Source organism: Tasmannia lanceolata, unplaced genomic scaffold (assembly GCF_043159265.1).
Source record: "Tasmannia lanceolata isolate RefF3 unplaced genomic scaffold, GAP_Taslan_0.1 ptg000007l, whole genome shotgun sequence".
Classification (NCBI taxonomy): domain Eukaryota; kingdom Viridiplantae; phylum Streptophyta; class Magnoliopsida; order Canellales; family Winteraceae; genus Tasmannia; species Tasmannia lanceolata.
The window spans coordinates 16864698-17008876 of NW_027518684.1; the positions used below are offsets into that span (position 1 = coordinate 16864698).

Genomic DNA, 144179 nt, shown 5'->3' on the forward strand with positions numbered 1-144179 from the left:
TTGTTGAGCCTTAAGCCATTCTTTGTAAAGCCCTATCCTACCTATAAAGTCCCTCCGGTGTTCAGATTTAATGATCTAGGTCCCGAAACACAAAAAGAAAAAAAAGAACGGAGTTTGAAGATCTGCTAGACTGAAAACCTGAAAGGGCGGTCTAGGCAAAATTTAAGATCATTTCCCTGCTAAGTTGAAAACCCGAAAGGGCGGCTTAGGCAAAAGCTAAGGGGATAGCCTGCTGGATCGAAAACCTAGAAAGGTGGTTCAGGCAAAAGTTAAGGCTAGCGCGGTCCGCCAAGTTAAAAACCCTGAAGAGGTAACTTGGTCACGGTAAGAGAATCAGTATAAGAAGGCTACAGCCGGTATCAAGACTGAAGATCAACTGAAATTCAAGCAAATTCAAGTGATATCCTCAAAACTGGGGGCATTGAAGCTAAGCAATCTTAAGGGGCGTAATTAAATCCTTGAGGCATTACTGTTTCAAGGAAGAAGTCCCATGTGCACCAATTGAAAAAAAACATTCCTTGAAAGGATAGACTTACCAAATAAAATATTAACTAAGTCAGAAGTATTACTGTGTCTGTCAGTGTAGTCAGTCAATCTTTGTCATTCTATGTTCACTCCTTCAGAGCTGCTCAATCTTTTGAGTAGTGCATTTTATCTAAGTTTTCTCTTTAGAAAGAGTCAATCGTCGTCCTGCTGTCCAAATGATGCAACTGTCTCGGTGAAGAAGGCCCAGCCTCGTCAGCTCCCTGCGATCGTATGAAGGAGTTCGAGAATCTAGTCAAACAGCTACATTTCAAAGAAGATCAACTCAGAAGAGTTCAGAAGTAGAAACATCAGAAAGCCCAACTTTCGTAAAAAGATCATACCCCAGGAAGGCACCTTAAGCTTGGAAGAGCCCCAGATGCAATGGTGGTTGAGCCAATTTCTCAGAAAGATGAACCATTAAAATTCGGAATCTCCTTCCAGTTGTTAAATACTATCCTGGTCAAGAAATGTTTATCTAAACACCTGTCAAGAGGCAAATCCCACTTTTCCATGATTATATCCAAGAGAGCCATTGTTCTAAATTACCAATCTCAACTGTCTTGTTCAAGGTTTCAGTTATCAAAATCTCCAGAAGACAAGACCAACAGTCTCATTGAGAAAAATCTTGTTGAAGTTTCATAAAAGTGTTCCTAATCCATTCTTGTTACTAATGGTTCTTCGTTCATAAGGTTGGTCGTCTCATCATTCGTCAAAGTCTTGGTTTCCAATATCTTTACTGGGCACGATCTATAATGTCCCCGATTTCATTGAGTTCAAAAAAAAAAAAATCTAAAATTCATCAAATCCAATTCTACGTCAAATTCAAATTCATGAAAACCTCTAAATTCTTCGAGCCCATTTGTGAACGGTGCCTCTTTTCTCGAGGCCATTTGTGAATGGTCTCATCTTCTCCATGAGCCCGTTTGCGGACGGTGCCACATTTCCCAAAAATACAAAAAAAATAAATAAAAATTCATAAAATCAAATCCCAATTCAAAAAAAAAAAAAACAAATCCAATCTTACGTCAAATTCAAATCCTACGAAAAATCTCATGTCCTCTTTGAGCCCGTTTGTGAACGGCGCCTCTTTTCTCGAGGCCATTTGTGAATGGTCTCGTCTTCTCCGTGAGCCCGTTTGCGGACGGTACCTCATCTCCCAAAAATAAAAAATTTATCAAATCCAAATCCTTAACTAAAAAAAAAATCCAATCCTACGAAAAATCTCATGTCCTCTTTAAGTCCGTTTGTGAACGGTGCCTCATTTCTCGAATCCATTTGTGAATGGTCTTGTCTTCTCCTTGAGCCCGTTTGTGAACGGTGCCTCATTTCTCGAATCCATTTGTGAATGGTCTCGTCTTCTCCTTGAGCCCGTTTGTGAACGGTGCCTCATTTCTCGAGTCCATTTGTGAATGGTCTCGTCTTCTCCTTGAGCCTGTTTGTGAATGGTGCCTCATTTCTCGAGTCCATTTGTGAATGGTCTTGTCTTATCCTTGAGCCCGTTTGTGAATGGTGCCTCTTTTCTCGAATCCATTTGTGAATGGTATCGTCCTCCTTGAGCCCGTTTGTGAACGGTGCCTCATTTCTCGAGTCCATTTGTGAATGGTCTTGTCTTCTCCTTGAGCCCGTTTGTGAACGGTGCCTCTTTTCTCGAATCCATTTGTGAATGGTATCGTCCTCCTTGAGCCCGTTTGTGAACGTTGCCTCATTTCTCGAGTCCATTTGTGAATGGTCTTGTCTTCTCCTTGAGCCCGTTTGTGAACGGTGCCTCTTTTCTCGAGTCCATTTGTGAATGGTTTTCTATCCTCCTAGAGGCCGTTTGTGAACGGTGCCTCATTATCCAAGTCCATTTGGGAATGCTTCTTATCCTCGTTGAACCCGCTTGTGAGCGGCGTCTCATCTCCTTCTAAAAACTGTTTGAGAGCGATCTTTGTCCTTTTCCTTCAGAATCCATTCGAAAATGATATCTCATTCTCTAATTGCCCGTTTGTGAACGGCGCCGCATCGAGTTTTTTTTTTTATTATTCAAGTTCTAGGGTTTCATCTAAGGTTTTGCATTATGTTAAGGTGCGTTGTGTCTAGAGAGTCCTTTGTCGATTAAAGCTACGCAAAATGGTTCTGTCATTTTTAACTTTGGTATTCAATGACTACGTCATCTCTACCAAAGAGGGGCATCTGTAGACACCCCATTTTGTTTTGTTTTAATCGACAAATAAATTAGTGTGTTAAATCCATGTGAGAACCCCCTCTATCATTGATTTATATGTTTTAGGTCATTAATATCTTGATCTGACTTTACGGATCATCAATCGGGACAAAATAAGCTAGGGTCACTTCATAGCCCGGACCCTGATTCTATTCCGAGACCCGATTTCCGTAAATCGTTAGATCAGTGGCAGATCATGACCTGGGTCTAACCATCCAAAACCACCTAACCTCTCCTCTCATCCTAACCATCCAAACCTCACCTAACCTCACCTAACCTCTCCTCTCATCATAACCATCCAAACCTCACCAAACCTCACCTAACCTCACCTAACCTCACCTAACCTTACCTAACCTCACCTAACCTTACCTAACCTCACCTAACCTCACCTAACCTCCTATCCCATTCTCCTATAAATACCCTCTCATCCCACCATCAAAAAAAAAGAAGAGAAGAAAAGAGGAGAGAACCCCTCTCTTAGAAAATTCAAGCCCTCTCTCTAGACCAAATCCCTCTTCTCCATAAGTTTGCATGGAATATCGTCTACAAAAAGGTATGCCTTTTGGAATTTTATTTTCTTTTCTATATTTGTAGGATTGAGTGTTGTTTTGCGTATATTTTGGTTGATGTCATGTTTAATTTCGTACTAGTTTGGCCTTGGTCATGTTCTCACTTATGCTAAATATAATTAATGTGATAGGGTCATTAGAACCTATTTGTGATGGGATTTTGAAATCATTGGCTTGTTAGGGAATTTAGATTTCTTTTGGGAAAACAATTCATTAAAAATTTTGAACATTTACAAGAAAGAAAACTTGAATTTTACGTGAATTATCAAAACCCATTTAATTTGGCTTACAAAATCTCCATCTTTCAATTGATAACAACAGCCCCCACTCCAATTTGATAACAACAGCCCCCACTCAATCTCAAGAACCCAATATCCATACCCCACCTTGCCAAGTAGATAAAAACAACCCCTTTTTCAAACATCCCATTTGAATCTAATCTCAGGCCCATTCAAGCCATTTTTCATATTCACCGTCTTTTAATCACTAAAAAAAATAAGAACTATCAAAAGAAAACATGGGGGTGCCAATATCATTCCCGTCATAGTGCTAGCTGTTAGACTTTAAACAGATTTTTCGACCTCTAAACAACAGAATCGTGGGAAATGGTTAACTACAAAGTCGTAGATATTTTCGTGCCGTTTCCAACGAGTATTCGTGCTAGATCAGACGGCGAGTGGTTAAAAAGTTAAGTCCAAAATGGTTGCGGCACACCTTTAGGCATTTCCAGTTTAATGTTGCTGTCCTTTTGTTTGCAACACAAATTCGAACCTCTAAATCACAGATTTACAAACAATGGAGAACTAAAAAGTTGTAGCCCTATAAAAGATCTTTCCAACGCATGTTCGTACGTTGAATTTGGCCAAGCGGTTAAAGAGTTACGACAGTTTTAGTGGGCTGCATTTGTTAGATCTTTTAATGGTCAATGGTTTGTCGAATTTGTGCAATTGTCAAAACTTGGTTGTGTTAACGTCATTTTCCAAACCAAAATCGAAAGACATTAATCTAAAGTACATCCAACCTAAAATTAACAAAACTAAAATTCACCCATTTAAAATCCACTGATAAAAATCCGTTAAAAGCCATTAACCAAAAGACCACTAAAAATTTCAAGTGAAACTAAAACCTTCTAAATAAACAACTTTAAAAGCTACCAAACACACTAAATACCTTCAGATAATAAAAGCTTCAAGAAAACTCTAAAAGTTTCCACAAGCCCAAAAGAATTCGAGATTTCCAAGAGCCGGTGGATTCAAAATTCCTTTAGGAACCCTTAGAGCCCAATTTAGGAACACCGGTGTCGTGTCGTGTCCTAAGTTTTAGGGAGTCTTAGGTTTTAGGGAGTCCTAGAGTTAGGAGTCCAGCCTCATCACGGACGTTTGCTATGTATAGCAACCGTGCCATAGGTCTAGTTACACTAGTCACCCAATCTTTCCCTAGGACAAGCCTAGTAAACTAGGATGTAGGCAAACCTGCATTAGTCTAAGGGACCATTTGCATTTAGATGAGAATCATATAGCATCTTAGATGAAATCTTAAGATAATAAAATCCTCAACTTGAATTAAATAACTTCTCCTAAAACTGTTGAAACAGTCAATCCCGTCTAGGTCGGTGTCCTAGTTGAGTTAGGCATAAGTAGCTTAGCTTAGGTGCACCGAACTACGTCGACTCTGATCCCAGTGAGGCTTGGGTACGTAGGCAGCTTGGATGTCTGATGGCATACCACCCGCGAGTCGGCACCACAAACAAATTGTGGTGTTTTGTATATTAATTTTCTTGTAAATGCTTAATCAAATCACTTAGGACTTTCCATGAAATTAGAATTTTAGGAGAACTGTCACTTAGATTGAATCCAGACAAATTAATAAATCAAGATACACATTTAGGATTCACATTGAAATTAGATCATAGGATGCATGTCACTTAGTTCGCACATTAACATAGAGTTGAATGAGCCATTTAAAATAAATTTAAAAGAGTTAGCTTTTGGAATCGAAGACCGATTATCGGGCAAGAATGGTGCATGTGGTGGATAACTCCCCATACCTTCCATTCTCGTAACCAGGTAGCGAGTCTAGATTTCTGGTTAATTACGGGTCCTAGATCCCACATCTAGGTGGCGACTCTGTCAGTCTCTTTCGTGTGGAATTCGGATTGCCTTAGTGATCCCAAGTTCACAGGAAAGATTAATTCAAATCAATAATAAAATGCACACGCCAATCGCGTGGATACGAGAGACCAAGAGAGAGAGCGCGGCGGCTCGCGCCCCACACCCCTCTCGCGGGATCGGGTACCACACATACTTACAGAATTTTGTGATTATAATGGTATCATTGATAACAAGAGTCCTACATCTGTGATAATGTCATGCCATTTCTCAACTGCTGATACAGCTCTACCGCATAGTGATCGGGAGTTGTTTGGAAATGGTCATGGAGATAAAGGGAGTGGCAGCTTTCTTGACTACAATTGGGACAGCGTTGAAAACTTTGATGATTTTGACAGAATTTTTAGGTAGCGCTCAATTTCTCAATAGATTCATGTTTTCTCAGCCCATCTATTTTTCGACTTGCTAATTTGACCTTTCATGTGAGAAATATTATCATTAGAATTTTGTCCCATTTCATAATTCAGTGGCATTTTTCTGACATGTTACCCTCACAAGTGATGATTTTACAGAAATGATGATTCCATACTTGGACATGAAATGATTGGCAATGCAGATGAACTGTGGCCTTTTCCCATGGCTCCAAATTCTCCAACTTCACAGTTCAGATTGTTAGGTACTGCACCAGAGAAGGATCAAGTCAAAATGGAATTTCCCCCATATCAAGACCAGCCTCTTACCTCAGACTGCAAAAAAATAAATGATATGGACTCCTGTTCTACACAGAATGTACCACCCAGTGGAGATGGGGGTTCTGAAAAAGGATATTACTCTTTTGCTAATCAGGTAGATGAGTCTTTTGGAAGAAAAATTAAATTTGAATTGGAGGAGAAGGTATGAATTCTTCGACATATGTACTGTCTTAGCATGATCAGTACTTTGTATATCTTTCACTAAGATGACTTTATCAAAAAAAAAAAGCATTGCACTTGTTTTTTCCTTTTCACAGACTGAAGTTAGTAGTACTGAGACAACTGCTGAAACCATAACATCTCATTTTCAGTTTTCTAATGAAAAAATTCTGAGTCGCAAGCACTTCAAGGACAAGGTACTAATTTTAGTTTTATGGAGTTACTTATGAAATGATTCAAGGTTTCTTAATAGAAAATGTGACTTCATTATGATGCACGCTTTGTGCATACTTATTGACTAAACAGGTGACTGAATAAGATATTGGTCCTTCGAATGTAGTGGAACGAGATGCAAGCCAAGATTTTCTTTTTAAGATTAAATAACACTCATTGATTTTTTCTTTAATCATTCACTTGCTCCAAGTTCATCTGTGAAAGCTACTCATTGTTTCTTTATTTAATTTGTGCCTTGCTATTTGAATTTTTATTTGTTGGGAGCACTGCACAGATGTTAACAGAAAAAATTTGCTGACCAATCAAATACAAACACACACACACACACACACATGTCAAAGTGCCTATTTCTGAGAAAGGCAGTTTATCATTATTGTATTATTACAAATAGATCACAATTGATGCCTTGTATATTTTTGTTTAAGGCACTGCATTAGGTTATCCTTGCAAATTAAGAAGTAAAAAAGAGTGATTTTTCATTGTAATTGCAAACATCCAAAATCTAACAGTTCTTGGTTATCAGGTCAATAGGCGAAGTAAACTTTTGAAATGTCAAAAGAAACTAGAAGAAACAAGCAAAACAAATTCTTCACAAAACATGCATTGTGCCTCGTCCCCTGATACTAGCCAAATTCAACAATTAGTGGACATGAATATTTGTGCCTCTGCAACCTCTGCTCAACAAACCTTTCTATCTTCAGTCCTTAGTCCACAAAGGCAACTTGGAGGGCCCGATTCTTTAAGCAAGGTTTAAAATTTCGGTTTCGGTGTTGATTTCGGCAGGGGGCGAAATACTGAAATTTCGGTATTTTACAAAATTTCGGCCGAAATTTCGGTAATTTTGGTCGACATCTCGGTAATTTTGGCTGAAATTTCAGTAATTTCGGCCAAAATCTTAAAATCTATGTGGAAATCATGTAAATTTTTGTGTCTCCCACGAAATTTCGGCGAAATAATGTAACATTTTGATTTTAGGTACTTTCTGTTAATCCGAAATTTCGACCAGGACATGAATGTCCCTCTCATTACTTTTCTGTCATGCCACTGCAGCCACACATTCATTCTGACCACGGGCAATGTCAACTGGTTCTAGACAGTTATAAGTTCTCTCCAGATATGTTGAAGTATGGAACTCCTCTACAGAAGTTACCAGATGTTCACTCAAGTCCACTGACTATGACACCTCAGGAGAAGATAGAAAAGTTACGGCAACACCAGCAAATGCAAGCTATGATTGCCATTCAACACCAACAACAACAATTTGATCATCAGGTCAATGGTAGTGAGACTGAAGTTGAGGAAAATTCAGTAAAGGTTCTGATATTAGGGCTGAACTTACCAATAGAACCATATGACTCCAATAAGACATCCATGTTAGTTGGTGAACACTCACTAGATGAAACTACATTTGATGACCTTCAAAGTGCCATTGGAAAGGTAAGTATGTTGCTTCCTCAAATAATATTCTGTAGATAGAATGTCTGAATCTTTAGCAAATTTATCCTGATTAAATGCTTTTTTTTTTGCAGCTGGACAGTAGAATAAGGCTTTGTATTCGAGGTAGTCTGTTTCGATTGGCCAAAAGTGCGACACAAAGGCATAGCATTAGTGATACAAGTAGTACCAACGAAAGTATCAGAGATGAAAATGAAGAGACAAATGTTCATTGCAGGTTTGTTAATTGTTTGTAAATCCATTTCAACATTTCCCTTGAGTTTGAATCCTCACGGGGACCCAGTTCTAGGATATCCTGATTTTATTAAGTCACGGATATTTCTTTTGGCTTTGAGAACTCAGAAGATTCTCTTGAAATTATGTATCACTTGGAGATTTTTTTGTGGTAAGTAAGGTGGGGTTTCATGGCACCTCTACCAGATTCATTTAATAAAGAAAAATATTCAATTTGTGGCCTGAGCATAGTTAGCAAAACTCCGTTGTAAACTCCGTTGTAAACGGTGTTTTTTTTTATAAAAAACCTGTTTTATTGGTGTGCCGTTCAAAACTCCGTTTAAAACTTTTACAACGTAAAAAACTCTGTTTTTTGAGGCAAACGTTTTAAACATGTTTAAAATACGTTTTAAACACGTCTTTTTGGCCAACTTTCCAATTTTAACCCCACCATATTTTGTAAATGACAAAATTCTAAACTCACTTTCTTGTGTTTCCGTTTTTTTGAACCAATACCGTATTAAACTCGACTTTTGCCGTCCCGTTTTTTGCCAAATCATGTTTTGCTAACTATGAGCCTGAGTATATACTTTCCAAGTATAACCTTCAGATATAATTGACAAAGGATTTGTAGAAGCCATTGATATAGGATCAATTTCAGCTCTTAAATGAACAAAGTAAAGCATAATTTCTATTTTAGAAGTGTCCTAAAACAATAGAAAGTGTAGTGCAAGTTTCTGCTCAGGAAAACCCAAAAAACCAACTTGGGAAAATATAAAATTTTGTAAAATTAGACTCTACATTCTAAACTCAGTTAAGGGTTCCTTCCCATATTACAAATTGAGAACTTAGTCTTTTTCTGAAGATGGAAGCTTTCAGATTTGAAAGACTAAGTTTGACCTAGAAACTATAGTCATCTTTTCATAGGACCCAACAGAACCTACTTAAACTTTAAAAACTAAATAAATATCAGAAAATCGTCACAAATCATAATAAATCGGTTTGCCAGTTTCTGTGACAAACGGAATTATGTAGGACCTACTAGTGACACTGGCATGATGTTTCGATCTCCTTTAGACGTACTTTTTGTTGAGTTGGTGATACAAAATCACCTATTCTATTTCATTCTTGGAGTAGGTCCCACTTGGCCCTTATAACTGGGATGTGTTTTTTCTCTATATATATGGTTTGCATATGTAAGAGAGGGTTTGAAGAAGAAGGGAAAATGTAGAGAGGGGAGAAGGCTAGGGCAAGGCAAGAAGTGTTTTCTCTTGGGGGCCCTAGGAGGACTTTTGTGGTGAAGCAAAAGCAAGGTTCTTCTTGTTGAGGAGAAAGCTAGGGCAAGGCAAGGGGTTTTCTCTTGGGGCTCTAGGAGTGCTTTTGTGGTGAAGCAAAAGCAAGCTTCTTCTTGAAGAGAAGGTTTAGAGCAAAGGGAGGGGTTTTCTCATGGGCTGTTGGAAAGCTTTTTGTGGTGAAGCAAAAAGGGTATTTCCTCCACCCCTTGGTTATCAAGGTGTATTCTTCTGCTTCCATTGTTCTTATCCATTGGATTTTGTCTGTTGTAGCACAAGCATTGTGTTGGAGGTTTTTCCAACTACTTCTCAAAGGAGGGTTTTTCCACATACTCGGTGTAGAGACTTGGAGGTTATTTTGTGGCTACATAGAAGATTGGGGAGAAGGGTTTACCGGTGGAGGTAACATTGTACTATTTTGGTTCTAAATAGTGGATTAAGTATTACCTTGTCCGTGGAGTAGCCCATTGTAGTGAACCACGTATATTCTTATCTTCTTGTGGTTGCTTGTGATTTGCTCCCTTTGTGGTTGTGGTTTGTTGGCATATTTTTCTCCATCTTGTAGTGCAAGATCTTGGGTATTTCCGTGTGTTCGCCGGTGGTAGATGGGTGGATGTTATTGGCGGTGGGTTTTGGCCCCCTAACACTTTTAAATTTCGGTTGACCCTCTTCCTCTTTTCAATCTTCTTTTCCGAATTATATGTTTTTTTTCCTGTGAACTTCTCTTTCATCGTTATGGAAAGATTTTCATTAACTAAATGAAAGGGAATTCTAGAGCATACTACTTTTTCTTCTCTATGCATTAGATTTTCCTTTATTATGTATGTTATTCTTTTTCTCAACTCATCAGAGGTTTAAGAATACATTCTCGTCATCTGTACTAATTAAAGGAGATTTCTAAATGCAAATTAATTTATCATTAATAAACCAGACGGATAATGTTATGGACTATTATGGATATGCATTAAATTGTTACGTAGTGCCGAAGCAGATTTTTCATGGACAATTAATGGACTGTTGGATCATGGTTAATGATTGGACTGTTGGTGGGCTAGGGTACAGTCATGAACTATTTGTGGACTGATAATGAACTGCTAACAAACACATCGTGGACTGTTTGTTCTGCTGTGCACATGTATGGACTTGTGGACTGAAATGTAACAAATTATGGACTGTTTAGACTGTTAACACTCTTGTAAGAGTTGTACCCATCTCTCTGGACTGTTCTGATTTGTTTGGCATTAAAGTTAACTCATAGTGAGCCCAGTTAGGTCTTGTATGGACTGTTCCTAGTGTGCTAAAGTCTTGGACTGGTTACTTGTGATTCAGTCTGCAGGAATAGGGTGTTGTTTCATTTACCTTATCATGGACGAAACAAAACCCTCCATCATAGAAATGCCAACAATTCAACTAACTTCGATAAAACTGAATTGGTCCAATTACCTCTAATGGGCTCAACTTGTCAAAATAGCCTTGGGTGCGTGCCTGTGACAAATTGAGTATCATAAATACAATAGAATTGTGGGGTTAGAAGTGATAAAACTGAGTATTATACAAAGTTGTAAATTTTTTAAGTTGAGTATTATAAATACAATAGAATTGTGGGGCTAGAGCAACCTAACGAATTCTTTCTCCTCCTCTGTCTCTTACTGTCTTCCTTTTTCTCCTTGATCTCCGTTTACCTTTCTTTCTCTTTTTCGCTTGCATAGATGGAGGTTATTAAACGTGACAGTTTGCAAAGTGTTATATGGACAGAGGTTAACTTGACAGTTTGCAAAGGGCTATTTTTAACATGTTTTAAATTGCATCAAGAGAAAATTTCTTGCATCTGTTACTCAACAATCAGAGGCAAACCTTAGCTTTTTTTTAATCTGAAACAGTAACCTCCTTAAACCACTTTCTATCATGTACTAAATTTCACCCTATCAATAATTCTCATTTAGAATTGTGCCATCAGTGGTTCATGTTTGTCCTGCTATGGAACATATTAATCTTTTCACTTATTATCCTTCCAGTATGTTTGCTCAACCAACATGAAAGTTGTTATTTTACCTGCAATATTTGAAAACACGCATTCCCTTTCTATCCTCATATCTAAACTTCATCTAGAAAAACATTTGTTTCTTATAAGAAAAGCTGACGTCTGTTATTTCTTCCTTTCCAGATCTTCAAGATTGGCTAATGTGGAAACAGATACCAATCCTATTGACCGCATCATGGCTCATTTGCTCTTTCACAGGCCATCCGAATCATGTGGGAGACCTGTCAAGGATGAAATACCCGACTCACCTGGTTCTGGTAACCCCAAAAAGCTTTCAGTTCAACCTGAAACAGAAGGCCACATAGACTTGGATGTGGGGTGCTTTTCCCACAACCTAACTGACAAGCAGAGCATTTCTCGCTATGAATGTCAAAGTCCACAATCTAACATGTCGGTCGATCCCCAACAAGATCAGTTCCAAAGCAGTCCTTTTAACGCCTAATGGTAATGAAGCTACGAGCCTCACTAAAAGATATAACTGTTTAGTAGGTATCATTTTCTGTATACCCTCTGCTACCATTCATTCGGTGTACAAAGTATCGTGGAACAAATTTGCTGATACTGAGTTGGTTTTGCTTCTGTCAGCGAATTGGAACTTGGTGCAAGTATATGGAGGCTTGAGCGCGGATGGAAGAAAGTACCAATTATTTGTGCTAGAAGTGTTTATGAGCCATCCTACCATGGCTTTTTGGTATGTTTTTACACTTATTTCTATTTCATTGGCTGTATGAAATCTGCTTGAGGTTAGTAGCCTCTGATTCTGAATCTTTTTATGATTGTTGTTGTGGTATTTTACAAAATATTTTATCAATTTGAAAGTTTAGATTCATTTATTTGAATGTGTGGAACTCTTTTGGGGTCTAAAAAACGTTTTTGAAACCAAATCAGCCTTGGAACCAGAATGATCATCTGGACTAGCCGGAACAGGAGGTTTGTCCCCACCAGCACCATGTCTGAATTAGAGGTCAGATATTGTTGAAGAGACAGCAAGATTTTTCCTTTGACCATCTTCGAAAAACAAATGAATAGAGGAAGTAACGTGCATGGAATTCATTAAGAACAATAATGAGTAAAATTAGTAAATTACTAAGAATGCCGCAACCGAAACCCATTTCCCATCTCCGAGTTATTGTTGAAACTTGGAACCTGCTGTCAAGAACAAGCAACCAACTGTTAATTTCTAGGTAAAGTTTGCCCCTATGTTGTCCAATTGGCCATAGAATTCTTCTTAAAATAGAAGGAATTTTGAAAAAAGTATGCAAGTGTTCTAATTTTATCGAAAGAAAAAGGACCAAATTTTACTTTGTTTATCATCTGAAGACAAGTGCCTACTTAAAAATTGTTTGTATGTCTAAATTCTTTTTAGCAATAGATTTAGTAAAACCCACTTCAAATCAACCACCAGTCATTAAAGACAGCAAGCGTTGTTTTAGGATGATTTACCCCGTATGTGTGCGTATATTCGTGCATGTGTGTGCATACACAAGCAAACATGCATAAATATGAGAACATAATGCATGCAAAAACATGCTGTATGACTTATTTACGATGGGGTTTATTCATGATTTGCTTGACTACAAATTGTTCGATGAGGTAATAGCCATATATTCTCAAAATCTCTTTCATGGAACTACAAATTGCTCGATGAGGTAATAGCCATCCAAAACTGCCTCTGGTATTCCTGCCCTATTTCTCAGTGAAGAAGAAGTCAGAAAGGGGTCTGCTCCTTTCAAACTAGCTTTAGTTGCCAAATGTTCTTATGGGCGCCCTCCCCTATATGTGGTCAAGGAATCGATCAAACAAAAATTCCATATTTCTGTGGAACCAGTTGTTACAATCCTGGATCAAAGGCATTTATTGATCAGATTTGGCACGGAACGAGATTTCCTCTCGGTCTGGCTCTCAGATAACATGAAGATACAGGGCTACCTCCTCAGGTTCCTGAGGTGGTCACCGGACTTCAAGCCAGGTATTGAACCGCCTATTGCCCCTGTGTGGGTAACGCTTCCAGGCCTTCCCCTGTACTTATTCAATGAAGATTACCTAGCCTCAGTAGGAGGGCTGCTTGGGAGAATGTTGAAAATTGATGCTCCCACCATCCAGGGCACTCGAACAGAATTTGCAAAAATCTGCATAGAGATCAATATTAGGGAGAAGCTCCACGAAAAATTTTGGCTTGGCACCCCGGGCGGTGGAGGAAGATGGCAGAAGGTGACCTATGAAAAAATCCCAAAATACTGTGATCACTGTCTCAAATTTGGGCATTATGAACTAGAATGCAGATCAAAAAAAGAACACGAATCAATTAATCCTCTTAAGGATCTCTCAATGGAAGGAAGGGTCAGGGTAGCAGATGTCTCGGCCCCAGATCAAGGTGAAAAGCAGAACTCTGGCAGGGTGGGGAAGTCTACGAAGGCCTGGGTAACAAAATCATTCTCCGATCGAAGAGATCCAGAGGACACCAGAACCACGCAGGACAAAGAGAATACTGATCAAATGGTTACAGGATTGGAAGAGACAAGATTTAATGAAGAGGAGGATTTGATGAACCAAACAGAATTTTTTGCAGATGAAATATCAGCAAGGATAGCCTTCAAGGAAGATATGCAAAGACAAATTCAGTTCACCCGAATAGAGCCATCAGGCGCCCATGAGGAAGGAGAACAGTCTCTGGCACCTTCAGAATCAGACCAATCTCTAGGGACGGAGCTAGCTGAGGAAAGTCCTTTAAACCAAGAATCAAGGGAAGTTAGACCCGAAAATTCAGAGATGATCCTAGAAGCAGGAGAACCGGAGGAGGAAATTCCAAGCCGTGTTCATTATAGTGAGGGAGCAGAACCCGGGAGATTAACAAGAGAGTCGTTAACCCCATCCTCGGAGAAGGAAACTAGCACAAGCGTCGAAGACGGTTCAGAGATTCATCTCTTAATTCCACCTAGAAATCAGGCTGGTTCGAGTTCTGTTCCATTACAAAATCCAAGAAGGGACATAGAAGAAGGCACAGTCTCGGCTGGAGCTATTCCAAAGTCAACAGTTCCTAGAAGGGAGCTAATCAAATTAGGAGTTAATGTTGAAGCCAGAATTCAAGCAATTATGGACACAGTTAGGCAGGAGAACAAGGGAAGTGCTCTGTTATTGGAGAAAGATTGCCTGGAGATAATGCTTACAGAAGAATCAGCTAATTTGGGAGTTGCATCTCAGGAATCAGCCAAAGCTCAATCTGAATTTACCACCAGGTCAGGAAAGAAATGGGGGAAGCCTTCATAATGATTTCAGGAATTATATGGAACATAAGGGGAATTAGGAGCAGGAGCTCCCGTAGCAGGTTAAATATGATTAATAAGATGCACAAGCCATGCTTCATTGCAATTATGGAACCCTTTCTAAACGAAGCAGCGATTCAAGGTGTGGCCAATCTGTTAAATATGGATTATCACATGACAAACTCAGACTCAAACTCAAAAATATGGCTGATGTGGAATAATATGATTGATATAAATATAATATCTTCGTCTCAGCAAGCTCTATCAGTGAAAGCCCGCCATCGGGATTCGGCAAAGTCTATTTTCATGACATTAGTATACGCAAGTTGCTCAGTAGTCGAAAGAAGACTTCTTTGGAGCTACCTGTTTGACTGCAGTCAATACTTTACCGATGCGTGGATGGTGGGTGGGGATTTCAATGCCGTATTAAGTGCGGAAGAAAAACTGGGATTACATCCTCCTAACTGCCGATCTACATCTGACTTCCAAGATGCAGTAGAAGGAGCAGGATTGATTGATGTGGGATACTCGGGAAATAGGTTCACAAGATGTAATAATCAGATGAATGAAGGGTGCGTATGGGCTAGATTGGATAGGGTTCTTGTTAATGCATTGTGGATGACAGAATTCTTAGCATTAAAAGTTACTCACCTATCTCGAACCAATTCAGACCATTGTCCGCTACTTGTGAGCTTCTGGTCCAATGCCAATCCTCCTGTGGGGTCGTTCAAATTCCAAAGAATGTGGTGCAGGCATGAGAACTTTCAGGAGGTGGTCAGAGGAGCCTGGAGTGTGCCGGTAGATGGGAACGCCCTTGAGATCTTGTCCATAAAGCTAAAGAACACAAAAAGAAACCTAAGAGCTTGGAACTCGCAGCATTTTGGTAATGTTTATCAGAATGTTAAAGATGCGGAAGACTCTGTATTAAAAGCGGAAAGTATTCATCTGGAACTTCCAAACCAAGTAAACACTGCAAGCCTTGATGGGGCTAGGGCAAAGATGAACGAGGCCATTCTCCAGGAAGAAATCTTCCTAAGACAGAAATGCAAAGATAAGTGGCTTAAAGAGGGGGATCGAAACACAAAATTCTTCCATGCCTCAATTCAAATGCAAAGGAAATACTGTGGAATGAGGAGGATTATGGAAGATAACTCTTGGGAGGAGGACCCTCAGAAAATACGTGAGTTGGCTGCTAAATACTTCCTCAAAGTCTTTCAAGATGAGGGAGTTTCAGAAGATGAAGAAATGCTCGAAGCTATTCCTTGTCTTGTATTTGAAGAGGACAATGTCTCGCTGATTCAAGCTCCCTCAGAAGAAGAAGTCAAGGAAGCCGTGTTTGGCTGCCCAGAGGAGAGTGCTCCTGGCCCAGATGGTCTTAATGGGACTTTCTTCACAGCTTGCTGGGAGTTAATTAAAGATGAAGTGGTGGAAGCAGCAAAAGCCTTCTTTGCCGGAGGTAAGTTATCGAGACACTATACCTCCACTCTAATTTCGTTAATTCCGAAAGTGGAAGACCCAAAGGACTTTTCTGAATATAGACCAATCAGTTTGTGTAACTTCTGTTATAAAATCTTTGCCAAGATTATTGTAACAAGACTTGCCAAAGTTTTGCCTAACCTGATTTCTCCAGAACAGGGAGCATTTGTTAAAGGAAGATGCATTTCAGACAATATATCAATTGCCCAGGAAATGATGGTGGGAGTAGGTAGGAAAGTGCGAGGAGGTAATGTAATGCTCAAAATTGATATGGCCAAGGCGTATGATAGATTAAATTGGGATTTCATGCAAAAAGTGTTGGCGCGATTTGGATTCTCGGAGTCTTGGCGAAAGCTCATCGAAGAAGCAACCCAGAAGTGCTGGTTCTCAGTGGTTTTGAACGGGGAACCAAATGGATTTTTTAAATCATCGAGGGGTCTCAGACAAGGCGATCCTTTGTCTCCTTGTCTCTTTATTATTGCCGAAGAAGTCCTAAGCAGAGGAATATCTAAACTGTTCCGTGAGGGTAAGGCTAAGTATTTCTTGAGAAGTAAAGATAGCACCCAAATATCTCATTGTCTGTTTGCAGATGACACCGTGATTTTTTCAAATGGAGGGAAAGCAAGCTTGAACCAGATCATGAGATTCCTAAAGCGGTATGAAGCTATGTCAGGCCAGCTAGTTAACGCTAACAAAAGCAGCTTTACCACATCAGACAAGATGACGCTCAGTAGGCAAAGAGCTATTGGCAAAAGTACAGGGTACATGCAAAAGAAGTCCCCTATAATGTATCTAGGAGCTCCCCTATTCACGGGTCGTCTTAAAGCGTGTTTCTTTGATGGGCTAATAGATAAAGTTCAGAAAAAGATTGAAGGATGGAAAGGGAAAATGTTATCCTCTAGAGGAAAACTTATATTAATCAACCATGTTCTATCAAGCCTTCCCATCTTCATCCTGTCAACATTAACCCCTCCAAAAAAGGTTCTCTGGCGCATTGACAGTATAATGGCCAACTTTTGGTGGGGGATTTCAGACTTTGGGGCTAGAAAACATTGGGTTGCTTGGAAGAAAATTTGCAAGCCAACAGACGAAGGGGGATTAGGCATAAAAGCTATGGAGGACCTATGTATTGCATTTCGAATGAAGGCTCTTCATAGGCTTCACCAATCCCATGGGCTATGGGCCTCATTCTTGAAATCTACCTACAGCAGGGGTAAACACTTAAATTTAGTGGAGCCAAATGCAGTCTCATCAAAACAATGGAAAAATATTATTGCTACAAAACCCTTGTGGCAAGAAAATGCGAGGTGGACTGTTGGAAAAGGAGAGGTGTTTTTCTGGACAGATATTTGGATAGGGAATAAGCCATTGGTGGAATATACAACAGGATTCCAAGGAATCGATCTTAAGGGAAAAATCAAAGACATGATCAATGAGAATGGAGAGTGGAAGAAGAGTCAGATATTGCCTTTTCTTCCTGGTGGTTGGGATGCAATTATGGACAAGGTTAAGATCGTCATCAACCGATCGCCTGACAAGCTCACTTGGGCAAAAACATCGTCAGGTAATTTCAGCTCTAAATCGGCTTGGGAAGTATGTAGAAGGAGTGGCCCTAAAGTGAGTTGGGCGCAAGGTATTTGGGATTCCATCCCACCTAAGATGGGTTGTTTCTCTTGGAAACTTTTCCTCAATGCCATTCCAGTGGACAGCATAATCAAAGATCTCAAAATCCAGATGGCATCCAAATGTGAATGTTGTAAGCACAGTAAAGAAGAATCAGTTGATCATCTGTTAGGTAACAGTGGCCTAGCAAGGGGAATCTGGGAGTTCTTCGCAGACCTCTGGGCCATGAAACTTCTTCCATTGCAACCAGTAAGGAGCAGGATGCTTGCTTGGATATCATATGGCAGGAAAAGGAGCACCCAAGCTGGATTTCTCCTTGGCATGTCAGCCTTGATTATCCCTTGGGAAATCTGGAAGGAACGTTGTAATAGAAGAATGGAAGGTCAAGAGAGAAGTACAAATTGGGTGATTCAGCAAATATTGAATAAGTTAAAAACTGTGAGCTCTAGCCAAAAATTCACCAAAGAAAACAATATGGTGGAGTCTTTAGCTTTGGAGCAAATCCATATTGAACTGCAGAGGCAAAAGATCAGCAGGGATAATTGGATTTGGTGGGAACGTCCGATGATTGGTTCGCTCAAATTGAACATTGATGGAGCAGCCAAGGGAAACCCAGGAGAGTCGGGAGGCGGTGGAGTTATGCGAGATGCCAAAGCAAAAGTTATATTTGCTTTTGCGTTCTTCTACGGGACATCTACCAACATGGTGGTTGAAGCGAGAGCTCTATTGGACAGCCTTAGGCTATGCAAAGCCTTTGGGTTCAAGAATTTCGTAGTAGAGTCAGACAGCAAAGTTCTCATGGATTTCATCTCTAAGAAAGGAAGCCACCCCTGGTCCATCTCTTTCTTCTGGCCCGAAATCATAGACCTCATGGACTTCATGGGCCCTCATCATCAGCACCAGTTTAGAGAAGGTAACCAAGTGGCAGATGCTCTTGCAAATGAAGCTTGCAAATCTAGATCTCATCAAATTTTCCATGGATGGTCAGAAATGCCTCGCATAGCCCGGGGGGCTGCAAGATGCGACACTAATGGTTTTCCAAATATTCGCCCAAGCAAATGATCGAAGCAGGTGGTGTTGTGTAGGGTCTTTGGTACCCCTTTGTTTGTCGCGGTCTAGAGGGCTGGTTGTTTGCCCTCCTCTTGTATTGTGCCTTCAATAAATAATATGCAGAGGCCCGCCCCGGGGTCGCATTCCTTTCGGGGTTAAAAAAAAAAAAAAAAGTGTTCTCTTTCATTGATGAGAGATAAAGTTAGCTTTTGATTAGTATATTGTCGACTTCACGCCTAACTGTGAGGTTGCCTACATGGTCCTGGTTCCATGTCCAAGGTGTATCATTGATTTAGTTTCTCTTACCAGAATCCTAATAAAAGTTTTCTTACTAATCAATGGCAATGATGGTTGGAACCAATGAGTGGGCTGCACCTATGTTACCTGGTTCATCAGTTTACGCAACTTTTATACAAACCTGGTTTTTTAACTGTGGCCTTTTTCTGTTCACTTCTAGTTTCTAGTTTAGTATGTACTTAGATTACAGTTGGTTATATTTAGGATATCAATTATCATTCCAAAATAGTCCCCTTATTTTATTTGTTCCAAAAATGTTCAGGAATGAATGTGTAGGGGATAGAGATTCCACCTGACCAAGTAAAGAACTGTTACAGTTAATGAAGAAACTAATAGATCTAGTTAAGAAGCAACTTGCTCAAGTAAATAACTTTTACAATTAATGAGGAAACTAGTAGATTTAGACAAGAAGCAATGTAAAATAAATTAGATTTGATACCTGAATATTTGGTTTGATAACCCACTACTAGTTCCTCTCCTACCTTTTCCTTTGGTAAATCAAAAGGTAATCTCTCACATTCTGCTAAGGAAAAAAATAGAAAAATTGTAAGCCCTACGGCTACGGATGCTTTTGGATTGTCAAAATTAGGTGTTGGAATCAGCATCCTATTCCAATTCTGTCTCATTCCAGCGTTTGGTACAAATACATGAATGGGAATATGGGATAAAGATGTAGAATTGAATTGGATGAGGGAAATAATTGAATATTTTTCCCGTCCTAGATGTAGTATTCTAATTCTACCCAGTTGGAATTTAATTTTTTTTTATATTAGAACTTTTTATTGAATGTTTTCCATTCCAACTATAGGGGAATTCAAACAAGAATCGGAATAGGAATGCTGATTCCGGCAATACAAACCCATATTTTAAGTCTGCTTCAACTATAGCAATTGTAACTGACGGCTAGATAATCATAGTCTTAATAATATCATCTCATTATTACATGAGACCTCAAAATGTCATTCAAATCTTCACTAGACCTCTGAACTATTACCAATTGTTGAGGCGCCCAGTCAAGGGCTTTGGATATCTACCATGGCCCCATTAGCTGTGTGGGTCCCGCGTGCCTGTGCAAACTCACACAAAGAAAGTGTAAAATGGAGTTTTTGTGGACACCCTATCTATGTGAGAGCCTTAAAAATGAATGGTTTGGATCACCCAAATAATGTGGCCCCCACTGTATTTTAAGCTAGTGTGTAGATAACTTATCTACACATATGTGTAGGAACCGTTTTCTCATATATAACTTATCTACACATATGTGTAGGAACCGTTTTCTCATATATTATTTGGGTGATCCAAACCATTCATTTTTAAGGCCCTCACATAGATAGGGTGTCCACAAAAAATCAGATCCATAGGATCATCCTAACCATTCGAACTGTGGAGGCAAAAAATGGACTAATTTGTAAAGGTTTAAAGACATCCATTTTACCTCCACAAATCATAGGGTTGGGATGATCCTATGGATCTGATTTTTTGTAGACACCCTATCTATGTGAGGGCCTTTAAAATGGATGGCTTGGATCACCCAAACAATGTGGGCCCCCACTGTATTTTAAGCTAGTGTGTAGAGAACTCTCTACACATATGTGTAGGAACCGTTTTCTCATATATATATATATGAGAAAAGTGTTCCTGCGCATTAGTGGCTTATAAAGCCACCAATTGGTCACTTTTTTGGACCCCGCAAAGGTGGACCCGCCATACGAACCAATCGGTGGCTTTATAAGCCACTCATGCGTATGTAACTCCTTGCGCAGCTGCGCAGGAACACCTCTCTCTCTCTCTCTCTCTCTCTCTCTTTATATATATATATATATATATATATATATGTGAGAATAGTGTTCCTGTGCAGCTGCTCAAATAGCATATCTGAGCAGCTGCTTCAAAAACTCATGTGGCCCACATTTTTTGGGTGATCCAAAACAGTCATTTGAAAGGCCCTTCCATGGATAGGGTGTGTACCAAAAATCAGCCATGTAGGATCATCTCAACCCAATCAAAGGTGGAGGGAGAAATCGACAGACACTGGGATCAAGTATGCTACTAATGGATCTCTACCTATTATTATGGTATGTGCTTCTAGAGGAGCACGGATGCAAGAAGGAAGTTATTATCAGTAGCTTTTCTAGTCATCACATTTCGAAAAAACACAAATATTATTGTTAAAACCAATCGGTCCAGATCTCCTGCGAGAATGATTTGGAAGATCCAAAACCCAAAATAGTGGTATTTGCTAGCAACAACATAATGGAGGCGGTCAAATGTAACTTTATACAATACAATAATAATAATAGATAGTGTGGTAGAAAGAACTATATGAATCTTTCTATCATATTATCTATTATACTACTGATCCCAATCTGCTACCATTTTTTCCTTCCAACAAATGGCAGGGTTAGGATGATCCTAAAGGGCTCATTTTTTATATACACCCTATTCATGGAAGGGCATTCCAAATGAATGTTTTGGATCACCCAAAAAATGTGGGGCCACATGAGTTTTTGAAGCAACTGCTCAAATAAGCTATCTGAGCAGCTGCGCAGGAACACCTCTCTCTCTCTCTCTCTCTCTCTCTCTCTCTCTCTCTCTCTCTCTCTCTCTATATATATATATATATATATATATATATATATATATATATATATATATATATAGTGGGGCCTTCCATGTTTGAATATCCAAACCATTCATTTGATGGGTCCCAACTTATATAGGTTGTGCCCTGAAAATAATCCCAATAGGATGATTTTAACCATCCATTCTGTAGAGGTTTAAAATGGACGGTACAGTATTAGAAACCTTTGTAGAACAGAGGGTTAAGATCATCCTGTTGAGATAAAATGTGGCAGAGATTAAGTCGGGGCCCAACAAATTATTGATTCAAATTGCCAAATATTGTAGGCCTCATTATATTTTTTGCAAACTTGCATGTACGTGCAGACACCATACAACTCTTGATTAACAAAATATGGTCTTGACTTATTATAGATGTGCCATGGGGGTGCAACTTGGTTCAACCAGATTTTGGCTCGGGTTGGGTTGGGAAAAGCCAACCCGATTTAATTTCGGGTTGCCCGAACTTTGTCCTCTAATTTTAACTTGATTTTCTTTGGGTTATTGTATTTTTCTGTTTGGCCCAAGGTGAACCCGAACTAACCCAACTTAACCCAACCCAATTTCAAGTTAGAAGGGTTGGATTAGGGTTGAGAGATTTAGAGGGGAGTTGGGTTAGGGTTGACCATCCTCAACCCGAGGCTCCGGTTGGGTTGAGTTAGGGTCAAGGGAATGCTATCCCGGTTGGGTTAGAGTTGACCATCCTCAACCCAAGTCATCATGCCTTCTCAAGTCTCTTCATACTCCCACCTCTTTAGGGTGGAGGGAATGCTATCTCCGGTTGGGTTAGAGTTGAGAGCGATATACAGAGGTGGGAGAATGAAGAGATGTGAGAAGGCGTGACTGAGGAAATGGTGATAAAACACTAAAAAAACAAGTAAAAAATAAATCATATTAGGCCATGTCGGGCAGCCAGGAATTTATTTTTCATGATAAATTAGTGTCTTCGAGTGGTGATAGAGGTGTGAGTGGGAGGAGACTTGAGAGGTCACGAATGAGTTGAGGGGGAGAAGCAGCTACAGAGTTAGAAACAAAAGAGAATATTTTGAGCAGAGTTTTTTGTTTCCTGGTTTATCAGGCCTTTCTTGCCCTCTCCTCACTCAGGAAAAAAAAATCATGATAGCCAAATATGCCCTTATGATTAGATTTTTTTTCCCTTGTTTTCAGCATTTCCTCACCCTCTTCTCACTCACTCCTCTTTTGGTCACTCGCCAGTTGAGTAAACTAATATTCCATGGAAAAAAATTCATGATTACCAAACATGACATTAGTAATCTCAGTTTCCATTCCATATGGAGATCCCACTTGGAAGGTTGAGCCCTGCCAAGAATATAACCCATTGGGAGCTTATAGCTCAGTCTTATTTGCCTCAGGTCTCGAGCCAATCAACAAATATTTCTCAAACTTATCTCTGGTAAAATAAGTATATTTTATCTGTTTAACTACAAAAAATTTGCAATTTCATTTTGATTGAACACTGTGTCATATGTTACAGTGGATAAGCAATCTAATGACCTTCTGACCACAATCAAGAACTTTGTTGGGCAATAAACTCTGCAAGAGGTATAATACAACATTACAAGATCTTTACTAATGTCATGACAATAGCTAAAGCTCCGTTTCTTTCGACGTAAAAATGGTCGTAAAATTTGTTTTATCTTCCGACATAAAAATGGTCGTAAAATTTGTTTTATGTTTTTTACAACATAAAACAAAATTTACGTCCATTTTTACGTCGAAATAAATGGAGCCTCATAAAGACTGGGGCAACCACCCCCACTCATTAGACTTGGCAGATTGGTGCGTGGCATCAATACTAAGCACATACCTTACCTTAAGCTGTTGGAGATGGCGTTATTTAATCTTTTATACTTCACTCCTCCTCACCTGTGACCTCTCTTTTTTTAGGGTTGGCCTACACACGGCACATGTGACCCCTCTTTTGGGTTGGCCATTACATGCAGATTTTAATATCAAGAAGGTTTTGAACCAAGGGCAATTGCTTTGATATCATGTGAAACTACCAATTACTCCAAAAGCTTAAGCTGCGGAGATGGCGTTATTTAATCTTTTATACTTTAACAAAAATGCTTAAGCTTTTGGAACAATTGGTAGTTTCACATGGTATCAGAGCAATTGCCCTGCATCCAAAGAGGCTCTACATCTTTAGGTGTATCTAGAGGAATTATATGGTGCCGGACTCCAGTTTTTTCAAAGGGCAAGTAAAAGATCAAGTGGAGACCATTTTTCCACTGATTCTAAACCATTCATTTGTTAATCCTCACCATTGATAGGCCATGCCCTAGAAATCTTATCCATTGGATGACCCTCAGTTTTACCAAAACCCTAAGCAGTAATGCAACTCAGAAACTATATACAAACCCAACACCTCTCTAGCTTTGTGAACATCACATACCATTGCTTTATCCACGGACAGATGAGGCCTTAGGAAACCAGACCCGAACCTGTCCCCTAATTTCATCACAAATTTGAAGATCCAACTAGACAGCATGTACAAAGATTATGAGTAGGTAAAGCTGCAGTTCTTCCAGATTTCGTATCAAGATAGACAGAAAATAGATATTTGTACAAAACTATAGATCAGTCCCCAATTTGGCATGGAGTACCACATATGTAAACAAACAAAACCTGCTACCTCATCAGACAGTCAAATGTTCTTCCAAAGCATGAAATTCTCCATGTGACATTTTCCAAATTTTAAAAGCCATGACACATTTCTCTTGCAAAATAGGATCCTTGATGCTTGCAGTCCTCATAAGTTTATTAGGTAACACAACGGAAAGTTACATGGTCACCAGTAATTTCACCACCGTAAGTAACTTTCACCACCTGTCCCTTCTCAAGCCCGTAATAGCGTGCAATTGCGTCAGTCTCCAATATGCGAGGAAGCTAGAACAAATTAACCAGTTCATCAGTTTGGGAAATTAGAAGCACAACAATCCAACATATATCGCAGTAAATTCTTTAAACTCCATTTGAACATCTCATCGATTTACTAGTCCCTACTGGACGTCTGCCTTAGAAGCAACTGTAATAAGAAATAAATAATTTTTTTAAACACAAGGGAGACTGGTGGACATAAAAGGTGAATATGGAGCTCAGGAGTTCAGGTCGATGAAAAGATAAGTGGTAGCTCTCAATAAGGAGGCATGGGAGCATATTTCAGAGTGACAGAAAACGAGTATTCCAAGTTGGGAGTGTCTTAAGGAAGAGTTTCTAGCCACTAGAGGTGGGAGGCACACTCTTAAAACATGACTACTACTTGTTTTTCAAGCATGCTCAATCAAGGGTATGCTGATTTTAGTGTATGTTGATGATATAATCCTCACAAGTAGTGACAGTTCAGAGACTCAGGGTCTTAACTCTTTTTAACGCAAAATAACATCCTATAAGGGACCTTTGAAATGAAGGGCCTAAGACAACTACACTATTTCCTTGGAGTAAAGGTGGAGAGGTCCAAGGAAGGTATTCGCCTATCACAATAGCAGTATGCAACAGACTGACTCAACAGGTGTCACATGATGAATAGCAAACATTAAGTGACAACGTAGCATATAAGAAGGCCAGTGTAAAAGAAGGTGATAAGATGGAAGATCTATAGACTAGTATTTATGAAGTAACATTTATGAGGGTAGATAATTCATTTTATAGTAGATTTATGATGTAACATTTATAAGGGTAGATTAATCATTTGTCTTTTAGTGTAATTTCACTTAAGTATAGGGGCACTTTTGTAACATCATACTTAAGTCATACTTGAGTCTTAATATAAATAGGCGAGGACCGAAAGTAGTTGGGGAAAATTTCTTTTTTCCCAACCTGATATCCCATTTTCCCTTCTTCTTTCTAAGTTCACCTTAACCGCAGATGTGTTTATGAATGCATGGGAGCGCCAGAAATCATTTCGCAAATTATTGCAGGATGTCAGGAAGGTGTCAAGAAAATTGGTCAACTTTAAAAAGTAGCCCCATGTTTGTAGTCTATTAGCTTCTTTAATTCATTCGCTTATGTTTTAATTTATTTTAAGTCATGCTAGATGGGTCCCCTACTCACGTTAATGTCAATGCCATTACTCACATTACTATTTCAACACTACTCACGTTTTGAGGGCAGTAGCATTTCTGTCATTTTGAAAAGGATTGGTAATAGACTTTTCTATTATTATTATTTTATTTTATTTTTTTGAAAAGATAACACTCCCATTGGTAATAAACTTTTATATTATTGAAATGCAAACTTGTTTGGGGAGGCAATATCTGCAATCCTAGCTATTCTGTGTTCTAGGGTTTTGCAACCCCTCAGAAAAAATATTTTCTTGTTCTCACAGTATGTGTCAATCTCATTTTGTTATTGCTGAATATTCAGATTGAGTGCATGCCATTGATAGGTCTGGTTGATTATCTTCCAGAATCCACATCTCTCCAACTTGCGGAGTCACTTGTGGTCATTGTGTGGCCATGAAGAGAACTATAAAATGCCGCAAGTGTAACTCCCATAGCACTGAATTCTTCTCACATAATCCTAAGGATACAATATGCCTCTTGAAACAAATTGTACCAGCTTAAGATTGGACGCCACAGAAAGAGTTGATTCAGATATGAAAAGCAAAGGTGTACCCAAAGTATGTCAACAGTGAGAAAAGAAATAGAGTAACAGTGACGAGTTTGCAAATATATTGATGTAGTAGCCTTTACTGCAGATATGTTTATAAATCAATGGGAGGGCCAGAGGTCATTTCGCAAATGATTATGGGATGTCTGGTAAGCTTCATGAAAACTGGTAAACTTAAATAAATGGCCCCACGTTTGAAGTCTAGTTAGCTTTTTTATTTCATTCACTTTAATTTGTTTTAGATCATGTTAGGAGGGTCCACTATTCACAGTAGTGTCACTATTCACGTTAATGTTAATATCACTATTCACGTTTCCAGAGTAGTATTTATGTAGTTTTGAAAAGGATTAGGAATAAACTTTTTTATTATTGAAATTGCAACTTGTTTTGGAAGGCAATACTTGCAATCATTGCTATTTTGTTCTTGAGTTTTGCAAACCCAAGAAAAATTATTTTCTCATCCTTTTCTCAGATTGTGTTAATCACATTTTGTTGTGACTGCATATTCGGATTGAGTGCGTTGACAGGTCTGGTTGATTATCTTCCAGGATTTGCATCTCTCCAACTTGTCGGAGTCAATTGTAGTCCTTATTGGTCATGAAGAGAGCTATAAAATTCCATAACTGTAAACTCCTTTAGCAATAAATTCTTCACGCCTAATTCTGAAGATAAAATATGCAAATTGCAACAAATTGTAGCCAATAAGATTGGAAGCCACAGATAGAGTTGATTCAGATATGAAAAGGTAGAGTTTTACCCAAAGGATGTCAAGTGTGGGAAAAAAAAAAAAAGTAACCATAACTATATTATTTGCAGGGATACTCACGAATAGAATTGTCCAGGTATCAAATTCCAAATTCAACATAACCATAAAAATAATATTACGGGGATGAAGATCTAATTTTTTTGAGATGTAAACAATAAGAGAATGCTCTAATTCTGTCAGGAAAATACAAATCCTAAACAAATAAAGACTTAAAACACAGTTCAAACCATGAAAAAAGAAATTGCATTTAACATATGTCACATCACATATTAGTTGAACCAAAGTGGTACAGCACTTGCAAGTTGCAACAATGTAAAGACCAGCCAATAAGTAATAACTAGAATGTGCACCTTCACCATGATGGCCAAAAAGGAAAAAAAACAACAAAAATATAGCATCGCTCATTATTAATAGCAAGAATGTTCATCTCCATCGTCCACAACTGTCAGCTGTCAAAGATTTTAATTTTTTTTTAGTGGCACTGAAGAATCAAGGTCGGGAACAAAAGAAACAAAAATTTCATTTTCATCCCTGAGATTAACATGTAAACTTAGTCAGTGGAAGGCTATCATAGGTTAAAAAAAATTAACCTGTTTGTCTTCCACACTATATTGTTTTAAAAGCTTTTCTTTTTCCTCTGGAGTCAGCATGTAATGCTCTGGCATTAAAACATGCTTTGTAATATTAATCAACAAGTCTTGAATCTGTAAAGAAAACAATCAAAGATGAAAACATTCCAAGTACAAAATATAGAACTCCCAAAGGTAAAGAGTAAATAAAATATGAACAGATAAAATAAAATGTAAACCTGTGCATTATCTCAATCAACTTCTTCATGAGTTCCCAAGATAAAATAAAATTTAAACCTACACATTATGTCTAGCAACTTCTTCATGAGTTCCCCGTTTCATTAGCTTTATCCAAAAAGCAAAATTCTTCGTTTTACCAATTTACTTGGATTTTTATGGATGGCACATTCTTTCTATACTTCTTTATTTTCCCTAGGTGGAAAAATACTCTTTTCTTATGTCTTCACATTTCTCTCCCATCTTTATAATTTTGTTTAAGTAAAAGAAATGAAGAAATCATTCGGAGGAGAGAATAAATTAAGGTAGAAAAGAAGGTAGAAAATGTAAGGAGAATGAGAATAGAGGGAGGGGAGTTTGTTGGGCATGAAAGCTAATGCTCTCTCTCTCTCTCTCTCTCTCTCTCTCTCTCTCTCTCTCTCTCTCTCTCTCTCTCTCTCTCTCTCTCTCTCTCTCTCTCTCTCTCTCTCTCTCTCTGTGTGTGTGTGTGTGTGTGTGTGTGTGAGGAATCACCCTCTTTATGGAATGGCCGGAGAAGGGCCCTTGAATAGATCCATGTCATTTTAAAAGTCGGTTGAGAAACTGAATTCAGTTGCACTTAATGACATGGATCTATTCAAGGGCCCTTCTTTAGCCCTTGCATCTATCATTCCTCATATATATATAGAGAGAGAGAGGAAACTGTTGGTGAGGCCTTGGTACACCCCCTATCTATGATAAGGCCTTGCAAATGAATGGTTTGGATCACTCTCCAAAATGTGGGACCCATGTGATTGGGCAAGCTAGCTCACCATAAGTTTGGTGAGCTTAAGCTCGCCAACAGTTTCCTCATATATATATATATATATATACAGAAATTACAAGTGTCTTTGTGTTATCAATATGATGGGCCCCAACCTCACTAAACATGAAAAGCACATATAAAACCAATATAAAACTTCTTGAACCACCTTATTTCCTATCACTTTGCTCTCAAGCTGGACAATGGTTACCATCCACGCCCAACTTAGAACAAATAACACCAAAGTGAAGAGGGCCAAGTGCCTTCATAAATATATTTTCCGGTTGATCTAGACCTCACATTCATCGTAGATATCAATTAACTCCTGACCTTTTTCACAAACAAAATGACAATCTCCTTTAATGTGCTCAGCTCTCTCATGGAATATTGGATTACTGATATGATTCAGCCTTCGGATTAGTTCGTTTATTTAGAACATGTTTGTTTTATTTCACTTAGACACTGAATTTTAGTTATTTTGCTATATTTGATGAGACCAAGAGATGGGGGATGTCCACATCACTATCCCTGGCCTACTTACCATCCTTACCCCTCTACCCATGCCCACCATTTAAAAGGCCCAAAACCCAACCACAGTTCTCCTCTCAAACCTAACTTTTGCGTGAAAAGAAGGAACCCTATGAGAGCCACCAACCTTCCCTTCTTCCTCTTGGTTAAGATCCATCAAACCCTTTTCTCTCCCCTCTTGACTTATCCTCTTGTTGATATGACCAAGGCACGAGGGCCCAACGATGCCCCTCTCCTAGGTACGCCTTCACTTTCTCCTACTCACATTCTCCTTTTTTTCATTTCCCCTTTCTTCCTCGATCCTCGTTTCCTATCTGCCCTCTTGTTTCTTTCTCTAAGCATTCTTTTCTTTACACGCTCTTTCCCCAAACCATTCCCCTAACCCCCCTTGCTACCCATCCCCATCATATCATGATTCTGTCACGGATATTACCTTCCCCTTTTCCACCATCCACCATTTAGGTATTGATCTGAGCCATTTTTAGACTAATTATATATCTGATATTTTTGGCACATATTTTGTGATCTGATATATTTCATAGCTAGTTTGATTTAACATGGATCTAATGTATGGAAAATTGCTTGGATCTATTATTTTATTGATGAAAGAGCACACAGTTATAACTTTTCTATGAATACCCTAACTGTGAAAGATTACCATATTATGCTTGAGCTTAAATTGATTGGAAATGTATGTTTGCTTCCCTAAATGAATTAATAGCCCTTTTATTGCTCCAAAAGTTCTCAGATCTGATTGTGAACCCTAGGTTTGCATCAATTACCAACAATATAAGTAGGTGCCTGGTTATCAAGGTTTTAAATCTCGGTTTCGGTTTCGGTACGAAATTTCGGACGAAATCTTGTAAAAATTTCACCGTCGGAAATTTCCGAAACGTTTCACCGAAATTTCCGAAATTTCACTAAAATTTTACCGAAACGAAATGTTTCGGCCGAAATTTCCGAAACGTTTCGGCGAAATTTGGTACTTTTCCGACTCACTGTGAATTTCGTTTCGTTTTCCACCGAAACCGAAATATTTCGGCCGAAACGAAATATTTCGGCCGAAACGAAACGTTTCGGCCGAAATTTAAAACCATGCTGGTTATAACAAAAAAAAATGTTATTAGCTTTCTACCACAAAACCATTGGTTCCATAAGAGTTTTCAACCACATTAACTTATGCAACGTGAGAGACACCATGAAACTTGGCCTTTGCACTAGCATGGTTTTCAATTTCCACTAAAACCAACACGAAACAACCGAAATGTTTCCATTTACATCCCCTCCAAAATGAAATCTCAATGGATTTGTTCCACCTCATTATTTCCGTCGAAATTTTGACTGAAATGGTCGAAATGACAAAAACTGGAAAGATGTTCCGATTTAGAATGTATAAAGCTATTTTCTCAAAATAAAATTAAAAAACCCGCCTTAATCTGTTGTAAATTGGAAAAAAACCTGCAAATCAAAGAAATACATTTTTTCTGCTTTTCTACGGGATTTTTTCTAGAAAACCTAGTTTTGAAAACCCTAAAAAGTTTTGGACTTTTTCTAGAAAATCCTGTTTTGAAAACCCTAATGCTCTGTTTGGTTGCCGGGTTTTTTTTGTTCCTGGGAGTTATGTGGGAGAGTAAGTTAAATTTTGGTCCCATCCCATGTTTGGTTGCCTTTTAGCACTAGGTTTTTTTTAATCCCACTCTTGTAATGATTACTTGTGGGGTGAATTTTTTAATCCCACTTTTGTAATGATTGCCTTTTCATCCCATCACAAGATAACCCCAGGAACAAAAATAAACTCAGGAACCAAAAATAAGCTTGAGAAGAAATTTTTTCTACCCAACAGTTCAAGCAACCAAACAAAGGTTTTTTTTTTCCCACCATATCTCCCAGGGTATTTTTTTCTCCCACATAACCAAACATGGGAATTTTATTTTACCAGGATACTTCTAGGACTTTTTTTTCCCACTTATCTCCCAGGGTTTTTTTTTCTCCCACATAACTCCCAGGAACAAAAAAAACCCGGCAACCATACAGAGCATAAAAAGTTTGAATTTTTTTTTGGAAAACCCTGTTTTGGAAAACTCTAAAAAGTTTGGAATTTCCCCCTTAAAACGTGTTTGTTTGATATCTGTTTACTAAGGCCCTTTTTCCAATTTGGAACTTTTCCACTTTTACTAAGACCTTGTTTTTCAACCTTTGATTTGTTGCATATATAGATAAATTGCCATTCGGATGTAAATGGTGCAAACAGTGGTGCCAATGGTGCAAACATTGGTGCCATAATAAGAAAGAAAATGTGTGCGGAAATGAAAAGTAACCTAAAATGGAAAAAGGATTTTTGGTACTTTGTTGCATGCATGGGATCCTTTGACTTCCAATGTTGTGGGGTCGATCAATGGAAAGGTGGTGGAGATGGACAAATGAACCTCTAGAAGAGAGGATGGACGTGACCACGATTTGGGTTATAAAGATGGAATGGCAATGGGTTCACTCAGCTGAGTAACTTGTCGTGCACAAAGATGGTTTTTGGGAAGAGTTGGAAATGAAGAAGTGGGCGTGAAGCCTCTAGAGTCATCAAATCAATACTTGCAAAATTATTGTATAAATGCTCACAGGTCAAAGCCCCACTTGTTTATAGCAAGAGACTGGAAGATAAAAGTACATGAGGGGGGCAAACCATCTTACCTCAGGAAACAAAAAAAACAACAAATACCCAAAACACTTACCTGCTACGAATGATAGGGATACCCAAGAAATCATAACTCACATCGCCTTGAGCCAATGTAAGAAGATCCCATATGCCAATAACACACTATTTTTCTTACACTTTACAAGCATAGTTAGCAAGGTGATCTGCAACTTCGTTCATTTTAGGCTTAAAATCAAGGATAAGAGGCCGAAGCTCCTACCAAAATTATTTAATCGACCAAGGAGGATCCTTGTTAAAAACAATTATATCGATTAAGACATTATTGTCTATTCTACACAAACATTTAAGAATTCCAATGCTTTACAATATCTAAGGCCGTCTAACATGCCTCTAGTTTCTACCTGGATATTGCTTCTGACTCCATAATAATGAGAATGCAAAGATAATCTTGCCATCATGATTTCTAACGATCCCATCACCCCAGAAAAGTCAGGATTGTCCTTGGATGCCTCGTCAGTATTTAACTTTAGCAGCTTCAGTAGCTTGGGTCTTTCCCAGCACACACGATTAAGTCTAAGGCTTTTCGATGGTTTAAGAAACATTTCAATGTCGCCAAGAGTCGTCTCTTTTCAAGAGGGGCAATCTGAAGATGGAGAGTATGACTTGGCAAGTGTTTTTCCCAAGGTAATCAAAGCGTTTTTCCCCATGTAATCAAAGCTTTAAGTAACAAAGCGACTATCTTACTCAAAAACAAAGAGTAGTATGTTTTTAGTGTCATAACACCTTTGCAATTGTGAGTAAATGCCTTCGAAACATAGCAGAAAGCAATGTATGAAGCAAAGCTAGAGATCTATCAAGTATCAACCAAGCAACACGGGAATGTAACCTGTTGTTCCCGGTTGCCATTTTAACAGGTCATTCCTAAGATGGAAAATCCATAGAAGAAGCACAGCGTGCACAACATTTGTTGCAAGTCAAAAGGCATCAAAGAGTAGTATGTTTTTAGTTACATAACACATTTGCAATTATGGGTAAATGCCTTAGTCAGAAACATTGCAGAAGGCAATGAGATTAAACAAAAATTTTCTTCCTTTTGGTAGGTAGATAAAACTAAAAGGATATATTCAAACCAGAAGATCTTTCATGTGACTTACTTGAAATAGCTCAACTTTAAATGGAAAAATTTCTGCAATGGCCTGCTTGGCTTGAGGTGTCATTTTGCTCTGCACGATCAATATCATCCGATTCAAATTTACTTCTTTAACCTGAGTGTAAATGCCGCGTATGATTGGTAATTTGACTGCATCAGTTCCACAGAAGATTACCAAAATCTGCAATTAAAATAATGAATATAGTTACTAAATTGATTCAATAAGACTGCTTATCATAGATGTTGTGTATGAAATGCTTGAGAAAGAATACCACAGCACAGCATTATCATCTTTAAGACGACATGATAAGCAAATAATGTTGACCCTTTTACCTGTACGATAAGAAACATTTTTCAACACAATGTTTCTAACGTGCATTATAATGATGTCACAAATTGTTTGCACAATGGAATTTCTAGGACGTTTAATTCTTAAACAACGACCAAAAACACTCAACAAATAAGAATTCTGCAGTGTTGCCCATTATTGGGTGCTTTTAACCCCCAGTCACTTCTGTAAAAGACAACCACTGTCTTCATCTTAGTATGTTTCTTGCTGGGAAGTCCGCAACATTTAATTAACGGACTTCTCTTAGCAATGAAGAAAGCTTACGAGGCGCTTCATGATAAATATATAACTGACATGATAGAAATTGGAGACTGCAGAAAAAGATCAAAAGATTCTAACAATCCCACATGGATGTGCTTCGGCAAATGGTAGGACATGGTTCAATTGGTCCTGAAGCAATGGCGAACTATGTCACAAATATCTCCGATATTTTCAAAATATTGCGACATTTTAATAAAACAACAAAATCCTTAAATAATCCCGAGATTCTAAAAATATAGTGATATTTTCATTTTATCATAAAATATCGCGATAATATCACGATATTATCCCGATATTTTTATTTTATATTTTTCTTAAAATGTTATATATTTATATATTTTTAAAATAATTTTATTTTAATAGTTTTTCCCTTAATATAAACCCAAAAATAATAATAAAATTTAATATATCCCAAGATTTTCCCTTGCCAAGAAATTCCCGAGAACGATATTTGTGACAGAGATGGCAAAGCAAGCACTGTTACAGAGATGGGACGCACCAAAGAAGAATGAACTAAAACTTAGGAGGAGATGAAATCGCTGAGTTGTAGAGTAGTCTTCCAATCACAAGCTCCAACAAACTGCATTTATTTACAAAAAGAATACCTAAATGCGGTTTCTTGGTGATTGAGATTCTCAAACAAGAACAAAGGTATGCCACCAATAAGTTCCCATAACCAAAAAAGAAGTGGTAGGAAAATGGCAAAAGAATTATTAGAAAGATTTCTAAAAAGAAAAAACAATTAAAAACTAACACAATACAAGTCTTCCTTAATGTAGCTGCTTGGTACTTGATTCAACCTTCTGGCGTTGGTAGTCCTGCTCATAGTTAGCAAAACGCCGAATTAAACGGAGTTTTTTTCAAAAGTCACGGTTTATTCACTAGCCGTTTAATTCGCCGTATAAAACGGCACTGCTGTTTAAAACGGTATTTTGTAATACAAACGTTTAAAACACGATTAAAAAGGTTAAGAAGCGTTTTTTTTCATTTTTTTTCCAAATTTACCCTTGTCCCTTTTCTAATTTGCAAAAAAAACCATAAACAACTTAAAAAGACCTAAACTACTGTTTTCTTCTCTCCCACGTCTCCCACTCTCCCCTCCCATGCATTAAACCCTAACCTCTCCGCCCATCCGGCCGTCGCCCTCCACCTTAAGACATCGCCCTTGACGCTCCACATTTAATCTCATAAACGAGAAGAAGAAAAAGAAGAAAAAAATATGCTTTTTTTTTCCTGGTTTTCTATGATTGTCATTTTTGGCGCCTTCTCCTTTCTGATAGTGTATTTACTGAATAAGGGATGTGTGTGGAACTGTGGATGCCATTGATGGTGTATTCATTACTGGGTCTTTCTCATTTTTGCCTCCCAACTTCTATTGCCCTGTTCGTTTAAGATTATGACAACCGTTTGAGAGTGCCAAACCGATCAGTGGACTCTTTAAATTTGAGACCAACAATCAGTTTAGGACTCAGAGAATCGGTTGGTATAATCTTACACAAAGAGGGCCTATATGGGATTTGCTAGGAATGGCTTTGCACCAAGTTGCCAAAATTAAGTTTAAAATTAGGAATGGCTCAGAATCGGTTGGCATAATCGTACTCAAAATTAAGATTAAATTTTAGACCAACAATGGCTTCGCACCAAGTTGCCAAAATTAAGTTTAAAATTAGGAATGGCTCAGAATCGGTTGGCATAATCGTACTCAAAATTAAGATTAAATTTTAGACCAACAATGGCTTTGCACCAAGTTGGCAAGAAAATCATTTCTGATGGTGTGGATGTGAAGTATTGTAGATTAGTGAAATCTTGCCCTAATCGCATATGAGTTTTGTCAAGTTCGATTGTGATTGCAGAGTCTTGATTAGGCGTTTCACTGATTGAATTTTTTTTAATCTCAGAATCTTTCGATTTTCTGTAAAACTGAAGCTTTCTTTTGGGTTAATTGAAAGATTCTTTATTATTTTTTTTCAACGTCAGTGTGTTTCTCCTACAAATTGGCATTGGACCATTTGAATAATGTGACATTTAATGAGCATACTTTTTGGGATTGAATTTAATGAGCTTAGTTTGTTTATGTGACATTTAGATATAAAGAGATACGAAGTCATGGACAGGCCTGTTTTTTTAGTCCGTTTTTTAAAACAAAACGTATTAAAATCGTTATTTTTTCATTCGACGTATTTTTGGCGTTTCCGTTTATTTGACCGTAGAAATTAAGTGACCATTGAATTAGAAATATTAAGGCATGTAACAAGCTAAGTAGTTAAGAAATTATACAAGAATTGGAATGAAGATGGAAGTTGCCCTGAACCATGGTTTTAAATTTCGGTTTCAGTACCCATTTCGGTCGCGGCCGAAATCCGAAATTTCGGTTTGAAATCCGGTATACATAAAAAATATTATTTAATTACGTACTGAATTTCGGCAAAAATTTCAGGAAAATATTATTTAATTTATAAAAGCGAGATTTTTGGGTGAAATTTCCTTGATTTTTTGGGCGAAATTTCGGAATAACAAAATTTCGAAGTTTCGGCCGAAAAAATATACCATTTCCGGTATACCTGATTTCAGTTTCGGTCTTGACCAAAATCGGATTTCGGTGGAAATTTAAAACCATGCCCTAAACATCTTGCTTGAAGGTGGAAAGGGCAATTAATGAAAAAAAAAAGACCCTCCCTTTAAGCATTATATATTTTTTAAATGTTTTGAATTTCCTATATAAAATACAAAGTAACAGTGTCAACTTTCTAAGGTTGCTTCTTCACTGAAGCAACAAATAAGGATTATCGTAGAAAATTTATTTTCAGTAAAATTTAGGAAGTGTTTATACACATAAAAATAATAATTAAGTTTTAATCCCATAACAAGAGTGAGAACAGCAAAAATCAACATTAAATATGACCTAAAGCTTTAACTTATCTAAAAGTGGTCCCACGTCCACCACCACAGGCAGGATCTTCAAATTGTCCACTACCAAAACAAAAACACCCACCATTATGACCCAAGCCAGACGAGCATCATGCTAAGGGAACAACATTGTGGCAATTGTCGATTTAGTATAAGTACTTCAATCAAGGTACCTAATTGAGGAGCCGAGCATCTAGATCATCAAAGCAGGAAATAGGAGGCGTTGGAAGCAAGGAGGTGATGAGCACCTCGTGTTAAAGACCAATCCCATTGAGAAGAAAAGGCACTAAATCATCATCATCCTTGAGATGATTGACGACAGTGCGTCAAAGAACATCTTAAAATGGTTAAAATAACCCTCGAGTGATGAATTGCCACTTTCAAAACTCTCAAGCTGATCACACAGCTATAAACGAGTTGAGAGAAGGTGGGCCCAAGATGTGACCAAACAGCACGCAGTGTGACTAATCCTACAACCTGTAGGAGAATTTCTTTGCAAATAGCGGCAAGCGACAAGCTTCAATAAGCTGATAAATGTCATCCCATTTTGCACAATCCAGGTTTGGGTGCAACAGTCATCGTGGTAGATTTGTGTTTGAGGAGATACAGTCAAGAGGACTCGAAAGAGTATCATCAGTGTACCTCTGTAGAGTTTGACTATGCAAGAGAAGAAATTACATCTTCCATAAAAAGTAATTATGTTTGTTAAGATTGAGGAAACCGAAATTATCAATGGCGAGAAGAGTGGGAATTAGAGAAGGCGTAGAAGGACAGGAAATGATTACAGGGGCACAACCTCCGATGCAAATGAAGATTAGAGATCCCAACACATCTCCTTTGTTTGCCACTTCTTCCTACAATGGATGCACTTCAATTTGACCATTTCAACTCACGAAAAAAATCCACAGTTATTACCATGCTACCTACCCCCACCATCCAAACCTATTACCATTTCCCTCTGGCTCTTGAATCGGTAGCCACAGCTGAGCATTCAAGAAGAGGAGCCTTTGAATTGGCTCTCTAGATGGCCTTGCTAAGAATATAGCTTAAATTGATTCAAGAGGAGGAAGAGGGCCCTTTCCCAAAACTTGAACCCTCTAACTCGAGCTCTGAAGTCAAACCTATTAAGAACTGAAATATTTTTCTTTATTCATCCCAATAAGTGGCATATTTGCCCAATATGACTTTTATTGATTTTATTTCCATGTTATTTTATTTATTTCCATGTTATTTAGTTTTAGGGATTTTATTTTCCATGTTATTTTATTGCCTATAAATGTGAGGGCCTCATGTATTAGACAGATAGCTTTGGAATAAAACTGATTCCAGATTCTCCCCTGCTATTTCTCTTCTCTTTCCCTTTCTTCCCCCCTTCGTTTTCTTCTCTTCTTCTCCTTCTCGTTTTCTTCTTCTATTCTTCTCTTCTCCTTCTTCTCTTTCTCTTCTTTTCCCCTTTCTTGTCTTTCTCTTCCCCTGGCCTACATTAGAAAGCCTCATGGGATGTGAAGATTCCAAGCTCAAGCACTGTTCTCAACCTTGGTAGGAAGATTCCAAGCTCAAGCACTCTCCTCAACCCGATAGCAAGTAGCTGTGGCTAGTATTTTGTATACAATCCCCGCCGAACTATCATGTAATATTTCACGTCTCATGCCCCATCTTTCTTTGGAACTGATTTAATTGGCATTCATATCTCTATCAATGTGCACAGTGCCATGGAATTCTATAAAGATGTCAAGGATATCCCCCTTTATGAAACCCCCAACATGCATGGAAAAAAAGGAACGCGAAACCCATTTGGCGTAGGTGTCTTGTCACGTTACATAGCAAAAAAAAAAGCTTTTTCGACCTCCTACTCCAAAAAATCTTCCTAAATCAAGGTACGGACATCATCATCAATGCATCAAAACTCTAATCCATCTAGCTTTGGTCTAAAGCCCCTATCCTATATATATATATATATATATATATAGTACATGGTTTAGAACCTCTTGTTGATGTCCGAATTGATGAAGTAACCGACTAGGAAGGTAAAATGAAGTCTTCTTCAACCCAAGGAGGCCTCTTCGCCCTCCGCCTAAGATGCGAAGGGAAGGCCAAAGCCAATCCCAAGGAACAATAAAGCTTCATAGGGTCTTTCTGTCCAGGTGTAGGTAGTCCGCATCTTCACAGACATGTCTATTGCATAGAGCTTCTCTCCGAGAGAGTGCCCAAATCGTTACACCTTTCATGTGGGTTGGAACTTACCTGACAAGGAATTTCGCTACCTTAGGAACATTATAGTTATGGCATATATAAACCTTGAATCATGATACAATTTATGTGGGTAATTACCATTGGGTCTTCGCATTTTACCCCAACCATTAAACTGGATATATTGTTCCTTAAAAAAAAAGAAAAATTGGATATGTTGTTATACCTTCTACTAGCACTTATATCCACAGTCATATGGATGGATGTTGTGTCCTTGTCTCCCCCTTTTAGCCACTTGACTCCTAATCATTGCTCCCATCTATTCTTCTTGGATAACCATCCTTCTTAGCTCAACCTTTAACACCCGCCTACTCTGTAAATCATCCTCATTCAAAGATGATTCCTCTTCTTCTATGTCCAGTGTAGCTAACTATTCTAACAGTTGTTTCTTGTTTTCTTCCACTTCTCCCAAATTGGTCTTCATCCATTCCTTGATCCTTTCTTTTGCTATCTTCAATTTTCTCATCATTTTTGCCTTGCCCATCCGTCATGCTCACTGGACTTCCACCTTTCCTTACCTCTGCCTACCATTCATGGTTCCTCCAAAGTCCAAATCTAAAGGGCACCGGTTCCCATGATCCTAAGTTCTGACTCCAACAAAATTGGGCAATGATCTGATGTTGGTTTGGCCAATGCTCATTATATTATTGAGCGGTAATGTTGAAGCCATCCCGGGTCTACTAGGAATCTGTCTAGTCAAATAGTTGGACCATGTGCACTGAGTTCAGCTCAGTGGGAGATCGATGGGCACATTCCTTCCAACAAAATCAGAAAAAACCACCACGCTAGAGGTTGTGCTGGTTGCCCTTTCTTCTCATGTCCAAATCTGATTATATTGAAATCTCCATCAATCCACCACAATAAACCCATTCGTCCATCACCTTTTTTAGCTCATTCTCTATCTCAAACCAAGAGTGTAGTTCGTATATTTGATTTTGAAGATGCAATGACAGACTAGTCAAGCATTCAGGTGGCTGCATTTGCACGACTAGCTGGGAATGTGCAAGCTCATAGATGTAGAATTTAGAGCAATGTTTGGCCTCCTAAATATATTTTGAAAACTGTAGGCGATTCATCTCTTGTAACAGATAGGTTTAAGAAGAAAATATGAAAAACAGTTTGCATGGCCATCTCCAGCTAATAGACTTACATAGATGAAACACAGTGTGCATTTTCTAGATGTGAACATGACATTAAAGAAAAACTAGGGTATTTGGTTCACTTAACTAAACATGGTCAGATAAATGTTAAGAACCAGAATAAAAACAAAATCATTAGAGAAAAACTAGGGTTAGTTGCTTCACCTGACTAAATATAATCAGATTAACGTTAAGAAACAGAGAGTAAGAACAAAATAATTAAGAAAAACTAGGGTTAGTTGGTGATCAGAAACCCTAGGATAAATGAGGAGACCTTTTTGGAAGGATCAGAGAGGAGAGAGGTGGAGATCCTGAGGCGTTCGAGGTCGGGATTTTCTCCGTAGTTAAGGCGGAATTGGGGCAATGTGAGGTCGAATTCGGAATCACGAACATCGTAGCCTCTGTCTCTGAGCATCTCAAAAACAGTCCTTCGAGCTCTGAAGTAACGATGGCTCTCCAAACTCCCTGTGTCTATGAAGCTGTTGATACAGCTTCCTTCTTCCATCATCATCTTCTTCTTCTGCCGCTTCTTCTTCTCTGCTCGACCTTACTACACACTCTCACACACTCAGAACCGAGATTTTGTAGGGTGTGGGGCCGAATCGTATGTTTCAAAAAGTACTGTAAGGCTCACTAATGTAGCCCCTCCATAGATCGGACGGTTAGGATCATCCTTAGGAATTGATATTTTGGGCACAATCCATTTACTGTATGGCCCAACAAATGAACGGTTTGGATCGTCCTACGGAGTGGGCCGTCTCACCCTCATTCGGTGATTCTGAACCCTTGATAGAATGACATAAGATGTTCGAAGTTGTTGCCGCTGCAATCTAACCTGAGGTTGAATGGGTCCCGGTTGAAGCTCACCTGAGGAAGCTATCCGATGCTTAAGTCAGAACCGGCAACGGTAATATGAGCTTTTTTGTCACAATTTGATCCTATCATGCAAATATTATCCAGTTATGGGTCTTCTGCTTACGCCGGTATTGTTATCCAGCAGCACTATCATGCCTGACAGACTCCACAGCCCTACCATTTGGAAATGCCAAAAATGCGTCTACACAAAAGAGAAATCCACCCATATAGCCCATAGCTTTCCCTCCTCTTTTCGATGTGGGATCTTACATCTCAAATGAGAACTCTAGAGTTGAATGAGGGGTAAAGTGGACTTAAATGGCCCAATGTAAAAGTGACTTAGGTCCACCATTCATCTAACAGGCCCTATGTTGGGCCTTAAATGACCCAAAAATCATGGAAATGGGACGCTCTTTATATCGAATCATATGCATTTATGGAATTTTTTTCTTAGGAAATATCTTTATCTCACGATTTATATGGAGATGATATGATTATGCCCTATATAGAGAATAATAGTAGTAAATTGAATGTCCTGCGGTCGTAAGTGATATTTTTTCACTTTCCAAACTTTCCAAACAATACCCGTAGTCTTATAAAAAAAGGGCGGCCCAGTGCATGAGGCTCCCGCCATTGTGGGGTATGGGGAGAACTAGATGTACACAATGTTACCCCTGCTTTGCAGAGAGGCTGTTTCCGTGACCACCATGTCACAATGGAGCAACCCATAGTCTTATCAATGACCTAAAAATGCACTACACTGGTTGTTAGGACTGTCCAGGTGGATTGATTTTCTGAGTCGCTGAAAATCCCACGTTTGGGCTTATCACTTGAACATTTAAGATCAACAAAAAAGGGAGTTTTTACATTATGTAACCCCATAGTCTAATTATTTTTCCAAAAAGCATCGTACGGCTTACACCATACGATGATCAAAAGTGTTCATTTGATGGCTACAACGTAGATATGTTGTGCCCCCAAATTCACTTGCATAGGATGATCCCAACGCTCCAATTTGTAAAGGTTTCCATAATATGCAATTCTCCTATAGATCGCAGGGCTAGGATCATCCTATGGTAATGATTTTTTTGCATAGATTGGGAATTGATACATCCGAGGCCCCTTCTGATTGCTTGGGACAGCCCGCATCAGTGTACATGGCAATCCGCCCCATTGAATCCTTCTGACACGACGTACATCAAACCCACTGCATTTATTGATACACTGCTTCTGGCTGTCCCAACTCCCAAGTAATCAAAAGGGGCGGATATATCACTTCGATTGTGGCCCATAAAAAATTGACGGTTTAGAGCTGTAGGGTAATTTTTTTTAACAATACTAGACTATACGAGCTTGGGTAAATTTTTTTTTTAACAATACTAGACTAAACGAGCTTACACCGTACGAAAGGGAAATGATATCAGCACAACCATGTTTTGATATTTTCACCAACTCATCTTGTCTTTTAGTACTTAAAGACCTCCCAGAGGTTATTCCACCTCCCAAGAAGCTTCACAAGCCATTTAAAAAATGAAAAGACAAGCTGGGTTTGTGCAATTATTAAAACATAGTTGTGCTGATATGATTGACGAGTACAAAAAAAAAGAAAAAAGAAGTGGGGTCCATTACTCAACGCTGACCCTATATTTCTTCATCATCGACCATTTTAGGGTTTGTTTTTGGAATCATCCATCATCGACCATGGAGAAGCAGCGAAGATTGAAGAGCTGCTCAGCTTCGACCATTAACATTCTGGATGATGGATGCATCATGCACATCTTCAGTTTCTTATCCCCAATACCAGGTATCCTTTTTTTTTTATACATAGTTTTCTACTTGTCCCCTTTTTTTTTCTTGTTTTCTTAGGAGTCGTTTGAATACGTTGAATTTATAATCCAGGATTGTAAAGTACTGAATTTTACAAGCTAAAACCTAGATTTTATAAGCTAATACCTGAATTTTATGTACAGTCTATGTTCTAGCTTATAAAATACAGATTTTAGCTTATAAAATCCAAGTTTTTACAACCCTAGATTATAAAATTCCTGTATCCAAACGGCCCATTAGGGTTTCTTCGAATCACTTTACTCCAAAAGGTCGTCATTCTTAGCACAAAATTTAGGGTTTTAATCCTTCATGCATATTACAGGATTTAGGGTTTGGTATTCGATTCTCTCTCTTATGTGTTACTTATTTATTCATGTTGTAAATTAATTTGAATCTTCCTCGTTTGTGCAATTGGGTTTTTTTCCTTCTTCTCTTTTGACCTGTTTGGATTGCAGGATTTGAATCTTCATCGTTTGTGTAATTGTTTTTTTTTTCCTTCTTCTCTTTGGACCTGTTTGGATTGCAGGATTTTTTTTTGGAAACTTTGGTAAAGGAAAAATACCACGAAAAAGATAATTTGAACCAACCTTATTCGATTTTCCCTTAAGATGGACCTCTAATTTATGTTCATAACCCTCTAAATTAACCATACTTATATTATTTCCTTCTAAATTGAGGAAAGAATTTTTTTTTCTTGCATTCCAAACAGGTTCTTTAGTGGGGGGGATTGAATTTAGTAATGGAAGGGAATGTGTAGTGAGGTGGAAGAAAGAAAATTGCAAAACTACAACCCAAAATAATTCATCTAATAAGTTATCTATTTAGTTTTCTAATCTAACACTAAAGTTTCCAATGGTTTCTAAATACCTAAAAAGTAGTATCCTACTTGTTAAATTCAAAGATGGTATTTAGTAGGAAACACAATCTTTCATGTATGTAGATTGCCGGATAACGGGATATGAAAATATGGGCCTGCATCAATGTGAACTTGTTGTGACTGATGCAAAGTTATGTATGTTTCAGACTTTGATTCATTGTATGAGGTAGGAATCCTATTTGGTATCTGTTCGATATAATTTTCCATTTATTAATTTGAGTAGAGACATTAGGTTTTGAGGAGATGTTTGAATTCATTGAATTTTTGAAATCTCTACCTATTTGCTGATAGAGTGAAGGGTGACGATTTTTTCGCCCCCCATTAGGATAATGTGCCCCCCTGTTAACATTAAGGGGTGCATTTTTTTTTTTGGGGGGCGAAAAAATCATCTCCCTAGAGTTTTTTTTTTTTTTTTTGAATGGTACCATCTCCCTAGAGTAAAATGCTAATTTTGTGATCTTAATCCCTAGCCCCCTGTTTGTTTAGATTACGAGAACCAATTCTGTCCCAAACTGATTATGGGCCTCAAAATTACATTTAATTTTGAGTCCGATAATCAGTTTGGGACTCACATTGAGGTGTGCAAGTGAAGGAAATTGCAGATCTAGGGTGTTGGGGAGGACCATGGATCTATGGTTTCAAATAGGAGAGGGGCAGATCTAGGGTTGTGAAGGTTGTAGGGTATAGATCTAGGTTTTGCTGATGAAAGGGTAGGGTTTCGTAGAGATGGGGAGATTAGATCTAGCTTTGCTAGGAGGGATAACAGATCTGAAGTTGCATTGAAGGAAAAGGAAGAAGATAAAAAAATTAAGGAGGGGGAGAGGAGATGGTGGATGGAATGCTTGCTTGGATCTTCTCTAACACTTTTTTTTTTGAATGGCCTCTAAAACTTCATATGTTGGATCTGGAACTCTGATTTCATGACAACATCAGTACTCTTTTGTAAGGAATAGAAGAACAACCTACATGAATTGGAGAAATGAGAGATTCAAGTCCCAGAACTTGTCTATTATATAATAAGTGAGATGTATGCAGTTACAAAAGTATCATTTTTACAATGCATGAAAGCTGAGGTTTATAATAATAAACTCCTATGATATTATATACGCTTAAGAGATGTATATATTTAAAGATACAAGCATCCTACCATGCGACTTATATAAACCGTGTCATGATATAGTTGTCGCCTGCCCAAGGTTGTCTCCTTTGGCCCATGAAATCACACTTGACAAATCACCTTCTACCTTTAGTGTCCCTCCCATATGACTAAAGAAAGAGCATAAACCAAAGTGAAGAGTCCGCTCCCGAAGAATCTGCATGGCCAATCGAACTAGAAAAAGACCAGGATATTGCCTCCACTGTCCCTATTAACTCTGTCAATGCCAGCCCTAGTCGGGGCTTCCAAGCACGCTGCCTCAATGTATCATGATGTTATAATGGAAGTAATGTAAAACACACGTGCCCTTAATGAGACACTCTGAATCTCTTTCATGGCACTGTGGACAACTGCCTGTACCCTTGTACTGCCCACAAAACCAAGGTCCGAACTGTTACTAGATTAGGCAGACCTCTTATAACATTACAAATGTCATGCTCGGTTATATCAATTTGGGTTATTTTATACTTGGGTACATTCTACTAATTTGTGCTATTTGTATTCTTTTCAAACCTTATTGCAGGAAACTGATAGCCAAATGATGACTGAACATTAGTTCTAGTCGTAGTGGGATTGCATGACACACATAACTCCACAAGGAGGATAAACCTAATGCCTAATTATTATATTATTGTCCATAGTTGATATTTTATTAGACAATTTCCATAAAAAAATATCTTCATAGATCAGCTTTTTAGCACGCTTCTGTTGGGTTTGCAGATCGGTATAACACTGCCCTCGTTTGCCGCAGATGGCAGTACCTGGCATGCCATCCCCGCCTATGGCTGCGCGTCGAAAGATCCATCAGAAACAAATCTGAGCCCGGAGTCTTCCTCAATCTTGAAACTGCAATATCCGCCGCAAAGTAAGTTAAATATTATACTTGATTGCTGACTCAGTTGTGGATAAACAAGAAGGGAGTTATACCTCATCAAGATTCTCTTTTGGTGTAAGGCCTGGTGACACCATTCTGATCGCTGCTGGTGGGATTCATGTTGCTTGTAATATTCAGATAAACAAGCCGCTTTGCCTGGTAGGCCCACTTCTTTTTTCTTTAGTTACTAATCCAATTTAGTTGCCTACTTAATAAGAGAAATGATCTGGTTTAAAATGCCACACCATATTGCTTTGTGAAACATTTTCTCACCCATCTGATCTTGGTGGGATGGCTATCAGGTGGTGGTTTGTCTACATCCAATTGGATGGCTGGGAAAATGGTGTACACTTCAATTCAGTTTGGTCATCTCCTTCATTTGGGCCCTGTTTGTTTTGGATTTTGAGTCCGAAACTGATTATTGGACTAAAACGTGCGTTTAATTTTGAGTCCAATATTCAGTTTTCAACTCTGAATCAATTCTTAAAATCCAAAACGAACAGGGCCTTAATCCACCAGAAAGACTGATTGATTTTAAATTGGAAAAGGCCGTGATATGTTGCCAATCATCTTATTCACTTTGGAGAATCACAAACCAAATGTTCGCATTTTTTTTTTTGAACGGTGAAAGATTTCATTCCATGAAAAAAGACCGAGGAGGTCTATACAAGGAAGAAAAGAAAGTAAAGAAAGAGTACAGATACAAGCCTATATAAAGCAAGAGGAGAAAACAGTCACGGGGGTGAAAATCCAACAACTCCACCACCGCCCTTGAAAGACCCTCTCTAGCTGATCTATCTAATCTATCGGCCTTTGCATTGGCCGATCGTCAAACATGAAGGAACGATAGCTTATCTCCGCATGTTATTATCCTGTGGATCACCAAAAAGCAAGAATGATTTTGTGAAACAACCGGTTACTCCAAAAGCTTAAGCTGTAGGTGTTATTAAATCTTTTATGCTTTAACACTCCCCCTCACGTGTGGCCCCTTTTTTTAAGTTTGGTCTACACGTGGCACATGTGGCCCTTCTTTTTGGGTTTGGCCATTGCATGTGGATTTTTACTATCAAGTAGGTTTGAACCGAGGACCTTTACTTTGATACCATGTGAAACAACCAGTTACTCCAAAAGCTTAAGCTGTTGGAGAAGGTGTTATTAAATCTTTTATACTTTTACAGATTTATTACATGCTTTCAGATGTTGATTCTCCTTTGTACCCATTTAGCTTTTTTGCTTTTGGCTTACTATAGTTAATATGCTGCTATTAAAATGGTAGATGTTTGAAGGAAACCCAGAGGAATATATTATCTTTTTATTTTGTTCTGATGAAAGGTGATATATAGTATATATGTGCCCATTTTTTTATATATATATTTTTACTATTTTTTAATTACTCTCCCTACTGCTTTGTTCCCAAATCTAGAATCCAATTAATTGCTTATTTTCTTCTGTAGGTATGCCTCTTATCAAGTGGCCTCAAACCCAACATTTGTGGCTAAATGAATTGGATAACTAATTGTCGATTTTCTACTCAAACATGGAAAATAACCCAATACAAAATGTTTAGCCTGCTCCTTATCTAGATCAATACTCGGAAAGATCCTAAGATAAAACAGAAAATGTCAAATTTTGTCTTTCTATCATCTCTTGTTTTGTTCAGATGGGTGGAGGTGACGTTCCTGATGAGACCATATTGATCTGTTCTCGGGGCTCCGATAGGTTTGTTATATCCCATTCCTTATATTGTTTTAATTTTGGCTCGCAAAATAACAGATCTTCTCCCTGAATTATCATATCTGGACAGTGCATTTGAGTTCTTGTCCACCTGTAAGGTTGCAAACTTAACTGTGAGAGCGGAGCTCGGATGCTGTTTGCTTCACCGGAGTGGGCGACTGACCATTGAAAGGTGCATTCTTCAATGCGAAGAGAACCCCTTGGATTACCTCTCGTGCCCGATTGTGAGCACAGCCAATGGTCCTGATTCATTTTCATCAGAGATGAACGGACGTGGTGACAGTGTCACAGTTGCTCGGACACGGATTGAAGGAGGGGCTAAGGCTGTTTTAACCAGCGGGACTTTGGCATTGCAGCGAGTGCGAGTTATCTGTGCTAGAACTGCTCTCTTTTTCTGGTTTGATGTAGATCATCTGTAAGGGGACTAACCTGTACGGGTGTGGTTCTTTGGCTTAAAGTCATGGCTATGCTCCCCATTGACACGAGTTCGAATCCTCCCAGGTTTACCTGATGTGCGTGGTTTATGGGTGATTGCACGCATCCTTAGGGAATAGTCCCACCTTAAAAATTGGCATGGGGATACCCTATGTCATCCAAAAATCTGTGAGGGGGACTATCTTGATCTTGTATTATCATTGTTTAACTAGTTATTATCTTTATGTCAATTTATAAAGCTTAGCAGATTTGTTGTATTGAGCGTGTTTTCTCAAAGATGTGAAGCTGAAATTCTGTTTGCACGTGTTACCAGTGTAGGGTCTCTTTGGATATCTCTAAAAGATATTTGCTCATACTCTTGCATGCAAATGTTTAAGTTAAATTTGATTATTTACATGTAATGGTTATAATGGTTTTAGAAATGGTTTTTGGTGGCATCCAAAGAGGGCCATTGGGGCTGTTTGGATGTAGGCATTTTTTTCCATGGAAAATGAATTTTAGTGTTTGGTCAATTTATTTTCCATTGAATTATTTCCAAAATAAAAAGTTTTCTTGTGTTTTTAAGGAAAACTGCAAACCAACCAGACCCTTGATTTTTTTTAGGGAAAAATACACTTAGACCCCTGTGGTTTCTGACACATTCAACTTAACCCCTAATGCTTAAAAAGTTACAAGTAGACCCCCCGTGGTTTCAATTTGTGTATGATAGACTCTCTCAGTTGACGGTTCGTCCATAGATTGAAGGGTTAGGATGATCCTATGGAGCTGATTTTTTGGGCACACCTTATCTATGTCAAGGCCCATCAAATGAACGATGTGGATCATCCAAACAATGTGGGCCCATTGTATTTTTGGTAGTGTTTGAATTCGGGTATGGGGTTTGGAGGGGTGTATGGGGTCTTCATTAGCATTGATAATGTTTCAAAAGAGGGGGGCCTACCTTATACAAATTGAAACCACAGGCGGTCAACTTGTAACTTTTTAAACATTAGGGGTTAACTTGAATGTGTCAGAAACCACACGGGGTCTAAGTGTATTTTTCCCATTTTTTTAAATGGAATATTTTTTCCATAGAAAACATTAGTTTACATAATTTTCTTTTCCCTAAATCCAAACACCCCACAGTCCTCCAAAATTCTAATGCATTTTCTTCGTTCAAGGATTTGTTAGATGTTGGGGAGTTTTCTATTTTTTTGGTTCGTGCCACATGATCCGAGCCACTGGATCAGATCTACGTATAAGTTTGCATGATCTTTTTAGCTAATGTCTAATCACTGTGATGTGTTTGGATGTAGATCCTTGGAATGATAAAATTCTTTGGATGTGGAAGATGGGGCTGAGGTGCAATGATATGTTTGGATGCATATCCCTAGAATGATCTAATTATTTGCTTATTAGAGAGAGAGAGAGAGAGAGAGAGAGAGAGAGAGAGCTAAAGAGATTTAGATTTCTATTAAGAACATTGGTACTGAAAGAAAACATGGTTATTGATCCACTAACTAAAAGATTGCCTCCAAAGGTTTTTAATGGGCATGCAACCCATATGAGATTAGTTTGTAATTTTGTTGTTTTGGGTTACTGAGTGTGTTTCTTGTTGTGGTAGAGTTGAATGATAATTTTGGTTCTTTGTTTTAGAAGTGTAGTTTTATTGTTTGTAGCTACATTACATGAATAATGTTTTCATGTTCTCAAGAATCTCTGATTATTTGATTAGAGATGCGGCAAGTGGGAGGGGATTTTGGGATATTAGATTACGAAGGGACCTCAAAGAAGAAGAAATTGGGAGCTTCACAAGCTCTGCTTCAAAATCCTACAGGAATGCTACTGTTCGAATTCCGTTGAGGACGACGGAATCTGGACACCGGATCCCGACAGATGCTTCTCCGTTAAATCATTTTTCGTTGCTCTTAACAAAATCCTATGGAAGTCCATAGCCCACCCCACCCAGAGTAGAAGCCTTCACGTACGACAGTATCAACACTTGCGATAGACTGAAGAAAAGGAAGTTTCAGTTGGAGATTTGGTGCGTCCTATGTAAGCAAGCGGAGGAGACTTTGGACCATCTACTTTTACACTGTCCCTTCTCATATTGTTTGTGGACGAATAGATTGAAATTCTTCAATGTAGCTTGGGTGTTTCAACAAAGGATAAGAAGATTACTATTGGGGTGGAGCAGTGGTGCTTTTGGTGATACAGGGCAGGCGTTGTGGAAACTTTTACTATACACAATCATACTCGGAATATTTGGAAGGAGAGAAACAATCGGATTTTTGAAGATAAGGAAAGGAGTAGAAATCGGGTGTCGCTGCAAATCAAAAGTGAATTGGTATCATGGGTCAGAACGAAGATGGGAATTCTATATGATACCGGTGAGATCCTTAGAAACTGGAATGCAATCATTTGGGAGAGAAAATTAAAGGAAAAAGATTACTCTGAAGTGGAAACCACCGCCGGTTGGATGGTGTAAACTGAACTTTGATGGTAGCTCTCTTGGTAATCCTGGTAAGGCTGGTATTGGTGGAGTCATTAGAGACTCAAATGAGAGGATTCGGATGTCCTATTTGGGACATGCGGGCGTCTACGATGCAAACGAGGCAGAAGTAAGTGTGATTCTCTTTGGACTTTGATGGTATTCAAAGCACAACCTAGGACCCCTCATCGTCGAAGGTGATTCCTCAAATACGATTTCGTGGGCCTCCACTAATTCCAAATGTCTGTGGCGGATTCAAGCTCTAATCGCGGAACTAAGGGATCTTGTACGCAAAATCAAACCAGTATTAGAACACAGGAGGAGGTCGGCTAATGAGCTGGCAGACCGTCTGGCCAAAGATGGCGTCCTGTTGGAACAAATGGTCATCCATATGGCACCAGACCTGGCAGATATCTGAAATCTTTTGATTTGATTTTGTATTTCTCTGATGTAAACCCTGTGGGTTCTGTTAACCAGGGATGGTTTAGGATGTCTTGTCCCTTGCTATGTAAACATTTTGGGAGCAATATAAGTCAATTTTCAAAAAAAAAAAAAAAAAAAAAAAAAAAAATCTTGTTGAATTGTTTATTTGTATAGTGTATTGGAGAAATTATATGGTGTAAGGCCTTACAACAATAAGGCCCTTGTTTGATCCAACAACAGCTTCTCAAAAAGTGAGCTGCTGTTGGATCAAATATCAAGGGGTGGTACCTCTACCTTATTGTTGTAAGGCCTTGCACCATATAAAAACTCTAGTTTATTGTGCGCACATGATTGATTTTATGCATGACAATATCACATATGAGGAGAAACTATATGGTGCAAGGCCTTACAACAATAAGGCCCTTGTACAGTGGAAGTACCAACCTTGATATTTGATCCAACAGCAGCTTCTCAAAAAGTGAGCTGCTGTTGGATAAAATATCAAGGGTGGTACCCCTACCATATTGTTGTAAGGCCTTACACCATATAAAAACTCCACATATGAGATATTATAGTTAAAAGTCATAAAGTTTTAAGCATGAAGGTTTTTTCTTATATGATACAAGGCTTCTCACTTATAAGGAAAGAATAAACGTATCTTAAGACATCTTGATTACCTGTTTTAAATGCTTGACTTGTTAAAAGCATGAGCATCAATAGACACAAATTTTGGATCAATTTGTAAATAGGCGTAACAGATTACTTCGCATGTAACTTTCATACCACACTCCCATATTATTTAGCCCGGATCAATGAGATTGCTAGTACTTTGACATGTACAGTCCTACATCGAACACTCCCATATTATTTAGCCCGGATCAGTGAGATTGCTAGTACTTTGACATGTACAGTCCTACATCGAACTATGAGATTGCTAGTACTTTGACATGTACAGTCCTACATCGAACACTCCCATATTATTTAGCCCGGATCAGTGAGATTGCTAGTACTTTGACATGTACAGTCCTACATCGAACTATGAGATTGCTAGTACTTTGACGTGTACAGTCCTACATCGAACACTCCCATATTATTTAGCCCGGATCAGTGAGATTGCTAGTACTTTGACATGTACAGTCCTACATCGAACTATGATGTGATCAATGAGATTGCTAGTACTTTGACATGTTCAGACCTACATCGCATTATGATGTGACGATCTTTCATGATTGGGTATTAGTAGTTTTGTTGGATTAAGGTACTCTCATAATCATTCTTTCCTGACCATTGCAGTCCGTAGAGTCATTTTAAGAGTGAAGGCTTTTATATTAAGGTGTTCTATCAATGTCAATGCTACGCAGTCTAAGTAGGAGGATGTAAGATTTCTTTTTATTAAAGTGATCTAGCATAGCACCTTTTTTATTGTTTATGAAAAAATGTATTATAGAGGATGTTTGATCAAAGGGAAGAGTAGCCTATATCGAGAACACCTTAGCCACTTGTATTCACGTTGGAAGGGGTATCATAATGGGCTATTACAGTCTTTTGGGGGAATTTTGTGTTGAGGACTTAGACTTGAAGCCATTCATAAAAAAAAAAAATGGACTTAGCCTTGAATCTTATGAGGTTACATAAACCATGGCACAAAGGATGATTAAAATTGATAACCCAAGGTAAGGGCCATTACTTCCCCCATCGAAACCCATATAAGATCCGTAAAAAAGAGCAGAAACCAACACCAATGCCACAACTCCTTTCAGATTCATGGACCCTCTGTCCATGGAAAGATAGAGATTCTTGATGGGTGAACTGCCATTGAAACCACATTCTTGATTCATTGAGAACAGAAAACAATCTCCATTGATACAGTGAAAGCAAAGGAATAGGCTGTTTCGGATATCTTGTACCAGAAAACAAAGGAATTGTGTTTTGGATGTTCCTCGACATAAAACCAAGGATTTTGTAGGGCCACTGACATTTTCTGGCCTAGATAGAGTGAAAGCAATCTCCATTATGTAAAACCAGAAATCTGTTTACTTGCCTAAATGAGTCCCACTTAGGGAGGTATAAATTAGCTTATATATATATTTTTTGTAGCTCGTGGAAATTGCTCTCTAGTTGTTTAATTTGGATAGGAGTCAAAAGAATTATGATATCTAGATTGGCATGAGTATGAGTTTTAGAGGAAGTGGTCAAGTGGCTGCCAAGTGGGTATTCTATTTGGTATAAATAACATGTAAGTAAACCTTTTCAAATCAATGAAAATATTTATCTCAAAAATTGTCTTTGAAAACAGAGGATTGATCCTTCCCTCGAAGTGGGTCAAGAGGCTAATCCACCCTCTAAGAAGATCAATCACGTTGTGAATTGATTTGTGTTCATAACAAAATCTTGTATGGTCTTTCTACATACCCACAAAATCGACAATGGCAATCATTATCACCGTTTGAATCACTCTTTTTTTTTTTTCTGAACGGCAACATCTCATTCGATAAATAATATTAGCTTTCTTGTTATAAATTGATAAAGCATCTCAGATCAACATTGGCTCATTATCACCTGATTGTCTGAAAGTGTGCCTCTTATGTGACTACCATCTTCTTTTCTTCCTATGTGTCTTCTTCCCTCCAACAGTATCAGGGCCAAATCTGCGCCTGATTGAAGATGGCAAACAGAAGGAAACATCAAATTATAATGCAACATGGAAATTCTTATCCAAGAGAGATCTCATGGATAAGAATAATTTTTTTACTGTTTTACATTGCATTGAAGTGAGCATGTAGTATTTTGAATCAACTAACGATAGAGAATAACTCACCTAACATACACAAAGATATAAGTCTGCCGAATTCATCTTGCAAAAGCTGATCTCCGTTGCAGAACAAAATCATTGGCAGAGTAATAATCTGCTATTAGCCGGTACATATATGATGGGTTATGCCCCCCGCTGAAAAAAAAGGTAAAAATCACAGTTAAAAAAACTGCACAGTGCAGTTAGAAGTACTAACAAACTCGACAACTATGAAATAATTGAAAGACTCGATACCCTTATAACTTTTGTTTCAGTAAAAAAAAATGATATAGTTTCAATCAAGACACACCTACTTTTTTTTTATTAAAAGCACAATTTCCATAAGATTGTTTGAAGCCCACTATTGATTCCGAATTATCAAAAACTTGTTACAGGCAATCATCATCCTTCAGCTGGTGTCTTTAGAATGGACAATTAGACCTGACCTACATTTAGAAGATAGTTATTTTAGAAAGTGGGTTCAGTGGTCCTCTTGAAAGAAAGTGGGTTCAGTGAATAGGTTTTCTCCTTGTCATTATTTCTAAGAAAATATTAAATATGGAACAACAGCCTGTATAATGTCACTGTTTTTTGTCTGGGTGTGGACTCTTTTAGGTTAGTATCGTCCTTGTTTTAGGGTTACTTTTAAGGGACGGCATTAATCTAAGATGAATGGCTGATATTCTGGAGTCTTTGGGACTGCTATATATGTAGTCTTTCAGCAGACACAAAAACAGTTCATAGGTTTTTATTTTTATTTTGATATTTCTCTTGGAGCCTTTATTCAAATTTGATCCGATTATGGTCAATTGTAGCTGCTAGAATCCTCTCTCTAGCTGTTTTATGCAATTCATGTGATGGATTTTTTGCTAGTTTGATTCAATTCCAAAGGAATTTAATATGTTTTTGTGGATTCCAGCTGATTCAATTGCATCAACCAGGAAGCCAATGTTTTTTTCAGAACCACTGTATGAATAATAAGGGTATAGATTAGAAGAACCGGTTGCAGCTAAAATTTGTAACGAGGAAAACAAATAATTGTCATGAAAATAACAGGGTTAGGTACTAGATACAACAGCAATCTGGCATTGGTAGAAAAAATTGAAATATCCGACATGGATATGTAATTTACTATGATGTAACTGGGTACAATAATGTAACCATACTTCTTCAAAGTCAGGGGTACTTGTCAATTTTAATCGAAATGGGGTAAGTTGTCAATTATTATGTGAATAAATAATGCTAGCACCATGTGAAAGAAATTAAGAATAACACCCATAAAAAAAAAAAATTAAGAATAAGTGTAGACAGCTAAATTATCAGGTCAGTTTATGTAAGTACATGCAACCATATAAAGAACAGCGTGAACTTACGTATCAGTGATAAAAAGGCTAACAAGCTTTGGCGGCACATAATCAAATTGAGGGTTGACAACATGAAGTAGAGGGATGCCACTGCCACTTCCAAAATCCAAGCAATCTGAGAATTCCCCAAAATCCAGTAACTCAGATGGGGATTTCAGATCATTTAGCAAAACTTCTGGATTGTGTGGGTATAAGGGGCACAACTGTCATATCGATAAAAAACATCAGTCACAAAAATGTAATGTTGCCATCAGAAATATGCCACTAAGTCACATAAATCAGAAGCAAGGAGCGGCAAAGGGAAAAAGTATTATAGTTCACAATGGTTCAAGGCAAAACAAAAGAAACGTCTAAATTTATACCTCCTAAACTTAATAAATGAAAGCATTTTTCATTTCAAAATTTAAGCTACCGTCAAGCACATCAGTTCTACCATGCCCTTTTAGAATGTTATAGTTCACAATTCGCCATCCATTGCAACTTGTTGATAAATCTAAAGACATACACTGTCATGAACAGACACTAATGACCTTTTCTGCAACAAATTGGCCAGAAATTGTTGGCCATCATTATACACCGAACACACACACATATAAGCTTATATGAGCTCTAGCTCACAAACATTTTCCCCATATGTGTAACGACCCGATTTCCGTCGTGTCGCTACGAGCAAAAGAAAGTAAAAATCATGGAAATATTTTTTTTTTTTTTATACAAGCATCAACGACGATCCCGATAGAATCTTATTACAACTTAAAAATGATACATGACGTAAGACGTCAAAATGCAAGGACTCCAGGAACGAACTCTCTGATCACACAGTCCCTTATCCCATGGTTCCTTCATTTGCAAATGCTCCGCCATCTAATGCCTCAACCCCTGTGGTGGAGGAATCAACGTCAAAGCAGGGTCATCCAAAGACCGAGCAAAGTAAAAGAGACAATAATAACAGTGCATACAATAAAATCCACATTTCAATAATGTCTAGAATAAAGATTACAATGCCCATGGCAATATAAATCAAAGGAGTGACAATAATTTCAATGTATGCTATGTATGCATGTATGCAACAATTTTATAAAATGAGACAGCACATTCCCCAGGTACATCCGGCTTTTCCCCCATTTATTTTTCTGTCAGTTCTTTTCTGACTTTTTCATTTTCTTTTATTTTTTTCTGCCGGTGTCCTTGCCGCACGGCTAACCACTACCCCTGTCTGAAGGTAGTGACGTTATGGACTTGGATTACGGTCTCGCATTTGCCGAGCCGGGGATACTATCCCTCGGGGATACTTTCCCTTTTTGGTTGGTTTGCCAACGAAAGGCAGTACACGCTTCTCGCGTTGGCCTTTGGACCTTAGGTCCCAGGATGATTCCACCACACCCTTAAGTTCCCCTTCACTTTCCCCCATGTATGCAACATGTATGCAATTACTTACCTTTGCCTTTCTTCCTGCATTCATTTCAATTCATTTGATTCCAGCATTCATTTCAATTCATTTGATTCCAGGCAAGCGAGTATAAATTCACTAAGCAGGTATTTATCAGGCAATTTATAAGCAGAGCTACATTGCATAGACAATTATATTGAACACCATTACAAGACAAGGTCTAGCTGTCACCTGCCTTTTCTTATAGTCGCAGTAGGACGAGATGGCTCCTGTAGGCAAATAAGTGAAATAGGTCAACTTATTTTAGTCTAGGTCCTTTTAATATCACACAGACAACACTTGTCCTTTCTGTGTCCATTTATGTCCTAAAATAAGGTTCCCTGTGTTCACTATTCATGTGGGCCCCACATGCTACTATTCATGTGGGCCCCATCATGTCACTATTTATGTGGGCCCCGCATGTCACTATTTATGTGGGCCCCATCATGTCACTATTTATGTGGGCCTCATCATGTCACTATTCATTTCACCATAAGTTGATAAAGTTTACTTTACGGTTACTATGCTAGTATTTCACCGTTAAGTATATAGGTGGTAGAACCAACCATTACTTTATCCATATAGGTGGTAAAACCAACCATTACTTCAAATAAAATATAGGTAGGTGGTAGAACCAACCATGAAAGAGATCATTAAATAATTTAGGTGGTAGAACCAACCATTGAAAGAGAGACTATTATAAAAGACTTACTTGGTAGTGGATTTTCTTTTTCCTTCTTCTCTCTCTCTCTTCCTCTTTCTCTTTCTTCTCTTCTCTTCCTCTCTCTCTCTCTCTTCTCTTCTCTTCTCTTCTCTTCTCTTCTCCTTTTCTTCTCCTCCTCCTCCTCTATTTATAGACATTTTTTTGCATAGTACTTTTTGCATAGTAAAGACTATTTACTATTTTAAATTATTATTTCTGTCGGTCAATAGTATTTTTGCATAGTACTTTTGCATAGTAAAAACTATTTACTATTTTAAATTATTATTTTCGTCGGTTAACAGTATTTTGCATAGTTAATAATATTTTTTTATTATTAATTTTGTCGGTCAATAGTATTTTTGCATTTTTTTATTATTATTTTCGTCGGTGCGATGATATTTTCGTTTCCACTAGGGATGGGTCCCGCTGGTGGTAGGACCCGCTGGTCGTGGGGCCCGCTCGTGTGGGACCCGCTGATGTGGGACCCACTGGTGTTGGATCCGCTTATGTGGGGCCTGCTTGTATGGGGCCCGCTGATGTGGGACCCGCTTATGAATAGTACTCGGTGGGTCCTACTGTGAATAATACTTTTAAATAGTGTATCTCAATAGTGAACTTGCATAGTATTTCTGCATAGTAATCTCGCATAGTGACTATTGTGAATAGTAATTGTGAATAGTGACTATTGGAAATTTTTAACATATATATATATATCTATTCCGTTTTTGTTGACATCTGGGGCGGTGGCTTAGTGGTAGGAAGCCGTTCAATCTTAGCTTAGACTTGGGTTCGAATCGTGTACGCCCCATTATGCCAGATGTCCTCATGCCCGATTAACTTGGGGAAAATGAGTAATTGCCGATGATTACCCACCTATGAGGCCATTTTTATATTTATATATATATATTTTTTTACCGGTTCTTACATTCTACCCCCCTTAAAAAAAAATTTCGTCCCCGAAATTCCTACGCCCATAACCTAGATATCTTGATAATCAGAATCTCGACACATGATAATTTAAGATCATCTCCTTTACTTTGTAAATCTTAATTTTGATTAGAAATCAACGTCTTGTGAAATCCATTATAATCTGCACTGCCTCTTAAATACTACTAATCTTCTATTCTAGGCAGACATTTTACTCCTATGAATTCCCTTGTTTCCCATAATCCAAAATTTATAAATAAGTTTTCTGACCTTCTGTTGCCCCATCCTGTACCTCGTTGTCATCGTTGATTAGGCCCCATCCTGTACCTCGTTGATTAGGGCGAAGAAACGCTTTTCAGTTCCTGGCTGTGCGTTCTTATCTTGGGTCAGAGGGCGGTACTGATTTCTTCTTCCCTGGTTCTGCTGATTGTTTGCACCGGTTGATATTGTGGCGGAGGTGGGCGGTTTTGGATGAAGGCTGGTGCCTTAGGGCAATCCCTTCTTCTCCAGCATTGCCCAACGTGAATCCTTCCACAGTGGGGGCACAAGTTCTTTGATGGTGGACCACTATCAATTTTTTTTTTTTTTTCCAGTTTACCCTTGAAATGTGACACATCATATGTCACCTATTAGCTATCTAACCCTACTTAACGACACAACCCACAAGCACCAGGGTTTCCGTAAACCCGGGCTCTGATACCACAACTGTAACGACCCGATTTCCGTCGTGTCGCTACGAGCAAAAGAAAGTAAAAATCATGGAAATATTTTTTTTTTTTTTATACAAGCATCAACGACGATCCCGATAGAATCTTATTACAACTTAAAAATGATACATGACGTAAGACGTCAAAATGCAAGGACTCCAGGAACGAACTCTCTGATCACACAGTCCCTTATCCCATGGTTCCTTCATTTGCAAATGCTCCGCCATCTAATGCCTCAACCCCTGTGGTGGAGGAATCAACGTCAAAGCAGGGTCATCCAAAGACCGAGCAAAGTAAAAGAGACAATAATAACAGTGCATACAATAAAATCCACATTTCAATAATGTCTAGAATAAAGATTACAATGCCCATGGCAATATAAATCAAAGGAGTGACAATAATTTCAATGTATGCTATGTATGCATGTATGCAACAATTTTATAAAATGAGACAGCACATTCCCCAGGTACATCCGGCTTTTCCCCCATTTATTTTTCTGTCAGTTCTTTTCTGACTTTTTCATTTTCTTTTATTTTTTTCTGCCGGTGTCCTTGCCGCACGGCTAACCACTACCCCTGTCTGAAGGTAGTGACGTTATGGACTTGGATTACGGTCTCGCATTTGCCGAGCCGGGGATACTATCCCTCGGGGATACTTTCCCTTTTTGGTTGGTTTGCCAACGAAAGGCAGTACACGCTTCTCGCGTTGGCCTTTGGACCTTAGGTCCCAGGATGATTCCACCACACCCTTAAGTTCCCCTTCACTTTCCCCCATGTATGCAACATGTATGCAATTACTTACCTTTGCCTTTCTTCCTGCATTCATTTCAATTCATTTGATTCCAGCATTCATTTCAATTCATTTGATTCCAGGCAAGCGAGTATAAATTCACTAAGCAGGTATTTATCAGGCAATTTATAAGCAGAGCTACATTGCATAGACAATTATATTGAACATCATTACAAGACAAGGTCTAGCTGTCACCTGCCTTTTCTTATAGTCGCAGTAGGACGAGATGGCTCCTGTAGGCAAATAAGTGAAATAGGTCAACTTATTTTAGTCTAGGTCCTTTTAATATCACACAGACAACACTTGTCCTTTCTGTGTCCATTTATGTCCTAAAATAAGGTTCCCTGTGTTCACTATTCATGTGGGCCCCACATGCTACTATTCATGTGGGCCCCATCATGTCACTATTTATGTGGGCCCCGCATGTCACTATTTATGTGGGCCCCATCATGTCACTATTTATGTGGGCCTCATCATGTCACTATTCATTTCACCATAAGTTGATAAAGTTTACTTTACGGTTACTATGCTAGTATTTCACCGTTAAGTATATAGGTGGTAGAACCAACCATTACTTTATCCATATAGGTGGTAAAACCAACCATTACTTCAAATAAAATATAGGTAGGTGGTAGAACCAACCATGAAAGAGATCATTAAATAATTTAGGTGGTAGAACCAACCATTGAAAGAGAGACTATTATAAAAGACTTACTTGGTAGTGGATTTTCTTTTTCCTTCTTCTCTCTCTCTCTTCCTCTTTCTCTTTCTTCTCTTCTCTTCCTCTCTCTCTCTCTCTTCTCTTCTCTTCTCTTCTCTTCTCCTTTTCTTCTCCTCCTCCTCCTCTATTTATAGACATTTTTTTGCATAGTACTTTTTGCATAGTAAAGACTATTTACTATTTTAAATTATTATTTCTGTCGGTCAATAGTATTTTTGCATAGTACTTTTGCATAGTAAAAACTATTTACTATTTTAAATTATTATTTTCGTCGGTTAACAGTATTTTGCATAGTTAATAATATTTTTTTATTATTAATTTTGTCGGTCAATAGTATTTTTGCATTTTTTTATTATTATTTTCGTCGGTGCGATGATATTTTCGTTTCCACTAGGGATGGGTCCCGCTGGTGGTAGGACCCGCTGGTCGTGGGGCCCGCTCGTGTGGGACCCGCTGATGTGGGACCCACTGGTGTTGGATCCGCTTATGTGGGGCCTGCTTGTATGGGGCCCGCTGATGTGGGACCCGCTTATGAATAGTACTCGGTGGGTCCTACTGTGAATAATACTTTTAAATAGTGTATCTCAATAGTGAACTTGCATAGTATTTCTGCATAGTAATCTCGCATAGTGACTATTGTGAATAGTAATTGTGAATAGTGACTATTGGAAATTTTTAACATATATATATATATCTATTCCGTTTTTGTTGACATCTGGGGCGGTGGCTTAGTGGTAGGAAGCCGTTCAATCTTAGCTTAGACTTGGGTTCGAATCGTGTACGCCCCATTATGCCAGATGTCCTCATGCCCGATTAACTTGGGGAAAATGAGTAATGGCCGATGATTACCCACCTATGAGGCCATTTTTATATTTATATATATATATTTTTTTACCGGTTCTTACAATATGGCAATATTTGTACTGCATGAACACTAATATACACCTTAATGATTGTTGTAGTTTACAAGAAACCAATGCTTTGTATTTGACTGATAAAGAAAAATACATTGAGAAGATAAGCAATGCCAATCTAGGGCATTGATTGACAGCCATAATAGTCACAATTGAAAAATAAGAGTCCAGACACCAGAATATATAGATTAACTAAACCACTGGTTCTGACTGAACATAAAATGCCCACAAGTAAAGCATAAAAGAAAATGCACCAGTTGTTGCAATTGTAATTTTAAATTTCTACTGCAACTGACACGAAACAATCTTAATGTTTCCATTTTATCTCCATTGAATACATATCGAAACCGATACGCACAGTGAAGTGTACTAGTGGTATATTATACTAGTATATGCTATATAATTATAGGAGGAATGCTAAACTGAGGGGCGCCCTTGCACAAATGGGGTTAAAGGGTGCCCTCATTGGATCCACCTTCACAATAGTGCATATATAATCCTTCGACTTTTACACTGTTATAAATGCACAATGGTGAGGTGGATCCAAAATGGGTGCCCTTTCACCCCATTTGTGCAAGGCCGCTCAGTTTAGCACTCCTCTAATTATAGTGATATGAATTACTTTTGGCATCTGCTGTTTATTATACCAGTATATGTTATATAATTATAGTGATATGAATTACTTGTGAAATGTGGTGTATGTATTATGTATAAATATTTATATGTAGGGAAATGATATCGGAACAACCATGTTTTGATAATTGTAATATTTCATCTTGCCTTTCATTATTTAAAGAGCTGTCAAAGGTTACGATTTCCAAAAAATCTGTCATAGACCAATTAAAAGAGAAATGACAAGCTGAGCTTGTGCAATTATAAAAACATGGTTGTGCCAATATCATCAGCCTATATGTATGGAAATGTTATCAGCACTACTGTATTTTGATGAGGGCACGCCTCACTTTATTAAAAGCACGGTATGGCCCGCACTATAGGATGATCCAAACCGTCCATTAGATGGGGCACAGCCTAAATAGGTTGTGCCCCAAAAATTATTTCCATAGGTTGATCCACCCTTCGATCTATAGACGGTTAGGGTCAACCCTCTAACATTCAGATCGTAGGGTTAGGATCAACCTATGGAAATGATTTTTGGGGCACAGCCTATTTAGGCTGTGGCCCATCTAATGGACGATTTGGATCATCCTATGGTGCGGGCCATACCGTGCTTTTAATAAAGTGAGGAGTGCCCTCATCAAAATACAGTAGTGCTGGTAACATTTCCCTATATGTATTGTGTATAAATTCTATGAATTATATGTGAAATGTGGTATGTACTAAATCATCATACATGCGGAATAATGCAAGTCACTAGGTGTTCGATGTTGTTAAACCATTTTTTAACGGTGATGATATTAAACCATTTGGGTGCTTTTTTTTGCTTATTTAATGATTTTGGAGTGTGTATTCTTGCTTATTCTAGCACTTCCTGAAGTTTCATCTTAAATATCCGTCATTTGTATATGTTTCTATAACTTCTAGTAATTTTGCAGGATTTCCACCAAAAATTTCATTTGAAATTGTCATGTTTCCATTTCCATCACAACCGAAACACATACCGAAATGGACACCTTAACCCTGGTGGCAATTTTCATTGGATAATCATTAATATTTTGTTAGTTTTTTACTCTTTTACAAATTTTTCAATAAAGAGACTGCCCTCATTAAACAGATTAAGAGCCCAAGCTTTCCATCTCAAAAAAATCACGTCCTAAAACTAACAATGAATTAAAAAACTGACCACAATTGGCTTATGCCATTAGTTCTCAAGTACTAAATTATTCCATTTTTCCAGAATGAACTTAACACGGTGCCTTCAACCTATGTTCTGGGAACAAAACAGCCATTTTTAGTGGTTACAAAAAACTAAATAAAAATCATTTCTAGTGGTTACAGAAAAAAAAAAAATCAAAACAAAACAACTAGCGCAAGAAGCATGTCAAAATAGAGTTGTTTCAAATACGCAACCACCATACCTTGTGACTGCCAGCAACCACAACAAATGGGACAGCATGCCTCTGAGCTGCGAGTGCAACCATATTCAACCCAACTGGAGCTACCACCCCACCATTAGCCATGATTGCATGAGCTCCAACTATCACCTTTATATTAAGATTTTTCAAGTTAAAAGTTGAGAAATGTATAAAAAACCATAGGCAAAAGAATACCAAAGTCATAATTACCATATTCACCCTAGAAATCATGGCAAAAACCGCCGAATCAGTAATAACGGTGGTCTGTAGACCTTTCGCAACAAGCTCCTTCGCAAGAACATGTCCTTGATACCTAATAAATAATCAATTTATCCAATAATACCAGAAGAAGAGTGGGAAAGAGAAAATCAAAATAATTCAGGCCAAATAGTAATAGCCTTCACTGACTTGTACATACAACTAAGCATTATGTCCAAACCTTGGTGCGCCCTCCGCAACGAATACTCGGAATGATCGTTTTTTTTCCTTTGCTGCACAAAGAAATTCCATAACTGTTCTCGAACGGCCCAAAGTTAATATTACCTCGCTGAAAAAACACACGTAAATAGTTACCAGTAACCCAAGCTGCAAGTGGACTGAGACTAGAGCAACACCAAGTATTGAATTAAACTGGTTCTACAGCTTCTGCATAACCCTGTTTGTTCCGTGTGAGAAACGTAAAAAATTCGTTTCATAATATCCGATTCTAAATTGAAAACAAAAAACAGAAAGAACGAATCGTGTTTTTACATGCCAAACACGTTTTTTCAGTTTTTCTTATTTTAAAGTCATAAAAAACACCAGAAACGTTCTTTACGAACATTTAAAAACATACCGACCCCAATTTTTAGGGAGGACTATTTCCCTACGGATGCGCACAATCACCCGTAAATAGGGGTGGCAAAATTGGCCTTTGGTTAAACCAAACCGATTCAAATTTCGGTTTGGTTCGGTTTGGGTATCAAACCGAACCGAAACCGAATATTTGCAATTATTATGAGTAAAGGGTGGCAAAATTGGTGGAACCGAACCGAAACCGAACCGAAAATTCAATTTTGGTTCGGTTTTGGTTTGGTAAAACCAAACCGATTCAAATTTCGGTTCGGTTCGGTTTGGGGGTCAAACCGAACCGAAACCGAACCATTGCCACCCCTACCCGTAAACCACACACATCGGGTAAGCCCAGGGAATTCGAACTCACGTCAATGGGGAGCATACCCATGACTTAAAGCCAAAGAGCCACACCCGTGCAGGTTTACGCCCTTAACTTCTATTGTTCCAAATGTCATTCATTTGGTTCTCTTCTTTGCATAAACCTGACTTACATGGTAGCAGTATTGGAAGATCTTCAAGAAACAATTCTAGTTGGTTCTCGAGAACATTGATGAGGCCTAACAGTCATCTCCGGATGATTCTCAGGAAAAATCCCAGCACGTGGAAGATTACAATCAAACTCTTCTTCAAGAGGAATTGAAATGGTAGCAGAGATCCACAGTTAAGGGGGTTGACTGAGGGTGATAAAAATGTTGCCTATTACGAAGAGAAAGAAAGAAAGGAGCTTGCCGATTTCTGTTCTCGAGTTCCTCCAGTTTTTCCTGTATTTCTTGTGCAAGAAACAAGTCCACTTCCCCTGCAAGACCTGTTGACCCCAACAAAACTGGTTTCCACCCTCATTTTCCCCAAACCTACCCACCCTTTCTTGGAACTATTCTTGATCTGATCTCGGATCCAAGAAACAGTCCATAATTCTTTAAACCTACACTTGCTTACCTACAGCCTAACCAAAATTTTCTCCACTCTTTCAATGACCCAACAATCCCAAATACCTAAGAACTAATGGGGATCCACACTTTGGATTTCGAGTGTACCAGCGACGGAGGAGACCCAAGGATAGGCAGATGACCTCGATCTGGATGAATGACCAGATTCTTTGATCCAGATGCCCCAGATAGACGATCCAACCGCACAGATGATCCAAGGATGTTCCAAATATATTTCAAATGCTGACGGGCCCACATACAATTTTAGAGATGATTCAGATACTATGAGGGCCCTTTTTTGGATTCCATATGTTCTTTAGAGTTTTTCCTTTAGTTATAGGGTTTTAAAAGAGTCCTTTATGAGTCTTTTTAAGTTATAGGGATATTAGGATCTTTTTACATCAAAATAGCTTAAGTTCTTTGAGTTATGGCTATTTTAAATATGCCCCACACATGTATTACGGGATTTAAGCGGGAGCAAGTCTTCAAGTCCTTAGAAATGGGTAGTTTAGTCCCTTAGGCTATTTTAAATAGGCCCCACACAACATTCATTTGCTATTTGATATTGAAAGCTTCATGGAGAAAAAAACTTCATCATCTTCTTATTTGGTGAGATGCCAAAGAAACTCATGGTGTGAAGCCTTGAGATAAGTAGCATACTTTTATAACTTGTCATATACTGTTTGACTATTCTTCTTTATTCTCTTATAGGTTTTTCTCCCATAAACCACCTTCACGGGAACCCTAAACATCCATTAATCTCACCCAAAACGTCTCTTACATTATTTTTTCACCTTCCCATGCATGGATTCATCTTCTAGCCCTAAGAATGAAAGATCCAAGGATTTAATTGTAGTTAGGATGTGTTTCTCTACCAATCCACGTATCCCTTCCATTTTTTTACCATTGATCCTGTTCCTGGTATTTGGAATCCAAGCCAGGGGATTAAGTTCTTGTCTCTGCCATCCCCATTACCCACTCTTTTGCATCCAAAGATCTAGTTGCGTTTTGAGAAATCTACAACTTAATCATATCCTAATTTCCCTACCCCACTACCATCTCATTTATGACTTCCTCATAAGTTGTCGCTCTGATCACCCTACTCATATTAACTTCCATTCCACCAGCATCTTTGTTCTTAGGATCTATAATCGATTCAATTCTTCGTTAGTACCATCCCCGATTGAGTCCCCTTATTCTATGGCATCAGCCGATCGTATCCTCGATTCACATATCGAAATAGCTCCACTTTCACCATTCTCAGTTTAAATCTCTATATCAGCTCCATAGGTTCCTGAGCAAGCACATTCCACAAGACATAAAAAAAATTGCAAGCTACCACAAACTTAAAATGTGAAACCAGCATCTTGAGATTTCACCGAGACGCCAGATTCCAAAGTCTTGATTGCATTGGTCATAATAGCCGCACCGAACGAATAAAATCCACAAAGCATAGCTAAGCAACAGCATATCCCTCGGCCTACACTGGATCGGAAGGAGAGATGAACCGGACTGGAATCAGCCTGGTTGGAACTAAGCGGTTCGATATCTGGGCCACCCGGATGATACAAATAGGCACCTTAACGATCTCCGCACGTGTCCACCATGCCACTTTCCCACAGGTTAGAGAATCCATCTGCCAATACCGAAGAAGAGGCTAAACTGGCCTCCCTTAACTTATGTATGTCGACATTAGACGATGACGAAACTCCAGCCCGAGCAGATCCTGATAGGGAATCGGCATAAATGAAGAGCAATTGGTTCCACCACTTACGAAGTTGGACCCGAGCGGACCAGAAGCTTTTGTCCTCAGAAAGCCAACTACCAGACTACCTGCCTAGACTGCTTCCCAACCCACGTCACGAACGGCTAGAATCAGTCTATGCCATAAATATCTCTGATATTATGAAAATATAGCGCTGATATTATGAAAATATAGCGTTTTTATCACAGCATTTTGAAAAATGATAAAATTCTGAAATAATCCTGAGATTTTAAAAATAAAGCGATATATTCATTTTATCATAAAATATCGCGATAATATCAAGATATTATCCCAATATTTTTACGATATTTTTATTTTATATTTTTCTTAAATTTATATATTTATATTTTTAAATAATTTTATTTTTATCGTTTTTTTCAATATAAATCCAAATATACACACACACACACACACACACACACACCGAGATTTTCCCTTGCCGAGAAATTCCCAAGAACGATACTTGTGACATAGGAATCAAGCACAATGGATGAGGGGGGTTAACGCAAATAGAGCAAGTAGCTTCACCAACGACAATCAGTTGTCGCTATGGACCAATCGGGAGTCAACATGTCCAAGGTCATTGACCATTTTTTTTAAAAAAAAATTGACATGTCTATTCATAATAACAAGATGTACAAAGTTTGGGGAAAAGTAGTCACACCCCATTACATGACATCATGAATTGCCAAAAGGAGGATTCTCCAATCGCCAAAAAGACAAGAAAAAGGCAAAAACACCACTAGTAATATCTTTAAAACTTCCGTTTGTAGCCCCACAATGCACCTCCAGAAGAAAAATCAGGATTGCAACAACTCCCAAAACCCAAAGAAACCTAGTCTCTATAACACACGGGACTTTCATTACCAACACTCCTTTTGTTCTGAAATTTAAAGCCTGAAACCTTCGATATGATATTAGGTTGACTAGCCAAGGAGCAAGAGAAATCACGAGCAGTGAAGGACCAAGGTCCTTCATGCACCTCTAAGATAACATTGTTGTTCGTCCCCCTCAACCTACTAAATGAAGATCTAAACCCAGAAAACAAGTCTAATTAGCAACTCCCAAAAACTTCCAAAATCAGGTACCCTTATTGTACACCTCCCATAGAGCTGTCACCAACAAAACCTAAACACAGAAACCAACAGACGAACAAACCAAAATCCAAGCACTTCTAACAGCACCGTAGACCTCCCAAAAAATGATTGATAATCCAAAGAACCCCTTATCTTTTCATAAGAGCCTTAAGCTCTCTACTACCTCGGCCCGGTGTCTTCCCCTTTTTTTCTCACGCGTCTCTCTTCTCAATAGCATAGAACATTTTCTTGGTCATCTCCACATTCTCTTCAAACCCACTACCCAAAACACTTCCCATCTTTGACATCTCCTCAAATTCGTCTGGCAGCGCCTTATCCTCTTCCTCCGAGATCTCCTTTTCCACTTCCTTAGAATCTTGCTTAGCTCTAAAAACGGCACGTCTTAATTTGACCCCACCGAGACCATGCACAAAGCTATTCAAATTTAAAAAACCTCCCTATTGAAAAGAAGAGTCGACTGCTCACTCGACCACATGGCAAGCCTTCATTCGGTCTACCCTCCATGTCACCGTCTGAAACAGCATCTACCTACTTAGTCTCGTTTGATCGCACAACGGAGAAGAGAAGTCTGCGGTCTGCCTCCCTAAAGCCAAAGTTAACCATCGACGGTCATTCATCTCTCCCACATAAATTGGCCGGGTTGGATCTACCTCCCTCCGACAAGTCTTCCGACGCAGCATCACCTCTGCTGGCTCTCTGTTCCAAGTTGATATATACCAGCTGGTAAGATGTTGTTCATCCCACCTTCTACCCACCCACTGGATCCCAACGAGACCTCCTCCTTCAATAAGACCTAGCAAAAGAAACTGTCCACCGGCAAACTAAAAATGCAGGCATCTTGTGATAACGTGGTAACCCAATCAATTTAGTGCATGGCCTTGCAACATCACAGCCAACGTCGGTACTACAAGATATCCACAGACAACACTTCCCCTACATGCCTACCTATTTCCATAAAAACCTCAACATATCAGGCATGAGAGGGAACACCCAGGATCTCCCACCAAGTTTCAGTAACCAAAGATCCACCCATCTGTTCCAGACCTCCAGTTTCCTGAACAAAAAAACTCACTTGGATCATGATTTTTGATAACATGACCTCATTGCAGTCCTTCGACACTACTACAACTGAAATCTCATACAGTCCCAACGAGCAGACCATCGACCCTCTCTTCATATTACCAAACTTTCAGAGCCATTCCTCAATATTTAGAGATCACGGCAACTATTATGATAGACCCCAAAAGCTATTAAAAATATAGGGTTGGCCTTAACACAAATGTTTCATTGAGCCTTTGATGGCAAGATCAGCATCCTTTCCTGCCTCTCTGAGTTAGCATCTGATAATCTCCGACTGCAGACTCAATGGGTTCAGCCCACTAAGGAAGCGATGTACGGTTTCCCTGCTCTAAGGCAGATAAAAAACCATCTGCCCTCCCTACCAAACCAGGGATCCTCTCAGGGGGAGAACCCAGACCTCCATTTGGAACCTGCCATCGCTGTCAACCATTCACCCAAAAATCGCCGAAATATTTCTATCAGCCCTACACCAGCATTTCCCTCGCCTCCACCAATCAACCCTAGGTTTGAAGTTGGAAATTTTAAATCTTCCAAAGATCAACTTGTGTCTTCTTTCCTCTGCTGCCTTTCCCAAGCCGGTTGAGCTGAAGCTCCCATCTTTGTGCATCTCCGAACCCAATAGCCCATGGTTGTCAGAGTCCTCCAACTGAGGTCTGCAGTGGAAACAGAACTTCCTCCAATGGAAGTTCCAAAAGCCGCAGTCGCTACACTGTCAGTCTTCCCTACCACGTCGACCTCCTTGGTTGCCACCGTGTCCACCTCCTCGGTTACCTCGGATTCTAGAAGATCTGCAGATCCTCCTCCCCGATCAACACTTTGGTCTTCTCCTAATTAGATATTTTTGATACCGATCATTGGCTTCTATACCTTTTCTCCAATTTTCTGTTATAATTTGATAGACTAATTTTGAAATTGGCAATGACAAAAGTATTGCTACTGTAGTATTAGAAATGTATCCTCATATCCGAGCTTTGAGGATCCTTACTAGTATGCAACAAAAGCATATCAGATCCTTTTCATACCGGCATCCTAAGATTTTGAGGTTTAGACAATCCTCATACAGTCATACCCAATTCCCTACTGTACCGGATACACATGTCCTTATCCAGTTAACATAGAGCTATAAAGCATCTTTTTTTTAGGTAATCTGGGATCAAACACTAAAAAGCATCTTTGCATTTGAAGAAAGGTTTTAAATTTCGGTTTCGGTCACTGCGGAAACGGAGATATTTCAGGTTCGGTTAGAAATTCTAGTGGAAATCTTGTAAAATCAAAGAAACATATGGAAACATACACAAATGATAGAATTTAAAGATGAAAATCAAGGAAATGCTAGAATCAGCACAAACACACACTTAAAACCATCACATAAGCAAGACACCAACCATCCATAGTGTTTTAAAAACAGCAAACATCCATGTTTGATGATTTAATACATACCAAATTTCATAAGTAATTCATATACACATATTTATACATAATATATGCGCCACATTTCACCTATAATTCATATAAATATAATTATGTAAAACATACTAACAGAGCATACAACTATTACACTTACTATTTTGGTTTATCCATTTCGGTCATTTAGTTTCAGTTTCGGTGGGGATAGAAACAGAAACATTTCGGTCGTTTCATGTAGGTTTCGGTGGCAATTTAAATCCGTGATTTGAAGGAACATCAGTCAAAAAGAAAAAAATGACAGTTATCCTCCCTGACATGACCATTTCAGTTAAGATGGCAAATTGAATGCGTACATAGAAAGAGTACAATTAGCCGGCTCATCGAAGCTGGATTCATCAATAATGGCTCCATCAAGTTGAAAGCTTCTTACAAAGGAAACGGAGATGAAACATGTAACCCGAATCAGACTGATCAAGAAGCGTAACCAGAAAGATCTAGGTTACTATGCACTCTTTCCGTCATGATTAATTGATGATTACGGTTTAAAAATTACCCCTGTGCAGGGGTCATAGGTGAAGGAAAAAAGATAATGCCCATAGCTTATGATGATGAACTATGAGCTATTTTACATAGGTCCTAAACAACTTCAAAAGTGATGTGTGCCCATACCTGAAACTCAAACTCTAAGTGCAATAGCCACAGCATTGACAACATACGCCATCATTGACAGAGACCAAGGGAGGACTTCAAGCTTTGAAAAAACAAATAAAAAAAGCGCAATGAAGCATAAATAAATAAAGTCGTCATGACCTTGGAAACAGCAATGATATTGCAAGATCCATCACTTCAATGGGTGCAGGGGTCACAGGTAAAGGAAAAAAGATATTAGCCGTAGCTGATGACGATGAGCTATGAGCTATGAGCTATGAGCTATGAGCTATGAGCTATGAGCTATGAGCTATGAGCTATGAGCTATTTTACATAGGTCCTAAACAACTTCAAAAGTGATGTGTGCCCTTACCTGAAACTCAAACTCTAAGTGCAATAGCCACAGAAATGACAACATAAGACATCATTGACAGAGACCAAGGGAGGACTTCAAGCTTTCAAAAAACAAATACAAAAAGCGCAATGAAGCAGTAATAAATAAATAAAGTCGTGACCTTTGGAAACAGCAATGATATTGCATGATCCATCACTTCGATGTAGTCATTCCACACTCATTGTCATGTCCAATTGTTTTTTGTTTCAGTGAGACGGACATGGAGTTCAAAATAGAAGTTATTAAAATGACTATATTTAGGCTTTTTATGATAATTTGAAACTTCTAAATTTTCATATTATGGTTTGTAAAAAATTCGGAACCCACAATATGTTGGTATGTTTATCATTGCATATTTCAATTTTATTAAGTCAAGCCAGCATTACTCTGTAAGCCTATCTTCCAGATATAAGGTATTCTGGCCCAACACCTAATAATCCGATCTTCTTACAATCATAATCCGGTCTTCCAGATATAGGGTATTCTGGCCCAACACCTAATAATCCGATCTTCTTACAATCGTAATCCGGTCTTCCAGATGTAGGGTACTCTGGCCCATCACCTCATTATCCAATCTTACGCTCTATAATCATACCTTTTAGATTAAAAGGGCGGCCCACTGCATAAGGCTCCTGCCATGCGGGGTCTGGGGAGGGCTAGATGTACGCAGCCTTACCCCTTCTTTGCAAAGAGGCTGTTTCCGTGACTCAAACCCATGACCACCAGGTCACAATGGAGCAACCTTACCTTTTAAATTGATATAGGGTATTCTGGCCCCACACATAATAATCCGATCTTCTTTCGCTCATAATCCAGTCTTCCAGATAGAGGGTATTCTGGCCCATCACCTCATAATCTTATCTCCTTACGCTCAATAATCATACCTTTTAGATCCATAATATAATTTACACTCAATCATATCACAGCAACATAAGATGTCCTTTAAAGAATAATAATATGAAGGGATTTCAAAAGCTAGACCGATATCATATTGCCAATGATTTGTGGACACGGACACACTGTGCGGACACGACAAACCCCCAAAATTTAGAAACGATGGCACAGCTAAAACAAAAGTTACACATAATCATGATTTGTGGACACGGATTCATGTGTCGAGTTTCGACACGGATACAAAGTGTCTAACTTGGCAACCCCTACAAATCTAGAAATGGTGACAAACCCATACATGCACATACATATCAAATTATTGATTACTATCATAATTTGCAACAACATAAATACGGTATTCATTAAACAAACTAATAAATCTTAGGATTAATCAGCTATAATCTAAAACATAAATGAGATAATCAACTAACAACATATTCATTAATTTAATCTAGTTCACTTCAGCCTCCAATATGCAGCGAGGAAGGGAGACCAATATGATACAATGAATATAATATTGGAATAAGAGTTTGTCTAGGGGAACAGATATAAGAACAAATATTGGTTAAAGAAGAGCTAAAAATGGAGTTTATAATAAAAGAAGAGTTAATAATAAAAGAGATAAACACGATATTCAATAATAAAACAGAGCTTCACACTTGATACCATACAAAAACGCATCGACATGCCCGAATTCAATAATAAAACAGAGCTTCACACTTGATACCATACAAAAACGCATCGACATGCCCGAATTAAGTCAAACACTTATAGCAGTACGTTTATACGTATCAAAAGGAGTATCGACACGACACAAGTCAGCAATAAATTCAAAGTGTCAGCTAAATAATAGGATATAGCATACATAAACATAGATTTTTCTCGTAAGACATTATGTGTGCCAATGTTTTGCATGTATGTAGATCTTAAATTTACAACCAAAACAAAACCAAGACAACTTGAGACTTTAATATACAATTTTTCAATATTTATGAAGTATAAAGAAAGGTTACTTTTGATGAATATGCTCCACAGCTTGTTCAGCAATCTGTTCATGGCAAGTGTCAATGTCTTGAATCAATTCATTGATGGCCTCAATAACATTATGCTTTAGCTTCCGGCTTTTTGAATTTTTGTCAGCCGCTGTAAAAGGGAAGTTTAACATGCAAACATCAAAATTAGTAAAGCATTTAGATAGTTACAAACCCAGTGATACCACAGGTAATACAGAGAATTTCTGAACAATTATTTTATTAGTCGCATAACCAATCCAATTACACTCAGGTGCCCACAAGTGCAGCTGTTCAATATTTGAACTCCATTCCTAAGTCACAAATATTTTTCTCGGAAATTCCTCGGCAAGGGAAAATCTAGGGATATATTAATTTTTGTTTTATTTTTTGGGGGTTTTATATTGAAAAAAAAAATGATAAAAATAAAAATATTTAAAAATAAAAAATAAAAAATATTGTAAAAATATCAGAATAATAACGTGATATTATTGATATTTTCTGATAAAAATGAAAATATCGCCATATTTTTAAAATCCTGGGATTATTTCAGGATTTTGTCGTTTTATCAAAATGTCACGATAAAACCCCGAAATTTTGAAAATATCGGAGATATTTGTGACATAATTTCATTGAGAACGCAAAGATTGGCCAAATCTAAATGTTTAGATGAGTTTTTGAAATTACAGTTGACAAGGAGTAATGACAGTTTGCCATTAAAAAAAAGGAGTAATGAAAGCTTACACTTGCTTTTTCCTTCAGAATCACCCTCTGAAGAAGAAGTGCCATGAGGGGCTGCTGTGTCAGGTATATCCTCAAGGAGGGTATGCAAAGATGGTGGACGCAAAGTGCTTCTAGAAGCAGCAGCAACAGCCGCTGCAGAAAGCATTGAGCGATCATCTCGTTCCACATCTTCGTCGTCATCACTCCCAGCAGATAAGCCCAATCCCCCAATACCCGTGGTTGCTAAAGAAAGGTCTTCCTCTCTAATGATATGCAAAACACGCCTCACAATGTTTCCAACAGCAAGCTCTGAAACAACCCAAATAAAACATTTGTCATAGAATATCAAGTACCAACAAATTGTATCGCCATGACACATACCCATTTTACTAAAAAAGCAAAAATGTGTGTCAGTGTCAAACATGGAAATCTTGTGGCACTCAGCTAACTGAGGCTCCGATGAACATAAATATTCGAGTCTTTGACTACACCCCCTCAGTTAATACCACTAGATAAAAATTATAAAAAAAACAAACATAAATATACATTCATATAAACAGAAACATTAAAAACAAGCAGATATTTCCACAAATGAAGGAAAAGAATGCTAGCCCATTGTCTTGACTGTTATCTGTGCATGTGTGTCCAATATAACAATTAGCCAAAAAACATGAGACAGTCTCACCCAACGGCAAACCCAGTATTCATACTTCTAAAGTTTGCTTGGAGGATGTGGGTATCAACATTAGGATTGGTATGAGTGATTCCTGCACTCCTCACAGTTTTCTTGTAGGCATGATCTAGCAGCCCACTTTCAATAGAGGGCATATTGTGGACCTGGATGCTTCATGAAATTTTGGTCGTGTTAAATGAAATAAGTAACAGACTAACAATATACTTAGGGATAAGATGGAGAACATGTGTGGCATATGTGAAAGAGCTTAGAACTGTATTGTCTCATGGGTTGTCATGTGAAAATAATTTTAATGAATTAGAAGAGAACATTTGTTAATGGTAGAGAAAAAGCCCTCTATGCCGTGATCATCCTCAGTGCTTCTAGCCAAGTGGCCATGGAGACTCTTCTCTTAGCCTGACAATTTGCGGGCCAGAATCATCTATGCTAAATATCAAGCCAAGGATGTATTCTCTGTCTTGGAGGGAAATTAGGCGGGCTCTCCTATTTGGAAATCATGGAAACCTATATTGAAGGATTACGTAGAACAAAGTAGATTCAATATCGGTTATGGTTCTAATATTTTATTCCGGCAAGATAAATGGTGTGGGATTCTACTGTGGCTATGGACCACTCTGGTCGTTTTCAGGAATCAAGAGATCTTCAAGCAAAAATTACATTGGTTGGGGAGGCCATTATACTGTCATGACTCATCTTGAGGGAGTATCTCTTAGGTCATCCAACGAATTTGTTTCTCTATCGGCCAACCTTAAATGTGTGTTCCTTTCTTCTAAGGAAACACAAGATGATATTATTTTATCTCCGAAGCCTCAGGCCTTTTTTTAAGTCAGTCTACTCCCTAGCTAGACCAGTGTCCATTTATATTTATAGGATCCAAACCCATCCCCAAGAGCCGTTGTTTTCTTATGGATTGCTTTGCACATCAAAATCCTCATGGGTTATCAACATTTTACTAGCCAAATTTTTTACTATAGAATTGTGTTTTTTGCTGTCACTTCGATGAAACCTCAGTTCAACTTTCGTTCATTGCAGTTTGATTTCCCAAATATGGCAGTATTTTTCCTAAATATTTCAACTTTGAGTGCAATTCTCTAGATTTCTCCTGCATTTCCACTTCTGGAAGTGGTGATGTCGTCCTTTCACCAACATACGACATAAATGTCATTGGAGCATTCTATCTGCCTTTGTCCTCTAGATCACATAGAATGAAAGAAATCCTAGAATTTTTAGAGGCTCAAACAAAAGTGTTGGGAAAATCATTAATGAATTAATTGTTGAAGTCTCAGAAAGCATCAAATGACAAGTATTTTCAGAATGTCCCCTCGATCAGCCTAATTTTTACTTGGAACAATTCTTTTTCGTCTTACTCTCCTGGCAGACAACAGGATGTTTGGGAAGCTCCTGCTAAAAGATGAATTAAGTTAATTTTGACAGAAGTATCAAAGCTACTACTTACTCGATAACCCCTGACATAAAAACTAGCTTTGGGGGAACCAACTCGGACACTAATGGTATGATGAGTTTTACATATATATGCAGAGGTTAAAGCTGCATGGTGTGATGCCAAAAGCCACTCAACTATAGTTTGTTCCTGAGAGTGGATGGAGGAAGACTCACTCATCAAAATTTTGTGGCTTAAGGGTTTTTTTTTTTTTTTGAATGGTTGTGGCTTAAAGGGGGTTATTGGCTCCCCTTGGAGATGCCCAGGAATAATCAGAGAAATCTACGCGCTTTGTGTGAGTTTAAGTGTGTTTTTTTGTCCAATATTCGCAGCGAAGGGAACATTAGGGCGGAAAAGCTAGATATCTTTGGGAACGGTGGTACCCAAGTAAAAACCTAGGGCGAAATGCATATTATGTAGCTTGGATTATAGTGTTTGGCGAGTTTCAGGCATTCGTATTTCTTTTTGGTCTTGCAGTTTCAGCCTTTCCGTTTTTAGTCATTTTTTCATATTTTTTTTCTTTATTATTTCTCTTTTATTTGCCATTGTCCTTTGTTTGTCTTGTTTGTAGCTCATTTTTTTTCTTTATTATATTTCATTTGTTCAAAAAAGATAAAAAAGAAAGCATCATGAGCAAAGTGTAATCAAAAGAAGGTGGTGGAGAGATGGAATGGCCTGCTAAGTGAAAATGTGGTCTGCTAAGTGAAAACGTCAAACTTAATCTTGATGGGTAACCACGCTGCAACCTAGCTTAGCAAGGATTAGCATTATGATCATGGATCATCAGGGTAAAATTAGGATTTTGTATCAGTGTCTCTTAGGGATTCAAGTGGAACAGGCATCTCCATGCTTCTACAAGTAATCAAAGTCTTTTCAGCTCATACCATGAGGATAATAGAGATAGAGGGGCACTCCCTCATGTACTCACAGGGTGAAAATAGGTGAGAAGTACCCTTATAGACTTGAGAATTCAATAAATAAGACTTCAGATTCATGTGATACATCCAGGCTTCCTACTTGTATCCATAACAAGCGGCGAATATAAAGGACGACTCTCTTGCTAGTGAGTGGATACAGAGATTAGTTGTCATATTTGGATCTCGATTTCTGCAGGCCTAGTGTAACAGAATCAGACTATGGGCTTATTCTACATGGAAGTGAAGTTAAGTAAATTACATGGTGTAATAGAAAGCAATGTCAAAAGTAACAGCAATAAACTGACCACTTTGATCAACATAATTGCACAATCAATGGTACTATCTGACAACCCAAAACGATCGTTTTTCTTTTTTCTTTTGAATAGTAAAACCATCGTTTTTCTTAAAGTAAGTGCATCGATGAAAATAGTTAGGTAACATACCAACAGGATTTGCAGCAATTAGCAACTCTCCTACTGACTTGACAGCCTCAATCAAGGATGCAGCCTGGTTGGAATGCGGGATTCTATGCTGAGAAATCAATGATCGAAGCAACTCGGCAGTGTATCTAGAGGTTGCTTGCGAACCCTCGATCTTACTGTCACCCAAAATGACGAAAAAAATTTTGAGGTAAAAATTATTAAATAACACCAACTCTAATAGCTAAAGCTTTTGGAGTAATTGGTCGTTTCACATGGTATTAGAGCTATTGCCTCAAGACATGGTATTAGAGCTATTGCCTCACGACAGGTCCTGGGTTCACAACCCAACAACTCCTTGATATTAAAAATCCCAAAGAAAAAAAAATAGAAGGGCCCCATGTGAGAGGGAGTGTTGAAGTTTAAATGATTAAATGACACCAACTCTAATACCTTAAGCTTTTGGAGTAATTGGTCGTTTCACATGGTATTAGAGCTATTTCCTCACAGCAGGTCCTGGGTTCAAAACCCAACAACTCCTTGATATTAAAAATCGACGTATACAGACAAACCCAAAAAAAAAAAAAAAAAAGAAAAAGAAAAGAGGGGCACCATGTGAGAGGGAGTGTTGAAGTTTAAATGATTAAATAACACCAACTATAATAGCTTAAGCTTTTGGAGTAATTGGTTGTTTCACAAAAACAGATAAAGATGACCCATAAATAACCAAGAAAATCACACCCAAATACTATTCACTACACAATCCAATCTATAGAAACCACTTAAACCAAAAGAATAAATTTAAAAAAACTAGGTATGATTGCAATAAGTTAAAACAAAGGGTGAGAGAAAATCACCGTCTCTTGAGCTTGATGACAAACTCATTAACGAGAGCCTGCACGTCAGGCATGGTTAAAATCTTCAGAACTGCAAAATTAAAAACAAAACAAAAAATATGGTAAAGAACTTAAAAAATACAAAATTAAAAAAAAAGTGATAGAACTGCTATATATATTACCTTAATCAGACTCAAATCACGTGAATTTCTTTCTAATATGCCCTAAAATCTCGCAGACTTGAAATAGGAAAACCCTAGTTTTTTAGGGTTTGTAGAAAGAGGAAATCTCAAGATTTAATCCAAAAACCTATGAAAAAAAAATAGGAAAATAAAAATCGGAGGAAGATCAATGCTGAAATTCAATTATTGTCGAGAAGTATGAATCAAAGAAAATAAAGGGGAGAGAATTTAGATGTGATTTAGCCTCGGGAGCAGGAGAGAATCTAGGGTTTTAAGATTTCTGCAAGTTTAGGTTTTGTTTTTCCGGAACAAAAAAAAAGCACCTAAAACTATAAGGTTTTGCTGCATCGGAGATGTGCTTTCAAGTTTTGCTAAATAGGCGCGAAATACCTTCTGTGACGGTCCCTAGCATATCCCAAGAAATAAAGAAAACTTTACAAAGTTGGGGATTGCTAAATTGCTAGAAACTTTTCAGCAGATTTTGTCTTATTCATTTGATTTGTCTGAGGTGGCTTCTCTCAGATGCAAAAGCCCACACGCAAAATGCCTTCTGCGATGGCAAACCCCCCACTTTTAAATAACCTCGGGTGCCACACTGCCACCCTAGCTTCCTTAAACTTTACCTTAAAAAGTTGAGGAATGCTAAACTGAAGGGCACCCTTGCAAAATTCAGCTACAAGGGCACCCCCATTGCATCCCCGTAATGAATTGGGCTTGTATCACTGTATACTCCATCCTATTAGAAATCACGTATCAGTAACATCATAGTTATAAAAGACACTACATAAATAAAATAGGGGAATGACATTCCCCCCCATAGTTAACCTTATTTGTTAAGTTTTATAGGCAAAGAGAACATTAAAGGGGTTCAATTTATCCTCAAGCAATGAACCATTCTCACAGAAACTGTGTGGGTGGGTGGGTCTGTGTGGGAGTGGGAGGGGGGAAGGAATATCATTTCCCATAAAATAGTCTATAGATTATAATTTCACGGGATTTGCTAGTGTCGATCGCAGAATGCATTTTGTGGATGGCCTGTTGCATGTCAGAGGAGCCACATGGGCTCACTTTTCAGCAAATTTTGTCTTCATTCATGAGGTGGTTGTTCTGACATGCAACAGGCCATCCGCGAAAATGCCTTATGCGGTGGACGCTATCAAATCCCCTACTTAAGTATTTTAGTCTAATGACTGGGATACATTACTCTTACTAAAAGTAGAATAACTCGTGAACAATTTTTACTTGTGAACAATTTTATGCCTACAAGAAACTAAAACATCATATCTCATATCATAGGTTCCACATCCTAAGTATGAAAGACATTGATTATAAAAGTCAGGATGGCTTTAGGGTTTTACTGGCATTTGGGTGCCACATCAGAGCGAAACTCCTTCTTTGGTTGCCAATATAGCATTGAAATCCCTAGACACTCCAAACGATATCTTTTAGTTAATCATTGTATGGTGATGTGTCACCCTTGTCCTCGCCCTATCATATCCAAGCCCGTGACCACAAAGGAGAGAATTTTGCTTGAATTTCTTAGGAATAATGCCTTTCCTTTCCCTCTATCTCTATATTGGTAATAACACCCCCACCTCTACTCTACAGAGTTCACAACCAAACATTATTTACCACTATTCTCCGAGGTAAGTTCCAAGCAAATGCAATGCTTGTTTACTCCCCGTTGAGTAATTATTATATTACTCTCCGTCTATACCACTCAACCAAAGAGACCCTATGGAACCCCAATGCAACACATAATGTGACACTCAGTCTCACAATCAACATACCAATAACAATTGTGATAGCAAAATTATTAAAACTTAAATATCAAGCTCAATTATAAAACGTATATAAGAATGAACATAACTTCTGTATTTGAATCAGCATAGAAGGGTATATATATTAGGGATTTGCTAAAGTCAATCACAGAAGGCATTTCCCGGATTGTCTGTTGCATCTGACAGCAGCCACGTAGGCTCACTTTTCAGCAGATTTTGTCATCATTCATGAGGTGGCTGCGTCAGATGCAACAGACCATCTGCGAAATTCCTTCTACCATGGACGCTAGCAATTCCCTATATATCATTAGAGGAAAATGCACAAGAGGATATATATAGGAAAGGGTATATAGTATTGGACGTAATTTAGGAAAGGGTATGAGGCAAGTAATCGGCATATACAAGCAGCATTGGGCGTAGTTGAGACTTAGTGAACGTGGTCGATTTTATATTGTTGTTAATTAACAAATAGATGTGAAATGGTTAATTTTTCATTGATGTAAAGAGTGTATATATAAAGAGTTTTTATATGATGACCGACCGGGCAAACCACCTAGCCCTTGATTTTTTGACGGTCGGGCATCATATAAATTCTCATATATAAAATATTACATGATTTGGCAATCCCATTGATAATGGGATCAAATGAATAAAAAATAGGGATAATTACATTTACACCCCCTCTAGTTTTGACACATCCACTTCCACCCTGTAGTTTAAAACGTGACAAATACACCCTGTAGTTTCAATTTGTTTAAGGTTTGCCCCCTCAGCTGAAGATTCGTCCATAGATTGAAGGGTTAGGATGATCCGATGGAGCTGATTTTTTGGGCACACCCTGTCTATGTCAGGACCCATCAAATGAACGCTTTGGATCATCCAAATAATGTGGGCCCATACCCGAATCCAAACACTACCAAAAAATCATCCAAATAATGTGGTCACATACCCGAATCCAAACTACAGGGGTGTATTTGTCATGTTTTAAACTATAGGGGTGGAAGTGGATGTGTCAGAAACTAGAGGGGGTGTAAATGTAATTATCCCTTTTTATTACACTAAACAAATTGTGTATGCATAGAAAGAAATAAAGTAGGCCACAGTATAGAATCAATCACATTCAGTAAGTGCCAATTACATCAAATGCTTGCCTCTCATACACTTTCCTCTAAGCTCACCACTTGTATATGCCAATTACGTCCAATGCTAGCCTCTTATACACTTTCCTAAATTAAGTCCAATACTTGCCTCTAATGTATATTATACTAAGAGGAAAATGATTGTGAGCTTGAAGCTCATATAGCTTATATGAGCTTGAGGGCCCAAACACATGGGTCCCATATTTTTTGTGGTGATCCGAACCATTCATTTACAAGGCCCCATCATAGATAGGGTGTGTACTAAAAATCAGCTCCATTGGATCATCTACTAAACCACTCGATAAGTTATGTTCAAAAACATCTTCTCCATATATAGTCCCACCTTAATTACATGGCCTTAGCTCCAAGCCTCATTCTGGGTTTTGCAAAGTGAAGCTAAAGCCTTATTCTTTGTAGCCCTTGATGGTCACCTTGTGATGGTCAACAAGATCAATGGCTTCGATTATACAGTCCCCATGTAGGACACAGAGTTGATCCAAACATGACAGCTAAAATGACAAAAATAAGCTTATTTAAGGGTTGAATTTTCAAACAATTGATAGTCACCAAATCCAATGTTGTACTGACTGCTGCTCTTAAAAATAAAAAGGTCAGTGATAATAAATTTGTCCCTTTCCTAGGGCCACCATCTAGTGTATTTATGAGTTTGACCAAGGTTTAAAATTTCGGTTTCGGTAACCGTTTCAGACCCCACCAAAATCCAAAATTTAGGTCCTGGTTTAAAATTCCGGTTTCGGTAACCGTTTCGGACCCCACCAAAAACCGAAATTTTGGACCGGAATTCCAAAATTTTGTAACACTTTATTTTTTAAATAAATAATGTCATTAAACCTAAAATTCGGTCCGAAAAATGGCGAAAAATTGAATTTCGGAATTTTCAGTTTCGGTCCCCACCGGTATCCGAAATTTCGGTCGAAATTTTAAACCATGGTTATGACTACTTTTTTTATACTACGAGGGGGTGGTTTGGGGAAGAAAAGGAGGCGAATATATATTAAAAACAGAAAAGGATAAAGAAGACAGCAACGAACAAGTGAACAACTCCCACTCTTTATCAAAAGCAAGTAAAAAGAAAACGAAGTCGTCCATTCCTTCAAATCCACGTCTTCTTACAAAAAAAAGCCCACCTTATCCATCTCCCTGTCATTCTTTCCCAATCATATAAAAATCAAAATCCAAGAACCTATCAAGAAAAATCAATCAATCAATCAACCAAACCCAATACCAAAAAAACCCATTTCTTCAAATCTCATATGATGGGTTGCACTGCTTCCAAAGAAGATGGAATCAACAACTCTTTCCCTTCAAATCCTCCTCCCCCTCTTCAACTCAGAAAATCTCTCTCTTTAGTCCACCACCCTCCTCTCTGCAAAGGTGACACTCACCATCTAGTCTCTCTCACCTCCACCACTTATGGCTCTCTGCATCTAATCCAAAACCCACATCCCAAATCCCCCCAACAAGATCCCCCAACCATTCAAACCCCCAGAACCAAAACCCATGAGCTTTATTCCTCAATCATTCAAAACCCAAAAACCAAAACCCAAGAAACCCTCCAAGAAGATTCCTCAATTATCCAAAACCCAAAAACCAGAACCCAAGAATATTCCTCAATCATCCAAAACCCACAACCCAAAACCCAAGAAGATTTCTCAATCACCCATAACCCACAACCCAAAACCCTAGAAAAACTCAAAGATCTTTCAATCATTAACACTTGGGAACTCATGGCTGGCCTAGAAGATAATTCCCCCAAGCACATCTCAAAAGTCCATAATCCAAATCTGCACCTCCATGATTCTCCTAAGAAAGAGAATCATAAAAAAGACAATCATCCATCACTGACTCCACCAACAACTTTTCTAGATAATTCTACCCCATCCTTCACTGAATCTCCTCCCAAACCACTTTGGAAGCATTTATCCGAAGTATCGCTCCTCAGACGCTCTGCGTCATCCAACCACCACCAATTGAACAGCCCCATGAATTCCCCCAAGCTGTTAAGAACCAAAACCCTAGCTTCTAGGATTTCATCATTGGATAATAAGATTAAGCTTCCGGGGTGCGAGGATCGAGTCGTTCTATACTTCACCTCCTTGCGAGGAATTCGTCGGACATACGAGGATTGCTGCGTTGTCAAGAACATTTTCGCTGGCTTTAGGGTTATGGTGGATGAGCGCGATATTTCTATGGATGCTATGTTCAGGAGAGAATTGCAGAGTGTTCTTGGACAGAAAACGCCTAGTTTGCCACAGATTTTTATTCGGGGAAAATGGGTCGGAGGGGTGGAGGAGATCAAACTGCTTCACGAGATGGGCGAACTGGCAAAGCTTCTACATGGTTTTCCTGTTAAAGAGCCAGGGGTTGTGTGTGAGAGCTGTGGGGACGCAAGGTTTGTTCCTTGCGCAATCTGTAATGGGAGTAGGAAGGTTTTTGAGGAGGAAGAAAGGCAATTGAGGAGGTGCCTAGAATGCAATGAAAATGGGTTATTACGCTGCCCTTATTGCTGCTCTTGAATGAACAAAGAAAGCAACCAAGAGAATAGTATTCACATTTTTTATTGTTTCTGGTGAGAAGTAGTTGAAGACTTCCATGGCTTTGTTTTCAGTTTCTGTTTTGCAAATTCTTGTTCAATTCTAGTGTCCTGTACATTTCCTTGGGCAATTGTTGTTCATCATCTCTGGAAAGAAATAAAGTTGAACATTTTTTCTTGGTTACTTTGTTTCACATAGTTAGAAAAATGACAAGGTGAGAAATTAGGTGGATTTGAGAATTAAGATTGTTCTTCCCCCATCTTAAAACTGTAAATTGATCACGAATTGCAAGTGAATTTCTGCTCGTCAGAGAAAAATTAGAAGTGAATTCTAGTTACAGCCTTGATCTTGGTGGAAATTATACATTGTTTTTCTTATCAAGTGGGCTGTAAAGAGAATGGCGGATGGGAATGAAATTAGCAAGTGGGTTGCTAGTTATCAAGAAAATTATCACTTCTTCAATGGTCTGTGAAAAGATGTTACTCATTACTCATCAAAGAAAAATTGCAAGTGGGTTTTTTGCTTTTCTTTAGGTGAGTGTAAGATTTCCTTTCTACTATTAATTAGAGCCTACACAGAACCCTGAAATACAAGCAATTTGAAGTGTAAGATTTTCTTTCTGTCATTAATAAGAGCTACGCACGATACCTCAAAATACAAGCAAATAAAGGCAAAATGCAAGCAAATGAACTTGAACATGGAGCTAATTCACATTGGAACAGTCAAAACTAAGCAAAGTGTAAAATTGGCATCACAAGAAAGCTGAGTATAGATGCTTTCTCTTCTTTCTTGACTCTAATTGTTATTGACTGAGAGGAACACATTCGAGTTCAATCTCTAACTCGCCTCGTTCGACATTCTGCAGCCGCAGAGTGATATCTTGTTTGACCTTTCCTTCTGCGAGGCTTATTATACTGTCTTTAACTAAGGTGTTGTCCTCGGTCGCCAGCCATTTGCCGAGTTGCACAGACCCACAAACGGTGGAATTCTCGTATGCTTTGGCAGCAGAGACCAGGGGTTGGATGTCGATATCAGCCTCTCCCATACGATCGTCTGTTGAGAATGTGTCCTTGTCATATACTTGCTGTGAAAAGAAACACCAAAGAAAATCTGTAGTTATTAATTTATGCTTTTGCATGGAACCAAAATGTAGGCCAAAAATTTGTAGTATGGTGGTATAACATATGAAGGATATCCTATTTCACAACACAATAGCCCCCTCGCAAGTGAATCAGGGATGTCTATCAGTATCTAAACAGAAAAAGCAAAGAGCAAATCAATTCTATAATAGTTTCTGATGAAATGGGGCTGCTATCTAGTGCACCGTCCCCTTCTTTTGATTGATGCACTCCTCATTTATTCTTGTTTTTCTATCTGAATCTGGATGGGAGAGTCGCTAAATGGAAATTAAAATAGATGGGGAAAAAATAAGTGATGAGAATGAAAAGATTTAATCCCTTCAAATGCCTCCACGTCTCTTTTTCATTCTACAAACTGATTGATTTCTGGCTGAGATTGCCTTGGCAAGATTAATGTGACAAGATTTTGCTCGCGAAGGAAGTTACTGGTTTCCATCTTCCTGTCTAATATATGGAGATCTCTCGGCACCGCCATGAGAATGACAAATGCTATGTTCAATCAATTTCTTTTTTTTGAATGGCAACATGAGTTTCATTAAAAATTTTCAGGGACCATGACCATCAAGATACAAAACAAATACAAAGACAAATTACTTAAGGAGAAAGAAGGTCAAAGAGCTCTAGTTGGGGCCTATTGACTCCGGATCGGGCAATCCGGCCAGCCTTGCTATTAGCCAGCCGCCACACATACTGAAGTTGCATCGGGTGACCCTCAACACGATCCTTAATTTCTTCCGTCTCATCCGCAAATCTCTAAGGGAAGAGACAGCTTTGTTTCCTCCATCTTGGCACATTTAAAAAATCACCTTCTATAAGATGATCGATATTGCTAGGATTGACCAAGTGAAATACTCAGAGGATGGCTTGTAATTTTTTGTTAAATGATATAAAAAATTGTCTTGAACAATAAATGCCAGGAGGATGGCCTGGCCTTCAGCCTCATTTGAGTCTTTAATTCCAATTGGCCCTTCATATACACTCACTAGGAGAATCTGGGTTTCCGAGGCTTGATCCATCAAAGTTAAGCTTCACCATCCCGGCAACAGGAGACCAATGAGGGGCAAGATGGGAAGAATTCTTCTTGCTACTGTAAGTCCCGTGCCAGAAGAGTCTCAAATAAGATTCAAGGATTCCCCTAAAGCAAAAGAGAACTCTTCACCCAATGCATCGTCTTCGAGAGAGCCTGTTGAAAAATAGACGACTTTCAAGATTCACCTTTGAAGATGTATCTATTCTTTTCTTTCCAGATTGCCTAGATGATGGTCAAAAGGGCCAACCTCCATGACATCCTTCCCTTCAAAAGCCAAGGGGCGAAGCTCCAACCTTCAAATAAGTCAACAAAAAGGAAAGGGAAAACCCAAGAAATGCCAAGCCGATTAAGAATCCGACTTCAAGAATTAGACTTCAAATCTCCCTGGTTACACTGCAATGAATGAAGATACACTGCAATGAATGAAGATGCGGTTACACTACAATGAATGAAGATGTGGCCCACATATTCCCTCGCCTCTAAACACAGGGCACAGTGGTCTATGATGATGACGTATTGGTTCAGTAAGTAGTTTTTTTTTTTTTTTTTTTTAATGATAGTTCAGTAAGTAGTTGACCATCAAACGTAAAGGCAAACACTCTAGGTGGGGCAGGGAGACTCCAAATGCTGTTAAAAAGTGAGGAAGGGAGGATCTGCATGAGATAATGATAGAAAGAATGGACATAAAAGACCCCATTTGAAGCCCAAATTCACATCATCTTAACCTCTCTCCCCCCCCCCCCGCCCCCAGTTCGATGAAAATCGAGTCCACACAATCTAACTATTTACACATTAAACAAAGCAAAGAATCTTCAGATCATATGCATCAATACTTCCTCTTGTGTAAATTTACACAAATAGATACCCCAAACCAGGGATCAGCCTTGATCAATTTTCAGGCATGTCGACTCTCAGGAAAAATCCATTTAAAAAATTGCACCTCTTATTTGGGGCCAAAACTTTAGGATTTTCTCACGCATGGAAAGACGAGATCATGGTTAAAATTTTATTAAAAATGATGACTTTTTTTTTTTTTTTGTTGAAAGGGGAGTGGGGTGAAGTGGCATTTTTGTGTGTGTGTGTGTTGGGGGGGGGGGGGGGGGGGGTGTTGTTGAAAACCCTACAAATATGCTTCAAAGGAAAAAAAGGAAAAATTCCAAATCTTAGAACCAAATAATGATTTGATCTGACTACCAGGATGTATTATTCTTCTAATATGTTCCGCAATCAAACTTCATGTATCACCTTACATGATGATGCCAAACCATGGGGAAAAACAAGAACACTAGATCTTAGTGAGACGTGATTAGGACCTTACACAATGGAGGAAGATTGCGATCTTGCTCTAATACCAAGTGAAAAAAGTGGATTAGATCTCTGGAAAGAAGAGAAATGGAAGAGAGGTAGGATAGAGAGAAATCGTGGAGGGAGAGAGAGAAAGAGAGAAGCAATGTTCACTCCTCACTCTTCCCTTCTGATATTAAACGACCAGCATAATTACAAGACAGCCACTCATAAGTGAAAAGGGGGTAAATGAGATAAATACCCCTATATTTCATGTATATACCTTGTATCTCAAGAGATCTATAGTTGTAGTCAATTAGGATTAGACACATTTTTTGTTGCATTTTTCATTCTTTTGGATTGGTTATTAATTGAATGTTAGTTGCAAAAATTGTCTACAACACTTAATTGATTCTAGATTTAAAGTATCTTGTTGATATATGCAATCAAGATCTAGCCATTCCTCTTGGATTTTTAATTTTGTTTCAAGTTGCATCATAAATTGGTATTAGGGTGTCAATCATAAATTTGCTCTATTCTGTGCATGTTCTTTCCAACGTGTGTGTGTGTGTGTGTGTGTGTGTGAGAGAGAGAGAGAGAGAGAGAGAGAGAGAGAGAGAGAGAGAGAGAGAGAGAGAGAGAGAGAGAGAGAGAGAGAGAGATTTGCTAGGGACCATCTCAGAAGGCATTTTGCAGACCCGCTACATGATGAGAGAGCAGCCATCTCAGATAAATTAAAGGAATAAGACAAAATCTGTTGAAAAGTGAGCCTATGTGGTTGCTATCTCATGCAACAGCAGGTCTGCGAAATGCCTTCTGCAATGGTCCCCTTGCAAATCCTATACACACACACACACACACACACACACACACACACACACAGGGAATTGCTAGGGACCATCGCAGAAGGCATTTTGCAGCAGGGCTGTTGCATGAGAGCAGCCACCTCAGATGAATTAAATGAATAAGATGAAAAGTGAGCATGTGTAGCTGCTCTCTCATGCAACAATCCTGCCACAAAATGTCTTCTGTGATGGTCCCTATCAAATCCCTATATTGTGTGTATAACTGTATATTGTGTAATAGCTTACACATCGATTATATATATATATGCACACACACACACACACACACACACACACACACATACACACACACACACACATATATATATATATATATGTATGTATAAATATATATATATATATATATATATATATACACACACACATACATATATATATATATATATATAGGGCAGTGATAAATCGACTCCCATGTGTCTATCTCTCTCCTCTTTCTCTCTCTAACCCAGAGGAGAGAGAAAGACACATGGGGAGTCAATTTCTCAATTTGGGGAGTCGATTTATCACTCCCCATATATATATATATATATATATATGAGAATAGAGTTCCTAAGGTGTCACCTCATATAGCATATATGAGGTGGCGCTTAAAAACATAAGGGGCCCACTTTGTTTGGATGATCCAAAGCATTCATTTGATAGGCCCTCACATAGATAGGGAGTGCCCAAAAAATCAACTTCATAGATGGGCAGATTTATGGAGGTTTATACCCATCCATTTCAACCTCCACAAATGGAAGGGTTAGGATGATCCTATGAAGTTGATTTTTTGGGCACACCCTATCTATGTGAGGGCCTATCAAATGAATGCTTTGGATCATCCAAACAAAGTGGGCCCCTTATGTTTTTAAGCGCCACCTCATATAAGCTATATGAGGTGACACCTTAGGAACTCTATTCTCTATATATATATGTATGTATGTATGTATAAATAAATATATATATATATATATATATATATATATATATATATATATATATATATATATATATATGAGTTAAGTGAAGCTACACATACGTGTAGCGAATTTAGCTACACCGACGGCGGAAAATACAGTGGGCCCACATTGTTTGGGTGATCCAAACCATTCATTTGATAGGCCCTCATATTGATAGGGTGTGCCCAAAAAATCAGCTCAATTGGATGATCCCAACCCTTCAAACTGCGGAGGAAAAAATGGACAAATTTGTGAAGGTTTTTACAAGTCCATTTTTCCCTCCACAAATCGTAGGGTTGGGATGATCCTATGGAGCTGATTTTTTGGGCACACCCTATCTATGTGAGGGCCCATCAAATGAATGATTTGCATCACCCAAACAATGTGGGGCCCACTGTATTTTAAGCCGTCGGTGTAGCTAAGTTAGCTACACATATGTGTAGCTACACACTTTTCTCTCTCTCTCTCTCTCTCTCTCTATATATATATATATATATATATATATATATATATATATATATATGTGTGTATAAGCTATCACACACACATATGCTCCTGATACCGGAGCTACCATGTTTTCATAATGGGCCGAACTCACCTTGTTATCTCTTTTTTAATTGGTTGTTAAGAGGTTTTTGGGAATTGTAATAGATTTTGACAGCTGGCTAAATAATTAAAGACAAGGCGAGTATGGCCCATATCAAAACATGGTAGTGCCAATATCAATAGACTATACACAACCACATATACATATACACATATATACATGTCTTTAGAATACAAAATGATTTGATACAATAAACCAAAAATAACCCTATGCAAGATATTATATCCTAGCACATACTATGCAACTCAACAACCCAAATCAAACTATGATGGCATCTTAACGTTACGAGAGTTTCATGTTCTTATCATATGCACAAAATACATAGCAAAACTAGTTATTCCAAAAGAATGAAAACTCAATCGTACTAGCCTCAAAACTCTATACAAAGGAACTCTAAGTTTCATATCTTTCAGAAAGAACATCCTAGAGACAAAATCCAGAAATTAGCAAAATGAGAATACAGGCAATTAGGAAGAATTGCTTTGGATAGTTGAAAGGGGGAGATGAATCAATTAATGGTGTTGGCAATGAGTTACAGATTATAGTAAATGCTTTGCTTGACAAAGAAATACCAACTTACCAACTTGAGAGGCGGGATGGGATCTGGAATCGACAGCATTAGCCTTTCATTCCAGACTGGATTTAAATTACTCTTTATTACACGTGTTTTCATTGACTGCAACAGTTCACGACAAAGTAGAATATATTAACACAATTGGAATGAATGTAGGTCAGTGTAGAGTACGAAAAGAATTTATTTGAAAAGAGGCTTACTTGGTGTCCCAATGTGAGGATGACATAAGGGTCACTTGTCAACACATCCCGAACAGCAAGGTTTGTGCCTCGTACAACATTGACCTTTATCAATCCAACAAATTCGACCATACCCATCTACAAGCCGTTGTTTAATAATAAGGTCTGTTATAATACGAAATGGTCGAGTCATGAAATACCAGTTGGTCGAACCCATGTTACATGGATTCTTTTAAATGGGCAAAGAATCCGTGTCGGACACGTCTTGGATTCTCTAAGAGACTTCTAGAAAACTTTATCTGTTTTTTTCTCAATACTACGACCATAACTTTACAATTACTGCATGTTTCGAGTTTTACACATCCTAATAGTAAGTTTCTTAATGGAAACAAAATATTATATCTACTTAACCTATTAAAATGTTCAATATATTACTTATTAGAGGATTGATAAAATGAACGGCGCCCTTGTAAAAAAAACTACAAGGTTGCCCCCATTGGTCAATCCCAACATACTGCATTTATAACTGCCTAGGAAGCTATACAAATGGCGCAGAAAAAGGTACAATTAATGCACTTTGTCCAAAAAGGACCAATGAGGGCACCCTTGTAATTGCTTTTTTGCAAGGGCACCCTTCAGCTTATCATTCCTCTACTTATAATATTCAAATTATTATATAGAAAATAAAATTTGAAAATTGATTAAAATATTTTGGCGAATCCACAAATCCTCCTTTTTTAGGTTTGCCGAATCTGATACTCAATACAGGTGTTGGATTCCGACACTCGTATCCGTACTGATGCAACATAGGGTCGACCAAACACAGCATAACTACAGCTGAAATGTCACGTATACTCATACCCCAGTGTTCTTTTTTGCCACCTTTTGCTCAGATTCCTTTCTCCTCCAGCTGTTGCGAAACGCCTGACCTAGTCCATGAAGGCGGCCGCTAGTCTGTTGTTTATCGTAGTGTTTCTTGTCTTGCGGTGAAGGAGGGTCACTAGCACTGTTCTGCCAGGCCGAGCCAGAACTAGCAGATGGGGAGCATGAGATCTGTAGATTAGAGTTTAAAAATTGTTCCTGCTCATATTTTCTCCTGAATATTCAAGAAATGGTGGTTCACTTCAGAATATTATCAGTTTGTTTTTTTTTAAATGAAAAAAATTGATATAGAGAAATTGAATATTATGAATTTGTACCTGATGAAATCAACCCGTTCCTCTATAGGGGAATCTGGTTTCGGTTTTCTGAGATTTTCTGGAAGAAAAGCTTCATATCTCATATTAACGGCAGTGTTTCCACCCATGTCTTCCAAAGAATCAACTTGTTCCTCTGTCCATTCATCTAGTTTCACTGAAAGAACCTGGGGCATAAATAATAGTTAGATACACTCATTGTTTACACCATTTATTGTTTTGTAACCTATGAATTGAGCAAAGGGATTCCCGAATTGCTCCTAAGTACAGACCTACTTAGGATTTTTGTGAATTTTTACCATTAAGGTCATGATTGAGTCCTTTCCCTACATAGTGCTTTCTTAGGTAATGGAAGAAATGTTTACCATTACTTGAGGTGTTAAGTCTCTTATAAAAATAAAGGGCTTGGTTTCCCCCTGTTTACATCCTAGTGAGTCAGAATGTAGCATTCATGCCCTCATAGCTCATATCTCTATAAGAGCGTCTTCTATTTGTGTAACACAAAATATGAATATCACTTATTTGTTAATATAAAATATTTCGTTCATTTTTTTTATGCTTCTGCATCTTTCTCAGTTCTTTACCCTTGGCTTGTAATTTAACATTGTTTTGGTAAACTCCATGCACAACCCTATTATGGAAGTACTTGAGAAGAATAAAGAAATGGATGGGATGGGGCCCACCAATTGGATAGTCGTAAGGTAGCAAGGGGGATTATTATTGTCTGAGTTTTATTGTAGAGGGGTATTTGGTATTTTTGTCTTTTCCCTGCAACCTAAGTCACTTAAGTGTGCGACTTGTTTTTGTGGGTCCTCTCTGGGTTTTTCGAATTGCCTAAATAATGAAAGTTCATGGCTGGGTTTTCCATCCACATGAATGCCTTCTCTCTCACTCTCTCTCTCTCTCTCTCTCTCTCTCTCTCTCTCTCTCTCACACACACACACACACACACACACATTCTTCCTCAAGTTCTTCTTGTCTCTATTTCTTCTTTCTTCTCCTCTATTCTGTAACCTCAATTTATATCATGGTATCAGAGCAGGTTCCAATATTCTGTGAAGGCTCCTAGGATGAAGGACACAATCAGATGCAATCCAATCTCTGAGGTTGGTTATTTTTAGTATTTTTCTTTGAAAAATAATTTAAAGTAATTATTAGTTGTGATTTGGATCATAATGGAGAAAGCTGAGCTTGAATCTCTTAGATAAAAGGCAATGAATGATATTCATTCATTACTTTCTTTAATCTTTTGATGTCTTTTGAAGGAATTTTTATCCTATTGCATGCACGTAATATATCAATCAAGACCAGTAAGAAATCATTTTTCACATTTGACAACAGTTTTTTATACTAAAACACTAAAACACTTGACATAATAACCTACTAGAGGCAAATGCAATTGCTAACTTAATTTTCTTTTGAATAGGAGAAGTGACTTTAAAGTTAAAACAAATTGATAAGTTTTCCTAAATCGAATATTAGTGAAGTTGGTTCAGATTCAATACCTTTGATATATGCACTCCGAGGCTTCTATGAGCACCAGAACACTTGATACAGATAAAAACCCCATGACTTAATGACCTGATATTCATAATTGATTTGGTTAGAAAACATATTTGTCATTCATAATTATGAGCCACCAAATAATAAATAAATAAGTATTATGTTGCCCTGATGTAAAAATAAAACAATGCACAAGAAATTATAAAAGGAATCAATTATTCTCTTGTCACAAAGGATGCAAAATAACTCGATAGGTAACAATAATTAAAACAATTAGCTTTGTAAAAGAATTTGGGTGTCAAGCCAAAGCTGCAATCATATTTTATGCATTTAAATCATCCACATTCTAATTTCAGATATTCGTAAGTTTTGGCTCACCAATACAATCTACAATTACTTGAGCAGATTTTTCCCAGAGCGCTTGATAGTCCAAATTTTAAGAGTCAAGGTTTGAATTTCTAGGAATAAATACTTCAATAATTGTTCCAACTCAGGAAAATCCACTACACTTTCGAAGCTCCACAAACTTCAGCAGTCCAAACCACCATATCAGTACACTGGGAAAAACAATATAATATCTCTTAAACTAAATGCAAGAAGAGGAATTCTCTACATCATTTGTAAATAATATAATTACTCAAAACTCTAGGGTAAATTAGGTACATAATTAGTTATAGTGGAGAAATAATACATAATCCCAAGTGATCAATGTGTTACTTTCCAAAAACGTACTCTTGTTTCCCATTTCAAATTCATAACATTTATTAGAAAAAAAGCCCAAGATTGAGTTTGGGTGCTCTTCTCATGCAAAACGGGACCTAGGAATTGAATCAAGGAAAACTACTCTTGATTGGTGTAAAATATGGCTAGTAATATGGAGTGAACGCATATTTGTATTACTGGTCTCTTAGTTGTAAATTTTGTTTCGGTGCCATTTCGTTTTGGCCACCAGAACAAAAAATTTCAGTCGTTTCGGTCAAATTTTGTTCGAAACTTTTCGTTCTGGAAAAAATTAAAAAAAATATGGAAAAAATCCCAAAAAATCAGAAATTGCTAGAAAAATATAAGAAACAACTAAATGAACAAAATATGTAAAAGTTCCAACATTTACTCAAAGGAAAATCACTATCAGTCAGCTGAAATGCCTGTGTTGATTGTTGACCACTGTGTTTGAAAAAAATTTGGAGACCAAATTATGAGATTTTTTTACCGGACTTTTGGGATTTAATAATGTTTGGACATGATAGAATTTATGAATTTTTAAAATTGAAAAAATACCCCACCGCTTGGAAGTTAAGATTTTGATCCGACCCATTTTTTTCAAATTTTGTACTAGAACTGGAGAGTTGACTTTTTATCCTTTTAGATTTGGGTCTTGAAACTATTTTTAAGAGATCCAGATGGAGGATATTCTGTTATGTACATGTAAATCTTTAGTCAATGGTATGTAAGACATTTAACGAAATCCTGAATTCCGGGAATTTCAGACGGAATTATTGAAATCGGATGAAATCCGGAACAAAACGATATTTTGGTCATTTCGTTATGGTTTTCGAACGAAACCGGAATGTTTATGCCTTTTCAGCCGAAAAGAAACGAAATTTACAACTAGGTGATCTCAGTTGACATGTAGTGGATTCAAGTCTTACCGTAAGAATTGCATATTTGAGTTATTTCTCATGCAGCTGAGGGTATAACTGTCATTTTATTATTATTGAATTGACTTTATAGAAAAAAAAAGGGTCATGAGAACAACATTAATGTTTTTCCCAATTCCCCTATTCTCATTTCTTCTTCTTCTTGTCCTTTCTCTCTTTTGTTTCAAACCCTAAAATGTTTCAACTCGGAATTAGAGCTAGCAGCTGGGGCAATATTTAATTTTGTTTATTAATGATTATTCTCATGCTACCTGGATATAATTGATGAAAACATAGATAAGGTAACAAATATTGTGAAAATTATCAAAAAAGGGTTATGCACAATTTGGTGCTCAAATCAAATTCTTTAAAGGAATATCAATATCGTAGTTTAAATGAATATTTTCTTGAACAGGATGTTGAAGCCCAATCCTCGTGTTCTCGCACACCTCAACAAAATAGTGTTGAACAGAAGAATATGCATCTTCTTGAAGTTACAAAACTTCTTTTTATTGGGAATGTGTCTCCAAAGATTCATAGGGATGACACAGTATTAATTGTTGCATATATGATTAATCAGATGCCCATTCCTGTCCTGGAAGGACAATATCCTTTTCATTGTTTGTCTCCCAATATCCCTTTGTTTTTCCTTCCTTCAAAAGTGTTTGTGTCTCCTTTGTTCACAATATGGGTCCTACCAGAGACAAATTGAGTCCTGAATATTAAAGGTTTTTTTTTTTGGTATATTCGAACTCTCAAAAGGGATAAATGTTATTATCCTATAACTCATAAAAAGTATGTTTTTAAGGATTTCACATTTTTTTGCAGAACTCACTTTTCAAATTTTGGAAAAGCTATCCCTCCCTTACGTAGATAGTGATGTTCCTCTCCCTTTCCCTGTTAACAATCATATGGAAACTGTTGAACCTATTGAGAAGCCACTGCAGATTTACTCCAGAGGAGCTCCTTGGATCCAGAAGGAAACTCAAGTCATTGCCAATGACCATCCTCCATTGGATTCTCCAGGTAATCCTACTTTGTGAAAATAAAAGTGTTCTTCTAGTTGAATTGCCTGGGGGACAGAATGTGGTAGGATGGCGGTGGGTTTATACCATTAGGCAAAAACTTGAAGGGTCCATTGACAAATATAAAGCCTGTTTGGTTTGCTAAGTGCTTCACCCAGATCGATGGTGTAGATTATATGGAGGCTTTTGCTCCCATAGCATATCTGGATTCTGTTTGTGTGCTCCTCTCAGTCGTTGACACTTGTTCTTGGCCGTTGCATCAATTAAATTCGAAGAATGCCTTTCTTCACTGCGATCTTTCAAAAGAAATATATACAGATCTTCCTCCAAGATTTTATCCCTGGGCGATAGAGGAAAGGTGTGCCGTCTTAGAAAGTTGATTTATGGTTTAAAACAATCACCACGAGCGTGGTTCAACAGATGGTGCTCTTACCATTCAAAAAAAGAAGAAGGTGATGATCTTCTCAAGATTGACTTTTGAAAGAGTATGTATGATCATTCTATGTTTATGCAAAAGATAGAGGCTCACACGCAGGGCATAGTTGTAGGGGTTTATGCATTATTTTCGTAGGTTAATATTAGGTTTCTTGTCTTTTCCCTATAACTTAAGTGTGACTTGTGGGCCCTCTTTGGGTTTTATTTTTTATGCAAATAATTAAGAGTTCATGGGTTGGGTTTTCGAACCACATGAACATCTTTTTCCACTCATCCATTTCTCTCTTCTCTGCCTGTTGTCTTCCTCTACTTCTCTTTTCCATCTCTTCTTCTGATCTCCTATTTCTTCTTCGATCTTCTAAGCTTGCTTATACCCGTGCTGACATGGTTGATGCAACCAGTGGATCCATCTCTTCTTATATGAGTGACGTGCCCACTGACTGGGCTAAACAACCTGGTATGCGCTTAGCAAGAGCATTTTCCTTTTCTAAATATTGCTTTCCAAGCTATGTACTGTGATTCACATTAACTTGGTTTTGCGGATTTATTGAATAAATAGGGTTGAAAATTTCGGACAGTAAATCCATAACAACTGTTTCTTTGGGGATAACATAATTTTTTTTATTTGAAATTTTGTGGGGATAACATAATTAAATATATAAAAGAACCATTTAGGCCAAAACACATATGAACTTGTATGCAGTTAAACTTTTCTGTTCACTGTGAAAGCATTAGCGACTATTAAGACTGAAAGTACTAAAAAATGACTAGCAGCAAAGCGTTAATTATGACTGGAGTGGGAATTGCAATTCAAAGAAATCAACAAGCAAGTAAAAAATATAAAGCATAAAGGCTTGCTTAGCTATCGATACATACACCCATTTTGGATCTGGGGAGTCACAATCTGCACAAAATCTATTGCCTGATTGAGATAAAAGATCCTCCAGCCTTCTTAGTGGACCTGTTAAATAGGCAGATAGAATGAAGCTGTATAAATTGTTGTGCTATAAACATATAAAGATTTTTTTGCCTGAAAATAATGAGTTCAAATTGCATAGTAGAAATAGGATATATGGCTACAAGGATATTCAGTTATCATGGTAGAAAACGTGGTTAACATTCATGGAATTCATCCATTAAAGCTGTTACAAGAAATGATTGCATACTCTGGATAGAAGAATGTTAGTACATAAGGCAGTTAACCAACCTTTATGTTGGAGGACTATTTCCTAATTGATATCATCTAAAAATGAATATAACAAATAGCAACACGACAATTCCAGTAAAAGAGGACAGTGTGTACTCGAAATCAGATGATTAATTAAGAGAAAATTCAAGAAATATGATAATTGGCATACGCCTGATGTTAAGTGCAATACGTACATTATATTCTACACAGCATGTATTCTACACGGCATGCATTGGTACTGCCATGCTGATAACAATAAAGGAAGTAGAGGATAAAACTCATGGATCGTGATGACAACCGAGTAGTGATGAACAACTATACATTTAAAATGAAAAAAAAATGCAGAATATAGGCCAAAATTGTGTAATAAAGTTCCCAAAGAGACAAATTGTTCTAGTGCCAGCTTGGGAAAAGCAAACAATACCGTTTGAATCAAATAAATAAATAAACATCTTGAATCTCAAATTAGTTTAGTATGATGGTTGGAGAGCTACTCTAATTTCTCCCGTGTATAGCTCCCAGTACTATATTATTTTCAATGATGACTTCACTCGCTGTACTTGAATTTATTTCTTGAAACACAAATCAGATTTTTTAGATATTTTTTGCATCTTTCCTACTTTGAGCGTAATTGTGACACCAAGGCAAAACATTTCCAAGTGATGGAGGAGGAGAATTCACTTCTCAGATATTTTGTGATTAGCGTCAATTAGCAATTGTTATAACTACATATCATGGCTCAATATGGAGTAGCAAAACTTAAAACATAAACATAGACATAACATGGGATATGGGCTCTTTATGATGTTTCATACACCTATGTGCCTAAGCTGTTCATATAGATGCCCATGTGATTATCATACCCCAACAGTACTTAATTTTACATCTCACAAGCTTTACAAGTAAGTTTCAGATAATTCTGGGCTGTGCTCTTATGGATGCAATTGTCATGTCTACAGTCTTCAACCACATGAATGATACATTTTTTTCACAGGCCATCACTTTCATAATGGTGGAATATAGCAATGACCAAAAGGTATATGAGTGTAATTCCTTCCTTTGAAAAAGAAAATAATCCTCAAGGACATCATCATTGATAAATTTGTTTTTAATGAGCCTTCAGAAGTGTCTACAATTACAAGCGGAAGTTATCATCATGACAGTTAATCACGGGGCAATGGCCCAGCGCGTATGAGGTTTTGAAACTAACAGAAGGACCCTCTCTTTATTTTCATAAATAGGACTTGGGAAGTAATATGTGAGATGGTGATCTCTTGAATGTGTTCTCCTTTCTGCACAGGTTTGAACTTGCAAAGCCGCTCATCATTTGATGCATGGGTTTTTGAAATGTGTTCTCTCTCTTTGTGCAATGTGGAGGGTTCTTTTATGTTTTGACACTCCCCCCACTTAAGGTGTGCGATGGGTTTTGATGGAGCCCATCTTTATAAAAGGTTTTAGTGAGTTGGGTATTCAATAAAACATCCTAATCGAAATTAAGGCAATATTTTTGGATGATTCTTCTTCTTCGTGGAGGTTGCTCCATCCAGTGCGACGAAACTTTAGTGAGTAGCAGTGTGTTCCCCTCCGAATCTGGATTTGGTGTAGCGTGCATCAGATTCTCCTTCCCACTCAGCAGTGCGTCAGTGGTGAGTTTATATTCTTTTGGTCAACATCACAACATGGGTGAGATCCCAGCCACTTCATATTTCTATCTGATTGACATCCTTGTTGTGGTGAGATCCCAGCTATCCACTTTGTGTAGGAAGATTGCAGCAGTTCATATTGGGGCCGTTTGGATACGCGGATTTTAGAATCTTGGATTTCCTCAAAATCCTGGATGGCAGACAAGGGAAGAAGGAGACCATCCCGTCGTTTTCTGATTTCTCACCCCTTTTTCCTGATTTTAAGTAAGAAATCAAGGTTTTAGAAATCTTACCCGCCCCTTCCCCCCCCAAAAAAAAAAAAATCCTGAGATTTCTAAAAACTGGAAACATGGGACAATCTCCTACTCTCTTGCTCGACGAAAAGAAGGGCGAGAAATCAGAAAATGAAGGGCTGGTCTCCTTCTAAAATCCGTGTATCCAAGTGGCCCCATTATATCCAAACATTTTCTTGGCACTGTTCTTGATTCTCACTTAATCAAATGGGTTATCTTCTTTCACTCTGCAGTTTGTTTGAAACCAGTATATAGAAGCACATTTTTGGTCTTACATCTTCAAGTGGCATAACTTCCTCAATCAATATAACTAACTCATTGATACCAAACTGATGAAAAAACCACCTCACACATCTAGAACTTTGTGCAATAGAAAACCTCGGCATCTCTTGGAAAAAGCTAAAGAAAGGTAAGCATGAGCATCTATCTCGGTATGATCCACTTATATTTTAACAATACAGACTACAATTCATAAGCTGTGAACAGAAATGACAACTCTTCCCAGTTGCTTACAACAGTGTGGTTGTCAAAAGGTTCTCCAGTCAAGCTGGAAGTGTCCAAAAATTATCTTGTTCATTTGAGCTTTGAAATTCAGTTACTATTTTACCATCAGAATAATTTCCTTCTAATTTGTTTATTTATTAAAGAAATATGAACTAGTCAACATACATTTTTTTTTAATCTAGAACCAGTCCCTGAATCACAAGACCTCCGATCAAAATTTCAAAATTCATCAAACCCTAAATTCCCTTCTTCATTTTGTGGGTAACCCACAACCTCATAATCTAGGTACAATTAGTTATGAAGTATTAAAAAATGAGGTTATTTCTCCATTGATTGAATGCTGGGCAGGTCCAGATTTGGTGTTATTTGATTCCGGTGCCTGATTGATTCAAACAAGATTAACCAACATGGAGGAAACAACCCCAAAAATTATTAACAAAACCCCCATATTCAAGGCTACATTTAGGCCATGTTTGGTAACCATGAATTTTTTTCCCTGGAATATTAGCTTACCAAGTGTTGAGAGAAGGCTAGCTTGAGAGGGAGAGAATTGAGAGGGAATGAGTGAGGAGACATAATAATTGGCAGAAAAAACAGGGAAAAGAAAAAAGCTACTCAATATAGAGTTATTCTTTTCCCTGTTTTTTCAGCCACATTGCATCATCTCCTCTCAATTCTCTCCCTCTCCCACCACTTGATAAGCTAATATTCCAGAAGAGGGGGGGGGGGGGGGGAGGAATTCATTGCTGCCAAACATGGCCTAAATGTAACCTTTTTTCACCATTGTGTAAGGAAAAAGATATCGGTAACAGATGCAGAGAAATAAGAAAAAATTCTATTTAAATTCTAAGTACTTAAAACACAATCCAATTCAAAATCCATAGTGATATGTGCATATTATCATGGTGTTTATGAGTAGTTGTAATGTGGGTAATGGGTGTTAGTTCATAGTTGTCCATGATTTGTCTTGTAAGTGGGCAAAATGGATTGGTGATGTGTAACTACTCTTGTTCATGTATTTAAATAGTTATATTACAATGGAAAGGTAGAGAATTTAGCTACCCACAAAAAAAAAAAAAAAATTGTTTTAGGAGAGTCATGGGTCCTCTCGAATTGAACCTCTAGGAGTTCTGGTTGCCTCGAATCAACCTTTCCACTCTCTTTTTCTATCTTTTTTCTTTGTTTATTTATGTTACGATTAGGCTTGTATCACACAGGATATTACCCATGATTACAAATTTACAATTACAACCACGAATTATCACTCAATAACTAGAATGCAAATATGGTCAAGAATATGTAACCCTATAAAAAAATTTTAAAAAATATGTGCAAAATGAAAAATACCTGTAGAGGCATTGGAATCGTTATTTTCTTGTCGAGTATTCATCTAGAATCCCTAGAATTTCAGCCCCAAACCAAAAAAAAAACTCAAATAGACATTCATACACTATACTCTGATAATTAACATCCCATCTGCTTCTTCTCTGCATAGAAAATTGGATGAATTCATCAAATCAAAAGGACAGAAAATTTTTTTAAAAAAAGAAAGATACGGGCTAAAAAACTATCATCAGAAAGAAGAAAACAAAAGCAAAAAGCAAAAATGAGATTTACCGCGAAAAGTGTTTTGAATGCATGGGTTTCTTTGCGATTGAATTGAAAATCTGTAGGGAATGTATGTATTCCTTTTTATTTTGTTTGATTTTCGTTTCTTCTCTGTTGTGCTTTTGTTTTCTTCTTTTTATTCGATTTTTACTTGTATATTTATAAATTCTTTTTTTTGTGTTTTTTGTGAGTAGTAAAGGCAAATGGAAGGCGATGGTTGGCGGTAAAGTCAAAGCGGAGATGCGGAATAGAAATTGTCGGTCTTTTTGAGGGAAATTATATCTTCACCCCACCCCCCTGCAATACGCATTCGCCCCACTTGAAAAAGCGTTAAAATTGACCACTGTTCAAGTTATGAGAGGGCGAATGTGTACTGAAGGGGGTGTGTAAATATCATCTCCTAATTATATCTGTTGTTTTGATAATGACACTCTTAAAACCCTTTTCACGGGTTGTTGAATTCATGAATTGTTGATAGCATTAATTGAGAATTGTCACTACTAGTACTACCTAACTTAAACAAAAAGGGGTGTGATAGGGACCATCCTAGATTGGGGTGCAACTAGGGTCGGGCTCAACCCGATTTTGGCTCGGGTTGGGTTGGCATTTTCTCAGGTTAGGCTGGGTTGGGTTGTGTTAGGGTTGGGAAAAGCCAACCCTATTTAATTCTGGGTTGGGTTAGGGTTGAGGCGGCAACCCAATCTCCGTCCTCTAATTTTCTCATTATTTTATAGGATTATGCTTCTTTTTTTTCATTTTCTATTTGGCCCTAGATGAACCTGAACCCATCCAGAGTCAACCCGACCCAATTTGGGTTGAGGGGATGCTATCTTAGGTTGGGTTAGGGTTGGCCTCAACCTGACCCGAGTTGCACCCCTTATCCTAGAAGGTATTTCACGGACCGGCTGTTGCATGAGAGAGCAGTCACATGGGCTTGCTTTAAATGAATAAGACAAAAAGTATGCCCATGTGGCTGCTCACTCATGCAACAGGTGGTCACTAGCATATCCTGTGAAATGATGACCATTTATCTTGTAGAACATCACAAAGAAGACCCCGAGTCTTGGTCCATCTAGAAGTATAGGATACAGGACTAAAATAATCAATGATTTAGCTTTTGTTGGCCAAACCCTGAACCCGGCTTGTGAATCAAGGTGTTACATGCCTAAGTGGTCGTCAACATAAATAAACAACAAAGAAAAAGACATGATTAATGACTCTCATGAGACATAAGTTTCTTTTATTTTGGTTGTAAAATTCTCTCATTTCCATTAGAATAAGAACTCCACATCATATAGTTAGTGCATTTATTGTGGAACTGTTAACGGTTGAAGCAATGAGGTGGATTCAATAATGCTGCCCTTCTCCACCTTTTCTACAAGGGCTCCTGTTAGTTTCGCATTCTTAAAAAGATGGTGATATCAAGAGAAAAAGTCTGAGAACCAATACAAGACATGTCATAATTTGTCGTTACATTTACCTTTCCTTTTCCTCACTGTACTTTACTCTTCCCTACTTATTGTTTTACTCCCAAGAATTTGATCAATGAAGCAATGGATTCATCACTGCTAGTGACCATTTCTTTTTAATTTCACTCACATATCCATTGCAATGGTGCCTGCTTGTATTTTTCTAGCTAAGAATTTGACCAAATACTTGTTGATTTTTACTAAGTTGTTTGTATTATGCGTGCATCGACATTAAAGTGATGGACAAATTAGATGTTGTCCAGTAGGGTCTGATATATGGCTTGATTGAATCCAGAAATTAGAAATGTAAATAAATCAGTACTTAGCTTTTGTAGAAAACGTTTCTGTAAAACAGATCGAGAAGAAGGCTGAGTCGTGCCACTGGTCACTCTCCTTTAAAATCGTATCCGCCCCCTACCGGTGCAAACCGGGATCCGCGAACCGATGCTCCAAGATAAAACAGCCAAAGTTGGCTCCAGTCCACGTGCACTCGCTGACTGGTCCACCCAGAATCACCGTAGAACTGTGCTCAGATCAGAATGGAGGAAAGGAAGAAGACAAGTAAAAACTTTGATGTTTTCTGTAAAAAACTATATTCTCCAATGGTGCTGTTCTCTTCTTTTTATAGATGAGAATATGACTGTTGGAAGATAATTAATCACCATTAAAAGACAAAAATGTTTGTGACTGTTGAGATTTGAAACGGTTTTGCAATTAAGGGGTGTATCTTTATAAAAAACATGGGGTAAAAAGAAAAACCGTTTTTGGGCAATAAAAATAACCTTTTTTATTTAATACCCAAACCCAAACCCGGACCACGGCCCGGCCCGGCGAGGCGAGGCGCGCGCGCGCGTGTGTGATTTACATATGGGCTTGTGCTCTTCTAAAAGCCCAAGACCCAACAAATTCTAAAGCCCCTTGAAGGCTCAAGCCTTTCTCCAGCTCTCCATCTTATATGGATGAGAAGAATTTTCTTCCAAAGCGATGTGGGACTATTAATTTGCCTTTGGTTTTGAAAACACACCACAAGCACACTCACCAAGATCTTGGGTTCAAGTCCCCACACATGCAAAAGTCTTTTGCTTTAAAACAAGAGAGGGAAACATAATTTGAATCTTCCCTCCAAATTTTTAAACAAAAAGAAAAAGCATCTTTGACTTTTCAAATCTTTTATTATTTTTTTTTTAAAAAAAACTTCTAACAATCCCCCACAAGATTCAAAATAAAGTTGAAAATTGAAAACGGAAGTATCTGAGCACATTAGAAAATAGAGTGGATTCATACCGGTGTCTTTTGGACTTCAACCGATATTTAGGATAAACAGATTACGTTACCGAGTACGGGTAGAGTTAGACTCCTTCAACCTTTCCTTGTGGGTGTAACTGACTAACCTGTTATCCACACTCTACATTCGATTCCTTGGTGATTCATTTATAGTTTTGAAACATTTTGGCCTTGTTCCCCTCTTGGTTCTCATGAATGTTCTAGAGAATTACTCGTTAAATTCTCATAGGAAGCGGCCTTACCTCCACATTAGGGCTGCACATGGTTCGGTCCGGTTCGGTTTAGGGGGATTCCTTGAACCGAACCGATGCCATCGGTTTGGAAAATTTCCAAACCGAAACCGAACCGTTTGGGGGTCAAACCGAACCGAACCAAACCGGACTTGACCGGATCGGTTCGGTTCGGTTCACGATTTATCCGATTTCCTGAGTTGGATTGCTGCTACTTTTATGCCCTGTTTGGATTACAAGAAAAAACATTTTTGATGAAATTTTACTTCAGTTTACACGATTTAGGGGGTAATGATATATTCAAGCATATCGAATGCAGAAAAAGGGATGCATATTCAAGCATACCTCAAAGAAAAAGGGATGCATATTCAAGCATACCTCAAAGAGTAGAGATTTGAGAGAAAAATCCGAATCAAATGCTAGGGTTTTGCCGTTTCGCAGATCGAATGTGCAGCTACCGAATCAAATGCACAAAATCCTTCTTTCGCGAATCAAAAGCACAAAATCCTTCTTAGGCTAGGGTTTTGTCGTTTTGGTCGAGAGAGTGGAGAAAGAGTAGAGATTTGAGAGAAAAATCCGTCAGCTAGGGTTTTGCCGTTATGAGGTATTTCCTTTTCAGTTTTCAGTGTGTAATAAGTTATTCTTTTGGTCTTTGGTGTTATATTTCCGCTCATTTATTTACTTGGAAACACCCATTTTGGTCGGTCTCTTCTCTTTCCAGTTAAATACATTAGATTTGGGTGAGCCAAGTAAAGAAAATTGATATATATATATATATATATATATATATGATTTATAAAAAAAAATAAAAAAATGGTAAAAATACCATCGGTCCATCGGTTCGAGTTTTCCGGTTGAAATTTTTCCTAGACCGTGACCGAACCGATCCAAACGGTTTATGGAAAACCGAAACCGTGACCGAACCAATGCCACTAAAAACCGAACCGAACCAAACCGAAAGGCCCGGTTCGGTTCGGTTTATCGGTTTAGGCGGTTTAAATGTGCAGCCCTACTCCACATTCACTTAGGTCAGTCATCAAGTATGCACTGCAAGTAACATACCACCAAATACAGGTTATGATCTGATTAAGAGTCTATAACTCATCATCTCTCATTTGCAGTGAACACTATCTTTCATCATTTTGCATCTAGGAGTAGGGGGTGATAGTGTTAACAAACCATCCGGTGACTTGTTAGTACCCATTGAACCAAATTCCAGGGATCTCCTTTCACATTGGTTGGGTGTCCATCACTAATGGTTCATGCCACGAGCTTTAACCCCATTCCTTGCGATGTCTCATAAACCACCTTGTTTATTTGTGGCTTTGTCAGAGGATCTGCCAGATTCCTCTCCGACCTTACAAAGTCGAGTGCTATTGTTCCCTCACTCAAGTATTGCTTTACCAAATTATGCATCAGGCGTATATGCCTTCTTTTGCCATTATAGGTCTTACTTTTGGCCTTGGCTAAAGCAGCTTGACTATCACAGTGTAAAGACACTGAGGGAACCGGCCTTAACCATAAAGGCACATCTGCCATAAAATTCCTGAGCCATTCGGCTTCAGCTCCTGCTAGGGCTAAGGCTATAAATTCCGCTTCCATAGTGGAACTTGTACTACAAGTTTGTTTAACTGATTTCCAAGAAATCGCACCACCACCAAGGGTGAATACATATCCACTGGTAGACACTGAATCTCTTGAATCAGAGATCCAATTCGCATCACTATAGCCTTCTAAGACAGCAGGATACCCCTTAAAATGCAGTCCAAAGTTTATTGTACCCTTTAGGTATCTTAACAACCTAGTCAAAGCCTGTCAGTGTTCATGTCCTGGTCTATGAGTGTGTTGACTAAGTTTTCCAACTGTTAGAGCAATGTCAGGTCTAGTACAGTTCATCAAATATGATACTGAACCTATAATCCTTGAGTATTCCTTTTGGGATACCATCTCACCTTTGTTTTTCTTTAGGTGTACCTGACAATCTAAAGGTGTCTTTGCAGGTGAACTATCATATTGTCCAAATTTCCTTATAATGCTCTTTTACATAATGAGACTGAGACAATATTATTTCATTTTCTTTTCTGATGATCTTCATCCCTAAGATTACATCAGCTTCACCCATATCTTTGGTTTCAAAGTTTGACATTAAAAATCTCTTAGTAGATTTTACTATGTCCAAATTAGTACCAATAATTAGTATATCATCTACATATACACAAAGTATTACACCTTTATCCCCATTAAACTTACTATAAACACATTTGTCGGATTCATTTATCTTATACCCATTTGTAATTAAGACACTATCAAATTTGTCATTCCACTGTTTAGGTGCTTGTTTCAAACCATACAGTGACTTAATTAGTTTACAAACTTTGTTTTCATGACCAGACACAATGAATCCTTCAGGTTGTTTAATGTAAATTTCTTCTTCTAAATCTCCATTTAAGAAAGTTGTTTTTACATCAATTTGATGTATTACCAATTTATGAATAGAAGCTATAGCTAATAATATCCTAATGGTGGACAACCTAGCAACAGGAGAATAGGTATCAAAATAATCTATCTCATTTTTCTGTCTAAAGCCTTTAGCTACTAGTCTTGCTTTAAACTTGTCAATTGTCCCATCAGGTCTTAGCTTCTTTTTAAATATCCACTTGCTATCAAGTGCTTTTGTTCCAGGTAGAAGGTCCACTAGTTCCCAAGTGTGATTTTCTATTATGGAATCTAATTCACTTTTAATAGCTTCTTTCCAAAATACAGCATCTGGAGATATTACAGCTTCAGAGTAAGTTACAGGATCTTTATCTATTAGATAGGTGAACATCCCATCTCCTAGATTTGTTTCTTTTCTTTGTCTTTTACTTCTTCTGAGTTCTTGAAACTCAGAATCCAATTCCTTTTCAGTTTCAGGTTGATTTCTTGAATCATTACTAGGTTCTTTAGGAATTTCTTTCTTCATAGGGAAGTGATGTTCAAAGAACTCAACATCCCTAGATTCAATTATAGTGTTATATTCAAGGATATTTTCAACTGATTTCAAAACTAGAAATCTGTAGGCTGTACTATTTTGAGCATATCCTATGAATACACAATCACATGTTTTAGGTCTCAGTTTTCTTTTCTTAGGTTCTGGTATTCCAACCTTAGCCAAACAACCTCAAACTCTCAAATGAGATAAACTAGGCATTTTGTTATGCCACAGATCATATGGTATTTGACCATTTTTCTTTGGAGGTATCCTGTTATATATATAACAAGGTGAAAGAAGTGCTTCCCCCCACAAGTTCAAGGGTAGACCAGAACTTATCAACATAGCATTAAACATGTCCTTTAATGTTCTGTTCATTCGTTCTGCTATACCATTTGATTCAGGTTGGTACGGGGCTGTGGTTTCATGGATAATATCATTATCATCACAGAACTTAGTTATAGAGTATTCTGTACCTCTATCTGTTCTAAGTCTTTTAATTCTTCTATCTAACTGATTTTCCACTTCATTTTTATATTTGATAAAGGCTTGTTCAGCCTCATCTTTAGTTCTAAGAAGATATACTTTAGTGTATCTAGAGTAATCATCTATAAAGGTCACATAGTACCTTTTACCTCATCTAGATTCAAGATTTCTAAAATCAGCTAGATCACTATGAATTAACTCTAATAAGTCAGATTTTCTTTCAACACTAAAGTGAGGTTTCTTTGTAAATTTTGCTTCAACACATATTTCACATTTTTCTTTACTAGGTTCAATTTTTTCATTTATTAAACCTAAATTACAAAGTCTTTTAATGTAAGGTGCACTTCTATGTCCTAATCTACCATGCCAAATATCAAAGGACTCAACAATGTAAGCAGAAGAAGAGGATACTTTTTCATTCAGGATTTCAAGTACATTAAGAACAAATAAACCATTTGCATTGTAGCCCTTCCCTACAAACACATTATTTTTGCTAATGATTGCCTTGTCTGCTTCAAAAGTGAGCTTTAGTCCATTTTTGTTCAAGAGCGCACCAGACACCAAGTTACGCCGTATATCCGGCACATGCAGCACCTCCTGAAGTGCAAGTACTTTCCCTGAAGTTAACTTCAGCAAGACCTTGCCCTTACCAACGACTTTTGAGGTCTGTGAGTTCCCCATGAAAACTTGATCCCCTTCCTTAACTAAGGTGTAGTTGTAGAAGGAGTTTCAGTTTCCACAAATGTGCTTGGTAGCACCAGTATCCAGAACCCACTCCTTTGGATTTTCCACTAGATTTACCTCAGTCACAACCGCTGCAATCACATCTGCCTCGGTTAAATTAACCTTGGCACTGGGCGAACCAGTCTTTCGGTGTCGGCAGTCCTTCTTGTAGTGTCCGGGTTTTCCACATTCAAAACAGACTCCTTTCTTTTTGGCTCCAAATTTCTTGAAGTTCTTTTCCTTCTTCGGTTTCAGATTCTTAGACCCATCATTCTTAGTCTCAACAATGTTTGCCTTAGAGGTATACTCTTTGGCATTTTGTTGCTTATCTTTTAGTCTGTTTTTCTCTTCGATTTTAATCCGAACAACTATTTGGTCTAAGGTCCATTCTTTTGTCTTGTGCTTCATTCCGATTTTAAAATCTTTCCAAGACAAAGGCAGTTTCTCAATAAGAGAACCAGCCACGAATGTGTCAGGTAACTTCATACCTTCCTTATCCAATTCTCCAATTAGGAACTGATACTCATCTATTTGAGCAGATATAGGTTTCCCATCTTCCATAGCAAAGTCTAAAAAATTCCCTATCACATATTTCCTATTTCCAGCATCCTCTAAATCATATATAGTTACCAATGCATTCCAAAGATCAGCAGCATGTTCAAATGAATAGTATACGTTATAAAGGTCATTTGACAAACCATTCAAGAGATGGTTCTTGCAAATATAATTAGCATTATTCCAGTTTTCAAAATCAGCAGAATCTTCAGATGGTTTTGATTGTGTAAGAACAAAAGCGGCACCAATTTGTTGTAGAGCAAACAAGATCTGTTGTTTCCATCTTTTATAGTTCAATCCAGTAAGGCGTTCGATCTTGGAAAAATCTGGAATGGTGTTGAGAATTCTGTTCACAACAGAGGTGCGAACAACCGTTGGATTGGAATTCTCAACAGAGATGGTATCAACAGAAGTTGGATTCGGATTATCAGAAGCCATATGATCAGATTTGAAAAATACGATTCTTAAGATTGTTGGACAAATTAGATGTTGTCCAGTAGGGTCTGATATATGGCTTGATTGAATCCAGAAATTAGAAATGTAAATAAATCAGTACTTAGCTTTTGTAGAAAAAGTTTCTGTAAAACAGATCGAGAAGAAGAAGGCTGAGTCGTGCCACTGGTCACTCTCCTTAAGAATCGTATCCGCCCCCTACCGGTGCAAACCGGAATCCACAAACCGATGCTCCAAGATAAAACAGCCAAAGTTGGCTCCCGTCCACGTGCACTCGCTGACTGGTCCACCCAGAATCACCGTAGAACTGTGCTCAGATCAGAACGGAGGAAAGGAAGAAGACAAGCATAAACTTTGATGTTTTCTGTAAAAAACTATATTCTCCAATGGTGCTGTTCTCTTCTTTTTATAGATGAGAATATGACTGTTGGAGGATAATTAATCACCATTAAAAGACAAAAACGTTTCTCTCCAACAGTCATATTTGTGACTGTTGAGATTTGAAACGGTTTTGCAATTAAGGGGGGTAAAAAGAAAAACCGTTTTTGGGCAATAAAAACGGACGACGGACCACGAACAGGCCCGGCGAGGTGAGGCGAGGCGCGCGCGCGTGTGTGTGATTTACATATGGGCTTGTGCTCTTCTAAAAGTGTAAGAACCGGTAAAATAGATATATATATATATATATATATATATATATATATATATATATATAAATATAAAAATGGCCTCATAGGTGGGTAATCATCGGCCATTACTCATTTTTCCCAAGTTAATCGGGCATGAGGACATCTGGCATAATGGGGCGTACACGATTCGAACCCAAGTCTAAGCTAAGATTGAACGGCTTCCTACCACTAAGCCACCGCCCCAGATGTCAACAAAAACGGAATAGATATATATATATGTTAAAAATTTCCAATAGTCACTATTCACAATAGTCACTATGCGAGATTACTATGCAGAAATACTATGCAAGTTCACTATTGAGATACACTATTTAAAAGTATTATTCACAGTAGGACCCACCGAGTACTATTTACAAACGGGTCCCACCATCAGTAGGTCCCACATCAGCGGGCCCCACACCCGCAGGTCCCACATCAGCGGGCCCCACACAAGTAGGTCCCACACAAGCGGGTCCCACATCAGCGGGTCCTACCAACAGTAGGTCCCACAACAAGTAAGTCCCACACAATAATTCAAGTTACTATTCAAGCAAATAAACTAATAATATAATAATTCAAGTTACTATTCATGCAAATAAAATAATAAATAAAATAATAATATAATAATTCAGGTTAAGGCTATAAATAGAGGCTCGCAGACGAGGAAAAAAAAAAAAAAGAGAAAGAGAGAGGAAGAGAAGAAGAAGAAAAAGAAAAAGGAAATCTGAGAGAGAAGAAGGAAAATGAAATCAGATAGAAGAAGGAAAAGGAAATCTGAGAGAGGAGAAGGAAAAGGAAATCTGAGAAGGTAAGTCTGTCAATAGTTATTTATTTACACAGTGAAATATCGGTGATATGGTTGGTTCTACCACCTATGGATAAAGCGTGCATATGAGGCGATAACTCGCTATCGATTATGCAAACTTTATCATCATATTTGAACGGTGAAATGCTCGCATAGTAACCGTAAAGTAAACTGTAAAGAAAGAAAGGCGAAGGTCAATAGTTATTTATTTAAACAGTGAAATATCGGTGATATGGTTGGTTCTACCACCTATGGATAAAGCTTGCATATGAGGCGATAACTCGCTATCGATTATGCAAACTTTATCATCATATTTGAACGGTGAAATGCTCGCATAGTAACCGTAAAGTAAACTGTAAGGAAAGAAAGGCGAAAAAAGGCGAACTGCTGAGCATAGTAGCCAAAGAATGGTGGCCCACATGAATAGTAACATGCGGGGCCCACATGAAGTAATATGCGGGCCCACATGAAGGAGTAACATGCGGGGCCCACATGAATAGTAACATGCGAGGCCCACATGCATAGTAATATGCGGGGCCCACATAAATAGTGCATACTGGACAGAAAGGACATGAATTTGATAAAACTTAGAATTATTTACAGGTTAATCATTCCTATTCTTGTTGGGACTTTTCGGTTACTATCTTCACTCAGAAATTAAAAAGGCAGGTGACAGCTAGACCTTGTCTTGTAATGGTATTCAATATAATTGTCTATGCAATGTAGCTCTGCTTATAAATTGTCTTATAAATACCTGCTGAGTTACTTTATACTTGCTTGCTGGAATCAAATGAATTGAAATGAATGCTGGAATCAAATGAATTGAAATGAATGCTGGAATCAAATGAATTGAAATGAATGCAGGAAGAAAGGCAAAGGTAAGTAATTGCATACATGTTACATGGGGGAGAGTGAAGGGGAACTTAAGGGTGTGGTGGAATCATCCTGGGACCTAAGGTCCAAAGGCCAACGCGAGAAGCGTGTACTGCCTTTCGTTGGCAAACCAACCAAAAAGGGAAAGTATCCCCGAGGGATAGTATCCCCGGCTCGGCAAATGCGAGACCGTAATCCAAGTCCATAACGTCACTACCTTCAGACAGGGGTAGTGGGTAGCCGTGCGGCAAGGACACCGGCAGAAAAAAATAAAATAAAATGAAAAAGTCAGAAAAGAACTGACAGAAAAATAAATGGGGGAAAAGTCGGATGTACCTGGGGAATGTGCTGTCTCATAATTATTGCATGCATAGCATACATTGAAATTATTGTCATTCCTTTTATTTATATTGCCATGGGCATTGTAATCTTTATTATATTGTTTCTAGACATTATTGAGGATGTGGATTATATTGTATGCACTGTTATTATTGTCTCTTTTACTTTGCTCGGTCTCTGGATGACCCTGCTCTGACGTTGATTCCTCCACCACAGGGGTTGAGGCATTAGATGGCGGAGCATTTGCAAATGAAGGAACCATGGGATAAGGGACTGTGTGATCAGAGAGTTTGTTCCTGAGTTTTTACATTTTGACGCCTTGCGTCATTTACCATGTCTATCAATACTTTGTTATGATAAGACATCTTTCAGTTGTAATAAGATTCTATCGTGGTTGATGCTTGTATAAAAAAATAAAAAATAAAATAGTTACATGATTTTTGCTTTCTTTTGCTCGTATCGACTCGTCGGAAATCGGGTCGTTACAAAAAGCCCAAGACCCAACAAATTCTAAAGCCCCTTGAAGGCTCAAGCCTTTCTCCAACTCTCCATCTTATATGGATGAGAAGAATTTTCTTCCAAAGCGATGTGGGACTATTAATTTGCCTTTGGTTTTGAAAACACACCACAAGCACACTCACCAAGATCTTGGGTTCAAGTCCCCACACATGCAAAAGTCTTTTGCTTTAAAACAAGAGAGGGAAACATAATTTGAATCTTCCCTCCAAATTTTTAAACAAAAAGAAAAAGCATCTTTGACTTTTCAAATCTTTTATTATTATTATTTTTTTAAAAATTCTAACAAAAGCCTACAATTTTGCAGTGCGTTTGAAAAGTTCTTTGTTTTAAATGCATTAAGAGCCCAAGCAAGAGTCGCGTTCCTTTCTTCCTCAATCTCCTGAAACCCAATCCTTAGCTAGAGGGTTGATTACCCATTTCATTGAATTTTAAAAATTCATTCTACTCGTTGGCACGCCGGCACACACATTGCACAACACACATTACACAACGCACATCGGTCTCGAGTATTTCATCCATATCTTCCCTTCCGAATCGCGGATAATACCTCCAATCTCGGCCTTCCCTGGGTTGCCAATAGAACTGCCATCGAAGTTTAGTTTAAGCCACCTCATAGGTGGAGCTTTCCATTTTGGGCAGATCTTCACCTCTAGCTTCCTCTCCCAAATGCTTGCATTCCAGTTCCTCAGAACTTCGCCAATACCCCCAACTTGGGTTGCCAAACATGGCCTACATGTTTTCAAGTGTCCTCCTCCCATAATCTTGTTCCCTCAGGGGCCCCAAGGGTATTAACATAAAAAAATCAGAAAGTATGAGCATATCCAATGGTTTGCTTCTCAATTGAAACAAGAATTTATTCAATCGGGAAAGATGTATAAGAAGAAACTATCACTTTTTCATTCCCCGTCAAATATAATCTCTAGTCAAGCGAGATCTTAAACTGCATTCCTGTGGCCATCAATTATACAAAGTGGCATTGGGAACACCCAACAATACGATTCTATGCTGTAAAATTTCTGAAAGAGAAACATAAGTCCTCTGAAAGAGAAACATAACCAGCTGTTTCTCAACAGGATTTTAACATTCTCAACCAAAATGCCCATTTTGAAAGCAGAGCACTTCCAAGGAAGATGCCCATTTTGCTCACTTAGGAAGTACATGGGCATTAACTTTTAAATATGATATAAGAAGTTATACAATTCTAATATAGTGCATGGAGGTTGGTTGAAACAAGAATTGGCATAATGATTAAGACCAATCACTTCAGCAAACTACAACTAAACTCACCACTTATCATTTCCACCTTCTCTACCTTGATGATAGCATCAAATGGAAGAGGGTCAAAACTCCGAGAAGGGCCGTAGAAATGAGGGAATGAATTGAAATCATCGACAGCTTCATAAACTAAACCCTTCCCTAGCTGCAACAAAAGAAAATACCTATGGTATTAACACACAGAACTTCATTAATTAGACCAAATAAAATCGTAGATCCAGCGATTTAAAAGCCAGACAAGCACCAATATATACATTCCCATCATCAAGCAAGCATGCTATTTCCTTGTTCAATTTGCAGGTAGGTCTTTTTTTTTTAAAATTGACTAATTGTATTTAGATTTCAAGCATATGTACAACGAGACGGGACCAGAAGTCCCAAAAAATACAACCTAAAATGACCTGGAAAGTACCAGGTTCCCAAAAATTCCTCTATTCCATACCGATCCCCATTCCGACTATACCTTCTTCATTACCTACCAATTTGTAGGTAAGTCTAAAGGGAACAGTATATTATAAACACCAGAAAATGTGTCCATTGAAATTATGATTTATGTTAGAGTATCCCACAGTATACAAGCAATTAGGGTCTACCTGGAATTATGATTTATGTGGCTTCAGTCTACCTTCACCAAACTTATCAACCAAGAGAGAAGAAAGGTCCTCTGCTTGTCTATGTAGGCCACCAGTTTCTCCAATTTTCATCATGGAAGTTCAATAAATCCTAGGTGACTTTTCTTGCTTCAAAGTGAGAAATTGAAAGCAATTGGTGAAACGGAGAAGATGTATTCCAAAAAAATGGATCCCCAAATCAAACACTAGGAATGAGACCATGTTCAATGGAGAGGAAAGTTGATTTCATCGCACAGGGTTTAGGTCGGGAGCTGGGAAAAACGCTCACTCATACTGACACGGAAGGCATTATTAAGTGTAGCAGACAAGCAGAGGAATAAATGCATTGGTAGTGCGATGAGCCTCATAGCATAAGGGAGAAGAAGTGGACGTTTCTCCTGATTAATCATGCCCCTTCTTGGGAGGGTCAGAATAACTAGTACGGGGTTTGTTTCATTTAAAAATCGTAAGCATCATAATGGACAATCATAGAAGTGTACCCCTCAATCTTAAGCTATAAATGGAGTGTCCAAAGAGCTTGGGATAAGCAAGGGACAGAGAAAGAGGGGTAAAGGGAACACGACATTGAGTCTGGAAGCTAGAATTTTTATAAATTCAGTCATTAACAATGCAACTAGGACTCTCAATTGTTTTCAGACTCAGAAGTGTCATACTAGTCGAATCATATATGACTAAACAAGTCGGGAAGCTAGAATTTTTCTAAATTCAGTAATTAACAATTCAATTAGGAGTGTTTAAGGAGGTGGCAGATAAATTGGCTAGATTGAGAGCGTTTCTTTGACAGTTTGACCACCTCGGTCTTTCTTTTAATAAAATTGGTGATCATTAAAAAAAAAAAACAATGCAATTAGGACTTAACAATGCAATTAGGACTCTCAATTGTTTTCATAACTCAAAGTGTCATAATCATATTAGTTGAATCATATATGACTAAACAATTGATGCCCCATCTAACTATTACAAGAATGTCACTCTTGCTTATATTTACAATTTTGTCACTGCTTAGTAATCATAATGACAAACACTACAATTAAATAATTAATCTGATCAATTGATTCAGTTAATTTCTTTGTGCCAAACTCTAAAATGCATTTCTCCTACACACATCAGAATGATCTGTATCATATTAACAAGATCAGAGGAGTGAAACCCCCAAGATAGACTTTCCTGCAAATAAAACCATAACAAACCTCCTTCAGACCAACACAGTTCATCCCATCCCTAAGCTGGGATTGAACCTCTGACCTCAAGGTTGCAGAACAAAGCCTTAACCAATTGAGCTAGATGCTCAACTCCAGATTGAGTAGAAGGGTTAGATCCTATGTTGCATCACTACAGCTACGAGTGTTGGAATCAACATGGGTATCGAGTGTCGGATTCGGCAAACCTCAAAAGGAAATAATCATGGTTTCACCAAAATATTTTAATTAATTCTGAATTTTTTTGAATGGTAATTAATTCTGAAATTTAATTATAATAAATAGTATATTAAAAATTTTAGTAGGTTAAGTAAATATAATGTTTTATTTTCATATTAAAATATTAAAAACTTACTATTAGAATGGATAAAACTTAAAATGTGCAGTAATTGTAAGGTAATTGTAAGATTGTATCAGTATTCAGAAAAAAAAAATTAAAAGAGACCTAGAAGTGTCTCTATGAATCCTAAAGTATTGGAATCCGAAACGTGTCCGGCACGGATTCTTCGCCCATTCATAAGAATCCATGTAACATAGGTTAGATCTGAAGTTATTTTTAGAAAGTTCATACAAATCCTAGATCAACTAGATTTGAGTGAGTTTGCAAAGCTAAAAGTGAAAAGCACATCTCTATTAGTTCTGCATCAATTTGGGCACTAGAGCTACAAGAACTAGTATTGGATGTTATTCTAAACAAGAATTAGTCCTTTCTCTACTGGTTCTACGAAATTTTTGGTAACAGGGCCATGGTAAATGACTACTTGAAGTAATGAGACCTACCTATAGATAAGGCACACTACTAATCTAAGAGATGAAGTCAAGATTGTTGTTATATGAAATCAGGCTTCTCATGAACCATAAGCTATGCAAACGAAATAGATCTGAACATATGGATCTTATGGGGTAAATCGTAAGTATTTCTTGATGCATAAGTAATGTTACAGCCTTGTTCTCCATCAATGTTGAAAGAAAACATATATATGCCGTGGAACTCAATGCTATACATTAAGGCATCCTACTTGCAAAACAAATGCAGGTTGAGAATAAATGGATAGAATCTGATTCAAATGTTGTGTGAAAATTCTAAAGGACACTCACTACCATGGAGGAAAGGTCCCACCCTTGCACACATTAAAGATTCCTAGCAATACTTTATAAGCTGGGAAGCAACCTATGTGTGGGGAGAGAAGCAAACACAGCAGTAGACTTCCTTTCAAAACCAAATTGCCTTTGTAAACAATTGAATATCCCTATTTTTCTATCTTCCCCCGCTCTTCTAGATATTGTATATCACGATAGTGAGGGGAGAGAGTATGTGAGATTGTAACTCCTTTTTTTTCACATTAATATATATCTAGTAGGGGGCTGCCAAACCCTAGCTTACCCATTAAAAAAAAGTATTTCTTGATTGGTTAAAAGCCATATAAGAATTCTTCAATGGGTATGATATGACCAATGGCCAAAAAAATAAGAATTTCAAAGTTGAAGCTACTTCGATGGGTATGACATGACCGGTGGCCAAAAAAATAAGAATTTCAAAGTTGAACCTACTTCGATGGGTATGACATGCAAAGATTCGGTGGAAGAATGTTGAATTAAACAACTAGACATTCAGGGAGTCGAAATAAATCCAATCACACTATGTGAAGATATGAAGATCAGTTAAAAAATTTTGCCGGGAGGACCAACACGATAGTGAATATTAACCTTAAGGATGATAATGAGATCTGGAATCAGGTCCACTGAGGTCCAAAGAAATGGATTATATTTGCAAAATATTGAATAGTTGAGAATCTCAATGAGAAAGTTGGGAAAACCGAGAAAAGAATATAATGGCGGAGGAAGACGTCTGCAAGGTAACCCAACACCTAAGACAACTCCTAGTGTTGCCAATGTCATGAAAAAACACACAACTGAATCCTTTCTTTCTTTTTTGGTAACACACAACTGAATCCTACAAGTCAGCTAGTTCATAACTCATAAGTACCTAAATGAACAGATTGGAACCTGTGAAGTCCAGAGAAGATATCATCAAAGTGAAGGCGCATACTATGAAACGCCATTTGAGAATGTATCATGCAAACAAAGCAAACAAAAGTTTGTTTTCTTCCATGGTTGCTACGCAATCCGTTTCGGGATAAATGATCAACCATAAAGAGCTCAATTTCAAGTGAGAAACTAAAGCTATCCAAAGTCGATTCCATCAATACTTAGTGTATATAGATTGAGAATAAAGAAGGCAACAATTATTAATTAGTGTATCTAGATAGGAAAATTTGCTAGATGAGTGCTTTGAAAACTTTAGATGGCAACAAATGAAAGTAGTGCTCTACAAATTGCCAGGTTAAATTGGAAAAGCAAGTTAAAGAACTTACATGACAACTACAACATGAGAAACAAATGAGACCTGATATAGAGGAAGCCTTATTGCCTTAACACAAGAAAATACAAAAATGTGATATAATTTTAAAATTGGACGAATCACCTTGTTTTAAACTTTTTTAACGAGCCGTCAAAAGATATCAATTCCCAAAAAACTCTCAACAGCCAATTAGAGAAGTGTAAAACAAAGGTGGGTTGTCCCATTACCAAAGCATGGTAAGGAGAAGTTGTCACCAGGTTTAAATTTTAATATTTTATTACCTTTAAAGGGTCAATCACTAGTAGGTAGAGGTCGTCCCTTCCCTGGAAAAAATTCCGTAAGGTGGCCATTACCTGCAAACAGTAAAAAATGGCATCTGTTGAAAAACAAACACATAAACAGGCTATAAACTTTGCGGAAATTAAAAATTAGAAAAATTAGAAACTCAAGTCCACCGCTCCCATTGTTTGGAAGCTTGGAGGGATGGAAACCCCTCATTACTATGACAAGTCCCATCAAACCAATGGGAAGGGCCACCCATAGTTTCAGAAACAATCCTCTTAACAATTATCATGACAAAATATTGCATAATATATCATCCACGTTTCATCAATTATATCATCCAATTGGTGTATAATCTCATCGGTCGTATGATCCAACCCATAAGCCACTTCTTAGGTGGATTGTAACAAACAATTTCATTGGGCAGATTTTCTTGATTATACAATGAATCACATTCTAAAATCTAAATCACTGTTCTGACTATCTAAAAGAATGCCATAGATCAGATAATTGAGATCTTAATTAATAGGGCTTTTGGTTATTGATCCTCTATAGTTTAATTGTTGTCTCGGGTCCTTCAAACCCAATGAAGGCGAACCTGGAAGGTGGAGCATTGTCATCTGGAAGAAATAAGAGCCAAAAGCACCAACGGTGACTTGGTTGTGTAACATAATATGGATTCAGTCAGAAAAAGTCTGAGTGAAGCTGATTTCATTGGATTAAGGGCCCAGAACTTCAATACGAGAGAATCAGCAAAGAATTGTGACGAAAGCCCAGTACTAGAGTAAACGGGTACCTTCTGTTTGGATATATGGAAAAAACATTCTCGAAAATATTTCCGTAGAAAATGAGTTAAGCTGAGTTTGGCAAAAACTCATTTTCCATAGAATTTTTTTCCAAAATAAACCGTTTCCCTATTTTTAGAAAATGGCATTCCTACTGGACCCCTGGAATTTCTATTTCCCTGGAAAAAATTCCAAGAAATTTATTTTCCTAGATCCAAACAAATAACAACACTCGTTGTACATTGGGTGCACAAACGGTGCACCACGTACCACTGAATTGCCATACGGATTGACCAAAGCTTTGAAAGTGAAAAGGGACTTCCACAGCCCATTCTCGAATTTGTATCTGTCCATGAGAGAGAGAGAGAGAGAGAGAGAGAGAGAGAGAGAGAGAGAGAGAGAGAGAGAGAGACGGACACGGGACGAACCATTTCTCCTCAGAAAATTATACAGGTTCACATTACATATCATAAAGAAATAAAAAATATATATTATAATTGTCTCAGAAATTTGTGAAAAGCAATGCAACGCTTTTTAACCCAAAGAAATTCCAAATGCAAAAAAGTTGTGTTGGAGACATGGTAAGGCAGAAACCTAACTGGATTCTGTTAGTGTTAATTCAATCTTAATGTGTAAAACGAATTGTACCTATGGCCATGATGATCGAATGGAGATTCTAGGCAATGTGTGTGATCCAATCATTAAAGATGCTCCCGATAAACTCCGCTCGCTGATTACTGGAGAGCTCATCCAATCTTCCAAAGTCTGAATGTTCAGATCAATGGAATCTAGGGCTTTTCCTAGGTAAATAAGGGACCACCCAGAGAAAATCCTAAATCAATATTAGTGTTTTATGTCTGTTGCTCCCATTAAGCAACCACTCTTTATTTATAAATAAGAGATTAAGGTTAGGCCTCCACATGCGCGGGCCGCCCTAGATTACAGAGAAAATCGTGGATCAGTGTATATATCCTGAGGTCAGCAGGAGTAAGTTTATGGTTCTGTTCCTGAATGCGGATATTTTGATAGCAGGTAGTGAAATAGGCTTACTACATCAGGTAAAGCAATTTCTCACTCGGGACTTCGGTTAGAAGGATATGGGTGAAGATTTTTATGTCATCAGCATAGAGATTCACAGATACAAATCTCAAGGCCTATTGGGACTATCTCAATGGGCCTACGTTAACAATATTCTAGAGAGATTTCAGACGAAAGATTGCACACCTAGTGTGGCCCTATTGTGAAGGGCAATAAATTGAGGAACAATGTTCAAGAAATGAACTAGAAAAGAGTAAGATGAGGAAAATTCCATGTGCATGTGTTGTTGGTATTTTTATGTATGCCTAGGTCTGCATAAGACAAGACATCAGATTTGCAATTGAGATATTGGGCAGCTGTCAGAGTGATCCATGGATGGAGCACTAGAAGGTTGTAAAAAAGGTCTTACAATACCTTCAAGGGACGAAGGACTACTTGCTTACCTACAGGCAATATGATCATTCGGAGGTGATTGGATCTTTGGATTTAAACTTTGTTGGGTGCCTTGAGTTTAGGAAGTCTACCTCAGGGTATGTCTTCCAAAATCTAAGAGTGATCTGATCATTGAAGACGGTTATGATAAACTCTGTTTATTGATCACTGGACAGATATTCCAATCTTCCCAAGTCCGGATGCTCCTAACAAATAAAACCCAAATCACTCTCAGTGCTTTATGGGTGTTGCTCCCATTAAGCAACCATTATTTAGTTATAAATAGGAGATTAAGGTTAAATCTCCCCATGCACTACAACTCTTGCTAATAATAGGGACTAACTTAATTAGACTCTTTCAAGAAACAACTAAACCAAATTAGAATCCTTATTCTACCTTATGTAAACGTTTCAAACAGATTCAAGCCTATCATACCAAAGAATTTGAGAAACCCAACATCATCTGAGAGAGAGAGAGAGAGAGTACCTGATCGAGCTTGCTAAGATGAATGAAACCAGTATTCTTGTCAAGTTCTCCTCCAAAAGTGGACCCATTCTTCTGCAACTCCTCCCATTCCTCAGCTGTGCTTATCCTGTAAACCAATTCTACTCCTCCTGCTTCTTTTGTAGCCATTTTCAATAAATTTGAGAGAGAGAGAGAGATAGAGAGAGAGATAATTGGGAAAGAGCCCTGGTGGTTTTGTCGTCACCTGTCAACTGTTTTGGTCTTTGATTTCAGCACGATCCAGACCCTTCATCCTCCTTCTCTCAATTGAAACATTTCTAACCGTTCGATCCTAGACCCTTGAATGTGGTTTTGTGTGCAAGTGGCAACTTATGGTGATTGACGCTATATATGTAGTGGGCCACCACTATTCCAAATCATAATCAGCAGATCCTTGGACGTTGATCATCTTTCATAAAAAGGTAACTAAAGGTCTCTTAAAGAATGAGATTTTATATGGTGTACAGCCCACATAGTCTAGTATCCTGGCTTCAAGTCTGAAGATCATTTATTTTGTCTTATAAGTCTCATCCTCTATGGGATGATCTCAACCATTGATGAGAAATACCATCTCGTCTTCTATGGGATGATCTCAGAAATCTCATACAATGGTCGAGAATGATGCTCCCAAAAGATTCTTGAGATATGTTTCTTCTCTTTCTCTTGTGGGTTATTCTAACCATTGACGAAAAACAATGACGGATCGGGGCGAGGGGGGCAATTTGTCCCCTGGGTGTTTGCAAAAAAGATTTAAGCTAAGGTGTTTGGATAGGTCCGATTTTTTGAAGTAAAATTTGTTTTCCCCTTGGATGCAGAGAGATCCGACTTGGCCCTCGGACTGGAGTCAACTTTCTTCACTAGTCACCCCTTGCCCCCTTGGCGTAGTCGACAGGTTCAACGAGCTGGGAGAGTCCCGCCATCGTAATGTGAGCCTTTCTAAAATAGATTCCCACGGATTGATCACTGATATGGCAAAGACGACTTTAGAACAATGATTCTAGAAAGAGAAAGGAGGAGGCCTTATCAGCACTGGATTGGAGTTTTTGAGGGCCAGATGAGGAGCAATCCTCTATGCCCGCAGGCTGCTCCTGGTCTGGGGCTGGGCCTTGGAGCGAGCGAAGAGGAGAGAGCCCAAATGAGTTTGATCAGGTAAACAGACGAAGAAAAGAGCGTGTGGACAAAAAGTTAGCCGGATAGTGGGAGGGTTTTTGGATGTGGGTCCATTCCTTCTTCAACCATGCCAATTCAATCTGATTCACACGATTCATGTTGATTCTCATGAATTCTTAGCAATTCACGTAGATTCACGCCTAGATCAAGCCCCACATGAAAGACTTCTTGTAGTATTTCTTGTTTTGAATTAATTTCTTCCTGTTATTATTTCTCTCCTTTGTTGTTAGTTATAAAAGTGGGAAGATACATTTTAAATGGGAATTTTTTAGATTTTATGAAATAATATATAGAAGAGCAAAATGTGCATATTTTTATTTTATCTTCTTCTCCAATTTGCACTAGTAGGTTTCAACCTTGGTAGAAACACCCTCCCACGTGGAGCGGGGCTACATCACCTAGGTAAAAACACCCTCCCATGTAATGTTAGAAAGCTAGAAATTTGATGATTATAAACCTAATTAACAAACTTGAAGGTGGAAGTTTGATTGTTCGAATGTGCTCATCAGCATTCCTCTCCTTAAAAAGACTAGCAATTTTTTTTTGTTTTTTCACTTAAAGAAGTAAAAAACCGATACCAATGTGCTTGCTTATCATGTGCACTCCCACAAAAGCATTGCTATTTATTTCTAACACAACAGAAGAAGAAGCATTCGAAAACAACAAGAAGTAAATCAGGAAGATGATGACAGCCCATGTTGGATTCTATGGTCTTTGAGATATTGAACAAAACCATCAATATATCGACCATGTATCTCACTTTCAGCAGCAAATATTTCTCTAACTGCTCTTGCATTGGTTTTAGACTCCTCACCTTCAGCTTCCAACATGACCAATTTTAATGTCTTGGCAATGTCATTCCTTGTGAAAGTCCCATCAATTTCATTCTTCGGTACCTCTACACCAATCTTCTTCTCTTCAATCACGCGAGCATTCAACATTTGGTCCCCTATCATGGGTAAGAGAATCAGAGGCTTCCCAAACCCAAGAGCCTCAATGACTGAGCCCCAACCCCCATGGAAGAAGAAACCTCCAATTGATGGGTGGGCCAAGAACTTAACCTGAGGGACCCAACCCTTGCAAACAACTCCACGGCCCTTGGTTCGATCCTCAAACCCCATCGGTAGCATCTCCTCGCCCACGTCGAGTGGAGTCCGGAGTGCCCAAATGAAGGGCAATCCTGATAGCCCTAACCCAAAGGCTATTTCGTGCACTTGTTGCTTAGTAAAAAATAGCTCACTTCCAAATGAAACAAAGACTACGGACCCTGGCATTTGTTGATCTAGCCATTGGACCTCTACCCACTTCTCATGCCCACTAGTATCATCTACTTGTATTGAAGGAGGGAGTAGACCCAATGGAAGAACCGGTTTCGGGTATATCTCGCCAAGGAGACCTAACCAATCCCGTTCAAATTCGGTGCAACTACGTATAGCCACAAGGTCACACCCTTGGAGTGTGGAAAAGAACCTGTAAATGGGAGACACACCCGAAACATCTTCTTTTGGGGTACCCTGAAAAGCTGCTCTAGCCTCGTGGGGCCGATAGACCACTTTAGAAGGGAATGGGACCCATGGAGGTACCACAGTTAGTTGCTCTGGTGATGTAAGGTTCTCTTTGAAGGGCATCATTGTGGGTGGTGGTGGGCCATTGAATACACCCGTGGCAGCACTAAACAAGCCAAAGAAGGCACATGGCAACTTGAACTTTGCGGCTAGTCGTGAGACCCAATAGGGGAACATATCATAAATAATCCAATCTGGAGTTGGGGATGCATTTTCTAGGAATAGTGACAAAGGTCCCTCTAGTTCGTCCAGTGCCTTGAACAGGTACTCGACCTTGGCTAAGGGTATGTCTCTAGTGGCTTCGGCGTGTTCAGGCAGGCCCTCGATGTGAGGGAAAGGAAGCTCCACTAGATTTATCTTGGGGGATAAATCTGGAGGGATATATGGAAGCCTAGCAATGTTTTTGGGGGTAGAAATGAAGGAGATATGGTGACCCCTTCTGGCTAAGCACTTGGAGAGCTCTAGAAAGGGTATTATGTGACCAAAGGCTAACCATGGGAACAAAACAAGATGAAGCTCTTTTTCTCCATCACCTTTCATGGTAATGGAGATGGAATGACAAAGATAATGGTGGGAGGCAGTGTAGGACAAATAGATGCGATGACCCTTTCTGGTGAATGCATGGAGAGCTGTAATACAAGGCTATTTATAAAGGCTTGAAGAATTAAGAGGGTGTGTTGAAAATATTATAAATTTAAAAGAGCACATGTAATCTGTTGAGATCCTATGGTGGGCCAAATCTTGGCAATCGACTAGTCAAATGTTAGCAATACTTTGATTAGGTGGGTCAGACCGAATGGTCAGCCACATCATGAACAACAGGGACAGCTGTACAATTATTTGTAGGGGCCCAAATGGAATCTACTTTAGATAATTACATTTACACTCCCTCTAGTTTCTGACACATCCACTTCAACCCCTATAGTTTAAAAAGTGATGAAGACATCCCCTCTAGTTTCGTTTTGTTTAAGGTTTGCCCCCTCAGCTGAAGGTTCGTCTATAGATTGAAGGGTTAGGATGATCCGATGGAGCTGATTTTTTGGGCACACCCTATCTATGTCAGGACCCATCAAATGAACGCTTTGGATCATCCAAATAATGTAGGCCCATACCCGAATCCAAAGCGTTTTGTAGTGTTTGGATTCGGGTATGGGCCCACTTTATTTGGATGATCCAAAGCGTTCATTTGATGGGTCCTGACATAGATAGGGTGTGCCCAAAAAATCAGGTCCATCGGATCATCCTAACCCTTCAATCTATGGACGAACCTTCAGCTGAGGGGGCAAACCTTAAACAAAACGAAACTAGAGGGGATGTCTTTGTCACTTTTTAAACTATAGGGGTTGAAGTGGATGTGTCAGAAACTAGAGGGGGTGTAAATGTAATTATCCCTTAGATTTTTTCATTCCCTTTTCTAGCTTTTTCCCTCTTTACCCTCTTTTCTTTTCTAGGCCCGGACCCTAAGCTAGTAAGTTCTCACATGCAATAGCCAGCAGCGAAATGCCTCTGTTCGAATGTCCCTAGCAAATCCCAAAAGTTAAGTTTCCGGATTTGCTTAGAGATTTGCTAGGCTATTTTGCTGAAAGCCATTTCACGGCTGACTTTTTGCAGGAAAGCATAGCCATACAGGCGTCTTATTCATAAAATTCAGCTTGTGTGGCTGTTCTCTCCTGCAAAAGTCAGCCGCGAAATTGCTTGGCAAATCCCTTTTATTTTTATAATGTCAATTTTCCTCCAACCTCAACCGCCCCTCATTCTTTGTATGAAACCCTTAAACATGGTTTGAAATTTCGGTTTTGGCATAAATTTCGGACCAAACCGAAACCAAAATTTCCTCCGGAATCCCAAAATTTATGCCAAAATTCGACGAAATGTCGATTTTTTGAGCCGAAATTTGGGTAGGTAATTTTCTGTAATTTCGGCTGAAATTTAGGAAAGCCAAAATTGACGAAAATTTTGAAATTTCGGCCAAAATTTGATATGTTTTGCCAATTTCGGTTTCAGAATGTTTCGGTTATGTCTTGACGAAATTTAAAACCATGCCCTTAAATAGATGATGAGGACTAGCAATTGACTTACCGAAATTCAATCCACATATTCAAAACTTCTACATTTTTCGAAACCTAGAATGGAAGAGGGCCATCAATTACATTGGGATCTTTGGATCTAAACCTTTCTGTTTCCAATTTATCATAAGCAAAAAAAGGAAACAAAATAGAAAGAGAGCTACATGAAAAGGATTTGAGAAGCAAGTTTGTCTCATTTGTTAAATGCAAACCATAGTTTGGTGATTCTACATGGCATGAGAAAATTCATAGTTTCAGCTTGGTTTCTACATCGTGGGGAGACAACCGGACATACAATACGGGCAAGTTTGTCTACCATGAATTTTTTCACGATAAATTGGTGTCTCCAAGTTGAGATAAGGGTGAAGTGGCTAGAAATCAAGAAACTAGTGTCTCCGAGTGATGAGAAGTAGCTAAAAATCATGAAACAAAAGACTACTTAAAATATGATCAACTTTTTCATGATTTTAGCTGTTTCTCACGCTCAGCTCAATCATCCCCTCTCAAATCTCTTTGTCCTTCTCCCACTACCCTAATCCTCTCTCACCACTTGGAGACACCGTTTTATCATGAAAAAAAAAAAATCATATCAAACAACCATAGTATTAAGGACGCAATAACTAATGCTAAGACAAGTCCCACAGAGAAAAAAAAAATGAATACATGCCTACCCAAAAAATTAGGCATATACCAACACGACCTCATAGCCATGAAGGACACACAATGCAACCTTGTAGCCATGTGGGAACATCGAGAACATGATGGCTCCTACATGATCGAACTAGATGAGGACTTTAACCCCAAACACCAAACCCTAAAGCCTCAAAACCCTTAGATCATTAGAACATTAGAAAACCTAATGAGCTAGAAACTCTAAGTTCATATTACATATGCCCTTTAGAAACCTTAGAGGAGAGTAACAATAAATAAAGACTTACATTTGGAAAATTCTCATTGGACAAGACTCTCAATGTGAATATTAAAATATAACCAAATGGTAGGAGAAGGATATTTTACTTTTCTAGAGCATCCCTCTGAAAGATTCACACTCCGCACCCAAAGCTCCCTTTAAGCATGCCTACAAACTGCAAGTCAATTTTCGGTTCTGCCTCACATGCATAAGGCAGGTCCTCGCAAGGTCCTTATAAAGCTGACTAAAGTAAGTTCCGGCCCACAGCTTGCTAGGCCTACAAGCCGTAAAGGATTGGGCTAACAAGCCCTCTCGGAGGGGAGTGCCCACCAATGTACTCTTGAAGGCAACTAGAGGAATCTACTTCTAGTCACAATTCCAACTGCATCTTATACAAAAACAAGAAACAAACATAAAAGTCTCCAGTTTCTTACCAGTAACCATGGTTTTAAATTTCGACCAAAATAAAAAATATCGGTCCAGACCGAAACCGAAATCCACTATACCCTAAACATTATAGGATTTCGAAAATTTCGGTAATTTAAGGCCAAAATGGGCCAAATCTCAAAAATTTTAAGTCAAAAATCTATATTTTGTAAATAATGTAAAGTATCAGTCTGAAATTTCCACCGAAATTTGGTACTAAATAATATATTGTTTTTTTTTATTGGGGAGAGGATTTCGGCCGAAATTTCGGTTTGGGTGAGGACCAAAAGGCCCGAAACCATGCTGAAACCGAAATTTAAAAGAGAAAACTGTAATTTAAAATTGTGTAGGAATGTTAGTTTTGTCATCCATGGATGAACAGGAGATGGTGAAGAAGGAGAGGAAATCTCAATAAAAAGGTATCACATTCAAATCATCAACAACGAAGACATTCAGAGATGTGCTCATCTTCATCATGGTCAGTGTATCTCATCGTGTCAGCCCATCTACCAAAGACCTATGTTGGGGTCACCACTAACTTCTCTCGCCGGTAATAAACCTCCTCCCTCCCTTCTCCTACTTTCCCAAATTCCATATTTGTGTGTAATGAAAAAAAAAAAAAACCCTAATTAGGGTTTCGACAATTGCCTCATAAATAGAAAAACCCATTTCCAGAGCAGAAAATGAATTGGATGGACCTGAAACTTGATTGATTTCTAGGTCAGAGCTTCGCCTGAAAGCCCCATCTCTTTCCACAATTTCACCCCTATTTCTTCATATCTTCTATGGTTTTGTTGGATCCAATCTAAATTTATTTTGTATGATAACTATTCAGAGTTCTGAATTTTGTTCTTATTTTTGGGTTTTCTCTATATTTTCATGTTCTTAACCATAGATAATGTCAGTGATATGGATCTAACTTGTTGAAGAGATGAAACTAATTAATGTATCCATTTATATGCTTGAGGAAATGCTAAATATGCAAAATATTATCTTTATTCGTAATTTCGTATACATGCTTGGGAAAATGACTTCATGAATTTTTTTTCTAAAGGATTCATTTAGCTGACCCCAACTAGCTTGGGACAAAGGCTTTGTTGAGTTGAGTTGAGTTGAGTATGCTTGGGAAAATGAGTTTTCCAATTCTAGTTTCTTTGGCGACCGGCTAGGCACGCAAAAAATTATCTCTGTCCACTTGCGCTCTTGAGAAAATGTCATTTCGAGTCTTCTTTCTCGGGCAATCGCCTAGGCACACAATGGGTGCTATTGCACCTCCTTTACAAGTACTGAAGTTAGGGTTCTCATGGATAAGGGGAAAAATCCATGTATGCATAAGACTTTGCTCCCCTAGACCCAACCATAGTTAGCAAACGTGATTCGGCAATAAAACGGGACGGCAAAAATTCGACCTTAATACAGTTTTGGTTCAAGAAAACGTGGTAAAAAAACAGAAACACAAAAAAAAATGCATTTAAAATTTTGTAATTTATAAAATATAGAAGGCATAAAGTTGGCCAAAAAATGTGTTTAATACATGTTTATAACTTTTTTCTCAAAAAAAAAAAAGAAGTTTTTTTACAGTAAAAGTTTTAAACGGGTAACAATTAAAACGAGTTTTAAACAGCATTTTTTCAAAAAGCAACGCCATTTTTGCTAACTATGGACCCAACCAAGTTTTCTATAGGTCATGCTTGGTTCTTGAGAGCTATTCGTAGAAAAGTTTGAGAACTAGGGACTTTTGAGATTATTCTCAATTCAAGGGTTTGATAATTTTCCTCAAATTTTATGCACACTCAGTAACATAAATTTATGCGTCAAGACATTCTCACTCTACTATGGGAAGTCAAGGGACATCACCAAGTAGTAAGAGGACAAGATCCAAGCCTATCCACTCTTGTTAAATATGAAACATATATTAGAAACCAAAATCCCAACTGGAAGGATCATGAATCTAATTTAAAATTCTTAGTCTTTTCCCTTAGAATGGATGACGAGGAAGCGACAATCGATAATGTTATGATCCTTAATGCACTATCCATTCCCTCTCTTTAAAAGAAGCGTAAAAAATGTGATAAACATAATGGCCCATCTATCTCGTTGTTATGGCCTACTTAGGAAAGACATGCAACTGTCATGAAGAAACTTGTCTTCCTAGTAGCTTCGTTTTCCTCCTCTTTTCAATGCCACATGCATCTTATTCATAACCCATCAATCTTTCATCGTTGCCAAATTGACTGGGCATGTACTAGTTGACTTGATGTGTTTTGAAAATACTTGTTGACTTGTTTTGGACCTAAGCACGAGAATAGATGAACAATTGCACATGCATATGTGCTATACTTCATGCTTAACTTGTCAACAAGCAAAGTCATTCCTTTTTGCCCAATTGCCTTGGTGAGCATATCTACGAATTTCAATTTCAACACGACATGAGAAGTAGAGATTCCTTTCTACAACCTTTTACATAATGCTAGTGTACCTTCTTTTTTGGAATACTGAGCTAAAAGAAATATGGATCATTGCCCATTTTTTAAAGACAGTTATTCTCTTGGTTTTCAATTTTTATTTTGCATAAACCATGAAAATTTACCATATTATGCTAATTGTGAATGACTAAATATAAATATTTACCATTGGACATGTTTATCTCTTATTCATTTAAGCTACCATTTGATATACTGACAAATTTCAATTCTATTTTAGTTTGAAACAACATAATGGTGAACTTAAAGGTGGAGCAAAAGCAACCCGTGCAGGAAGACCTTGGGTTTGTGCATGCCTTGTTCAAGGATTTAAAGGCCGAAGTGAAGGTATCGATGTGGTCTAAAACTTGGTTACTTTCCATGTGCATAGGAAGCAAATATTTTTAACAAGTTTTGAAAAAAAAGGGAAAAAATTAGTAGTTAATACAACCTCTTATTTTATTTATGGGATGATCCCACTTCTAGATATAATTAGACAATTGTTAATTATGTCTTCTGGAAAAAATCCTATACAGTCAGAAGTTTCCTAGAATCTAAGGGTGTAGCATACTAACATCAAGGAGATACAAGGATGATGGTTACCTTGATTTCTTCAAATTAACAAAGTTGTTAAAGACATCCAGTTGGCTAAACTTTAAGTTTTTGTATGTCTTCTGTCTCGATACTTATACGGTGATAAGTTTTTTCATGTTCCTTGTATCAAGGACACATGTATGCTTGGTCTATAGACATTCTAACTTCTAAGTTATAGTTATCAAACTTCCCACCATCTTTGAAAGCTCCACCTATATGACCAATGAGGCATCATATTCATATGAATTAGCTTTCTTCGAAAGCCCCACCTAGGATGAAGCTTGGTAATTAATGTGGCATGCTTAAATTGCCATGTAACAAAAGGTTTAATGAATTGATGTAGAAATTGGTCTATTGTTACCAAGTGGAAAGATTATCTCGAATATATAGCGTTTCTTTTAATTGCAAACTTATCATGAATTAAATAGTTATGAATCACCAGGGAAAAATTAAAACAGAAGCTCTATCAAAGATGAAACTCCAATGAGGCAAAAGTTCACTACTGCAATCTTAATTCTTAAAAGGTGTTGGGTTGGCTACCAAAAATATCCCCTAGTGGAATGTAGTTGTCATGGAAGGCAACAAGTCTATTGTTGCATCTTAATTCCATTAAAAAGAAATAAATGTTATCTGGTCTCATTGACGGTTGTTAGGTCTATGTAGGTCTAGAGTACGCATTTTCAGGTGTTATTCTCATAGGGTGGTGGATATACCATTGTATGCGTCTCATAAGGGATATAGCTGGTATGAAGTCATTTTAGGTTTTCTTTTAGAGAGACAATAGGTCTTTTGTCACTAGAGATTAGCCATTAATGGGAAACAAGTTCTAATTGGCCTTTGTGGTTTTGGTGCTTAAGAGGTGGCAAGGTTGTGAGGAAATACTGCATTGGAAAGATAATGCCTGCATTAGCAATGTTTAAAAACTCGAACTTGGACAAGAATTCTCCCAAGGTACGTTTACTCGGGGCGAGACGGGAGAGCTTCTTGTTAACCCAGGTGAGTCAATGGAGTTTTCAGTTGACTTGGTAGGGGCAAAATAAGTTGACCTAGGTATGTTAGTGATTGACTTGGAATTTCTACATAGTGCAAATGAGTACGTCTTTGACACACCTCCTTATATATACTGTGAAATTCTGCTTGTCCTTAAAAATGGAAATCCTTTTTGTCCAATTCCAAAAGTGCCAATATCCATATAACTGCTCTGTTTCTATTCTGTCTTGCCTGTTTTCCCATTTCATTTCCTCTTTCTCTTATTCACTTCCATCTTTTTCTACTTCGGCCCACATTCAATGATGGTAACAACAGACAACAATAAGCAAGCTTTCACATGCTTGATCTTGAACAATGCGACCATGGTAGCCCGAGCAACCTCTCTCCATCTTCTTGAACACACTTATTCCTCTCACTTCATTACTACAGCGTCTAGAAGGTCCACAACATCTCCAATGGCACTGCCCTCTCCACTACATGAAAGGTTGAAGGAATCATGGCTTTGTCGGTATCACTGACCTCAAGGGTGTAAGGTCAGGTTTTCTCCATGGCCCATCTTGAACAATGCGACTATGGTAGCCCGAGCAACCTCTCTCCATCTTCTTGAACACACTTATTCCTCTCACTTCATTACTACAGCGTCTAGAAGGTCCACAACATCTCCAATGGCACTGCCCTCTCCACTACATGAAAGGTTGAAGGAATCATGGCTTTGTCGGTATCACTGACCTCAAGGGTGTAAGGTCAGGTTTTCTCCATGGCCCTTGTCCCAGCTCTATACTGTATTAGACTGTATTTCCAAAATTGTTTGCCCTGATTGTCAAGGAAGAATCAAATGCAACCATCTCCCCTATGATTTATTAAACATAAAACCGCCATGCAACATCAACAGCCCAACCCTTACAGACACTAACCAAATATCTATGGTTTCATTATTATTGTCCTATGTGTCAAATGAGTCTCAGTGTTATAAGATATATACAGGGGTTTGATGGTAGGTTTCTCAAATATACTTAATTTGTTCTCTTGCAATTTGTTTTGGCCCTTCGGTTTTAGTTTTAAATATAAAATAGGGAATCATTTTTTGTTCGGTCCCCACATATTCTCTAGCTTCGGTGTGAAATCCCCATGACAGAGGATGAGAAGCGTTGTCTCCAATTCTTCCAATCCTTCCTAGAAAATCAATGGGAAAAAGGTTCAACAGAAAAACCCTTGGTGTCGCTTTGTTTACCAATTATCTCTCTTATTCCAAGTAATATTTTAGAGATCCCTTTTCAGTAATTTCGTTACCTTCGGCCAATGTTAGGAGAAACATAAAGGTGAGACTCATCAAATCTAACATGGGGGGAGTTTAGAATCAATCTTGGTCTCCTTGCCATCGTCCACATACCCAAAAAGATTCAGGTGATTGCGTTGGGAAAGAACTTGCCGCGATTAGAGTTTGGTAAATGAGCACAACAAAATCACCCCCACGAATATAGAGTATAGTAACCAGTCATCTAACCACCGAGGACTCTATCCATAGGTGCTGGGGAGCTCCAATTTGAAACATCATCCGCCTCACTTCTGTAATGTGCCTATGTTTCCTCTCTGTAACTCCGTTCTGAGATGGAGTGTGAGGATAAGGAGTTGCTGTGGTGTACCACAAGAATGCGAGAATTTTCAAAAGGATCAGGAGGTGTACTTGCTTCCCCAATCGCTTGAGAAAATCCAAATAAAATGTTTGATTTGTGCTTGAGAAAAAATATCCCAGTAAAGCGAGCAAAGTCATCCATAAAAAACAACATAGAAACATGATCCAAACAAGGAAGCCACCAGGAAGGCCCCACACCTTAGAATGAATCAATGAATTAATTTGAAAGGAAAGAAACTTCTGAATTTATTAGATGATGATTCATAATGCTTCTCGAGGTGACATCTATGAAATAGGTTGTACTCAAGAGCATTAGTACAAGAATTGGAATTAAACTGAGTGAGATAATAAAAACTGCAGATTATGATCATTCATGTGAGAAAGACGATGGTGCTAGACTGACAAGTGAAGGTAAAGGAGTCCCACGTCATCTTAATCAGATGAAAATCCTGTTATTTTCAGCCTGCTAGACTTACTGAGCTTTGTCTTGATCATCAAGAGATTAGTGAATCACAACAAACTAATCAAAGTTATTTTTAAATTGATTGATGCAATCCTAAGCCGATGAACTGCCTTTTCATAATTCTGCAATCCTATGTCTGCACATCTTACTGTGATCATGTCTCATGAAGAGACTTTCAGATATATGTACCTGTAGTATCTGAAAGATGGAGCAAGTATGTGAGGTGGGGTAGTTGCATTAGGACAAGCAATATATTCCGTACCACGGCTGTTCATAACCAAAATTCAGGATTTCTTTTCCAATAATTTTCTTATCATCTATATAAATCAAACCTTTCAAGTATTCAAGAGGAGCAAGGTAGGCACTACCAAGATTTACCTATTGTCTGCATGCAGTTAGCCAGAGGATGAAATTAGAATTTTGATGTAAGGATAGAAGTACGGGAAATAAAGGAAATTGGAAATTTGAATATTCAATGCAAGGGACAAAGGGGAATAGAAGACTTAGAAATGAAGAGACGATTGGGGAGAAAGAATTTTGTAAAATACAAGTGTAAAGAGGAGAGAGAGAGTTCGCAAGAATAGAAAGGGAGAAAGTGAGAAATATGAATCTAAAATAGGTTTATAGAAGAAGAAACGAGTCAATGAAATAAGCTTATTTCATTGAAATATGAATCTAAAATATATTTTGAAGACTAGATTGGATTAATAATAAGGAAGACTAGGGTTTTGAATGAGATATTAGAAGCAGAAGAGGATGATTCGAGATGTGATAATGTGTGGTAAGGGTACCATGATTTGAAGAAGTTTAGATTTTTCTACACCCATGCTCTAATGCCATGAGAAATAGTAAGGGGATGAGACAAAATTTCATGAATAAATGTCACACAAACACTGCATGTTTGCAATGGGGAAATGGTTCATAAAAAAATGTTCTCTCTGACAAGATATTATGTTTTCGCATATCGAATAAATGTACTTATAGAAAATTAGTATCCAACCAATCAATTCCATAACAAAAAGGAAATACTTAGGTTTTCAGATGCATATTCTAACATCGAATTACCACAGTAACAACTGAATCGAAACGGATTATGGGTGGGATCTCTTCTCATTGTATTTGTGTTGGGTAGAATCACAAATATTTGTATAGGAAATTTCTCGGGAAGGTTGTATCTCAGGATATATATATTTTTTAATTTCAGGTTTATATCAGGAAAAATTGAAAAAATAAAGTATATAAAATATAAAATTTAAGAACAAAATTGGAAAAACAAATAATATGTGAATTTAGCTAGATTTTTTTTGACAAATAAAATATGAAGATATCTCGGTGATTTTTTAGAATCTTGGAAAATTTGTTTTTTTTTAAATAAGAAATCGCAAAATATTATGACATTTTAAAAGATATCGGATATATTTGGACTATGTGTTGGGTAACTTCAATACTGGAACATAAATCTGGTATGGAAGATACCATTACATACAGAAAGTTTCCTACTTCATTAGCACTTTATTCTTGACATATGATGAATCGTCTATCTCAAAGGCATGCGTCTCTCTTTAGCTTCTATTCTTTAGCATTTGCTTTACCATGTGAATATTGTCCTTGGTAGCACATAATTCGATTCACTTGTACTGATTTTATGATATATTTTCTCCATTTTTGTAGCATGTGAATTTGAATCAAAATGGAAGAGCTTCTCCCGAAAATTGCACAGGAAAAGAAATATTGAAGATCTGGGGAAGAAGGAAGACCATGGGTCACTTTTCCTGTTACAGCACAGGGAAGCAGCTCTGCAGAGACTCAAAGGTTCATTTGATTGCAGCCACTTAGAAATTAACTGGGAATTTCAGTGCCTCTCTTCTTCATCTGATTAACATTCTATGCCCACCCTATTTGAATGTATGTATAATTGATAAATAATTAAGAAATCCTAAAATTAATGGAAGAAACATCACAGAATTTGTAAAAAAAGGGAATAAAAATAAAGATTTTATGGATGGGAAAATATGATTTTGATTGGGAGTCTTTTAGAAATGTCTCAGTAATGCAATCAATGAAATTGAATGAGGTATTTCTTTGCAATAACAGCCCAAAAATCCGTTCTCATGTAATTCCCTGCATCTCATTCATTTCTTGATTTTCTCTAGTCAAATATCAAATCTTTGCTCAAAATAAAAAAGATCTAAGAGTCATGCCCTTTTGGTCTTATGATGAGAAGATCTGGACCCCATCCATTTAGTGCAGCGCTGGCTCGGCCATGGTACAAAAATTTCATGGACTGGACAGTCTTAACAAATGAAAAAGAGGAATGATATTTCAAACCCCTTTTCCTAGCATTTTCATTCCATTTTGTTTTTCTCTTAAAAATGGCAATCCTCTTTTGGTATTTTTCTGAAAACAGACGAAAATTTAAAATTTTGAAATTTGAAGATAATACAGAGAGAATTTAAATTTTGAATTTGAATTGAGTAGGGTATTGAGTGGGAGACAAGATGTATTTTAAGATTTGAAATCAATGGATTTGAGATAGTTTGAATTTGACGCTAACGAAGTTGAGATCAGATTGGGGCGTGAACTGTGTTGACTTGGAATTTATTAGAGGGTGTGATTCTTGCAATTGCACTAGTCTTGGCTTATGATTTGGATCCTGTGGTGAACGGGTTGAGTTAAAATATTTTGGGTGAGTGATATGGAATTAATGGTTGAAGTGACTAATTTCAGTAACCGAGGACTTGCATTTTTATTGAGTTCACACGAAATGAATGGATACAATTCTACTCTATAGGCCAGAATGTCTTCCAAATTTAAGAATTCAAATGTTAAAACAGATTTAGCACAGGGTATCTAACTTTATTATAACGGTTAATGGAACTACAATCAAATGACTGTTGGTTTGATTTCCTTGTGAACAAGGACTTTAATAATTCATTAGGGGTGTTTGGATACGCGGATTTTAGAATCCTGGATTTCCTCAGAATCCTGGATGGAAGATGAAAGAAGAAGGAGACCATCTGTCGTTTTCAGATGTCACGCCCTTCTTTCTGTTGAGCCAGAGAGCAGGAGATCGTCCCGTTTCTAGGTTTTAGAAATCTCAGGACGGGGGAGGGATGAGATTTCTAAAACTTGGATTTCTTGCTTAAAATCAAACACAGTCCGGACAGCATACAGCAGCTTGATCATGAACTCTCCACTGTTTTCAAACTGAAACCTGGATTTGAAAATCCGCGTATCCAAACGGCCCCTTAGTGCAAAGAGAGAATAAAACCACCAAAGAACAAGACCAGATAATACCTTCTTTGAGGCAATGTCCATTGATGCCTTCAGTTCAGAGTACACAATCGAATTGTCAGAAGAAAAAGTAGAGGGAAGAAGGTATCTAAGTTATAGACTACTCCAAGATTAAAGAAAAAGATACAAGTTGTACGTCGACGTGTGGATCCTCTGTAAAATTTGAAGTATTCTTTTCTTGTATTTATAAGTTTCGGTCATGGCGGTTACTGCCTTGTAACTGCTTTTCCCTCTTACATCAGTCCTTTCAGCATGTGGATGAATTGGTTCTTCCAATTGCTGTCCAAGCATTCAAATAATGCACATGCTGGAAATCTGAATGTTACATGTGCTCTTTTCATGATTTTAAATTTAAATATCTGACAGTTATGATGTTCAAGCAGCAATTGTGTTTCGATCTCCACTTCGAACTACCACGTATGTGGAGGTGTCATGTCATTGGATTATCAATTTGTGGCTTCAGGTAATTAATTTCGTAGCTTGATCAATGATATCACACTTCGAAGTCGTGCGTAGCTTCACGTCTGCGCCATTTAATCCCTTACTATCCAAATTTAAATTTTGGTATAAACACTGCCCCCGCGACTGTTTTGATGTTTTTGGAACAGTCGTTTTGGAATGCTTCTTTCCGATACAAGACATGTCTTTGGCAGAGGAGGTTCATTTTTCCATTCAAAAATTTGTTATAATGGCTTTCGTAAAGGCGGCATAGTGCCCCAATCCGTTGGCTTCAAAGATTTTTTCCACTCTCTGATTAAATACCCTTATTTTTGTAACGGAATCAAGTTTTTGCGCATTTCGCTTTCAACCTTACAGCTTCTGCAACCCATTTCTTAGGCTTTTCTCCTTAGAGAACCCTCACTTCATCATCTTCTTTGTCACCAATGGCGGGTGGTAAGGTCACTAGAAAAGGTGTGACTCAAAAAGATTCTTTAAAATGAAGAAGACGAAGTTAAGTTTTCTCTGATAAGTTGTTACCAGCCTTTTGAATAGTCGTCGACCAATGACTGATGAGGCAATGCCAGTTGCACTCGTCGATTTGTACCCCTTAGTTGATAATCATCAGCACCTTTTTTTAATAGTGAAGGTCCAACTTGGGTGACTGGGCTTTCCGAGGAAGACACTTCTGCTCTTGGCATACTCCTTCACCAGCCTAGATCAAGTGGGTTAGCTAGATGAAAGAAGAGAAGGAAGATCACTAGAAGAGGGTTGGCATCTATGATGCCATCATGTAATCATGTGAAGACATTCAGTGTGATCCGACCTTAATCTTTGCCACACTCTATTTTTGGTCAATCTCAACCAATGCCTCCCACTTCAGCTTTGGGTTGCTGGCTCCCACAATCTTTGACGTGTGTGTGTGTTGTAACAATACTTTGTCCCTCTGGAGACGAAGAGGTCAGTGCCGGTTCATCTTCTATAGATAGTGAAGCCCCATGTTGTTGAAAAAATTGAGGGTACTGTTGTTGATAGAAAACAGAAACTTGTTTCTTCAAGGTGTGATATCACTTTCCTTAAGACAAGATTCGCCCCCACTAGTAGTGTGCAAAGGGGATCCGCGAATTGCCTCCAAGATACAATGAAGCCTAGTAGGGAAGCCCTACTAATGTTTGATGACGCGTAGCACTAACGGAATCAAACCCGAAATGCCCTTCCGAAATTTCAAGCCTTAGAGAAGTTTCTAGATAATGTTTCTGCAGAAAAACAGTATCTAGAACAGTAAACAAAAGAAAAACGGTATGTAGAAATACTTGGAGATTTTGTAGGAGTGTAGAAGAAAGTGTAAAGTCTATCAGAATTTCCAATTCGTTTTTCTATATGAAATGACCGAATTCTGCACATTTTGTAGACCACCTGGTGTCTTTTCAATGTGAAAAACACCTCTACAGGGCACCTTTCCAGAATGTTTGAAATCTGACCGTTAGATCGCACCCATTGATATTGAACGGTCCTGATCGATCCTAGATGTGACTGTTGGTTTGGGTAAAACCTCTCTCCAACCCAATCATCGTTAGATCAACCATCTATGGTGTGGATCGCACCCCTTTGGCACTTGACCGTTGGGGGAAGGGACACAACCCATTTGATCACACCCTTTGACCGTTGGAGTTATGGGCCCGTTGGGCCAACCGTTAGGCCCGAACCGAAGCCCAACCCAACCGGTCGGCTTGATGGGCCTACGAACCATTTGGCCCACACCCATCCAACCGGTCCACCTTCATCTTGATCCAACGGTGCAGATCAAATCTGGAAAAATTAAAGGCTCCAATCGCTCCTAGCAACGTTGCGTACGTGCGCCTAAAAAAGCGCCAATAAAGCGCCACTATGCGCCCTATAGCCCATTGCCCACGCCGCGCGTGTGCGAACGGTGCGTTGCACCGTCCCGCGGGTTCAACCCAATGTGCAATCAAACAAGTAATAGAAAAGTGTAGTGCTTTATAAGCCCTTCTCTTTCTTTTCTCTCATCCGGTACGGGACTATCTTTTCAACTACACTTCTACATCCTTTTGTAAAAGCAAATCTTTCCAAGAAAATATTTTCTTTTTCCCAAACGCTTTTGATAAAACATTTTCCAAAACACTAAAACATGCAAAACATATGATTTTGAAAATCCAAAATCACTAACAATCCCCCACCATTTTCAAAATCAAAGAAAATTTTCTCATCAGGCTTGGAAATCTTATGCATAAATGAAGGTATCTCTCGATTTGAACCTTCACTTAGTGAGGACACATCAAAGTTAACCAGAATTGCATAGTAGACGTATCTTTGAACTAGCTATTCTATTTGGTTAACCGGATACGTCTCACACATAAGATTTCACCTCTTTGGGCAATTTCTAAAACCGACACATGTACTGGCCTTGTGTCTATATCTTGGTTTCATGAGCGCTCTAGAAACTAGCTAGGTCTCATAGGAAGCGGCACCACTCCCACACTCACATAGGTAGGCTTATCAAGAGTGCCCCTGTAACTAAAACACTCCAACACTATGTTATAAGCCTATTAAGAGTTTAAATACTCAGCCTTCTCCTTTTAAACATTACAGGTATCAAGCACTTTACCTTGGGATGGCAAATAATACAAATTATAGTGCTTGCAATCAGTCCATATGATGTACTTGGACTCATTGAACTCAAGACTTGATGTTTATTCAAGTGTTGAGTTGAGGTTCCATCATTGGTGACTATTGGTTAATGGCTTTAACCCCATCCCTAATGATGTTTTACACACCAGATCTCTTGCAAGAGCTTTAGTGAATGGATCAGCCAAGTTTTGGCTCGATCTCACAAAATCAATAGTTACTACTCCATTAGTAAGTAATTCTCTTATAGTACTATGTCTAAGTCCTATATGTCTGGACTTACCATTATAAACATGATTATATGCCCTTGATAGTGTGGCCTGACTATCACAATGGACATAAATCGATGGCATTGGTTTAGACCATAACGGAATTTTCAACAACAAATTCCGAAGCCATTCCACCTCTTTACAGCATGCTGCCAGAGCTATAAACTCTGCTTCCATAGTTGAAGTTGTTATGCATGTCTGTTTCTTAGAGGCCTAGGAGACTGCTCCCCCACCAAGGGTGAAAATCCACTCACTGGTTGATAAATGGTCTATACGCTCAGTTATCCAACTAGCATCAGTGTATCCTTCTATTACAGTTGGATACCCACTATAACATAAACCATAGTCTATAGTTTTCTTTAAATATTTTAAAACTCTATAGACTGCATTCCAATGAGAAAAACTAGGATTACTGGTAAACCTACTAAGTTTACCTACAGCAAATGCTATGTCTGGCCTAGTACAAGTCATAGCATACATAAGACTACCAATTACACTAGCATACCCTAGTTGAGAAATAATCCTGCCAGTATTAAGATACAACTTTATATTTGGGTCAAAAGGTGTTGAAATGGGTGAACATTCAAAATGGTTAAACTTTTTGAGAACTTTCTCAATATAATGTGATTGTGTTAGAATAAGACCATTATCCTGTCTTATGATTCTAATACCCAAAATCACATCAGCTTCACCCATATCTTTCATATCAAAGTTTTGAGAAAGAAATAATTTAGTACTTTGAATGCTTTCAATATCAGTACTAAAAATTAACATGTCATCAACATATAAACAAATAACAACACCTTTGCCACCCTTAAATTTACTGTATATATATTTATCTGACTGATGTATCTTATAACCATTTGACACTAAGACTTTATCAAATCTTTCATGCCATTGTTTAGGGGCTTGCTTAAGCCTATACAAAGATTTGATAAGCTTACATACTTTACGCTCTTGGCCTGGCAGAATAAATCCCTCAGGTTGTTCCATATACACTTCTTCATCAAGTTCACCATTTAAGAATGCGGTTTTAACATCCATCTGGTGGATGTGAAGTTTGTATATGGAAGCAAGGGCAATCAACACTCTAATGGTAGAAATCCTAGCAACAGGTGCGTATGTGTCAAAGTAATCAATACCAGGTTTTTTATCACACCCTTTGACCGTTGGAGTTATGGGCCCGTTGGGCCAACCGTTAGGCCCGAACCGAAGCCCAACCCAACCGGTCGGCTTGATGGGCCTACGAACCATTTGGCCCACACCCATCCAACCGGTCCACCTTCATCTTGATCCAACGGTGCAGATCAAATCTGGAAAAATTAAAGGCTCCAATCGCTCCTCGCGACGTTGCGTACGTGCGCCTAAAAAAGCGCCAATAAAGCGCCACTATGCGCCCTATAGCCCATTGCCCACGCCGCGCGCGCGCGTGTGCGAACGGTGCCTGGCACGTGTCAGTGTCGCACACCTGTAAGGCAAACCTTACACGTGTGCAAGGCATTTGATATCACATATAAGAAATCCAAACATTTATCAGAGCAACTAACATCCCATAAATAAATAACCTGACCACACGCCATTCTTAATTCCAATAAACTGTTTAACCATTACAATCCTTCAAGATAAACCAAAACGAATAATACTCATGAATAAATAAAATCAGAAGTATGAATGAACAAGTAAATCTTCAGAGCTAGACTAGGAAATGCTCTCACAGGTCCCACGCTCAAATATAAATCAAAGGTGAGCTAACATTCAATAAGGTAATAAAGCATTACTCTAGCTGGGTCTAAGCATGCTAAGAAAACAAAGGGAGTCAGTGTGAAACATGAAGTAAGAAACATGTCCACAAACTCCAGAGGTTATCTCTTTTGGTTTACCACAAGGGAATTCAAGTAAAGTTTAACGCAAGTAAACTTGGAGCATTGCAAAGCGAATAATCGGAAATTCATAAGAGCCAACATTCTGAACAGAAGCACAACATGGATAGTCCAAAATTCAATGAGAACCAAGAGAGATCATTCATAAATTGTATGCTAAAACTGAAATTGAAATTGAATCTAAATCACTCCAAGTTCATAGGCTTAGTCCAGAGCATATCATAATATATTAATATACCGCAAATATTGGGGTTCCAAAAGACACGCTATTTTCTCACCGACGGTCAACGGTGTGAGAACTCGTCCTTACATGATTCCTATTGATAGGGCCAACAGATTAATCTCCTGTTCTTCCATCATATATTCTGCTTTTTCCCAGAAACTTGGGTTCAAATACCCACAGATTTGCTGTTTGCTTACTGGCTTTATATAATTCAGGAAACACTAGTTTTCTCGAAGCCTCTTGCTCATATCTCTCATCGAAGGGTGCTATTCTATAATGTCTGTCCAGCAGGTCCCCCGTTAACCCGAGCGAGCATTCAAATATCTGTCCCACATTCATTCGTGAAGGTACTCCTAATGGGTTGAAGACCATATCAACCGGTGTTCCATCTTGCAAATAAGTCATATCTTGTCTACGCAATTTTTTTGAAATGATACCTTTATTCCCATGTCTTCCAGCTACTTTATCACCTACTTTGATTTCACGCTTCTGTGAAATATATACACAAATCAATTCTGGATTATAACTGTACCCCCCCCCTCTCTCTTTCTGGATGCATCTCACATCAATAACTCGACCCTTTCCGTTACCAACGTATCAATCCCCATTGAAAGGATCCAAAAGTTGCCAACGTATTAATCCCCATTGGCGGGATCCATAAGTTAAATCTAAATCACTCCAAGTTCATAGGCTTAGTCCAGAGCATATCATAATATATTAATATACCGCAAATATTGGGGTTCCAAAAGACACGCTATTTTCTCACCGACGGTCAACGGTGTGAGAACTCGTCCTTACATGATTCCTATTGATAGGGCCAACAGATTAATCTCCTGTTCTTCCATCATATATTCTGCTTTTTCCCAGAAACTTGGGTTCAAATACCCACAGATTTGCTGTTTGCTTACTGGCTTTATATAATTCAGGAAACACTAGTTTTCTCGAAGCCTCTTGCTCATATCTCTCATCGAAGGGTGCTATTCTATAATGTCTGTCCAGCAGGTCCCCCGTTAACCCGAGCGAGCATTCAAATATCTGTCCCACATTCATTCGTGAAGGTACTCCTAATGGGTTGAAGACCATATCAACCGGTGTTCCATCTTGCAAATAAGTCATATCTTGTCTACGCAATTTTTTTGAAATGATACCTTTATTCCCATGTCTTCCAGCTACTTTATCACCTACTTTGATTTCACGCTTCTGTGAAATATATACACAAATCAATTCTGGATTATAACTGTACCCCCCCCCCTCTCTCTTTCTGGATGCATCTCACATCAATAACTCGACCCTTTCCGTTACCAACGTATCAATCCCCATTGAAAGGATCCAAAAGTTGCCAACGTATTAATCCCCATTGGCGGGATCCATAAGTTAAATCTAAGCCTCCACAAGAAGTGTCAAAATGACATATCACAGTGATCATGAAGGTATGTGATGCAGCACACATCTCTTGAATTCGGCAACAATATTCTGGAGAAGCAACATATCTTGCTACTTCCTTTCTTTAGTTAGAATAAGATTATCATCAATAGATTTTAGGCAATATTTTAGGAATTTTACTTTTATCATCAGTCCAAAAGTAGTAGTTTTCTATTTTTAGGAGTAGTAGTTTTAGGACTCTTATTTTGGTTATTAAAAGAACCCTATGTTACTTTGTGGGGGAACTTTTTTGATTGAATAAAAAAATCACACATTTAGTGTAGAGAAGATTGAGCTTCTTCTTGGGGTTTGTTCCCTATTGTGTTTG

At 38.1% G+C, this 144179-nt stretch overlaps 8 protein-coding genes and 1 pseudogene across 18 annotated transcripts in view; 4 read left to right on the plus strand and 5 right to left on the minus strand.

Annotated features, from left to right (window-relative positions):
- The window catches only part of LOC143882125 (protein LNK2-like), a 20841-nt gene extending 8457 nt beyond the window's left edge, over positions 1–12384 (plus strand). For 2 of the 9 annotated variants that reach the window (XM_077385549.1, XM_077385551.1), the window contains 8 exons: positions 5596–5812; positions 5978–6299; positions 6415–6513; positions 7074–7298; positions 7601–7987; positions 8080–8222; positions 11675–12040; positions 12137–12384. In XM_077385549.1, the coding sequence (XP_077241664.1) occupies positions 5596–5812; positions 5978–6299; positions 6415–6513; positions 7074–7298; positions 7601–7987; positions 8080–8222; positions 11675–11993 (1712 nt within the window). In that variant the 3' untranslated portion in view covers positions 11994–12040; positions 12137–12384. Of the gene's footprint in view, positions 1–5595; positions 5813–5963; positions 6300–6414; positions 6514–7073; positions 7299–7600; positions 7988–8079; positions 8391–11674; positions 12041–12136 lie in introns of those variants that run through there. The other 7 variants (XM_077385550.1, XM_077385552.1, XM_077385556.1 and 4 more) reach the window with 7 other exon arrangements.
- Positions 12385–24407: 12023 nt separating this feature from the next.
- LOC143882127 (DNA-directed RNA polymerase V subunit 5A-like) lies at positions 24408–40823 on the minus strand. 2 transcript variants are annotated; one of them, XM_077385559.1, is made up of 4 exons: positions 40373–40791; positions 33197–33373; positions 27868–27981; positions 24408–24789 (listed from the first exon to the last, which is right to left on the minus strand). In XM_077385559.1, the coding sequence occupies exons 1-4, from the start codon at positions 40607–40609 to the stop codon at positions 24664–24666; spliced, it is 654 nt and encodes a 217-aa protein (XP_077241674.1). In that variant the 5' UTR covers positions 40610–40791; the 3' UTR covers positions 24408–24663. The 2 variants fall into 2 exon arrangements, with proteins under 2 accessions (XP_077241674.1, XP_077241675.1); XM_077385560.1 differs by lacking the exon at positions 27868–27981 and having other exon boundaries at positions 40373–40823.
- Positions 40824–42599: 1776 nt separating this feature from the next.
- SKIP5 (SKP1/ASK-interacting protein 5) lies at positions 42600–48113 on the plus strand. Of its 2 annotated transcripts, none has more exons than XM_077385557.1 (5): positions 42600–42757; positions 45534–45678; positions 45768–45846; positions 47348–47406; positions 47492–48113. In XM_077385557.1, the coding sequence occupies exons 1-5, from the start codon at positions 42655–42657 to the stop codon at positions 47838–47840; spliced, it is 735 nt and encodes a 244-aa protein (XP_077241672.1). In that variant the 5' UTR covers positions 42600–42654; the 3' UTR covers positions 47841–48113. The 2 variants fall into 2 exon arrangements, with proteins under 2 accessions (XP_077241672.1, XP_077241673.1); XM_077385558.1 differs by having other exon boundaries at positions 42601–42757; positions 45565–45678.
- A 4877-nt stretch (positions 48114–52990) lies between these two features.
- LOC143882128 (uncharacterized) lies at positions 52991–78731 on the minus strand. Its single transcript, XM_077385561.1, has 11 exons — positions 78392–78731; positions 78231–78300; positions 77398–77552; positions 73924–74211; positions 73183–73312; positions 63567–63674; positions 63338–63440; positions 63131–63256; positions 54914–55107; positions 53568–53696; positions 52991–53403 (listed from the first exon to the last, which is right to left on the minus strand). Exons 2-10 carry the CDS (start codon positions 78281–78283, stop codon positions 53600–53602), a joined length of 1254 nt encoding a protein of 417 aa, XP_077241676.1. The 5' UTR covers positions 78284–78300; positions 78392–78731; the 3' UTR covers positions 52991–53403; positions 53568–53599.
- A 3665-nt stretch (positions 78732–82396) lies between these two features.
- Positions 82397–84049, plus strand: LOC143881083 (uncharacterized protein At5g39865-like). Its single transcript, XM_077384081.1, has one exon. The coding sequence runs from the start codon at positions 82586–82588 to the stop codon at positions 83846–83848; it is 1263 nt and encodes a 420-aa protein (XP_077240196.1). The 5' UTR covers positions 82397–82585; the 3' UTR covers positions 83849–84049.
- A 400-nt stretch (positions 84050–84449) lies between these two features.
- LOC143882129 (Calcium-dependent ARF-type GTPase activating protein family) lies at positions 84450–101679 on the minus strand. Its single transcript, XM_077385562.1, has 9 exons — positions 101526–101679; positions 101256–101395; positions 97156–97240; positions 93185–93260; positions 91683–91846; positions 91345–91579; positions 90505–90621; positions 90311–90406; positions 84450–84950 (listed from the first exon to the last, which is right to left on the minus strand). Exons 2-9 carry the CDS (start codon positions 101296–101298, stop codon positions 84669–84671), a joined length of 1098 nt encoding a protein of 365 aa, XP_077241677.1. The 5' UTR covers positions 101299–101395; positions 101526–101679; the 3' UTR covers positions 84450–84668.
- A 12085-nt stretch (positions 101680–113764) lies between these two features.
- Positions 113765–121562, minus strand: LOC143881084 (dihydroorotate dehydrogenase). The gene is made up of 3 exons (XM_077384082.1): positions 121383–121562; positions 118641–118712; positions 113765–114311 (listed from the first exon to the last, which is right to left on the minus strand). The coding sequence occupies exons 1-3, from the start codon at positions 121527–121529 to the stop codon at positions 114150–114152; spliced, it is 381 nt and encodes a 126-aa protein (XP_077240197.1). The 5' UTR covers positions 121530–121562; the 3' UTR covers positions 113765–114149.
- A 1682-nt stretch (positions 121563–123244) lies between these two features.
- Positions 123245–124675, minus strand: LOC143880634 (putative UDP-rhamnose:rhamnosyltransferase 1 pseudogene; annotated as a pseudogene).
- A 27-nt stretch (positions 124676–124702) lies between these two features.
- Positions 124703–135690, plus strand: LOC143880635 (Excinuclease ABC, C subunit, N-terminal). The gene is made up of 4 exons (XM_077383613.1): positions 124703–124776; positions 127932–128087; positions 130241–130347; positions 135351–135690. The coding sequence occupies exons 1-4, from the start codon at positions 124703–124705 to the stop codon at positions 135557–135559; spliced, it is 546 nt and encodes a 181-aa protein (XP_077239728.1). The 3' UTR covers positions 135560–135690.
- The last annotated feature ends 8489 nt before the right edge of the window (positions 135691–144179 follow it).

What these genes read in the sequence shown, in the direction of transcription:
- LOC143882127 (XM_077385559.1), bottom strand. Translation starts at nt 40,609, where the DNA reads ATGATGATGGAAGAAGGAAGCTGTATCAACAGCTTCATAGACACAGGG. An exon ending in TCTCTGATCCTTCCAAAAAG is followed by an intron (nt 33,374 to 40,372) that starts GTCTCCTCATTT and finishes TTTTAATTGCAG; the next exon opens with ATTTTGGTAATCTTCTGTGG. An exon ending in ATAGTGTGGAAGACAAACAG is followed by an intron (nt 24,790 to 27,867) that starts GTTAATTTTTTT and finishes AATTTGTTCTAG; the next exon opens with CTTCCTCGCATATTGGAGAC.
- SKIP5 (XM_077385557.1), top strand. Translation starts at nt 42,655, where the DNA reads ATGGAGAAGCAGCGAAGATTGAAGAGCTGCTCAGCTTCGACCATTAAC. An exon ending in TTTCTTATCCCCAATACCAG is followed by an intron (nt 42,758 to 45,533) that starts GTATCCTTTTTT and finishes TTGGGTTTGCAG; the next exon opens with ATCGGTATAACACTGCCCTC. An exon ending in ACTGCAATATCCGCCGCAAA is followed by an intron (nt 45,679 to 45,767) that starts GTAAGTTAAATA and finishes TTTTGGTGTAAG; the next exon opens with GCCTGGTGACACCATTCTGA.
- LOC143882128 (XM_077385561.1), bottom strand. Translation starts at nt 78,283, where the DNA reads ATGCCTGACGTGCAGGCTCTCGTTAATGAGTTTGTCATCAAGCTCAAG. An exon ending in TGGTTGCTGGCAGTCACAAG is followed by an intron (nt 55,108 to 63,130) that starts GTATGGTGGTTG and finishes TCGATATGACAG; the next exon opens with TTGTGCCCCTTATACCCACA. An exon ending in AGCCTTTTTATCACTGATAC is followed by an intron (nt 53,697 to 54,913) that starts GTAAGTTCACGC and finishes CTTTTTTTTCAG; the next exon opens with CGGGGGGCATAACCCATCAT.
- LOC143881083 (XM_077384081.1), top strand. Translation starts at nt 82,586, where the DNA reads ATGATGGGTTGCACTGCTTCCAAAGAAGATGGAATCAACAACTCTTTC.
- LOC143882129 (XM_077385562.1), bottom strand. Translation starts at nt 101,298, where the DNA reads ATGAATACTCGACAAGAAAATAACGATTCCAATGCCTCTACAG. An exon ending in TGGCAAAAAAGAACACTGGG is followed by an intron (nt 90,622 to 91,344) that starts GTATGAGTATAC and finishes AACGGCTTGTAG; the next exon opens with ATGGGTATGGTCGAATTTGT. An exon ending in CCATCCCGCCTCTCAAGTTG is followed by an intron (nt 84,951 to 90,310) that starts GTAAGTTGGTAT and finishes TTCTTTTCACAG; the next exon opens with CAAGTATATGACAAGGACAC.
- LOC143881084 (XM_077384082.1), bottom strand. Translation starts at nt 121,529, where the DNA reads ATGGCTACAAAAGAAGCAGGAGGAGTAGAATTGGTTTACAGGATAAGC. An exon ending in ATCTTAGCAAGCTCGATCAG is followed by an intron (nt 118,713 to 121,382) that starts GTACTCTCTCTC and finishes TACTGTTTGCAG; the next exon opens with GTAATGGCCACCTTACGGAA. An exon ending in TAGTGATTGACCCTTTAAAG is followed by an intron (nt 114,312 to 118,640) that starts GTAATAAAATAT and finishes CTTTTGTTGCAG; the next exon opens with CTAGGGAAGGGTTTAGTTTA.
- LOC143880635 (XM_077383613.1), top strand. Translation starts at nt 124,703, where the DNA reads ATGGTGGGAGGCAGTGTAGGACAAATAGATGCGATGACCCTTTCTGGT. An exon ending in ACCACTAACTTCTCTCGCCG is followed by an intron (nt 128,088 to 130,240) that starts GTAATAAACCTC and finishes ATTCTATTTTAG; the next exon opens with TTTGAAACAACATAATGGTG. An exon ending in ATTTAAAGGCCGAAGTGAAG is followed by an intron (nt 130,348 to 135,350) that starts GTATCGATGTGG and finishes CCATTTTTGTAG; the next exon opens with CATGTGAATTTGAATCAAAA.